Consider the following 122,159-nt stretch of genomic DNA (forward strand, 5'->3'; position numbering starts at 1 on the left):
GTTACCAATGGAGCAACGACTGACACATAATCTGAGGGTTGTGCTCATCTTGATCATCCTCCTCTCCACAAGTAAGATGAGAAACCACACTGTACCTGCTTCTGGATGTGGGATGAATATTCAAAAGACATTCAAAAGTATAACTAATAGGATAAAATGATTAAGTGATCACTTTTTATATCCAAAAGGTCAACTTTATTGTGACATCAGAATTTTCTGCAAAAATAAAAAATACACAAAAGCTCTCTAACAGTCCTCTGTGCTCCTTGTAAAATTGTCTCTTAGGGAAGACAGCAATTTTCTCGCTGGAAGTTATTCAACGAAATTGTAAATGTCAATATGGAGATAACTTACACAAGTGTTTCACAATTTTTGAGAAACCTTAAAACTCTATATAAAATCACTGCTATGAGTGGGTTTTTCAAGTTGTGACAAAAAATTGTGTCACTGCAACTATGAGAGGTCCTTGAGCAGACATCATGAATATGCATTTAAAGATTGTTTCTATAGAGGACAGAGGAGTGACAGAGCTGAACACTATGACATCACAGTGAAGCTGACCTTTGACCTTTTGGATGTTAAATGTCATCACCTATTATCCTATTAGATATTTATGTGCAATTTTGTCATGATCAAATCAGTTCATCTTTCAGTCCAAGTAGACATTTTTACCAAGTTTCAAGAAATTACCTCAAGGTGTTCTTGAAATATTACGTTCACAAGAATGGGGTCTCCAGCCATAATTAAAGGTATTTCAAGGTTTTTCAAAAATTGTGAGTCAAAAGGTCCTTGAACATACAGTTATGAATGTGCACAAAACATACAACTCTTATTTAGATGGAATTTGTATTTGAAATAATTTTAATACTTCAAGGAAAAGCAGACATCAGTTTCTGCCTACTTTTATCTCCTTCAGGTTCAAGTGAAAATGACCTCGACTTCAACTTTTGTGGCATCTGGCGCCATGACAAAGGCTCCCTGAGCCTCATTGTCAACCTCTCACCAGGCTGTAATGGGATCTCAATCTCAGCCAATGAGAGCTCTCTGTCCATCGATGGGCAGATCACGGCCCAGTGCAGGCAGTCTGATGTAATTCACCTCAAGCAGTCTGGACATGATTCAGTGAAGGAAAGTCACTTCTGTCTGTTCTGGGAGCCTCTGCTGGACCAGCTGAAACTGCAGGTAAATCTGAAAAAGGAGGAAGGAGGTATGATGAGGATTATTAAGAAGTATGTATGCGGTGGTCCCTTACCTTTCAACTGTAAAAGCTAATATAACCCAGGTTTTTCACTTGTCATTTTTTTACCCATCATCTGCCTCAAAAACATGAAAGCAATGGAGAGGAAAAGGGTTTCTTTTGCCTTTTCAGGCAAAAAAAAGAGAATATGAAAAGGATTAATCTGTTTATATAGTAGAAGCTGTAAAATCAAAACCAATATCCATTTTTTTCTTGGCAACTGCAGCTCAGAAAGTGATTTTCAATGCTTGTTCAATACCTCAGTTAGGATTGTTCATTTTTATTTTGTTTTCTTGTTTCGTCATGCAGGTCAGAGAAAAGAACTTTATTCTATGTAGGCCTGCCAGTGTGCAGGGGTCCTGCTGCACAGATCTGTCTCTAGGCTCCTACGAACCCAAAGCACACTATGGCATCTTCAATGGAGCGGTCAAAAATGATATCATCACCCACAAAACACTGACAGGCTACAGGTTCGATGCAACATCCATCAACTGCAGTAAGGGAGAAAGGATGTCATCTGCAGTAGATCTGCAAATGGAATATATTTAGCAAGTTTCAAAACTTAATCAAACCCAAAAACATGATACAAATAGACTGAATCAGATTTCTGATTTACATGTGTTGCATTTTTATGAAGTATGTTAATGTTTTTTTTGTTTTGTTTTTTGCAGAAACATTATGTGATCACATGAGCCACAGATCCACCCAAATCCACATGTACTTCCACTTCTTTTTCTCAAATGCACTATTCATGTCTTAATTTTTCAGCCCCCTGTTGGGGAGCTTTATGTAATCAAGTGCATGAACTTTGACTACGAACAGGAAACAAAGCTTTGTACTGTGATAGGCTGGGGGTTTAATATAAAAACTTGCGTCTTTTGAAAGGCTGAAACCACAGTTAACTTAATGTCATGGTGGTGTGTGTTAATGTGTGTGTCCAGGACTGAACAATGTGCTCGCAGCTCTGAGGTGGAGATGAAGGAGGATGTCAGAAGCTACAACATAACATCACCTGTAAGGCACACACAAAAAAAGAGTTAAAAGTTCACTTATTATCACATTCAGATCTGTTAGAAAATCTCACCAGAAAGTTCATTCAGCAACAGTTGCAGATCTTTTGAACACATGACATAATATTCCTCACAGCTTTTCATGGAAGTGTACATGCCTAGATTTATTTTTTTTCTGAGCACATTAAGGACTTCCCCTCTGTGTTGATTTAAAAACTAATGTTCAAAGTTCATTGTTGACCTTGGAACCAGCAGTCAAGAATACAATCTTACCACAAGGTCCATTTAGAAGTTTTAAATCATCATATCAACATACAGGTTCCCACTCAGTATGGAAAAGTATAGAAAAAAAGAAAGGAGAGTATGGAAAATTATTTGTGTTTGAAGACTATTGCCCTTTTCAGAAATATTAATCCATTTTCTAAAATATTGAATTCAGAATTTCAAAAAAAATGAACTGATCAGGACAGGCCAGAGCCAGCATGAAGTATCCACACGAAAGTGAGTGATAGCAGCATTTTGCTGACAAGTAGAGGATGATTTTGAAAGCTGACTTTTTTTTCTCGAAACTATCTTAAAATAGGGCTATTTGTGTAAACACCCAGCACATCTACTTATTCCATCACTGTATATTCTGTTTTTTAGGCCACTCCAGGTGTATCTGCAGAGAACACTATCACTGTCCAGATCTCCCCTGCTCTAAAACAAACTGCAACCAAGACCAGCAAAGTAGTCTGCACTTTCTTCAAAAACAACTCCCTGTTTCAGGTAAGGCTTGTTTGCCCACCCGTGTCGCCCCTCTTTTTATTCTTGATACACAACACACTATTTACACACTAGGAATGCTAAAAGACAGCGAGTTTTGTTCTTGTGTGTATAAAAATATGTATAATAAGGAGGGACAGGTAGAGATTTGTGTGTGACTGTCTTCCAGGGTGGTCTTGAGGAGGTCAGGATTCTTGACAATGTCGTGGAAATCAACGTGGAGAACGAAGTCATCTCTAATCTGTCTCAGCCAATTAGGATTTTCTTTCACCATGACATCATACCTGTAAGTTTTAGTTTCCCTTTGTCTGTGTCAGTGTGATCAATGCCCACTTTAAATGATTAATGTCTGCTTTATACTGGCCAAATTTGTATGTTTTAGGGGTGTGATGATTCACTCATGCGTTTGGTGCAACATGCTTTAATGTGTAAGATACAAGTACATCAATGCAAACGGCCTGCATCAGTAAAAAGCTGAACATGAATCACACCACTCTCATTGGACGCCTGCTGCCTCTCTCACACAACACACCCTGCCCTTTCCTGTCTCTCCTCTTCATTTCCTCAAAATAGACAGTGACAGAAGTGACATCGCACCATGTCACATCACCAAACTTTCATAGCACACAGCTGTGAAATTTGGGTTTTCTAAGAAAGATGGGAAACACTGCTGCAAATTGTTTGCACAAAACTGACAGCAGAGCACAGAGCCACGAGCCTCCCAACCCACAGACACGTGATGTCACTGAGAGAGCAGTGAGATACACACCCCCAACATGTTTAAATTGTATTGTCGTATCAATTTTAAAAATGCGGAAGTGGAATCTGGTGAACACTAGAAAAAGTTTCCCATCAAAATTCAACAAGTATGTGATCGTCCATACAGTGAATTAAATTCTCATTTAAGGTAAACTATTTGGTGGCTCACATCTTGCTCGCTGTTGGTGGCCACAAATATATTGTTTCCATGAATAATAGAGTTGGATATTTTTCCTGACATGCTGCAGAACCCTAACAGTTTCTCTAAAACTGAAACACAACTGAAGCAAATATTCTGTTGTGCTTTAGTGTGTGTGTCCTACACTTTTAGCACATAAACCTCACACGTGGGTTTGCTGCAGATGGCTGAAAAAATAAGAGAGAACTCACAGAAACCACTTTAAGGTTTCTCACCTTACATTTTTTGAAAACAGATGGTGGTGTCTACATGCTTAGCATACTGGGTTGCTTCCTCTCTGAAATGCGTGCATACCCATAAGCCCACCATCTATCTGTGGTGACACCCAGCACAATCAAACAATGCAGGTCATTTTTAAGCAGAACAGAAACTTTCTTCATATGAATAAAAATGTTCATCATCATTTGGATTGAAATGATTACTGCTCACATCTCTTCTCCTTCTATATTTCAGAATACATATTCAAGGAAATGTGTTTCATGGGACACCAGGAAAGGTTGGAACCCTTTAGAATCATTATGAACCATATTCAAATAATCATTTAATCACCTGAATTTACCTTTTTATTTACTGTAACTTCCATAGATGATATTCAGGTATGCATGTATATCTTTGTTCAGATCCATGGCAGGTCAGCTGGGTAATGGATGGATGTGAGACACGTCAGCGAGGAACACAACACACCGAGTGCCTCTGTAACCATCTGGCTTACTTCTCTGTACTCGTGGTGAGACATGCAGGAAACAGACAGGTTTGTTTTAAACAAGAAACAAACATACAAGAAAGAGAGACAGCGATATGATGTAGGACCCACAAAAATCAACACCTAAACACGATGATGATGAATCATGTCTGTTCATCGTTCTGTGTCCTGTGACAGCTACTGGAGCCTTGTCCCCTGTGCCACCCTCTGGCACTGAGCGCAGTTACATCTCTGGGCTGCACTGTATCTGTGATCAGCTGTGTCACGTTCATCATTTTTATCTGCAAGAAGAGGTAACACTTTATGTAGTTTATCAAAAAAGATCAATAATTTTTAAATGGACTGAAAAAAGAAAAATAATTTGGAACAATTAAAGAGCTGTCAACACCAAGAATGATAACTGTTACTATAGGACTATATTAAGTATAAATAATAACTACATATCATTTAAAAAATAATTCTAATTCAAGAGGATGGTGCGTCTAACAACAACAGTGATGAACGACGGCACTGAGATCACTTTCAGAGTGATTTGATAAATGATGGAAGCACTGACAGCCAAACAAAATCCATCCAAACTTATAGGACATCATGTTCAACATGGAAGATGATTTTGCAGTGAGTCTCACTGAGGTTCAAAAAATCATATCAACAGTGTTTATAAAGGTGATAACAAGAGGAAAGGATGCAACCAGGCTCACCATCAGAATCAATTGGTAAAATTTTTTGTTATTATGAATGGCGATAAGAACTGTAGCCTCGCTCTTTTATTAAAGCTAGCTGCCGGCATTTACAGCTTACAGATATTTACAAATAGCAACTTTACAGAATGTTATCATTCGTCAGTATGGATGCTCACATCGTTATGGCTATAGTTATTATTCTTGGTGTGGACAGCCCTTCAGTTACTTTCCCTCTAGTCTAAGGAGCAGTCCATACCTGTCCACTTCTCTCTTGCCTTCCTTAATCTATTCTTCTTTACTGGAGTCCTGGCCAATATGGGCTACACTACACCCTACACACGAAAACAAACATCATATGCAAATGGCTGAATAAATAATAGGTCATAAAAATAACACTATTTTTGACAGTGGAGTGCTGAGGGTGAATTTAGAAGTCGCATGGCGTGAGGAAAAAAGCTGTTCTGAAGTCTGGCAGTACAGCAGCAGTTACTTCTGTATCTCTTGCCAGATGGCAGCAAGTTGAACTGACTGTGACCGGGGCAGGTTTTGTCTTTCAGTATCCTTTATGCTCCAAGGCACTTCACTAATATCATTATTGCACCAACGATGCCCTAGGTGGTTTTAGTCACCCTCTGCAGACCCCTCGTGTCCTGGGCCCATACCACTTTGTAATGTTTTCAGTGTAGATGCTTCCTATTGTTCCTCTGTGAAGGTTAAGAACTTGGCAAGGGAATTTTGCCTACTTCAGTTTACCAACGATTTGTGATGTTGATTTCCTGGAACCTAAAACTATTCACCTGCTCCACTTCAGCTCCACTGATGTAGTAAGCTCCTTGATTTTGCTGTCATTGAGCAGTAGGTTGTTCACTGTGCATCATTCTGTCTCCTGATACGAAGTGTCATCATCGTTTGAGATCCGACCAATGATGGTGGTGTCATCCATGAACTTCACAGCAGAGTTGTCTCCATGCCGAGTCATGAGTATACAGGATGAACAGGAGGGGGCTGAACACACAGACTTGGGGTCTCCGGTGTTGAAGCACTAGAAGAGGAGTGACTGCCAGTCCAAATTGTCTGGGGTCTGTTCATGAGGGAGTCTAATGTCTAGTTGCAGAGTGTTGTGCTCATGCCCTGATAGCAATCAGATTCATGGGGTTGTGTTTCTGGGAAAAAACAGATATAAATAGACAAAACAAAAGATCGATTGAACTGTAGTTCTTGTCTGTTCCCCCAGGTTACCTCCTGATGCTGCGGTTCTGCATGCTGTACTACAAGCGGAAACAGGCTGTTGGCTCGGCTCTAAGCAGCTCCAGCATGTGATTTACCAGACAACAGGACTAGGAGAAGAAGTAGATGGACGTAGGGAAAATATGTGGCACGTAATGCAGTGGGAAAGTCAAAGCTATATCAGCCAAGCTTTTTATGTAAACATACAGTCCTCTTATCAAAATTAATAACAAAAAGGAGAACGTTCCTCCACCGACTGTGAAGCTGTTTCCTCAGGTGAAATTCTGCTGTCAGTTGTGGTAACTGATGGCAAATCTGAGTGACAACCCACAGCTGAGGAGAAATTTTATTAGAGCTACTAAAGGCATTGACAAGTGTAAAGTATGCAGCTGGAGATGAAACATTTTGAACACCATGTGGGAAGTATTTTAATCAACCCCAACAACTTGGCAGCCAAAACAGGTTGATTTTACTTCTCTTGGTTAGTGGAGAAGAAATGACACATCACTCAGGAACAGGCCCAGAGCCTATATTTGCAGAAGACCTAGACTGGGTCAAATTTGTTTGAGATTTTAAATTGTAATTAAAATTTAGCTTTATTTAGTTACATGAGGTAACCGTGACTCTTTGAAATGTACGGCAGTGTCTGGCAGTGGGTTATTCTTATCAATATTATACCCTTGAAGGTAAAAAATTACTACTACCAATCTGAACAGTGCACCATACATAAGACAGGACATTCAAAATGAAATAATAGAACTGATGAGAAAACTTTTTATCATTATTATTGTTATTAATATTAAAGCTACGCCATAAAAGGGAGTCTTTTGTCAGTCACCACAGCAGATGCTGGTGATGCAAAAAGACACTTATTTTGAAGAAAATCTGACAAAATACCAAGTTAACAATTTGTCTTCTTTTATGTCAAGGAGACTTGAGTTGGGCAGAGAAATCCCATGTTCACTGCTTTATCCACCAACCACACTTGGCCGAGGTTTATGCCATGTCCAGTGAGAGGACTGTTGAAGATATATTTAATAATGTCCTGTACAAGTTCACATGTGAAGTTCACCATTGTTGTTCAGTATCAGGGGAACACACTGTAGCTTCTACTTTGACAGTGCTGGACTGTGCAGATTATTAATCCTTTCAGGATATATTTAAAGTCCTGATTCAATCTGCATCATTTCCAGCAAACATAAAGATGGAAATAACAGAGCTGCTAAGTACATTATCTAAGCCAAGATTTAAATTCCACACCATTATGGTGCAGAAGATATTGTCCATTCTTGAGCCGGCCAACAGGGTGCTATAGTCAGAGGGAACAGACCTTCATCAGCCGTCCTCTCATGAATACGACCACAGAGTGTGTTTAGGCCCTGCTCGCAGAAGTTTGTGGAGTTGCTGAGCAGACAGAGGCCTCTGACAGCCACCAGAGCAAACATTACCACCAACCTGCTGCCACCACTGTTGAGCTGTCTTTTATGTTACTAATATAATAAAACGTGTTTACTTCACAGTTAACATAACACATGCAAATTGCGGTGTTCCCGTCTATTTTTATCTACTGCTCGAACCTGCCTTTTACACATAATATGGTAGTGCACCAGTTGTTGTGTATCAGCTGTCATAACCTATTTTTTATGTATTTTTATCTGTCTTTATTGAAATTCTGTGCTTTATTAAATGAATTTTATGTCTTCCTACCACTTATGTAATTTGTTATGAAACCACAGTGTTTCATTAAATAATTGTAATATAAAATAATAAATGTCCTGCTGTTCAAAACAATATCATTTACATAATTGCAAAGCGAGTGCAGAAGGGATTCAAGGAGAATTTATGTGTTACCAAGAAAATCCTGGACAGTATATTAGGAGAGTAACAAATGTGACCTGAGCAAGTGTCGCACTCTTGAGGCTCTTTATACTTTTTTTAGCTGAAGTATTAAGAGGTGGTCACTCCTTTCTGATGTCATTTCATCTGAACTCTCAGAGCACTTCATGTTACCCTGAAATGTCTATGAACCAACAACGTTGTCAACGTATGATGCCCTTGTTGCTCTTAGATAAGTAGATATACTGTATATATGTTATGAAAGCTCTAACTAGAATCAGCCTTGTGGCCAAAAGCAATAAGGAGCAGGATGAAGCTAGAGTTCCAAAAAAAATCAGCTTTATTTAATAAAAATACTGGAAACTATTAATGCTGTATCAGAGATGTTGTGTGCAAAAGATGTAGATCCAAAAAGCAGTCGGTCTCCTCGTCAGCCATCACCCTGAGGGAAAAGATGGAGTATTATTAGAGTCAGCAGGCCGGGAAAAGGAGCTGCAGCCAGAGCTACCAGTAAGCCTACGAGGTGGTGACTGGGTCAGACAACAAAGATGACCAATGAGATCAGGGGATGGGAAGATAGAGAAGATGCTGCAGACCAGTGATGCACAAGGACATTAACTTCCACATCCTCTGGCCACCAAACTGTTATTACTATGTTGTAAACATTCTCCTGTTTCTCATGACTGTGTATATCCAACAACAGCAAGTGTGTGTCAACCTCTACTGCAAACAGCTGTTATATTCAGGTGTATTAGCAAAGTCTGTTTCTGATGGGAAATGGCCACTAGAGGGCGCTCCAGTCCAAGTACCACAAATTTTATAGTGGTGGGGGTCTATTTGAAACAGAAAGTGTTTCCACTGCTCCTTTCTAGTGGGTTGTACAGGCCTTACAGAACAGTAACATCAGATGTAAAGTTAGATAAATGAAAACAGAGGATTCTAACACTATACTTTAAGCTGCATTTCCCTTTCATTACATCTGACTGGTATTTTACATTTCCTGTCACTTTGACAAACTACTGTGTGCATGTCTGCTTTGCTTTGTTTCTCTGCAACTGTACATTTTCTGTTAGGTTATTTCTGTTTAATGCCAAAATCAGTAAGACAGTGTACACTGTGTTTAAGGTGAACACAAATCCCAGGAAAAACTGAGTTTGAAAACAAGAGAAATTTGTGTTTGTGTGATTTTTGAACAATGCTAAAAAGCTTTTTTGTGAGGATGTAACACATGCCACGATCCTTTTTTATACCAGCTCATTACAGGCTTGGCATCTTTGACCTTCTTGTACATGTAATTTTATTCTCCATGAAGTCCACTCATCGATGCAGAATGAAGACAAGAGTTGCATATAATTGGGAGGATTTGTTTTTTATAGTGCCAAACGAAAATAGTAGCATTCCATGTGAGAGCTGGACAGGAGCCGTGTCCTCTACACCCTGTCAATTATCTGAAACAATAACAACTTTTAAACTAACCCCATTGATTAGCTGTAAAATGGATTTTCAGAAAGCTAAAAAACAGGGTGTTTTTTCTCATCAAAAGTTGGCATTTTAGAGATACTTGGTTGCCACAGGACAGCAACACCACGAATGAATCTACAAATCTAGAATATGATGCACTAACTGTAGATTAAACTCCCCACCAGTACGTAGTTAAAGTAACAACAACCTTAAACATCTACAGCAGTAGATAGACTACACAGCATAGACTCACACTGCATTATTTCAACCATCATCACTTTTGACCCACTAAAGGGTTTGGTGGTGGTTGAATCGAAAGAGAGCCTGTTCTCTGCCTGTACTTCCTTATTTCTTCTCATTGCTTTGCTGTGCTCGGGACGTCCCACCAAACCCCAAACACTGGTATTTGACGCCCTGATGTGTTTACGAACAGCTCAGGCAAATCTTATCGACTTTACTTTTAAGTAAAGGATGTGAAGAGAAACTCAGACTCAAACATAAGATAAAAAGTTACGCCCTTCACACCTTTATGCGCTGCTGCATGTCAGCAAAGGACATTCAGGCAAATGAGAAACTGTAGACATAGACACTTTTGTTATCTGATACATGTTTTCACAGGTTTATTTATTTTGCTTATTAGATATATTGTAATTATAAGATAAATGTATGACGCAGTATGACAGGTGAAATTTATTATGTAATCCATCACCAAATCACAATTGATCATGTTGAAAATATTTTTTTATAATTATAGTTATATCAACCTTAAAGGAACAGTAGGACCTTTTGTGGAATACGCTTATTCACCTTCTTGTGAAGAGTTAGACTGTCTGTCAGTTAAATATAAGGTTACAGACCTTATGTAAGGTTATAAGGTTACAGACCCCCCCACCCCCCAAATATTATGATACTTTAAATAAATGAATCTGAAAACTTTTCACTGATCCTCGGACAGAGTGCTACAGACCACTGTCTGGGAATCCCCGGTTTAGAGCTCCAACACACTGACTGTAAAATCTGCACATCTCTGCTATTAGCACCAACACCTCCCGCCATTATCACTTCTCGTTTCCGGTAAGCTCTCTGCTATGTACTGTTGTCTAATAAAGATCATACTTCTACTTAGTTACGTGAAAGACCAACACAAGGGAAATGTATAAGAAAGGTGTGAGATGTAGATTTATGTTTGCACTGTGTCAACACAGAATACCTGCTAAATAGCCTACATACACACACATCAAGAGAGTGTGTTCCACTCTTAGTGCATGGACTACATTTAAATAAATAACAGCTTCTGATTATTTTAAATAATATGTCATGGAAAAATAAAACATATTATATAAAATAATAACCCTAACCCTAATTATAATAAATAATAGCAACAGACCTAATACAAAACATAAAGAAAACAATAATAAGGCCTAGCCTGGGACTTGAATACTAGTAGGCTGATAACATTACAGAAAGGAAGTAGTTTAAATGTGGGTCATATGTGAAAAAAGTCTAATCATGAAATAAATGCAGGCTATGAAGCCTTTTGTAAATACAGTTGACCACATAATTCAACAAGTCTGGTTTCGGCTTGTGACCTTTGTTGCATGTTACTACCAACACCTCCCTCCATCTTCTCTATCACTTCTCATTTCCTGTCAGCTCTCCTCTATGCACTGCTGTCTAAAAAGGCTAAAAGTTTTGAGAAATGCAGAAATTCTGTGTTGAAACTCTCTTGTTCCTTATGCTGACATTTTTGTGTGGCAGGTCAGGTCAGATCACATCTGCTGTTGGCCAAAAGGTGAAATGAATGATGGAGGATGAGGGAGAGGGAGAGAAACAGAGTTTCCACAGGTGGAAGTATTGTCATTACTTTGAGTTTGTTTGGTCTCCTCCACAGACAACGTGTGGTGGTGGAATCTAATTTGAAGGCCACACTCAGAGTGGTCGACTTTGTTTCCACCACAGTCGACATCTGGACAGCGAACAACAGAAGCTTTCTGGGTGTGAACAGTTCACTGAATCAGCAGTTCAACATTGGCTGCCAACAAAGTACAAAAGTAATGTAGTAATATAACACGTAAAGTAACTAATTGCTTCTGATACCAAGTAATAAGTAAAGTATTAGTATTACATTTTAAATGAGTAATAAATAAAAAATAACACATTACACCTCCTGAGTAACTTGTTCAACACTGATTCTAAAGTAGTTCCAGTAGATTCGACTGGAGGAAGAAAGTAGTTCCAACAAGAAACTGCTAACAAGACGGTGTGTGGATTATCTTGATTAACCAGGTCAGGATTTCTGGAAAGAGACACTGGTTTGGAATTTTTCAAACAGATTTTTTGGTGCATTGAGCACCACAAGCCGAGTGCCATTTTATATTTGAGAGAAGGTGGAAATATACAGCCGATATCACAAAAATATCAGAAATATGTACTTTTGTTTCTGGGCTGAACTGTCCCTTTGACTTCAGACTGGAAAGTACAACTGTGTTCACCCCTTTCAAGTGCATGATGGCTCCAGGCAAAGTCCCATTCTGTGTAGCCTCCAAACTGAATTGATGAGGCTCTGACATTTAATATATGGTTTACATGAACAAGCAATCCTGTTCTGGCTGACTGTTAGGCGGCGCTGAGGGCAGAGTGCAGAGGTTCATAGGAGGAAAGTCAGAGGAGAGAGTGAGTAAGTCAGGATGGAATGATAGAAAGGAGGCCTGGCTGGATGTTTTGGTAGTAGAAAGTCTGTAATCATGTTAAATGAGACAAACACATAACTCTGCTTGTGCCAACCAGACAGCCAGACTTGTCTCTGCATGCTCCTTACGTTTCTGTGTAGGTCTGGAACAGATGGCACGCTGTCTGGAGTGTCAACACCGCTCCCATCAGGAAAGCCATACTAACGAATGAATTGGAGAATAAATACCCATTTGCATCTGCCAATCAATACAAAGATCAATATGCTAAATGTGGGCCGTGCTTCCTCTCTTTTTCTGGGGTTTCAGGTGTGTGTTCAGGCTTATACCACGAAAAACAGACAGCTTAATCAATGCTGCACGGTGTGTTCCCTATTTGTTTTGTCTCTCTTCCTTTTACACACACACATACACACACACACACACACACACACACACACACACGCACACACACGCACACACACACACACACACACTCCCATCACCATGTCATAGTCAGGGTCCACCACCTGGTCTCTAGCAGGACACACAGTTGTCACCATGGTGACAAAGCCTGGCAGATGAGGACCCATGTGTGTGTTTACAGCTCGGTTTAACAATCTTTTAATAATGCATAAAGGCGGGCCTGTGTGTGTGTGTTTCTGTGTGTGTGTGTGTGTGTGTGTGTGGGTGGGTGGGGTGGGGGTGGGGGCGTCTAGCCCACATAGCCTGCAGATTTTATTGTCTGTATTCCAAAGAAAGACACAGAGATGAGAGGTAATCACAAGACACACACACACTACAGACTGTGTGTGTTTCATGTACACAGCAACACCACTACCCAACCAGTCGTTTTCTCATTTTTAGTATTTTACAGCAACTGTCCAGCTTTTTCTATAGCCTGCCAGGACACAAAGGAGAAAGAATGTTCCTAAAATAAAGGAGTGTTTAAGAAAAGTGAGGGTGAAGGGTGGAACAGACAAAGAGAGCAAGGACGATGAGGGATGAGATGAGGGATCAGGGTGAAAATGTAAGGGGGGAGGGAGGGTGTGAAAGGAGAGGATGAGGGAGGAGCTGCATGTGTGCTCTGACTACACTGAAAACTGTGTAGAGAGGAATTTCAGCATCTTTCAGTGTATTTTTTATTTTTTTTACCTTGGATTAATTGAGGGTTATTATGTATTTATTTATTTAGGATCTCCAGTATTACTACAGCACTATTCTTCCTGTGATCCACACAAAAGACAAGACGTTCAAATATGTAACTGTAGACAATACACCATATTAACAAGACAAAATGAAAAACAAATCAGAAAAAGATAGTAATTCTTTCACATTCATAGGGTCAAACCAACAGTAAATGGTCAAAGCAAATACGATGTAATATAGAGCTCGAGATCTGTGCCCCAGCCTGACAGGACCTGACAGGTTCAGGTCGGGTCAGCCTTATTTCTCAAATATTTTATGGGCTCATGTCGGGTTCCAGTTCCCCCCATCACTGCCAGCTCCTACTGTTCAGTGCACAGAGGGACGTTTGTTAACAAAATGTCTGGCTGTAATCGGGTTCAAGCTGAAATATGCTAATGAGGGTTGGGTTCGGGTTAGTTTTGGACAGAATTCTTTCAGGCTTGGGCCTTGTTGGGCTCAACTTTTCAGGCATGATTAAAGCTGTAATAACATTGGTATGAATGCCTAATATAATAGAAATATTACAGAATAAACTATGTAAAAAAAGATGTCAGAAAAAATCAAATGTCCCAACTCCCCCCACACATACACACTGATGCAGCAGCTAGCTAGCTACTAGCACAGCGAATTGCCACCGCTGCCGTAAAAAATAATGTTTGTACAGTTATGATTACAGAGTCTCTGTCCAGTTACGCTGTTATTTTGAGTGTAATCCATTTACCAAGAAATAACAAAATGCACAATGAACAAAGCTGAAGATGCATTTTGCTGAGAGCATTATGTTTTTCCCCACAAATTTTGTGATTTTGTGAAATCTTTTGGCCCCTACAGTTGTATAGTGAAAGTCTGATATAGTTGAAACTACTGTAAAAGATAGTACTGGTCAGAATAATGTTTGCACTTCTGCAAGATGGTATACCAAACCTTAGACAAACATAATTATATGGAGACCAAGAAAGGTTTGATTTGACAGTTTGATTTTTATACACATCTCAATGCCTACTCATGAAATTTAACCAACTACTAGATACTTAATGATGACATTTACAGCAACTGTTCACTCCAACATTAAAAACACATTTTCTTCTGGCCCGTAGTGCTATTTATCCATCTCTAGTTGTTGCAGAGTTTTGGAGATATTAGCCGGAGACACATCTGCCTTCTCTCTAATATAATGTGACTAAATAGCACTAGTTCTGTGGTGTGAAAAGCAGCAAAAAAATATGCATTTGAAAAACTCTCTTTCCAGAAATCATGACCCAAGATAAGACACACACCTTATTATGAGCAGTTTAAATAAAAATCTAGATAGATAAATAGCACCACAGACCAGAGGAAAATATGTTTTTGCTTCTGGGATGAACTATCCATTTAAACGTATAGTGCTGTATATTTTACTTTGAAAATTTTCCATGTGAATTTATGAGGTTTGAATACAAAAGGCTTTATAGTCTCAAAATCTCTTTTTTCAGGTTCAAAAATTTTGACCTAAAGTGAAAGTGGGCAGGGTTTCCTGACACCCACATGAACTTCTCTTTTTTTCTAAGTCCCACGGCTGACCTGATGAGATGGGGTCAGACTGATTGCTGACTGCTTATCTTTGGTAGACCGTCAAGTTTTGTGTCATTTTGAATTTATATCTGAATTTAACCAATCTTATTTAAGCAGATTCTGAAGTTCTGAAAATAAACTTAAAGGTCTAGTGTGTAAGATTTATTGGCACAATATAACATATATAGAACATGGTCTTCATAAATATGTTCTAATTAGTGTATAATCACCTGATGTCGAGTATCACAGCCACTCTAGTTTCTCCTTGAAAAAGTTGAAAAAATGACAAGAGTGTCCTCTTGAATTTCCCTATGGCAGATAAAATATGATTAAGTGTCCCCTAAAGTTCCCTTTCACCGGACAAAACATGGTGACGTGTCCTCTACGGTGCCCTTTCAGTGGACACAATATAGTAAAGTGCCTTCTAAGGTGCTCTTACAGTGGATAAATGTAGTAAAGTGACCTCTACAACAAAGCAGTTTTAATCTAAACCAGAACTGGAACTGTTTCACTTTAAATTCATAAAGATTTTCATAGCGCTGGTGCCCCACCACATACAGCTGGTGCCCTTTTTATTTTTTTCGCCCATGCCCCTCGGGCAGAGTCAACCACTGAGTGACACATTTCATCACCTTTTGAGTTGATATGGGCAAGTTGCCATCGAACAGTTGCTTATTTAGACATTCAGCAGACACAGAGCAGCACTATGATTCATTCGGAGCCGTGTATCTGCCTACTTGATGACACCTCAGACATCCTTATCTGCCCTCAGATGTCTGTGACTCACCGCCTGCCGATAGGCCCAGTGTATGTGTATACTGGTGCAAACCATAGCCCCGACACTTTGAATGAAAGGACTAAAAATACCATCCACAGACACCTACTGTAGAGACAGTGATCATAAACATGTGGTGGAAAACAACAGCCTAACCTACACTGCATTGACGTTGGACTGATGTGAATGCAACAAATGTACTTGAACACAAAACTTACCTCCAAGGATGCATGGCTGAACATGTGATAGGTGCAGAGCTGATTTAAACCCCAGCTTGTAAAGCTATTGTTTTCATAGGGAATGCTGGCCCTGTCGCCTTTATGACCGTTCTGTAAAATCATTTAAACTACAGAGGGTGTGGCCCTGAGACCCCAGAAGGCTCTGAGACTATTGTTGGTGAATTTAACAAGAAAAAAGGGCTCCTGTGAGCTCCCTCCACCAAAAAAACACAGACTATAGTATGTGTTTGGAAATGTCAGCTGTAAGACTAAAGTTTAGAGGATTTTGAGTTTAGGTTTCTGGGTTTGAGAATACATTACATTTAGTTTAAGGTGTGAGTATGGGTTAAGGTCAGATCTGGATTTTGGTAAAAGAATCCAGTGGCGAAGTATTTAGATAATTTATTTAAGTAAAAGAAGCAATACCACAGTGTTAATTATTCTGTCACAGCACAGGAAATGAAAGTTCTGCATTCAAAATCCTACTCAAGTGAAACTGCAAAGTAATGTTGCAGCTGGTGAAAGTGAGATGAGATCATTTTGAATGCACTGCTGGGTAGCTCAACCTACAATAATAATAATAATAATCTTACTTTATGTGTTCATTTAAATTTATATTATCGTTTAAAATCTACAAAGTAACTAGTAACTAAAGCTTTCAAATATATGGACTAGACAGTATTACAATGTACAATATTTGCCTCCAAAATGTAGTGGAGTAAAAGTATAAAGTATCATAACACGGAAATACTTAAAGTAAAGAAAAGTTAGGTATGAGTGCATCGGAAATTGAATACATGTACCTCACTCATTCTTGAGAATTGGGGTAAATCATGTCCTACCAAAAAAAGAAAAAACCCTTAAAAATATATTAATACCAGCATTCTAATTTAAATTATTAGGTGAAAATGTATTCATTAAGGATTTATATGTGTGAAATATATCTGTGTATAAAATAATGTATAAAATGTTTTGGTTTTTTAAATTTCTAAACTTGCTTTGAAAACACCCTTGTCCCAGACAAGAATTCCCAACTTAAAGCAATTAAAAATGTGCTTAAAGCCTTCAGATATGAATGAAACAGATTTTTACAAAAATAGATTTAATCAGGCATAAAAAGAGTTAGCTATACCCCAAGGATCTCTGTCTCACTTCCTGGTTGTAAAAAAGGCGGAAAAACTGCTCAAACACTGATAAACTTTCTACTTTTTGACAGATTCATTAAATAATATTGCTATCAGATGTGTCTCAACCATAACATGTCAACTCCGTAGCTCTTCTAAATCAAAGACTAAATAAGATTTGACCTTTCGCTAAGCCCCGCCCTCCTTAGTTACTGTTGCTAAGTCTGCTAAGCTTTCCATTCTCACACTGCATTTATACAGTTTACAGTGATAACTGTGGTAGATTTAATGTCGAAATTGGGAGTAATTGTTGAAACACTTGGTCTGTGGTTCCTTAGTGAAGTAAACAACAGCAGCTTCTCATTTCTGGCTGAACTGTGGATTTTGTCGGCTAAAATATTGACTCACAAGCAGATTTCATAAGAGTAGCTGGATCATGTAGTTAAGTCTCCAGTTGATGTTTTAATGTTTCCATCTGACATGTTTTAAAATAAGGATCTTGTTAAAGTGTTTATATAAACTTACATAGCAGCTGCGTATGTGATATAACATTAATGCTAAACAAGGCTAAAGCTAGCTGTCATCTCAGCAAACATTGGTCGGATGGTGAAATACGGCAGGTATATCTATATGATAGATGACCTTTTCAGTCAGGGCCCCAAAGCTCTGGAACAATCTGCCTGAGGAAATTAGGTCAGCCGAGTCAGTGATCTCCTTTAAATCTCTTCTTAAGACATACTTTTATCAGAGAGCCTTTCCTGATTTTATCTAAGTTTGAACTGTTGTGCACTTGTGTTTTTATTTCTCAAAAATGATTCTACCGTCCTATTTTGCTCTGTACCATTTTATTTTATCTGTTTTAGCTGTTGTGTGATGCTTGATCCTGTCTGTTTTGTTTTGTTGCCTTTGTGAAGCACTTTGTAATGTGAATTTTGAAAAGTGCTCTATAAATAAAGATTATTATTATCATTATTATTATTATGACAGAAATACACTCATTAATGTGGCAAAATGAAGGTTTCACCGTGTAGAAAAATGGAAAACTTGACAGCTCTAGTTATGGTTGCTAACCTACGATTGGACAGATACTGTTTGGGGCGGGGTTAAGCGAAGGGTCAATCATGGTTTAAACATGTATTTTGAAAAGTAAAGATCAAGACAAAACACAATTTTGTCCCATTTCTCAATATTAATTAACTTAGTTAACTCCACCACTGAAAACCACTCATCGAGGCCCTGCATGTAGTGCAGTGTGTTGTGGTTAAGAGCGTTGGTCCTTACAAGTGCAGTAATACCAGCGTGTTTTAAAGTATACAATGTATTATTGTTAATACCTCGGGCAGTGTCTCACACTCAGAAGGTGTGTGCTTCCCCTTACAGTCTGGCTTACTTGCACAGTCACACAGAACATAGAACCCTTCATTAACAGCTTGCGATATTTATCCCAAAATAACATGTTATGGGTTTAAGAAAAATTGCTTTTTGATATTATCCCTAAGTGGTTGCTTGTGGAAACCATAATTGCAGGATGTAAGATCGAGTACTACGAGACTGAGTCACAAAGTGCTGTGTTTGATATCCTGTCAGGCCTGCACTCCTGGAACCTGACCGCCATGTCACACAACAGGCCACAAAAGCATTTGTCTTCAAGTTCAGACTGACAGAGACGATTTTGACCATGTTTGGGGCTTTTCACAGAGGATAGAATTACACACTCGGGAGCCAAAGTACAAGAACAGGACACTGTTCGTTACTGACAAGCATGGACAAACACTTTCTGCTCTGCTGCTCCACCTTACCCTGTTCATAATAGTTCATCTATTAAGAAAGGACCTCAGTTTCCTGCAACGTCTGCCACGGTTTTTTACATGCAGATGGATGATAAGATAACTAACTTGTGCAGGCTTGAAATTGTCCACGGACTCTCAGTCTGTCTAATGCAGTTGCTTCTGATGTGTTTTCTCTCTCTCTCTCTCTGTTCCCTCACACTTTTGTCTTCTGCTGTCACTCCCTGTCCATGCAAACCTGACAGCAGATCTTTTTGGTCACCCAAGTATTGTCACTTTTGCCTTGCAGTGGAGTGCAGTTAGTGTGTGTGTGTGTGTGTGTGTGTCTGTGTGTGTGTGTGTGTGTGTGTGTGTGTGTGTGTGTGTGTGTGTGTGTGTGTGTGTGTGTGTGAGAGAGAGAGGGAGGGAGAGAGAGAGAGAGAGAGAGAGAGAGAGGGAGAGAGAGAGAGGGAGATTCCAAGAACACCTGTCATCACCCAGACAGTGGAGCCTTTATTACCCAAGCCCACACAATTCAACTGACAAATCCTGCTCTAGACAAACACACACACATGCACACACACACACACGCACGCACGCACGCACGCACGCACGCACGCACGCACACACACACACACACACACTCTTATGTAGACAGTTGAACAGAAGAGTGGAGCAGGTGCTGCACCTAGCCATTTCCCCTACCCCCCTCTCCTTTTCCCTAATTTTTTCACTTTTGTTTCTCTAGTGTTTTCTCTTTTAGTATGAAGACTTTAAAAGCATAATATGCAACATTTTCCTTAACAAAGACAGCAAAGTATAGACTCAAAAACATAATCCCTTCCAATCATCCTTTATGATCCACTAAAAGTGTGGTAAAAAGTTTTACCAACCCAAAAGCTCAGGTATTTTACTTCCTTGAAATGAGACTCAGTAATCAACAATCTTTCTGGTGTATTTGCAAGCAGCTCAGACAAATCCTAGTGATTCTACCTTTAAGGTCGAGTTTTTAGTGGAAAATGTGCTTTAAATTGTTAGGTGAGCAGGAACAATGACATCAGATAATGCTGTGGGTTTAAACATTAACCTGCTTTAACACCTGCAGCTGCAGGCGTGTCATGGATATTTTTGTCCAATGCTGAATACAAATACTTGTCAAAGTCAAGTTAAAGGGATAGTTCACCTAAGAATGAAAATTCTTTGTCTTCTCAACATCATGTTGATTGAAGGTCGGGTTTAGTTTTTTAGTCCACAAACCACTGCTGGAGTTTTGCAGGAAAAAAGCAATGCAATCTCCCAAACAATGAAAGTGAATGGTGATCAGTTTTCAAATGTAAAAAAAAAAAAAAAACAGACAAGAAAAAAGCATAATATGTCTCCATACTGCTCAACTGGTGTAACCCAAAGCCATTCACCCTCATCAACATGGGGCTCAATTGATAAAAAATTGAATTTTCATTTTTTGGTTAACTATCCATTTAAGTCAAATTTGAATTAGCAAAGTAAGGGTGTATTTTTCATGATGGAGTGTGGAGGATGAATTTTATTTTTCACAGCCTGAAAATAGATGTACAATGGAGGTGGACTTACATTGCGTTCAATTTGTACTGGGAAGTTGGAATTTCCAAGTTCTCAGTCAGATACTTCAAGTGGAATGATCCCTGAAGTCGTATTTCCTACTTGGAAAGTGGGGCAAACTTCACCAACCCAGAGTTCAAAATCCAAGATGGCTGCCCCAACCATCAACAGTAAGTGAAAGCTGTAAATGTTGACTGTCTAGAAGCACGTCTGTCTTTATTTGTGTCCTCTCAATCAGTCGTGCACACAGCACAGTCCAAGTTCCATCTGTGCACATGGTGCAAAGGTGTTTGAACAGTGCAAAATACTGCAAAATGTGTTGTTATCAACAGGTATTGTAAACGATAGCTAACCACTTACGGAAAACTAAAGTGCAACAACAGCTTTCCTGGTGGAGTCTATCTTGGTTTTCCACCTTTTTTACTTTTTCACTTTTTTTTTTTAACTTTCCAACTTGTTTACTGGAACACTGCCAATTCAGATGTAACGTCACTCCTCGCTCCAACTTCCAAGGTAAAGTATGGAAGATTTATATTATATTTGTATGATGTCACTTTGTTTTGCTGTGACTAGTAGGGCTGTTTAACCGTGAAATACACATTTTAAGCACAGGTATAAGAAATGCTAAGATAGTATAATGTTAGTAATTAAATTAGAGCTGAGAAATGGTACATGGATGTGTACATGCGTGTGCCTGCATGCACACACTGCATGCCTTCCCTGCATGATTCAGTCAAAAAAGTTTAGAAATACCCCTGTAGCAAAGTAACACTACATGATCAATAATGATGAATAAAGAAGAGAAATCCCACTAAAAGAATATTTGAGATGTGGATAAAATGGAAACAAAAGGGCCTTTTTTTCACATGCACAAACATGCATGTGAAAAAAGCTCTTGCCTTCTGTCTTTGGTGTTTGGTTCACCTTAAGAGGCAAGAAGATATGAGAGACCTTGCTGCGTCATATCTTGTGACACGGCTAGAAGGAGCTTTATGGACAAACAGCAGAGCGATAAACTGCAATCTTTATTGGAACACTTTGGAGAAAAAGTTCTTTTCAGGGTTTCTAGTTTAAATGAAGACTAATTCAGAAAAAAACTGTCAAACAGAAGACTAGGGAAATGGCTTTGCAGTCACTGCAAGTGTATGTGTAGTAAAGGTCATAACAAGTTCTTTGTCTATTGTAACAGGAAGAGCCTGAACCTGCAGGGTTTTAGTGGTGCCAGTGATGTACGTGATGTGACCTGTTTGTGTAGTTTTTTTTTTTTTTTTTTTTGTGATAGGAAGCAATAATCTTAGGTGGAGCTGACAACAAGTTTCAATTCTCTGTTAGCTTTTCATTCTAAATACCTAACTGAGACTTCAGTTAACTCTTTTGCAATTTATGCACATAGCTTCAAAGGTGCTTGCTTAAAACCATTGCCTAGATTTCATACTACACCCAAGGGACTTTGCCAGTTTGCCAGACAATGGTTGTTTTTCGGAAGCAGTTGTCAGTGCCGTTTTTTTTTTATTTTTTTTTTTATTTTTTCACAAGTTTTACAGTTCAAAGCTGCCTTGAGATAAAGCTGTGGTCTGTGGTAACATGTGAAACCTGGAGGTCTGCCAGCTGCCTGTGGCATCGCCAGTTCTAACGCTGTTTTGGTTGCTGGTATCATTGTCACAGGGTGAAGAAAAGACAAATAAAATAGGCAACATGTACATCAAGCTTTTGACTGTAACCAAGTTAACATGTCCCTCCATCAGACTGGTTGTCAGGGATCTCAAAGTGTTCAGACCTCTAATTAGCATTTATTTTAAAAAAATAAAAATAAAAAAAAATAACATATGCCTATATCCTATGCATATCTTGAATTACGCTCAAATTTAAGGTTGTCTAAGGTGTAGGAGCGAGAAAAATAAAAAGGGCACCAGGTAGGGCGCCAGATGTGATGCATTTTATCACATTTTGTCCTCACCACACTTTCTCATAGAGTGGATCCGCCCCGCATGATGGTTCTGTCCAGCCCGCGAGGTCGAAGATAAACCACATCATTTTACTTAGGAGGCTAAAGAGACGCATGAAATGATCTAAATCGGCTTTTATTTTGAAATGCTTTTGTGGCGCCAGTGCGCTTCCTCCTGTCATAATTGATTGACGTAATGTTTGCAGTCGCTGTATCTTCTGCTGAGGTGACTGAGACACGTCCACAGCAGGTTGAGTGAATGAGGATTTTCATTTTGTTTGTGGAACACAGTTGATGGAGGAATTCACTGACTGGAGTCACCAAATGAGCACTAAAAAGCGTGAGGTTGATGCCGAATGTAAAGTGTTTAATTGTAAAAAAAAAAATAAATAAAAAAAAAAAAGTACCCCTGTTCTCATAAATTGAAAAAAGTAACGTACATGTGTTTATAGGTCAGGACAGGAGATATTGTACTGTTCTGGATTTTTTCCCATCAGGTTTGTTTTGTTGCTCAACAGTTTTTATCAAAGATGCAAACAGGAGTACATGTACGTGTTTGTTCTGTGTGTACAAAACAGTATTATGTTGTCATGCTATTTGTTTTTGGTACTGAGAATCCACAGTGGATTATTAAAACCAAACTAATGTTCTCATCTGAAAACAGTCATTTGTGCTCTTCTTTTGTATATTTTATACCTGGCTGGTATGCAGCTAACAGTTCTTGCTAAAGATAAAACAGGTATACAAGATGGGTTGTATCCACAGCATCCCTGGTGAGCTGCTTTAGGTTATCTGTACAGTATTTTCAAAGACTCCTGCATAATTTAATGCTCTTAATAAGATGCTGTTTGGAACGATTTCCAATATAATAACTGCTGAAGACGAAGAGTAAGTGTACAGTATGTTTTCTATATTTAATCTTAGCAATAAAATTGAGGTACAGTTAGGGCTTCTCATGTGGCCCCCTAGGAAATATAATTGCCAACCCCTGCTCTAGAGGGTACTTTACCACATTTTCTGTGCTTGATTGACACTAACGGGCACCTCATCACATTTTGTCCATTAAAAGGGCACTCTAGAGGGCATTTTATGACATTGTCTTGGATACTGAGCCACTCTAGATGGTATTCAACATGTTTTATCCTCTAAATTCACCAGTGCCAATTATATATTTTAGGGAGATTATAAGATGTCATATCAAAACTCATTATTACTAGGATCTATAGGCCGATTGTATCAAATGATTATTTCTTAAATAAACGAATATTAAAGGCTATGCAATTCTGCGCTATCTCTACCACTGGATTGAGAATGGCTTTGGAAAGGGAAGTGACTGTACTCTCAATAATCCCATGCATCCTCTTCTGTGCTTCCTGATCCAGACACATTACCACCAACCAGCCTCTTTGGCTTCCTTTATTACACCTTGCTGCTCGGCAGTCAAGTGAGTCACAGCTAGTAGAATAATACCTGGAAATTACTTTTCATTCACAGTAAAAGCTCAAAATTGCCACTGGAAAATAGATCTTATAATACATTAGTGACAATATATGAGCGAAAGAATACCTCATACCTTGGTTTAATGAGGAGCTGACCAGACTAAGGCAAATGTGGCAAGACACAAGGAAATTTTGAAAAGGGGAAAAGACGTTTTTTTTTTGTTTTTTGTTTTTTTTTGAGTAACGTAGTCAGATTTCTGCATAAATTAGAGCTATACATACAGAGTTATTTGTTGGCTGTTTACTTAGTTTGATTGATTTATTGTGAAAGTCATTACCGGAAACAGTGTTCCCCTTCACTGTCGCTGTCGCAGCTCTGGCTCACACCTCGCTCGCTCTGACAGTCTGTCCACAAGCGGAGGGCGTGTGTGAGGGCTTTAGTCAGCGCTTCAGCCCGGCGTCTTGTTCTTGTTCTTCGGACTTGTTCTCACCGTCTGCAGCGACGTGATCTGAAAAATAGTATATGAACAAGGTTTTTTCTCCTCCTCTGTCGGTTTATATGATAGATATATGATAGACCGAATTTGAGCGTCCATCCCCGGCTGTACTTTTCCTTTTTTTTTGTCTCACTGGGTCCAGGTTTTGTGGAACCCACTTTCAGTGGGTGAAAGTTTTAACTGAAGGCTTTGGGCATCAGAAAGGCTTGTAGTCCCGGAAACCTCGACTGCCCTCAGGAAAACTGCTCAAGGTAAGCCTGAGAAAAAGACTAACCTTTTATTGCTATTTATTCAAGCTAGGCTACAAAGTTAAAGTGCAGTAAAATCATTTATCATGTCTATTATACATTAGCACCTCCATTAGTGACCTATTTGTTCTTCTTAAATTCGTTCTTATGATATTACTGATAAATTACACCTTTTTCAAACAGTGTATTCTGAAAAAATATTGTTAAAGATTTAATTTATAAAGTGTCTTTTATAATAAATGAGGTAAACGTAATGTTTTTTCTGTTGTGAATGGATTAGCTGTATCATTTTTCACAGCAGCCATTTTGACAAGAAATAGTAGTGAAAAGACAGGTGTTATCAGTGATACTAATTAAGGTCCCGTTCCATTCAGGTCAAACAGAGTCAGGATGCTAATTGTTCTGCATGTCGGCTCACTGGAAAGGCTCTGCTCCACTAAATGGAAAGGGACTTTAATTAGTGTCAGTGTAATTAGTGCACCTGTATAACACCTGCGTTTATCTTACTATTTCATATCAATATGGCTTCCGTGAAATATGTCTACTATTAAAAAATGCCCGGTGGCCATTCCTCTGTTTTGTTAAATTGCGTCACAAATGTAGTAAATATCATATTTATTACATGACCTGTAATAAGGCCTGTTATTTCTGTATAGCAGACCATTGCTATGTATAACAGACTGTTGTTATGAAGAACAGACCGTTGCTATGGACACAGTTCTGATCATAGACTCACACACACAAAAAAAATCATAGATCACTAAAATCATTGTAAAATTAGTTTTTGTGTCAAATTATTGATTTGTTTTGGTACGTAACTATATAACAAGCAGGATAATGTACAGTGAGCAGGTCACTATTGTGAAATAAAGCCATGAAATCATTTTAAAGATGCAGGGCCACCACTTCTTCAGGGGTCTTGCATCATCCTGTCACGTTTTATTTTACAATAACAACCTACTCACTGTTCATTATGCCTTACTTATTCATTTATTGCACATTTATTTCAACAGTAAAAATTTTTTCTGTATGTGTGTTTGGGGCTAGGTCCTTATAAGATGAGCTGTATCAAAAGATAATGTTGTGGTACTACATGTTGGGTTTGAAAGGCAGATTTCAAAGGCAAGCAGCAGGGACTTTGTTTCTGCCTTCCTCTTCTTGCAGGTTTAGAAGCTATGTGGTTTCCTGAGTGTGCCTAGGTGCTTAATCAAAAGATTTCACTCAGTTCAAAAAAAGCCTGTAGTGTGAGAAAGCCATAAGCCCTGGCATTGCCCTAGTTTAAACATATGTAAACCAGCACATGCAGATCACAGCAGTGCTTGATGTTTGAAACTGAGAGTAAACAGATGACAAAAAATAAGAAGGGACACTCCGTGTCTTGAAATGCAAATACTGCAATGGACGTGTGACTCATTGCAGGAACCCCTTCTCTCTTGTGCTAAAATTTTCAATAATGAGAAAAAGAAAGCTCCTGACAACAAATTGAACCTTGTGACCCACACCTAAGGTCACGCTGGGGGTGATTTAAGCCTAATAATATGCTGGCTTTTGTCTGTGCATGTGTCTGCATGTGTGTGTGTTGTTTTATTGATTTTTTCATAGCCCTGAAGGAAATATCTGTAGCATTCCACCTGCTCCTCCAATTTCCTCACAGAGGACGTCTAGATACAGATAAAGGAACACATACACACCCGTGCAGATGTGAACAGTGTATCACCATGGTGCTGCCACAAAGAATGCAAGGTCCCGACACAAACTTAGCCTCGGGAACATTCCACATCAGCCATATTGCATCTAGCCTTCCACTTCAACTTGAAACATTTCTGTGCAGAGGTAATGGATGTTCATTCCTGGTTTCACACACCACTGGCAGGTTTTATTAGAGTGTTTGATGCACCTGGTGTGAAGAAAAAAGTCAAAGTTAATAATACAAAAACTTTCATTTAGCTGCAACCACTCTCACTTTCAGAAGTGTCCTGAGTAGCTGCACAGTATATGACTGTATGCTGTCGCTTTCACATACAAGTCCTGAACTGCTTATACCACAAGCTGTAAATCAACATGTCAAATAGCAGCCATAGCATGCCAGTTGCTTCTTGTATTGTGACAAGGAAGGAAAACAAATTCAAATCTTATCTTGTGGCTATGTTGGCAGCAGTGCACAACATTGTTGTACTGTGTGTTCTCACAGCAGCACCTATTGCAAGAATACAAATGTGGTCATTTGTATTTGTACTTCAGAGTTAAACGTGTCTTTAACCAAAACTAACACCATGAATTTATTTTTGTTCTTGCTCTTGAAAGAAAACTAAACCCGATCATCTTACAATTATAAAATTGAATTTTTCAAACTTGCCTTTAGCCTAGCCTGTCATTTTGTCCAAGTGGTGTGCAGAGAGTGAGAGCTGTATGTGTGTGTATGTCTTTTAGCCATTGGCTTAAACAACCTCCAAACCAGCCAGTGATCTTTGACCCTTATTCAAGCTTGCTGTCACTTCAGCTCTTAGGCCTGAGAACAAAGAGCAGCTTTTGTCCCTTGAATTACTCTTCCATGGACTTTCTTTGCTCCTTTACTCTACTTAATAGAGGAGCAGGGTAAATGCAAACTGAAACTCTTGCAGGAACAAAATACAAACCACAAATTCAGCCTGTACTGTAAATATGGGTGCTTTGAGAGCAACAACTTTTGCAAGAGACACCTGAGACACAAAAGTACAAACAAAATTGGCAAGGGCATGACAGTATTTAATTCAGATGCACATTCAGCAGCATAGAATGATATGAAATATGAAAAGCAGTCACAGAAAATGTGACATTTGAGGACTATAAAGTCTTTAATAAGGGTAGGAGGTGGTATTTGGAAGATACTTTACTGTGCTGAAAACAGCTCCAGTATATCACAGGATTTGAAATTAAGACCTAATGCTCAGCTGTAGCTTAAAGGACAAATCATCATTTTGATAGAATTCACAGCTAAATCTGACAATTATATTATGTAGTAAAATACTCATCAGTTTGGCCTGTTGCAGCAAGGCAGTATTAGAAGTAATATTACAACGCATGTGATATGCTAGCAGGTCTGTGAGGCTCTACTCTTGCACAGCAGTGCTTTCACTTAAAAGCTAATATCAACCTACTAACATGCTCACAATGACGATGCTAACAAGCTTATGCTCATCAGGTATTACATTCACCATGTTCACCATCTTGTATTGGTATATAGTATCAGGTGCTGATATTGACGTAATTCACTTATCAGTTGTCTGACACTCATTAAAGTACTAACCCAGAGTCCGCAGTGTAATGTTTTCATGAGTTATGATTTGTAATAATGCAATTTTAGGTGGATGTTGTAGCACATATTAAGTGATACAGCAATATGTAATGAAACAGTTCTACAAAGATATCCAGTAGTCGCCATATTTTTTTGTATCCCATAATTATGTGGGTTAGATGTACAGGTGAAGTATATCTTGTACTAAACTATGAAACTGTCGTAATGTCACATGAGACAGACTGCAACAGAGTGAGCTGGTTATAGCTGGTCAACTACACATATCTCTAGTTTGAGAGAGTTGAGTTTCAGAGATATTTCAGTCTTGAAACAGAAAATGAAGACAGCAATTTCTGATTGAATCAGAGCTGAAAAAAGTGGATGGGTAGTACATTTACAGACAAAAATGACTGTTAAACAAAATGTTAACCTCAGGGTATCAACAAAGTCAGTACGCCTCATCTTCTGAGGACCATGAATGTCCCCAGAATGTGAAAATTTTGTAGCAGTACATCCAGCAGTTGTTAAGATATTTCAGCCAGGACTGAAGTAGTAGACTGACCAACTGCACTGAAAATGAAGATAAAAATGTTACACCTCCATAAATCTTTAGATTGACTGATTGATACATTTATTGTCAGAACAAGAAATTTGTCTTGTGTCATAGCATCTCCGTTTGCAACATAATCGATAACAAACAAAGCAAAATATATATTAAAAAAAATTCTATGTTTTGTCTTTTTGCAGACAAATTCGATCTTTTGATCTTTCCATAATAATTGATTGTCAATCACGACACCCAGGTATTTATATGAAAATACCTGCTCCATTATTTCATTATGGACAACAGAGGAGCTGTGTGTGTGTGTGTGTCTACAGAAGCCTGAAAAATTGGTTTCCACACCATAGCCAGCTGAATTGTAGTTCTTCAAAAGAAAAGCGCTACAGTCATCTGGCCCAGCAGCTTTCTTGGTATTTTAAATGGCTCAGATATTACTGAGAGGAGTTGATTTGTTTCCTACTCTGTCTGTCACCTTTATCTCCTGTCTGTGCCACACATTGTTTTGGCTCCCACTCCACTGTGCATGAGGTCATCCATGACTTGTGAAGATGATTAATAATGGCGAGCTTGCCAGAATGTGACAGTGTGAGTCAGACCCCTATATGATGCAGAGATGGGAAGACACATTGGAAATTTTACTGGAAAACACAAAGCGACAGAGTGGAAGGTTATGGTGGCCTGTCTCGTTTAGACGTGTGTGGGTTGCTGGAGGATATGCAGGCGTTCACACATAAATGCATATCATCCTACGTGCATCGACGCAACAAGTTTCAGGATGACTGTGTGCTTGGTGTTGAATAATTAGAAACGCTGGGAATGAGAAGTCTGTGGTATGTGAGCAGCGTTCCAGTCTGCATCTTGCACCACTCACACACACATCCTTTTATGCCAGTCTGGTCAGTGCCTCACTCTTACACACACACACACATACACACACACAAGCTAGGAAGTGAAAGAAAAGGGGAAATTCTTGTGCTGAATTGATGCCTGGGCGCCGTGCGGGGACAATAGAGAGGGTGTGGGGGTTGAAAGAGAGTTAGCTTACATGCCATGCCAATTCAGCAAGTTGAAACGTGTAAGACAGGGAAAATATGGTTGTTTGAGCTGAGAAAGAGTAAATAGTTGTTCTTGTCAAGCTCCATACCCAGGAAAAGTCAATTTTAGGTTAAGCTTTCTCATACATTCATGCTCTGTACTCTGTGCAGAATATTTCTACATTGTATTAACACTTCGAAAGTGTGACATTGCAGACGTTCATACACATTCAGTGAAGGGCTTTGTGTTGTTGGTTTTTCGCCTTCTTTCAAGCATTTCTAGTGAACTGGGTCTTTGACAGCATGTTTACACTTGTAGCTAGCTGTGTGTGGGTGGGATGACACTGGTTTACTGTTTCCCTCAGTGCAACTACATGTCTTCTTCATCAATAAACTGTCTATAGTCAGAGAGCCGTCATGAGCAGGATCTGGACAAGGCTGACGTGACTCACACATTAATGCAGTGTGTGAATTCACCACCAGTGTGATGCTCAATGACTGGTGTAGAATCTGAGAATCTGAGATTTAGTCATCTTGGGACAGAGATTATTATTATCAAATTATGACATTTACAAAAATTGTAACAGTAGAATTATTGTTTTCTTACCAGCAGCTTTTCTTACAATGTAGTCCAGGAATATGTTGTGTTATAATTAGGGGTGTAACAATTCACTCATTTATCCGATGCATCAGACTTTAATGTGTAAGATATGAGTGCATCGGTACAGATGGCCTGTATCAGATGGCGCTGAAAATAGCGACAGAAGTGACATTGTACCGCGTCACTCCACCAAACTTTCATAACGTGTAGAATAAGTTTGGGTTTTATAAGAAAGATGGGAAACGCTGCTGCAAATCATTTATGCAAAATGTGTCCGACAGCGGAGAACAGAGTCACAAGTCTGACCCACGGAGACGTCATGTCACTGTGAGAGCAGGTAACACTTCACTGTTCCTCAACACTAATCAAAACCACAGCACTCTTCATATGAAACAGAGCAGCAGATCATCTTACTGCAGAAATACTGATATTTTAAACAGTTTTAAAGTTTCTTCACAGATTCTCATTTAGACTACAGGATCTCATTTACACTGAGACTCATAATAAGATGTTAACACCACTGTAATGTCTCCTTCTTTCTGTCTCTACTGTTACTACATTTAGTAAAACTATCAGGATCTTTTGGCAACTAAAAGCACTCTACAAATGTAGCATTAATTGAATCAAAATGTAAAGACTGACACATTGCATTGTCTTGTATTGCATCGTATCATATTGTATCGTGACAGAGCTGAATTGTATCAAACCGAATCGTTGGCCATTTAAAGATTTATAAGACATATCGTATCGTTGAACATGTATCGAGATACATATTGAATCAGTCTCAGTCAGTGAGATACACACCCCTAGCTATGATGTAGTCTATACAGTGTTATAGGAATTTAGAACTGGGATGGACAATCACACAAAACTCTTAAATTTCAGTAGATGGCAGTCCACATTTTGACTCTAAAGGTTTTAAAGTTGAAATACGAATCACGATTTTTTTTCTGGATCACACATTCACCATCTCTACCTCACAGTTAGGTTTGGTGCTGGGTTATGTAAGCCATTGGGCAACCACAGCACGTTTCTGCCCTAGCATAGTAGACCGCCACCACTTTTGTGCGTGCACTGCTATCATAGGGGTGCTTGATTGTGTATTGTTGATCTGTTAATTTAGTAAGTTAGTGATCTTTTTGAGCAGCTAAGACAGGGTATTGGACCACATAAGTCCTGTAGCTGAAGCTTTTAACTTGCATATTCAAACTGTCACCTTTTCAGAAACAAAGTGAACAGATTTACTGTATTGGTGATGGCCCAGGCTTATAAGTAACAGGTTAAACCACACTGTAGCTTGCACTGCTCTAGCCCACTCTGCAAGAGGGTGTGTGTGATGATGATGATATATACCATTGTATGTCACACCTTAGCACCTTTTACCCAAAACTTTTATTGCTGCTCTTTAGTTATCAAAAAGGGAAGTGCCAAAAACCACAAAGAAACCAAGTCATGGCATGTGAAATATACTGTGGTTGCAGTTTCACATGATCTTTGTGCACTTGAACTGAAAGTAGTATATATCATGGATATTTATGATAGTGTATTGTTTTTTTTTTTTAATTAAATGAATATTATATTATCTGTTAATAGTATACTATAGGATGTAACAGTACACTAACAGATATTACTTTAGTTGTAACTTCCCCAAAATACTGACATCATATTTTAAGCTCAGCTTGTCTATCTTAAATACAGCTTCACACTCTATTGTACTACTTGATTTGGGCCAAAATGAAATCATGAATATGAATTAATGGAAAGAATAAACTGTAAATTATAAATAAATAAATATATTTCAGATGGAGTTGGTCAGTGTAACTGAACAACTTACACACAAGATTTAGTCAAAATGAAACAGAAAATGAAGCGTGTGAAATTCCAGTATGTAATTACTGTATGTTTCTTACTTTACAGCATCAGTGAGCAAAAATGGAAATCACACTTTATGTAACAACTACAATCATCTACTATCAGCTACTGTCATTACTGGAGTACTCTCCATCTGCAGTTCAGTGTAGCACAGAATATATCTCGGAGAGAGGAGAAAGTAAGAGGAAGTAGCTCATTCTCAAATAGCTTGTCACTAGATAAATGACCAAACGATAATTTATGTTTCCAGGCCTATTAGTTGTAAATGGGGAAGTTAGATTTTAAATTAGTTAGCTGGGCTTACTCATCAAGCAAGAAAAAGACTAAGTAGACATTGTCAGCTGATGGGTGAATGTAGTAGGCAGGGTAACACTGGGCTGATTGAGAAAGTGTGTCTTGAATGAGCCTAACCAGTCAAATGAATCCTGAACCAGTAAAAATAAAAGCAACATCACATCAATTCAATTCAGAGGGCACAGACTTCAGAGACACTTAGATGACTGGCACTGCCACTGTTTGATGATTTTTTTTTTTTTTTTTTTTTTTTTTTTTTTGCAGCACTCATGTCATGTCATCTTTGTTTCAAGCCTAGTTTGAATAATGCTTTTGACTCAAAAATGATAGTACATCATAATAAATGCACTGTGTTTTAAAAGAACTGATTGGAAATGCCATTTGAATCCCCTTCTGATTGTCCCCTCTTGTATTTTCAAACACAAATTCATATAATTTTTTATTAATTTATTGAAGTACTGCTTTTGCTATGATGGTAAGCCATGGATCAAACTTATTTACACTATTTCTTTTATTGAATTTATATTTGTGTAGATATGACATATTTACTCAATAAATGTTTGATGGCAACTGTAGCCAGTGTAAAATTGAGAGCATCATTTGTATAAAGTCTGTTCATTTTGAATATTTAAGTGCTACTTCTGCTACCTAACACAGTGACTTCCCTCTTATCTGCCCTGCAGAACAGTTATATCAAGCCAAATTCAAAGAGTTCAAAACACGATATTTACAATAAAATGCCCAAAATACACCACTTTTTGTACAGTTTCATGCTTTACAGTTACACAAAGCCTGTGTATGAAATTCATATGCTGCTGACTTTGTGTAAATAACTTTGAAACAACTGGTTACACTGGTCCCTGGATTAATTAAGCAATTAACTGAAATTACAGTAAAAAGTCAACAGTGATTGATGCTGTTAAAATAATCAATTAGGTATTTACATGTGTTAAAGTGTTGAATTGTCACATAGTACAGAACGTGTAGCTTGTTGCACTGTAATGCTTAAATATACATCCCTGTATGAGTTTATCAGTCTTTCTCTGTGTCGCTGTGTGGTTGTCCAAGGCTTAGGTCCTTCTCGAGTATCAGGTGTGTGTTTCAGCATATGTAGTTATAAATAGCCAGTTGACCTTCTTTTTGTCTGTTTTTTATGTCTGTTGCTGTCTTTCTGCTCTGTCTGTGGTTCAACTGGTTCCTGTCTGTGTCGTGATGTTGAGGACAAGCGCGACTGCTGCGTTTCCACTCCACAAAATCAGCGTCTGCATCTCTACACAGAGATCTCCCACTCCCACATACTGTACAGTAACTTCACACAGTCATGCAGTGTTTATTTGTTGCTTTTTAAATTGCAAGTTGTGACTGTGGGCGATTGTGCCAGTGCTGTGTGTGGGTTATCATGTAAGACACAAGAAAGCACAGTGTGATAAAAACTGTCTGGGATGAGTTAGTCTTTGATAGAAACTGAAAATAACAGATCAGATTGTGCGTGTGTGTGGTTAATTGACTCATGTCAGTCGTATTAACACTCACATGTGGTTCTGTGTGATAATGCAATTTTTTTTTAGGGAACTGTATATTGTATTCTCTTCAACTACAATAAATACTGTGAAGTCTGTAGTGTATTAATGTCGAATGTAACAATGTGCTATAGGGAATGGAAAAACAGAGTTGCTGGTGTGTGTGTGCCAGTCGTAAGGAAACACTGTTTCCATTGATAACAGTACAGAAAGGTCCATGTGTGTATTTTGAGCCTGAACTCATTTGTATTCATTGATAAGAGAGCACAGATAACAAAGCAGGCATCTGGATAAGAATAGTATCATTAAAAAAACATATTAATTCAAACCTGTGCTACTTTTAGATAGGGACTTTTTTGTTTTATATGGGATGTATGTTGCACATAGACAGTGCAAGTTATGTGAGAAATTTGTTTGTGTTTCATTGAAATTTGTCTAGTATAATCTTAAACTAGCAACAAGTGCTACAGTGTATTTACAGTCATCCATGTAACATTTGGACATTTACTTTAACACAGCGATTTGAAAACCTTTCAACAATTGAGGTCCTCCTTTGGGCTTACAGTGGCACTTTTTTTTTTAAATATCTACAGGCTAGAGATTATAATAGAGCACAGCAAGGTGGGAAACTTAGTCCACTAGAGGATTTCCAAATACATATTATGATGCAAGAAAAACATAATTCTGATGGTTATAAAATAAGTAGTAGTTATTCAAAGTACTGTCCTGGATATAAGACTGAATCAGGGACTCTTTTTACACATGGTCTGGACATGTAGCTGCCTGGAACAATACTGTAGATCTGTTTTGGATATTATAAACAGAATTATAGGGGTGGAATCCCAGCCAACCCAAGACTGACATTACTTGGGGACAGATCAGTTTTGCCAGTCAGTATGAGAGGCAATATCTGCTTTGTCAAACTAGCCCTAATTGCATCTAACAAATGTATTGCCATCCGCTGGAAAAGTAAGGAGCCCCCCAGTGTGTCTCTGTGGCTTAAAGGGCTCTCATCATACCTACCTACCCTCAGAGAAGATTATGTATAATCTCAGAAGAAAGCTATTATTTTTTGAGAAATGCTAAGGAGGCTTTGTAATCTTTTTACAAAACAGAATTTATCGTGATTGTGAGGTCCATGGTCGAACTTAGAGCTGCACTGTGGTGCTCTGGCTTCTGTATGGTTCTGTAGACCAGTCAAAGTCTGGGTAATCTATCATAAAGGCTACATGTAGTGCAGCATTATGTAAAAGTATAATGTGTACCTTATATAATCATGTCAGAGTGTCTGTCTCTTGTACTTGTAAGATATGTACATATTATTTTCTTTTTTTTTTTTGCCTGTTTGTTTTTCTTACCTGCTATACCAGTGGATACTGCTATGAATATTGTTATAGTTAATTAACTTGTTTTAAGTTGTTTTCAATACCTTTTTTTGTGATTTTAATTTTGTCCACTTGGACATTTGGAAGGGGGTGGGGCAGTGGGGACAGATGTCTGATCTGTAATTGAACTGATCTGTGGGTGGAAAATAAATGGGAAACTCAATAAACATATTGTTGAAAAAAAAAAAATCCTCCACTTAATCTGACACCGCTGTCAGTGGTGGGGCTTTTAATTTGCTCACTGACTGGTCTTCCTGCCTATGCAGAGATAAACTGTAGATTTGTTCCTCTTTTACAACTTTATTTCGCTCCCCTTGTTTCCCAGTGGCAGTTGTTACAATGGAGCCCCGACTGACAGGTAACCTGAAGCTGGTGTTCATCTTGATCATCCTCTTCTCCAAAGGTAAGATAACCTGACTGGAAAAACCTCATTTAGCCTCATATTCATTCTCACAAATGCACTGGTACACAATGTGCTTCACTGTGCCTGCTTCTGTATGTGGTATATATTCTTATGTGCAGGGATATTAAAAAGACATTTAAAATCAGTACCTGATAGAAACTTCAAGTATATATCATGTGTATCCTCTGTAGAATAGATGATCTGATTAGATTTTGGAGCATTTGCTGAATAAATTTGCATGTATGTGAAATACAATTAATGACCTCATTGTCATGGTGTGTTATATTTAATGTACCTGTAGTAGTTTTGTAGACATTAGGCACCCAAAAGTGCCTCTTAAAACAGGAAAAATATTTTGCAGAGACAAGGAAAATTTTACTTGCCACGAATGCAGTTTAACTTGTACTAAGAACTGTCTGCAGGTCATGATCTTCAAGCAAGGCAGGATGTATGGTTTTCAGTAACAATCAGTAAGACTTAGAGACTGTGAAATGATGTTCAGAAATAATTTAAAATCCTATCTGTGGTTGCTCTCTGCAAAAAGAAAACTGTGAAACTCCACATCCTGTAAGATCAGTGTTACACATGCTCATAGATACATACCAGTGACGTGCGATCAGGGGAGGCAGAGCCTCACCTGTCATCATGGAAAGAAAAAAAAACAAATAATGATAAAATAAATGTTGATATTCGCCCACTGATCTGTACTAGAAATTTATTCTCCATACAATTCCAACAATTTTGATTATTTTTTAATTCAAAATCGCTGAATTTTCGCATTTCCCGTTCAAATACAGGGAAGAGTCGCATGGTGCGGCACCAGCGAGCCGAGCCTCACCTTGGATTGCGTAATCCCTCACAAACTGTGCTGACATGCCATGCAATTAGAGCGTGTTGCTGTCTCTCTGTATGTCACCAATAAAATGTTTTCAACACTTTTATTATACGCCCTGACTTTCCATAGTCTAGCTGATGTATATGTAATGTATGTGTGTAACGTGTTTAGTCTCGCTGATCAATCGTAAACTACAGTAAAAGGGCACAAGGTGAGGCAGGCAATACTCTGCCACATGGAAGGGGACACTCGTGAGCTTAGAGAGTCTTCTTGCTACTGTGCAGCCGAATAGTAAGTGACAAGAGTAAGTAAGAGCCATGAATTCAAGTTGAATTCATGGCTCTTTGTGCTCTCTAACTAATTAATTAAAACGCTCGTTGTGCTCGGCCAGTAACACATAAGATCATCAAAACACACCAGTACGCATGAAAATCAAATACTAAGAATAATATAGCAGCATTCTATTACTATATTTTCCTTTAATGTCAAATGCCAATTAAATTTATTAGACTATTGCTGTTTGACAAATGTATTTTTTCCTGCTTTGTCTCAAGATTGGGAGGTTGACATTAAATTAAATATGTGTCACATAATGCTGATATGAGACATAAAGCATAACCTGTTAACTGCTGCCAATCAAATGGTGAATAAGCTGCTCTGATGGGTTCATATATTTGTAAATCTGATTCTGAAAGAGTCAGTGCGTCACCAGCCATGAACCTCACCGCACGTCACTGATACATACACACAAATTTAAACTTGTGTTCTCATGAGTAATTTCAGTGTCACACAGCCGGATATATATTTTTGTGCAGTGGTGAGGAACTAAATAATGAACTGGTGAAGGGACATCTGCATAAACCTCTAAAATCACACGAACCCATTCATTAATGTTTTGCTCATTAATTCATTGTTTGGTAGTGAGATAAAATTGTGAGATAAAATTATCTGTACATCAAACTTATAAGTTTTATTTAGTAAGTGAAGTTTTCACACAGTCCCATTAAAAATCAAAGGTCAATTAAACTTCTCTCTCAGTCAGTAAGTTTGCTTTTTTCTACACGTCCCGGACAATAAATATCCTCTTAGGGAAACTCTTCACAGGATTTCCAAACTCATTCTGATTACACACCCACCCAGTATGTATGATAGTGTATTTTTCCTGATCCCACCCTGTATCCAAGTGGGCTACAGGTGAAGATTTATTAATGTGAGTTCATCTCATTGTCTGTGGGTTTTGGTGTAAAAACTCAGTGTTTGTTTCAGTATTGCATTCACAACTCTAATTGAGACTGAATACATATTAAAATAAGTTTGTAACAGCAAACATCAAGTCATCTTTTGTCAATGTGTTTACTTTTGTCTCATTCAGGTTCAAGTGAAAATGACCTTGACGTGAACTTCTGTGGCATCTGGCGCCATGACAAGGACCCCCTGAGACTCATTGTCAACCTCTCAGCAGGCTGTAATGGGATCTCAGTCTCAGCCAATGAGAGCTCTCTATCCATCGATGGGCAGATCACGGCCCAGTGCAGGCGGTCTGATGTAATTCACCTCAAGCAGTCTGGACATGATTCAGTGAAGGAAAGTCACTTCTGTCTGTTCTGGGAGCCTCTGCTGGACCAGCTGAAACTGCAGGTAAATCTGAGAAAGGAGAGAGGAGGCAGAAGGAGGCAGAAGGAGGACCTTTGATTGTTTTCATAATTGAGTACTCTACCGATGATTCCATCAATTCATCAAATAATAGCAAAAGAAATATGTTTGATTTATTAAGGAGCAATAGTAAATATATAAAAGACTTTCTCTTAAAATGAACAACTAATTGGTTTCCCTTTTAGCAAAATCAACATTTTAATGTTAGTCTACAGTATAGTACTAATACTATACTGTATTGTAGAATACTATAATACATATGATAGATAAGTATGCTCTATACAGTATAATGTTCCACCTGCAGCACTATTGGATTGGTTAGTTTCCCACTTACACCATGCCGAGAAAATGCCCGAGGTCAGAGCCTACGGGATTTAATTCAAGTGAAGCAAAAGCGTTATTTTTTTTAAATCGGTTGCTATTACATATCCTGTGAGACAATGGCAAGGACTCGGCAGTCTAAAAATAAAATTGACATCCTTTTTTTTCTTTTTTTCCAACTGCAGTCTCAGCTCTAAACATGTAACACAATGTTATATACTAAAATGCATGTATGTGAAATGTGTAAGATTGTATATATGCTACAGTGGCCAGATTGCATTCGTTGTTGAAGAGATTTTTGTTTGCCTTATTTTGTTTTACAGGTTGGGAAACAGGACTTTATTCTATGTAGGCCTGCCAGTGTGCAGGGGTCCTGCTGCACGGATCTGTCTCAAGGCCCCAACGAACCCGAAGAACACTATGGCATCTTCAATGGAGCGGTCAAAAATGATATCATCACCCACAAAACACTGAGAGGCTACAAGTTCAATGCAACATCCATCAACTGCAGTAAGGGAGAATGCATCTGCAATACATCTGTAAACAGAATACTTTCATCAGTTCAACATTTTACTGATTTTGCCAAAAGTGAAGATTTAGTGTTTAATTTTCTGCTCCAGTAAGTCATTTTTTTCCACATTTTTTTCTGTTGCAGTAACAGTGTATGTATAGAAGGATAGAAGAATTGTTTTTAAAATAAAGAATCTCAAAATTTAATTCAGCTCACAAAGAATCCTGTTTAAGACTCACAATTTAGAGTTTGCATGTATTGTGCTTGTATTTATGTATATCAAATTCTTCTACTTTTTTTGCAGAAAAATTATGTGATCAAGCAAACAAGGGGCTCACCCAAGGCAACATGTAATTTCCTCTATTTTTTCTCATATGTGCCATCACATTTGTTGTCGAAGTAGCATGACAGGGCGTTTTTGTCAACATCCCTCCTCATATGGTTGGGTCTTAATTGCTAAGCCCACTGTTGTGAAGCTTTATGTAATCAAGTGCATGAACTTTGACTACAAACAGGAAGCTAAACTTTATACTGTGTTTGGGTGGGGTTACAGAAATAACATTGCTTCTTTTAAAAAGCTTGAAACCAGAGTTTAACCTAACATGGTGGTGTGTGTTAATGTGTGTGTCCAGGACTAAACATCCATGTGCTCACAGCTATGAGGTGGAAATGAAGGAGGATTTCAGAGGCTACAACATAACATCACCTGTAAGACACGTAATAACAGAGTTACAAGTTGATTTGTTATCATATTCAGAAGAATACCAGAATTTAAGGTCCAATGTGTCTTATTAGTATTTAATCACCTGAAAAAAAAAGAATCATTGTGTTTTTGTTACCTTAGAATAAACCGTTTATGTCTACAGAAGGGGCAGACTGTCTTCCTTGTAGGCCACCATGTTGCACCACCATGTATTTACAGTAGTCTAGAATGGACAAATCAAACACTGGCTATAGATATGAACTTTAGCATTTTACATTGTGAAATGATATGTTTGCAATCTACAAGCTTACTGTTAGATGACACTAAATCATCCACACTGGTCCATTACAGCAATATTTACTGTATTATATATGTAAGAAAACCTCACAACAAAGGGAATTTAGCAACAGTTCTGGACTTTAAAGCATATGACATGATCTTCCTCAGCAGATGATGTTCATTCAGTTGTGTTGTAGATGCTCAAGTTTCCATTTTTTGTGAGCAGATTAAAAACTTTACTTGGTGTAAAAGTTCATTCTTGACCTTGGAAATAGCAGTCAGCAAAACAGTCTCACCACAAGATCCAGTTAGTGACTGCTCTGGAACGTTCAATCATCATATAAACATATAAACTGCTGTTTCTTGGATCAAGAATAAACTTTCAACTTCAGAACTGACACTGAATTGTTTCAGGTGTTGTGTCAACCAACACTGTTGCTGACACGGGTCACATCAGCAAGATTTTGACCACACTGGTTCCGTCTTAGTTAGCTGCATATTCAGAAATGAAGCACATTTCCTCTGAAACAAACAGAAGGAGAAATACATCTGTTTTTCATGCTCTTAAGCAAGTTTTTTTTTCAGAGACAATCATTCATAAGTCTGATTAGTTCTTGGTTAGTGACTTGATAACTTAATGCTATTCATATAACTAGTTTGGTATAGAAAAGCAATGCAAGAGCTATGGCAAAGATGAAATAAGAAGTTAACATTTCTTCTTTAGATCCACAGAATGTCTTTCATTTCACATTCAACATCATCAATTAATTGAGAAATGAACTTGCAGATTCATTTATTCACTCAAAGTCTGTTTCCCCCCAGCAGTGGACAGAAGACATTGCACTGACTTGTCTCGACTCTATAGTAGTAATACAGCTCAACTGAGTAGGCTGCTTCACTCCTGTTACTGCGTGCATCCATTTTTAATCAGGGTCTGTCTTTATAGCAGGTTTTTAACCCAGTGAATGTCTGTCTGCCTTATCATTTTCATTCAAGTCAAGTGTGGTGGTGATTTATTTGAGAAAATAAGGTGAAAGGCTAGCCACATGAAAGTGACTGATAACAGCATTTTACTGACAAGTACAGGATGGATTCTGAAAGCTGACATTTCTGCTCCAAACTGTCTTAAAATAGGGTCATTTGTGTAAGCACCCAGCAATCTACATACACATCTACTAATTACAGCTGTACAGCACAGGGTTGTGATGCACACTCAGATGTAAAGTGGCAGGGTGGTACGAGTCATATTGAAAAAGTGTTGACATTGTTCCCACATCATGTATTCAATGAAATAATTAAGAACTGATACTGATGTCATTAGTGAGTTTATAACTAGTGGTTTCCCTATTTATTTTTTATGTACTGACTTGAAAGTGAATTGACCTAACCCATGTGTGCCATCTCTAACTGTGCAATGCTGTGATCCTTTTTCCAGACCACTCAAGGTCCAGACCACTCTGCTGTCACTGTCCATATCCCCCCTGCTCTAAAAAAAGCTGCAAACAAGACCAGCAAAGTAGTCTTTACCTTCTTCAAAAACAACTCCCTGTTCCAGGTAAGGCTCTGTTTGACCTCCCTGTTACCACCTAAACCAGACATACTAGCTTAACTACTAATACATCCATCTGCTGATCATGTAACAGTTTCAGGAAATGATCTTACAATTGATCGGTATAAGCTATGTATATGTTTATGCAAATCATATGGCAACCAAGGAAACATGTGTGCATGTCAGCAATCACACAGTAATAAGTCCCAAATTATTACTGTGCTGTATGCCTGCTTTTTGTCCTGTCTGTACCCATTAGTAGTTATTTATAACATGGATGATTTGCAGTTTAATGATACAACAGTGCTTATAATATCTTATTTCTTTGTAAACTCTTTATGACAGGAAATAAAACCAAATCATTACATCACATCAGCAGCATTAAAGTGCTGTGTAAATTTCTGTCAGTCACCATAATGAAATTTCCTCATGTGGGTCCTAATCAGGCAGGCTGGCAATCACAAAAACTGTCCAATCAAAGAGTTAACTATCTGTATAATGTGCTCACTCCTTTTGGTTTGTTTGTAAAAGTCAGTGTGAAGAAAAACCAAACCAGAACTAAAATGCACTAATTTATAATTTTTCCCCTGATATGGACTAAATGAACTGAACTAAAAGTGTGAAAACACACACACTCACACACAATACACCATTTCTACTAACAGGAATGCTAAAAGACTGAAATACTTTTTTCCTTTGTGTGTAAAAGGCTGTATTATATGAGGGGACAGGTAGAGATGTGTCTGTGTTTGTCTTGCAGGGTGGTCTTGAGGAGGTCAGGATTCTTGACGATGTTGTGGAAATCAACGTGCAGAACGAAGTCATCTCTAATCTGTCTGAGCCAATTAAGATTGGCTTTCACCATAATGCCATAAATGTAAGTTTGTGTGTTTTTTGTGCCCTTTGTCTGTATCAGTGTGATCAGTGTTCACTTTATAATCTTTAAATCTATACTTTTAAGTATATATAAATCAAAATTTTATTGTTGAATTCATTTTCAAAAATGTTGGAGTTACTATGTAAGGTAAATATTTCATTTATTTTCATTCATTTATTATTCAAGTTTCGCTCTCTGTTTAATGGTGGCAACAATAATGTGTTGCTCTTATTAAAACGACAGCTGGATTCTGTCTTGATATTTTGCAGACCTCCGACTGTTTCCCTGAAACTGAGCAGTTGACGCAAATGTTGTGTCGTGACAGTAATGTTTTTGCTGTATGTGTTAATTTCTCAAATGTGGGTTTGCTACGGATGCTGTTGAAAAAAACAAGAAGCTTCATGACGTCTGGTTTAAGCTGTCTGACAGACAGAGAACACACAAAAACCACTTTAGGGTTTCTTACCTCACATCTTGTGAAAACAGATGGTGCTGTCTATACGCTTAGGATAGTCTGTTGCATCTTCTCTGTAATGCACACCTGCCTATAAACCCACCAGCGTCTCTAGTATTATTACACGGTGACTTGAACTATCTATGGTGACACACAACAGATTTTGCGGAATGTAAGTAATAAATGCAGTTATGGTCAGTGGCTGCTTTTTCAACCACTACTGAATCAAATAATGCAGTGGTTACTACTGTGTACATCAAATCTCTTTTCCTTTATTTCAGAAAACCCATTCAAGGAAGTGTGTTTCATGGGACAACAGGACAGGTTGGAACCCTTTAGAACCATCATAAATATATAATTAATAATAAATAATTATTCGCTGTTACTCTCATAGATGATAATTAAGTATATTTAATATGTATTTTCTATTTGCAGATCCGTTGCAGGTCAATTGGGTAGTGAATGGATGTGAGACACGTCAGCATGGAGCAAACCACACCGAGTGCCTCTGTAACCATCTGACGTATTTCGCTGTACTCGTGGTGAGACACACAGCTGTGTTTTAAACAAGGAAGAAACAAGATGATGACAAAATGTTTTTACTTAACATTTCGATTATTAAGTACCTACAGAAACTTCTATACATGAGTTTACATACATACTGGCACTAGCGCATATTCCAGTTTATAGTGAAAAAACACAAGAATACACAGAATCATAAGCACTCACATTTTGGTGTATGAGGGCCGTGTTGCTCTGCTCATCACTCTGTGTGTCCTGTGACAGCAACTGGAGCCTCATCCAGTGTGCCACCTCCTGGCTCTGACTGCCATTACATCTCTGGGCTGTGCTGTGTCTCTGATCAGCTGTGTTGCTCTCATCATTTTTCTCTTCAGGAAGAGGTAATACTTTTGTAGTTTGCAAAAAAAAAAAAAACTATTTATTTTTTTTAAACAGTTAAGTAACCTTCTGATTTCCACTCCATTCTCCTTCTAGCAAGCGATCTAAGGAGCAGTCCATACATATCCACATGGGTTTAGCTGTCTCTCTTGCCCTCCTTAATCTTCTCTTCTTCTTTACTGGAGTCTTGGCTAATGTGGGAGGGGAACATGTGTGTGCCTGGGTGGGGGCTGCCCTCCACTATGCTGTGCTCAGCTCCTTCTCCTGGATGGGCATAGAAGTTTTCCACACCTTCTGGTTGATCTACATGGTTTTCAGACCCTCCCCAAAGCCCTTTGTATGGAACCTGGTTGGCTTCGGTGAGTGTGTGAAGTAACATTTCCAAAAAGAAACTTACTTTGTGGTACATTTAGGTAAAAATGATGCTGATGTATCACCTTTGAAATATGTTTTCCAGGTCTCCCCGCTGTTCCTGTTATAATCCTGGTTGCAGTAGGTGACATTTATGGAGTGACAAAAGTGCTGCAATGCGAGGAGCCATCTGAACCTTATTTGATGTAAGCAACATTATTTGGACAAGATATTTGCTGTGGAGACAGATAAGATTAGAAAAGATATGATAAGATCAGATAAAATAAGAAAACAAAAATATAGCAATAAAGCACAGTACATCATAACATCAGACTAGGGTAGGATTGTGTATCAGTATTAGATTGATATTGTGATTATTGTGATATTGTGAGATTTGATATCATCCTAGAATTTGGGAATTGTTTATATTATGATATGGCAGGAGGCTGCATTATAATAAAGTGATGGAATTTTCTGAACTTACCAGACTGTTCTGCCTTAGACATTATATCCACATCCATATCTACTGATGATTATTTATCAGAAATCTCATTGTGTTAATATTTTGTCAAAGCACTAATAGTCATCCCTACAATATTGTTGCAATGTTGATATCAAGGTATTTGGTTAGTGTCATGATATTGGATTTTGTCCATATTTCCAGGTGCTGGATGAATGGCACTGACAAGGCATTGCTGGCCCACTACTTCACCACTGTAACAGTCTTGCCCATTCTCGTGTTGTCGGGCATCGTGATGCTCTTCCTGGTCTACAGGGAGATCCGCAACAGGGATGAATGGAGGCAGAACCGGGTGGCTCTTGCCAGCATCTGGGGCCTCAGCGTCCTCTTTGGTGTAACTTGGGGTCTCAACTTCCTGAATTATGGACCTCTCTCTGAATTTATTCTCTTCCTCTTCTGCATCCTCAACTCTCTTCAAGGTCTGTGCTCGCAGTATACTCTGACAGTTAAACACACAGATTTCAGTCTGTCCAGATTGAACTTGTGGTTTATTATGTTATGTTATACTCGGCATTGCACACGTCAAGTCGACTTCTGTCAACTTGTGAGGAAATCTTGTATTTTTCTCATTAATAATAGACCATACCACATAACTATCACAACAGGACTTGTATTTTCAGTCATTACAGTGTCACCAGACTTTATATGCCAGTACTGTCACCTTGGCATATATACTGATCTAAACCACAATAAGACTTGACATAAATCACAATAATCTACATGTTTTTTTGTAATTTTAATGCATTATTTCCACCTTCACAGAAGGTTTGACTATATATAGTCATTCTTTGGACATGGCTTTTCTCACTGTTGCGTCAGAGATTGATGTAGTTGGAGCCAGTAGTCCATTGTATCAGTGTGGGAATGAGACAATGGGCACGCTTAATCAAGGCCTTCTGATGCTGGTGCCTATCAGAATAAAAGCTGTTTCCTGTCACATGTTTTTTGATCCAGGGCCAAAAACTCAACATTATCAACCCCATTTTCGCTACACATTGGTAGTTCAGTAAGATTATTTTTCTATACCATCTGGCTAATGTGACAGTTTAATCATACAACAGTTTAGGCCTTCATTTACAATATGCATCACCTCATGTTTTAATTTAATCCATTAGAATTTTATGTTAGATAGTTGTATTATGACTGATGTTTGAACACAAAAACATTAAATATGTAAAGACATAGACATTTGGGAAATACACTTACTGCTGTACTGTTATTACATTTCCACTGCTTTTGGCGGTAACTTAACATGTAACTAATTACTTTGTCAAGTTAATAACTGTTGGTTAAATTTAAATGGACTTGTTACTCCTTACTTTTGTCCTACCTGAAAATAGTGGACAGCTGCAGAGGACAGCAGACAGATGTTAATCACTCAACCATATAGTGGGTGATTTGTGATAGTAATTGTAATATTTCTAATATAAACTGAAGAAACTTGGGGGTTCATTAAATATAGTTGTTTATTAACTACTGTAGAAAAGCTTACTTAACAGGTGCATTCAGTATAATAATAATAATAATAATAATAATGATAATAATAATAATAATAATAATAATAATAATAATAATAATAATAATAATGATAAGAATAATGATAATAATAATAATAAGCTTTATTTATATAGCACCTTTCATACAAAGCATTCAGCTCAAAGTGCTTCACATAATAGAGACTATGAAGAATAGGAGTAAAAAGTACAAATATATATATACATACAGTAAAAATTAAGCAAGAGTAGCACAATTTAAAGAGGATTGAAAAGAATATATATATATCTATATATATATGTATGTATATATATATATATATATATATACATACATATATATATATATATATATATATATATATATATATATATATATATATATATATATATATATATATACAGATATAAATATATATATATATATATATATATATATATATATATATATATATATATATATATATACACAGATATACACACATATACAATGCATACATACAACATACACATAATAATGATGATACTAAAGATAGTATAAAATGACAATTTAGAAAAAGCCACCGGGCATGGAGTAAAAAAAAATAAAAATAGTGGGGATCTTCTACCAACTCCTTCTGTCTACCAATCATAGCATAGCTTACAGGAAAGAATTTTAGTTGTTGCTGCCCTCTGGTGGTCAGGGGTGTTAATAACAAGAATAAGACAACTGACCTGTCACAGACTGTCACAGCAACAATGAAAGATGAATAGTTATTAACAGGACAAGTGAAGATTTTTAAATGCACAAACACAAAAGCTTTATTTCCCAGCAACTAGTTACTTTAATTAATTGATTTCCCAGCAATTAATTACTTTTATATGCAGGGATTGGTAAAATTATTCAAGTACTTTTGAGAAAAGTAACTAGTAACTGTAAGTAATTGCTAAAATTCAGTAATTTGCACAACACTGTGCAGGACTAAAACAAAGTATTACTGACTACTACTACTTACTTTTTTCTTTATCAAAAAGGCAACACCAAAATATAGCTCAAACACTTACAGCCTTTGTAACATCTTTAAAGTGGAGGTTCTTTTTTTTTTTTTCAAAAAAATCCAAAAATCATGGGAAAATATCTTTCATTTAAATATTTTGATTTGAGAAAATACTTTAATCATGATTATAGGTGGAGTTAATTATTCCTGCTGGAACATTATTTTAACTTGATGCAATCACATATGGTGCTTGACTAACGTTGAGTGTGTCTCTACCTTCCACTTATGCTTTTGGCCCAGTAATAGTGAAAAAGTGATACAGACAAAGAAAACAGGAGTGATTGAACCTTGGTTCTGGTCTGTTCCCCCAGGCTTCTTCCTGATGCTGCGGTTCTACATGCTGGACTGGATGCGTAAACAGGCTGGTGGCTCAGCTCTGGGCAGCTCCAGCACCGGATCTACCAGACAGCACATGCTCAAGGCCCAGGAGAAGAGTTAGATGGACTTGAAAATTTATATGTGGCACATAATACAGTGTAAAAATTAAAGATGCAGCAGTGAATCAGTTTATGTAAAAATACAGTCAACCACTGACTGGGACTCGACCCGCTGTAGATTCACTGTTTGGTCAGCTGAAATTCTGCCATCAGCTGTGGAAAATGTCTGAATGACATCCGACAATTGAAAAGTGACTCTAAAAAGCAGTGAGCGAGCTGTAATACATCCTGCACCTCTCATTCTTCTGGTATCGTTTGGTATTAAACAGCACAGACCAGCTGGATTGGTTAACAAAAGCACATGACTGTAATTTACTGACTTCACTTTACTGGGTGTTTAAAAAAAATGGCCTTCAACCAGTTACCTCCTCGTGCTTTTTAGAGCCACTGCCTGCCTCGCAGCTACAAGTGATAGTAATCAGTCAGTCAGTAGTCAGTATGACTATCAAAGTAATGAATTGGTAGTTTGGCACTTATAACATGAGACAGTCCATGAGCAACAATTGTGGTTATTAGTGATCTCAGGAGTTCAAAAGTAGGGCTGCAATTAATTATTATTTTCATAATCGATAAATCTGGCAAGCATTTTTTTGAGTAATGTATTAGTTGTTTGGTCCATAAAATGCCAGAAAATGGTGAAAAATGTTGATCAGTGTTTCCCACAGACCAAGATGACATCCTCAGATGTCTTGTTTTGGTCACAACCAAATAGATATACAGTTTAGTGTCAGAGAGGAGTAAAGAAACCAGAAAATCCAGAAAAAAACATTTGTAATGAAAATATGATGAATGGATTATCAAAACAGTTGGCCATTTATTTAATAGTTGATCAATAATCGATTGATCCTTGCAGCTCTACTCGAGAGGTTTTGGTTAGATGCATTTCACAATTAACTATTTTTGTTTAATTAAAAGTACGGATGAGACTCATGCACATAAGTACTAAATACCTTGCTGGAAGTATTTTAATCAACCTCATTAACTTTGCAGAAATTACACCATCACTCAGGAACTCATAATACAGGCCTGGAGTCTGTATTTGCAGAATACCTAGACAGGGTCTAGTTATATAAAGGGAAAGAATTTATTTGAGATTTTAAATTGTAACCTGGAGAAAGTGTTTATTTCCAGACAGGGAAACATGGGGAAATTTACTGATTGCAGGTTACTATGCTGTGCTTTTCATTCTATTGTTTGTATAGAAAAAATATATATTATTGAAGTTCCTTATTATTGAATTCATTGAACCTTAGATAAGCTGTATTTGTAGTTTTGTACTGTGTATGCATTTGTTTTGTAGCTGATTTTATCACTGTCTTTTAATGTAGCACTTTAGATTTTCTTTTTTTTTTTAAATCATTCACTCATAGAACCTCAGTCTGTTGTAGTGTTCTAATACGCATAATAGAAGAGATTTCATACACAGTGTGTGTGCATTCTAAAATAATAGCTGAATGTTTTATTACAGACTCCAGAATGACTCCATATTTCTGTATTCAGACTATCCGTCAAAATGATTCAACATAAATCATAATAATTATCGGATCCTCGCCCTCAAAATGGACCAAAATGTATTAATTATTTTTTAAATGAATTAAACTTAGTTTAAGCAGTTCTTTCATCTCTTTACAGCAGCACAAGTGATTTTTATACTGTGATATTTGCACTTTTTTATTTTTCTAAAGTGAAATTTTATGTCACTCAAATTGTTGTGTATATGTGAGTTTTTGCCCATGTATATAGAGAAATAATAAACTAATGGCTGTGTGTTTGTCTAAATGTGAGTGTGCACCAGTGCAAAGTAAGCACATTTTGAGGCCTGCTGTTTTCCTGCTCCGTCGTCCCCTCCTTCTTATCTCTGCCTGTGTGTTTCCTTCCTGGAGGCTTTAGATTAGTTGTTCTCTTCACAAACACATTGCTTGTTTTCCATCGGAATCCTCAATGTCTGCCACTGCTGTATGTGTGCCTACAGTTTGTTTTTACTTTTTCCTCCAAGATCATGGTACTCTGGAAGAAGATGACTTAAAAGGCAACCAGAAAAGCTGTGAACAACAGCCTGTTTTTCACAAGAACTTTCTTACAAGACTTTTATCTATATACTCAATCAGTACATACATGGCAGGTCAAAGTGTGATAAAGATGGCCTCAAACCAGACACAGGGGTGTACTGTTCAACATCAGGAAGAGCACAAGGCCTCTCCTCTACAAATATGACCAGAAAAACATTTGTACATTAATAAAAAGCATTATATGGTACCATGCCTCATTTTTATTCAGTCTTCATCACTGATTTTAATTGGCACTCTGGTGGTGTTTTCTTCTCTCTCAGACGTGTTTCTTTTGTTGGTTTTGATGAAAGCCCAGTTTGGGTAACCACAGGTTTTGAGCGCTGCCCTGATGTGTTTTTGTTCTTTATCCTTTCCCTCACCATCAAAAGGAAGAACACTGTTATTCCTTACATTGCGGGTGTTTCTGAAAAACTCAGGAGGATTTTCAACAAACACCACATCCCTGTCCATTTCAAACCCAGCAACACTCTGAGGCAAAAACGGGTCCACCCAGGAGGACAGATGGTTTGACTGAGGAGTGAAAGAGGCCATTTTTGTTAACCTGGAACGGCCATCTCTCAACAGAGGAGGAGGTCTAAGACACAATTTATCTGCCACTTACAATGCAGTCCTAAGATCACTCCCCAGGCAGTTGGATACCCACCTGAAACCATGTGACCCTAACAAGTCACATGATAGAAGAGTCCTTAACTTAAAATATGAATTCATAGTATAAGGAATGTTTAAAATAGTCATCTGAAACAGATGTAGACCAAAAAAATGTGCATGCATTAATGTATCACAACGGCAACTAGGCTAAAATAAAAGAGCAGAACAATAAAAATGTTATTTTGTATTGAAATATAAATTATATACCTTCATAAATGTAATATTTCAATTTGGCTCGGTTCTCTGTCTTTCCTCAAAGACCCTGCTTCATCATCTCCCTTTTATTGCTATGGTACATATTGACCAAGGGTGGGAAGTTGGGACTACCTCCCAGTACATCCCTCCTCTTGGATGAATAACTATGGGTCCTGTACTGGTAATACTGTACGTTGACCCATGCCGACACATTATCGTGTCTGAGTTGTACTCAGCAAAACCCCAGTTTGTCACTCGTGTGTGTGTGTGTGAATCTGTTCCACCAGCTCTTATACCTCACTAACATGATAATGGCAAAGGGCCAATCCCTTTCACCCCACGCTCCTAGCAGGGCTGCTCTAATTACATGTCTGTTCTTCACACAGTGGCTGTGTCAGGTTTAACTGCAATCTCATTGGACTGTTTATGTTCATATAATAAGTAAAATTCTATTTATATAGCACCTTTCAAAACCTAGGTTAAAGGTACTCAACAAAAGGACAGAAAATAAAAAAATAGCATAATACAAACAATGAAAACAAGAGCAAATTGAAAAAATGCAGATCAAAGTACTGTACACAATTCAAGCACAGAAACACTTACTGGTAGGTCTTCACCTGTGACTTAAAACACCCAAGACAATTTGTTCATCTGACCCCCAGGAGAAGACTGTTCCACAGCCTGGGACCCCAAACAGTCGACGCACAGTCCCCTTGTGTCTTCAGTCTTGAATGAGCAACAACTTGCAGGCCTTGTTCAGAAGACCTGATGGACCGAGCAGAAGTATACAGCATCATTAGTTCACTGATAAAGTCTGGAGCAGGGTTATTCAAAGCCTGGTAGGTGAGGAGGAGAATCTTGAAATGAATCCTGCTGCAGAATGTTGGACAAACTGGCACTGATTAATAGTGTTGGAGGGTGTTAGTGGAAAATTGATATGAGGCGAAAACCAGTCAGTCAGTCAATCAGTGTGCTTACTGTGAATTTATACTATAAATTTTTATGTGAGAAAAATGTTTTTACTGTGCTAAAATATTTCAAAATTCTTATTGTGGCAAGGTTTTCTTTAACTGTTAATCCATTTTAAATATTTCTTAGCCTCTGTAGAAAGGTTGTTGTCTGCAACTGGACTTGGTAGAGTCCAGCCTCTAATAGCCTCTTGTTTTGTCTAGAAATAAATTCACATTTTACTATGATGGCTGTTTATTTTGGAAATTTATTCTCGGGGGCCTCAGTCAGTAGTTCTTGTATGTTAAATATACTGGAGGAATGAGTGTTTTGGTGGCCATATTGATAGGCAGGGTTGGGAGAGTTACTGTATTCAGATACAGTTACTGATTAGCATTTTTTTTTAAGTAATCAGTAACCTAATCCAGGTTTCACTATATTAAAGTAATGCTACTTGATCACTTTCTGTTACTTTTGGATTACCTCAGTAACAAATATAATGGAAGTGTTTAGCCTCATATAATGTTTTTGGTTCATTAATTGTTTGTCCAGATATCCCTTCTTTTTTTAAACACACAAATGTATAATTAAATTAATGACAGTAATTGAGGACATTTAAATGTACTTTGTTAAGTATGCTATTCATTCTTCACACTAAAACTTAAAGTAAACTTCCATAAGTAGTAGGAAGTAGTGGCAGTATTGATGGGTTAGCTAGCTATAACTGGATTTCTCTGTAGCTTACATTAGTGGCTGGTCTGTGAAGGTAAAATTAGTGGTAATAAATTGACCTTCATGTTAAAATGTATTTTAAATACTGCCGAAAGAATGCAACTGTAATCAGATGACTTTTTTCTGTAACTGTAATGAATTAGTTACCTTTTTGTATAACATATAATTATATGTTATGTTATATTATATTATATGTATACATAATCCCATTACATGTAATTTATTACTTCCCAAGTCTGTGATATGAAATAGTACAGTAAACAACACAAGTGATAATTAAGGCACTGTTCCATTCAGTGTGGCAGTGCATTTCCTGTGAGCCGACATACAAAATGGAACCGAACATTAATTAGTATCACTGGTAGCACCTGTGTTTGCAGTGATATTATGTCTAAATGACTGCTGTCTGTGAAGTTACCATAGAAATATATTAAGCGAAAATGCTGCATGTCTCACTTCTGTAGGAAACGAGTATCGCCAAAAATAGCAAAGAAAAAACAAAGTCAATCAAACTGAATGACAAACAAAATGTTTTTTAAGTATGTGAAGAAATGTTCTGTTGAGAAAATATTAACACATAAAGCGTGCTGCGGTCATACGATGCTAACAGCAGAGTGTAGGCAGCAGAGTCACGTGAGCAGCAGCGGCTCTGATTGCTGCCAGTTGTTTACGGTGCTGCTGCTGATGCGTCTGTGAAAGGGACACCGTGGTGGCTGGCTGTCAAGACCACCGGGCAGCACGCAGAACCAGCACAGGTAAGACTGGAAAACCTCCCGAGGAACCGTCTTAGTTAAAGCGATACAGCCTGTGCGCATTCTGTGAAGATATATCTGACTGAGCCTAAATGTAGACTCATCAACGGTTTAAAGGGAAGTCAGGTCTGTACGGAGCGGCGGAAAGCTAACCGCAGATAGCTCATACACTGCCGGTTGGGAGCTTCACATTCAAAATGAAAGCCAAAGTTAGCCATATATAACTAATTTCTAATTGTGTGCTTTGTGACATTAAGCTGTATGATTTCGTTTAAGGCGAGGAGGACGCAGACATTTTTCGTTTTGGTGGCTCCAGAAGGATTCAAAGACATCATTTACTGTTCAGCTCAAAAAATAAGCTAATGTAACGCTAAACTAGTTCCAAGTAACGTTAGTGTATGCTAAATAGCAGTGCTCTAACATTATTATAATTGGACAAAATATGTCTTTTATTATTAACAAGTCATTAAACATGGCTGTTTAATAACAATTATATATATTTTTGTCATGACAGCTAGACTAACGGTATCTGTGGATTCCTTTGTTTAGCTAATCTTCATTTGCCTCATGGACTGTAAAGCCCATATGTGACATTCATGAGGGTTTGGTCTGTACAAATAAACTTGACTCGACATAGTCAGTGACTTTGGTGTGTGTGAGAAAAAAATAATTTCAGCAGTTATATTTCTGAGTTATAATTGTGGCTTTATTTTGAAAATCATTGGCGGAAGTCAGGTTCAGTAAGTGCTGCGTGACACCGGCTATTGTAGTAAGAAAACGCTGGCCCGGGATGCTTTGTGACGGTAAAGGATATATTTTTTTTGGTCATGTTTATTACTATCTGGCAGACACGAGTCTCCCTAGATATATCAAATGTCATGCCAGTAAATAGACTGATCCCTACTGACCAAGACTTAAAACTGAAATTAGCTGATCTAAACCTGGTTTTATTGTTGGGTTATCAGAGCCATGGCAGAGCAGCAGGGATTACTCATCATTACCCACCCTGTGAATACTATAGTATTGAGCCACCTGTAGTACAGGTTGGACTAAGCATCTGCTAATTTTGCTATCTTTTTTTAATCAGTGAAATATGTTATAAAATTCAAGTAATCTTAAAATGTGAACTTTCTCACAAATTATTTTTATAATTTGAAACATTTGAAAAAAAATATAAATTTGGGCCTACATTTTGTGTTTGAAAACAGAATACTAAGGTTTTGTAATGGATTTTATTCAGTATAGTCATCAAACAAAAGAAAATAATCTGGCTACAATCTGGCTACAAGATAACATGGTTGTGTCTGACACAGATTTGAACAAAAAGAAGAAAAGTGAGGGAGTAGTTGCTTTGTCATGTTCACCTGGCTGTAGTTCACTCTACACTGTGCCCGCCTCTGGTTACACAGTCAGTTGAAAAAAACTCTAAAAATGGCAGCCACAGAAGATAGTGATCAGGCTTTCTGAGACACAAGTGTACATGCTCTCACACACAAACACTGGTTTAGACAGTTAAAGCTAGGGCTTCTCCAGTAATTAATTGTTTGATCTGTAAACTGGAAGAAAATAGTGAGAAATGCCTGCCTGTTACAATCTTTAAAAAGACAAAAGTTGCGTAATTCAATGGCTTGTTTTGTCTGACCGGCGGTCCAAAACCTGTAGATGTTCAGTTTACAATGATAAAAGAAAACAGCCACAAACCCTCACATTAGATAATCTGGAACCAGAGGAACTTTGGCATTTTTGAATTAATTGATTTTCAAAATAGCTGCTGATTAAAGCTACAACAAGGAAATTTCATATTCTGTAGCAGTAATGTTTCCACCATAATAATGACAAAATATAACATCAAAAATAAAATTATTGAAATTAAAATCTCCTCCTGCTTGTTTTTAATTGGCTAAATTACAACTCATTTTAACTTTGCCCAGGAAAATGTAAACACAAACTTGTTTCATCTGATTTCAAGGAGAATCTGACTCGATGCCTGGCATTAAGAACAACTACATAGAAATAGCCAATCTTCTTACTGATGATCTTGTTTGATTATGTAGGTCATATGAAAGCATCAGTAATAAATTGAGATGGTTTCATAACTGGGTAAAAACTCCTTGTAGTATCTTCATTTTCTCAACCATTTTACTTGCTGTCAGACAGCCTCTTCTGACAGTAAACTGCCAATTTATCAATCAAATATTGCTCTTAGCAAAGCAATCAGACTCAGCCATTTCACCTTGCAGAGCACTGGAGTTGCAGGTATACGGCTGCCTCAATAGGTTAGTTTATTGTGTAACTTTGGTGCTGTAGAGGATACGTTTAGATTCACTTAAGTCACACAACAACACAAATAAACTAACCATTTGAGGCAATGATAAGATAGTAACTCACATGTTCTGCAAAGTAAAAATTAAGTTTTTGCCAAAGGAGTCTAGTTGGACAGAGGCTTACAGCAAGGTAAAGCAGTTAGCAGGTTTATGTAGCTAAAATACATTTTGCTCCTGATTCTATTCACATCAGGACATTACCATCTACTGTATGCCATACACTGACTATGAATAGGTACCTCCCCACTTCAAATATTCCAGCTATCCCCTTAATAATGTAACAAAGTTACATGTCAAATGGACCAGAGTCATAAAATGTGAACTATGTTGAATGTCAACACTGCCTTCGATGTATTTCTACATGAAGTATCAGGTTTACTGTACTGTTCATCACACCTATGTTAGGCTATGTGTCCTTCAGGATTGCTAGCTGAGCTGCATAATGCTGGACGCATTTCACAGGCCCACACACACACAAGTTCACACACACATATAAAGACCGACACCACCAACACCTTTTGCTCCTAGTTCGAATGAAGCATGAACTGTGGAAAACAGCATGTAGGAGGACACTGCTGTCTTTTGATCTGTATGCAGGAAAGTGTCTGTTATTGAGCATTGAGATCCAAGTAAACAGCAGCGTGGTTGTCTTAGTCATTGATTGTTCCGTTATCATCAGAAAAACAGGTGGTGTGGCGGTGAGTTTGGACATGTGGAACAGATGCCTAATGACTAATTGAAGCATGCACTTCACATGCACACAGACACAGCACACAAGCTCCAGCCCACTGTGATAACTGAGCCTTCAGTCTGATATATAGTTATGTTATTGACTTGTAAATTGTACATTCCACATCTAAAGTACAGGCAGTGCCATTTCTGCTATTCTAACCAGCTCATTGTCTCTAAGCCCTGCCTGGAGTTCAGATTAGGGTTAATTATTGATTGACCCATTGATTATTTTCTTGATGAATCATTTATTTATTTATTTTTTTTTCCCAAAGTCCAAGCTGATGTCCTCAGATATCTTTTGTCTACAACCCAAATATGTTAATTTTACTGTCAGAAAGGAGTAAAGAAACCAGAAAATATTCACATATGAGAAGCCAATATCATAGAAGTTTGACTTTTTTTAATTACAGAAAGACTCAAAATGATTAATTGAATTTCAAAATAGCTGGCAATAAATTTAGTTGTTGATCAATAATCATTTAATCCTTCCAGTTGTAGTTCAGATCAGTCTTCAAAGATTAGAGCTGTAATGATAAATAAGATAACAAATTAAATGATTAAATTAATCACCAACTATTTTGATAATCAATTAATCGGTTTGAGTAGCCTAATTCCTTAAAGAAAAATAAGTCAGAATTCTCTGAAGTGAATATCTTTGGATTGTGGCCAAAACAAGACATTTGAGGACATCATCTTGGGCTTCAGGAAACACCAATCAACATATGTCACCATTTTCTTACATTTTATAGACCCAACAACGAATCAATTAATCAAGAAAATAATCGACAGATTAATCGATAATGAAGATAATCGTTAGTTGCAGCCCTATCTGACACCGCCTTCACACTAATTTCACTCTATTTGTCCCTTAGTGTGGTGTTATGTACATACTGTACTTAAATAAGTCCTATACTTGACTACAAATTTGAGGCTATTTGACTTAAGTATTTCCATTTTCTGTAACTTTGTACGTCTACTCCACTACATCTCAGTGGTAACTAAAGCTGTCATACAAATGTACTGGAGTGGAAAGTACATTATTTGCCTGTTACTTTCAGATGATTTTTTTTCATACCTGTCTTGTCCAGTGAAGACCATATGTCTCAAAATTTTGAATTAGAATTTTTCTGATAATCCAAAGGATGAAGTGTCCCTTTATGAGTTGAGAAAAATCTCCTATTTCTTAATACCAGTAAACCCTGTAAAAACTGTCTTGGAATAGCTGGGAAATGCATCGCCACAAATCTGAAAACAGGGCTGTTTTTCTAAACTCATAAAATTTGGGCTCTCTATAGGTATGTGGCACTCACAAGACAGCAGAGCTATAAAGATAATGGTCTTGCTCTAGTTAAACTACCAAACACTAGGCTATTTAAAGTAGTTAAAACTGGCACAACCTTGAACACCTGCAGCACTGCTATTAATTTAAAAATGCTGACAGGGACCAATTGTCTGCAGAATGAGGACCTTTGACAAAAATACACTAATGAAAAGTACAGTAAATTCTGCTGGCAGTACCTTGGCTACATACTTTTACTTAAGTGAGGGTTTGAATGTAGGACTTTTACATGTAGTGGATCATTTTCACAGTGTTGTGTTACTACTTATACTTAAGCAAAGGATCTGAATACTTCTTCCATCACTGGTCCCCTATAATATAAATTATAATGTGATCACAGCAAACATGAAATTATAAGGGAGGTTAACATTTGACCAATAGAACGCTAATGCAACCAGTTTACCATGTCCAGTGATGATGTTTAAATTTCCTTTATGTTTTGTGTGAGCTATGAGACACTGACCTTAAAATATGGTTGTCAAGTTATCATTATTTTGGTTTCGACCAGCCATGACTGCCATACTGTGTTTCTGTGTTTGAGCTGATTTCTTTTCAGTCTTTTAGGTTTTGTCATTTAATCTCCTTTAAAGAACAGTTTTCAACTCAGGGCATTATGCTATGTTACTCGTCGTCCCTACCTTCAATGTTCCAAATATCACTGGCATTCCTGTTATTTGTTCATCCCAAACCTCTCTACTTAATCTGTCTGTCATGACCTTTCTATTTGCTAGCGTTTAATACATTAGAGATTAAATACCAGCCTCTCTTCTGAAAAATGACTCAGTACATCTGAATCTGTTGGACAGGTTGTTCCAGAGGTTTCCAGAAAAGGGACAGCCACAGCCGGTCCTTGGTTCCCGCTGGTTCGGCCCCGAGACCACGGCACCATGGCCGACAATGAAGACTCCAAGAAGATGAACGGCAGTGCTGGACACTCCTCTCATCTTCCGGAGCCTCCCAAAGAGAGCATGCAGCTCAAGAAGGAGATCTCGCTGCTCAACGGAGTCAGCCTAATAGTAGGAAACATGATCGGCTCTGGCATCTTTGTCTCCCCCAAGGGTGTCCTGATCTACAGCGCCTCTTATGGGCTGTCACTAGTTATCTGGGTCATTGGGGGCCTGTTCTCTGTGGTGGGGGCCCTCTGCTACGCTGAGCTGGGCACCACCATCACCAAATCGGGGGCATCTTATGCATACATCCTGGAGTCATTTGGTGGCTTCATTGCATTCATCCGTCTGTGGACTTCTTTGCTGATTATTGAGCCCACCAGCCAGGCAGTCATCGCTATCACATTTGCAAACTACCTGGTGCAGCCGCTCTTTCCAACATGTGAACCACCGTATGCAGCAGCCAGACTCATCGCTGCAGCGTGCATCTGTAAGTACTTCTGATGTACTCTTTGTCCCACTGTAGCTGTTCCTACAGGAACACACACAATACCAAGAACATCTATGTCACTCTCCTCTCTCCTCAGGCTTACTGACATTCGTCAACTCTGCCTATGTGAAGTGGGGCACCCGCGTGCAGGACATTTTCACCTATGCCAAGGTGGCAGCTCTCATCGCCATCATTGTCACCGGCATCGTCAAGCTGTGCCAGGGTGAGTATTGTCACTGTAGTGCTCACCTTTTCACATCAGCAGCAAAACCTATTTTAGCCACTTAAAAAAAGGTCCACCCAAAACAATTTAGAATTAGAATTTATTTTGGTCTGCAAATAATACCTAGCCTCTTACAAAAAGTGGCAAATACTTAAATACCACAGCTGAGAACAGCACAGTAAAGTCAGTATACGTGTGAATATTTTCACCACTTAACCTTGCCATCAGACAGCCTTTTCCAACTGGATAGTTCTGATAGTTCGAAGCAATAGATTATTTGAAAAATGTGCTTGTATGAGGTACTTATCTTAAATTAGTGTATTACAGTAGATGCTGGTCAGTTTGGAGAAGCAGTGAGGAGCAGCACTACAGAGACTAAGCAATACTGCTGTGGACAGGGTCAGCTGCAAAATGTATTGGGAGCCATTATAAAAAGATCCACCAAAAACCAATTTAGAATTGGAATTTAGACATCAGACCACTAGATAGCCTTTTCTGATGGGATAATTCAAATAATTTGAATGATGCTTGCATGAGATTCTTGTCAATAAGTCATTGTATTACCTACAGTGGATGCTGGTCGACAGACTGCTTTCGAGAAGCAGAGAGGAGTACCAGCATGGAAATTAAGCAATGCCAGGATCCAGTATAATGTTATTTTCACTCGTCTGGTTTGGCACTTGGGTCAGCCAGACACAGACGTTGCTGGACTACTGCTGCCATGATTGGTTAGTTTGTTTTATTGTGTGAATTTGGCATTTTAACACGTTCATTCAGATCCAAACTTATGTTATTTGCTCTGGATTGAGGGAGCAATCAGCAGCTCTAATGTTCTTTGAGGTAAAATTAGTTTTTTGTCAAGAGTCTTTAGCAATATAACAGCTTCAATTTCCTGTTGTTGAGTTGGCTCAGACTCAAAGAGGCAGATAAAATGGGAGCAGAGAGGTTTGTTGTACCCGTTTGGTGGGACAACTGACTTAATGAATGCTTCGCAGAATTAATTGTGTAATTTTTTGTAATAAATGTCTGAGTATAAGCTTGCCCAGTTCAAACCAAATATCAGAAGCAACAAAGGAATAACATTTGCCAGACTTATTATTAAGCCCCCGTAATCATAGGCAAACTGAAGGTGAGATCATCTTTGTAGCATAATTGCCTACATTTTTTTGATATACTGTCATGGCTGAAAACCAGTAGCTCTACATGGAAGACAGATTTTGTAGAAAGTCTGAAATCTAAACAGCTGTCAAGAGTGAAATGACAAACACTGATATGACTGGCCATGTATTTTTTTAACTGGATGAAATCCAATTTCCACTGATTGTTCCTTTAATTGTTTTGTCTTTGTCTTAGGTTACACAAACAACTTCGAATCATCCTTTCAGGGATCGTCTACAGACCCTGGGGACATTGCGCTGGCGCTCTACTCTGCCCTCTTCTCCTATTCCGGCTGGGACACTCTCAACTTTGTTACTGAGGAGATAAAAAACCCTGAAAGGTAACTTTTCCCTCCATGTTTCCTTTTCAGTAGGAGTTACAAGCAGAGTCAAGTCTGATAATGATCCAGTGTCCTGTTCCAGGAACCTGCCTCTTGCCATTGCCATCTCGATGCCAATTGTCACCATCATCTACATCCTCACCAATGTGGCCTACTATGCAGTTCTGGATGTTAGTGCTATACTGGCCAGTGATGCAGTGGCAGTGGTGAGTAAACTAAGTGTAAACCAAAAAAAGATGCATGTGTATGAGCTGAAAATGCAGTTGCAGTAAACCAGTGGTTTGTCTCTCCACTTCAGACATTTGCAGATCACACTCTTGGTGTGATGAGCTGGACCATCCCCATCGCTGTGGCTCTGTCCTGCTATGGAGGCCTCAACGCCTCCATCATAGCTGCATCCAGGTAGAACAAAAACACACACACACACAGCACTGAAAAAATCTGCAGAGGATATTTTGTAATTATCATTTACTGTCTTATCTGACTTGTCATCTGTCTCAACTCATGTTGTTGTGTCCAGGTTGTTCTTTGTGGGCTCCCGTGAGGGTCACCTTCCAGACGCTCTGTCCATGATCCACATACAGAGATTCACACCGATCCCTGCTCTGATCTTCAATGTAAGAAACTGGATCACTTACATGTGAATATAGTGGAGGAAGTACAGGAAACTTAACTGGTAGTTTCAGTAACTGTAAGGTGGAGCCTTGTCATTTACTAGTCTCTTTTATTGTATGAGCTGATTCAAAATTGGAAACTCTAAACCATTTTAATATGTTTTATTTGTTGCTGTTTTTATGACTTAAGGACAGGTGAAGGAAAGAAAAATCTTTCTTAGTTCCTTATTTTTTTCTTATCTGTGAATAAGTTTTGGCAGGTGATATACTGCGTCTTCTATGTAAGTTTTAATTTCTCCATGCACTCTAAAACTCAAGGTTTTTATATTGTATGTCATTAAGTTACAAAATGTAAAATTACTGTCATGTCTTTCATTTGGCTAGAAATGTATTTTATGTAATGTAAAGTATCCTGGAGTAGTGGTGCAGTTCAGCCTCTTGTGGCCAGAAATGAGTATTACAACAAACAACAACAACCAAAAAAATTAAAACTTAGAAAGATTATTCTGGGAATAGCTTTTTAACCTGTTCTTAAGTCATAAATACAAGAGAGCAGACTATTTAGATCAGTATTAGAAAATGAATCACCAGAAATTGTTTTCTCACCTACCCTCAGGGTTCCATTGTGAAATAAAGAACAGAATATGATTTTGGTGTTAATAGAAACCAGAAAGCTCTTTGCCTGCTAATAAATACGACCCTCCTTTATTAAAAACAACACTTACCTACCTCAGATAAATAGAAAAATAATAAATAATTTAAGGGGTGAGAATAATGTGTTTTTATATTGCAGTGAATGCTGTCACATTCATTAACATCTCAGACTGTTTCTTCTCTGTTTTCATTTCTGTTTTTTGTTTTATCCAATGTCCAGTGTGTCATGTCCCTGATCTACCTGACAGTGGAGGATGTCTTTCAACTCATCAACTACTACAGCTTTAGCTACTGGTTCTTCATGGGTCTGTCCATCGCTGGCCAGATCTACCTCCGCTGGAAAGAGCCTGACAGGCCGAGACCTCTCAAGGTGAGACCAGTTAAATACACCTGGGGAAGCCCAGGCATCCATCTGTTCATTCATTTTTAACTCCAAACCGGTGAATAAATTGAATGATTATTGTATTGTGTAGATATGTACAGTATCTAGCAGCATGTTTTCCTTTATTGTATGCATTTGTTATGTGAGTGAAAATGTCTTTTTAAATAGTTTGCTGTTCCGCTGGTACGATCTCCTGGTAAAAACACCAAAATGCCAACTTTTACACCTTCATTTCTGTAATGCCAGAATTGTTCTCAGTAGTTGTACAATATGATACTAACTAACAATTTGAACGCTAATGTCAAGTTGCAGTAATTTGATGGATATTAAGCCAAGAAAAGAACAGTGATGTCTCACAAGAAGGCTTTTATTTGTCTGTTTTACCAGTGTGCTATTTAAAGGGATGGTTCTGATTTTTTTGAAGTGGGAGCCACTTATACAAAGTCATTGTATTAGCTACAGTAGATGGCAGTCAACATGCCCCCAGTTTGGAGAAGTAGCAGGAGCACCAGTGTAGGAAGCTAATAGATGTACTGCTGTGGACAGGATCAAGGACAAGACATGTTTTAGATACTTTTAAAAAAAAGTTATATCAGTTTAAGTGTGCATGATATTTGGAATATTTCTGCTGCCTTCAGACAGCCTTTTCTAATGAGAAACTGCTAAACGCAGCCAAATACGACTCTCTCATGCTCAATGGGACTCTTATGGCAAATTTTACCTCATAGAAAGAACCTGAACTGTCGCTTCAAAATGTAAGCAGACTTTCAGTGAGACAAAATGAATGTCCCAAGTCTTAACCAACCACACTGGAATGCCACCACATCGAAAAAATTGCCAACTTTTACACCTTCATGTAAAAAAACCCCAAAAATAAAGCATATTCATTCTTTCCAGTTTTTTGTTTTGTTTCTGGCTCACAATTTTCCTCTTGATGTGTGTCTCTACAGCTGACTCTGTTGTACCCGGTGGTGTTCTGTATGTGTGCCATTTTCCTGGTGGCAGTTCCTCTCTACAGCGACACCATCAACTCTCTGATTGGCATTGCCATCGCCCTGTCAGGGGTCCCTGTCTACTTCCTGGGAGTCTATCTACCAGAGTCCAAACGACCGCCCATGATCACCAAACTACTGCGTGAGTTTATCACACAACCAGCACCCTCACTGAACAGGCACACTTGTCATCTGTTTCGTTTCTTAACCTCTCTGAATAACATGTTGTTGTCTCTCACTTCAGGTTGTCTGACTCACTTCACCCAGTACACCTGCTACTGTGTGCTGACAGAGATGGACAAAGATGACTAACATCCAAAACACTTGAAAACTTTACCCAGCAGTCTCTGCATCCTCACAGCTGACATTCACCAGGGGACCAGTTGAGGGATTCTTCTGTGGGAAAAAAGGGAAATATGATTTTTTTATTCCACTGTATACCGTCCTGAAGCATCCGGATTTCACTGACTTGTTTACAACACTGAAAATGCTGCCACGTGATGCACATGTTCACTTGCTGATTTATCCTGGAATTCAAGGACATTCATAGACTTGAACCCTTAAGGATAGAAACTACTGTTCTACTGCACATTGTGGATATTTTTAAAATTTCATTTATTCCTCACATTATTTAATGACCTCTATTATAAAGGATTTGCCTTGTTTGTTCTACAAATAATTGTATAGATGCCTATAGTACTGTACGTGCCTGTGAAATTTTACAGGTGCTGCACATGACCACAGGGACTTGAAAATTATGCAAATAAAATATAAATTTTATTATATGGATGTCATCATCCTAATGGCACTTTTGGTGCAATTTTGTTTAATTTTTTGTTTTCACTTTTGTTGCAATATGATGAAATGGAGTATTGGGTGTTTTTCTGTGGGGTTTATTTAATGACTTTTATGAATGTTTCAAGCATTTTGGCTGAGGTGGGTTAACTGAGTGAATCCACTCTGTAGTGTTGAAGGAAGCTGTAGCCTTCCTCTTCTTTATGTTTTAAGATTATTTTTTGGGCTTTTTGCCTTTATTAAGATAGGACAGCTGAAGAGAGAGAGGGGATGACACGCAGCAAATGTGCCACAGACGGGAATCAAACTGGCAGCCGCTGCAGAGGACTGATAGCTTCAATACATGGTGCACGCCCTACTAACTGAGCTATAGGGGTGAATCTTTATGTTTGCTTTACACTGTATAGCACTACATCAGTTTACTCTTACAGTGTTCAACATGTTGGAAAACAGATGTTCAGACTTTGGTCAAAATAAAAATGGTTACAGGTAAATTTTGTATTTCTATAGTATCTCCGAATCGCTGCCATGGCTTAAATTTTGGAAGAATCCACTTGTCACAGAGGTTTTGAAAGTTATTCACTGAGCACTCAAGTTGTCACCTGAAACTCTCAAGCTGAGTGTGCATGAAAGCACCATTTCTCGACATTAAATTACGAACTTGTTGAGGTTTTGCCAATAGTTACTGTCGAAATCCATGAATCCAGTGCATTCAAAAATGGACTGCCTCATTTAGATACAATTTGATGTGAATAAATAAATAAATACAATATATCATTTATATGAGATGGTCAGTGTGTGCACAGCTGAATTTACTTTACTGGTAAAATTTCACTTTGGTTTCGAGTGCTTCATCTTGTGCCATTGATTAAATCATATGTTGGCATTAGTTCACTCCAGTGCTGCCATGTGGCCACAAGGTGCATGTGTGACTACATTCAACAACCCGACTGGGTAACACTTTGCAATAAAGGGTCTATTAATTAACATTAGCTAATGCAATATAAGCATAAATAACTATAATAGTAATAATAAGCAAGTAATAATGTGTCTAATGATCATCTACTAATTGTGTTCATGTTAATTATGGTATTAATTCATACAGTATTCAATAGTTTATAAAGATGCTATAAATATTAGTTAATACCATAATAAGCATAGACAGTTAATCAAGGCTATAATAAGCATTAAATGAATGTTATCAAATATCTGTTGTTAACATTTATTAAATGTTTACATGTTAATTAGGGTACTAACTAATATTAATGTATGGGTGATAAAAATGTTAATTAACAGGTATATCATGAAATCCACAGTTAAGCCATTTCATGAAAAGCAAATGTTTTTATAAATGTTCATTTAAGGCTAATAATTGTCCACTTACTTGTTAACATTCATATGTACAAGTCATATAAGATTGAGATGGCAGACGCAATCCATGGTGAATGTGCAGAAATTTGCTTGTTCCTTTATTTTCATTTTCATACTTTCATCAGCCATGTATGAATACTGAATAAAAATGACTTAACCATGAAGACAATGTATCTATACTCTTTGAGACCCTTCCTGTAAAGTTCAAAGTGCCTGTCCCTTAAGTAACACGTCATAAATGCATAAGGATGCTCTACAAACATTACTTAACTATAATTAACCATTTATTAATGTTACTGAATTGACCTTTAATGTAAAGTTTTGTTTTTGCTACCATTTTTTACACATTGATGCGAAAGATCTAAAACTTTTTCTGCACATGCAAAAGGTTTAGTTTTTATCAATCTGTGTGTACAAATGTGTTAAAATCTGTGTTAGTGAGCATTTCTACTTTGTCAAGACACTTCATCCACCTGACAGATGTACCATATCTGGATGCTGGTTAAACAGCAGGATTATTGCACAGATGTGTCTTGGACTGGTCACAATAAAAGGACACCCTAAAATGTGCAGTTATATCTTGGAAAAAAAGACATTTATATGTGAGACTCTGAACTTACCATGACATTGCGACACATCTCCATCTCGTGGTGTTGATCAGGCTGCTGATTTTGTCGGGGTCAAGTGTTATGATCCTGCAGTATGATGTGACGGTGGATGAATAGATCGACAATGGGCCTCAGGATCTTCTCACAGTGTCTCTTTGTGTTTAAATTCAAACGACCTCAATCCAGCTCTTGATCATTTGTAAATATGAAAAAAGTATTAAGAAATAACTTCTTAGAATGAAAATGTTTCGCTGTCAAATGTTATTAATGCAGCCATACAGAAATTGCAGTTATTTTTCATAGTGACCACTTGCAATAGAGCAAACATCAGTCCATATAAGTGATTCACTGTGGCTGCAGGCCTACAGCAGGTTAGGTTAGTGCTAGCTACTCATTTCATGTTATTAGCAGTATCAAATACCATCACAAAATGTCCCTCTCAACACTTACAAAACAAAAAGTAGATCTGGTAAACTACCACTTAAACAGTGAGTGGACAGAGAAGTATCAGTTCATCTTAAAACTAAACAACAGAGGAACACCCATGTGTCTGATCTGCAATGAAAGCCTTTTTATGGTATAAGAATTCAATTTGAAGAGACATCTCCAGAGTAAGCACTCAAACTTTGAAACAAAATTTCCAGCAAATGATTTTCAACCCCTGACGAAGACCCACAGCAATCAAAACATGTTGGGTTTAAAAAAACAACTGTATCAACAAGTAAGAAACACTCAAAGAGTCTGACGACCTCCTGCAAACAATCAGCATCATTAAGATTGTACTCAGAGCGAGACAAAACAGCTGCAGCATCCCTCTGTGTAGCATGGATCCAAACCAGAGACTATTAAAGACTGTATGGTAGCTGTGAGAAATAATGTGATGTCAGCCATTAATAAACTACCTGTGTCAAGACCAAGACTTTCATTTTTTCCCCTCTTTTAGTGTAAAGTACATGTAAAGTACAAAATGGATAATGATCACAGCCTAGCGCTTTACTCGTGCCTAAAAAGTTGAGCCTGTTGAGGCCTGATGTCAAAAAAATTCTGTCTGAAAACCAACCCGAGCCCGACCTTCATTTGCATATTTCAGCCCGAACCCGATTACAGCCCAATGTTTTTCTTAACAAGCTTCCCTCCATGTACCAAACAGTCGGAGTTTTCAGTGATGGGGACAATACATGCAGGGAATTGGAATTGGCAACGACTAAATTGGGGAGAAAAAATAAAATAGATAAATAAATAAATATAGTACAGCCCAAAGTATGTAAGAGATAAGGCCCGACCCGACCTCGCCGGGTCCTCTTGGGTTTGGGCACAGATCTTAAGCTCTAGATCAGCCTGAAATGTCTTTTTACATGTACATTACAACATACAGATCACAGTGGGTCAACAAACAGTTACGTGTTTTGCAGCTGAACAACTGTATGGTATTTTACTTATTTATGATTCAAAACAAAATGATTGTTAAGATCTAAAAATTCTTTTAATTTTCTAGATATTTCCACTCATGTATATAGTAATGCTGCGTCACCACACCACACCATCTAAAGTGGAAGCTAATGAGAGAGAGGGTTAAGTTATACCTGCCTTATAAACATTTAAATCAAAAGGTTTCACAGTGGTCTGAGTGTCTTACCTACGACCGAGCCAAACCTTTATGGGACCCTGAGCAGAACTTCATTTGGTCTGATTTCACTGTCACCAGTTCTCTTAACTATTGTTAATGCTTGATCATTCACACACCTCCTGCAAATCTAACACACAGATTATAAGTGTTATTAGTTGTAGCTGTGTTGTTCACATCATTTTGATGTGAAGCTGGTATGTTTTCAGCTACAGTTTTTAATGTTAAAGAGGTCGCAAACTCACAAGACTGCTTTCACTGGTTCACTGTGTGCTGAATGTGACAAGAGCTCCAACAGAGGCAGCTGGGATTTATTAAAGCAGTGGAATTAGCTAACCAGTCCATTAACATAATATTGTGTTTTTATATGATTACCATAGATAATAATACTGTATGTCACAAAAAACATTTCAAGCTGTTGGGAGCCCTCTGGTGGCCACAGGGGTCCTGAGCAGGCACTTAGTTCACTTTTGCCTCTGTCTGGCTCTGGGCCTGGCAACAGGGTTTCAGCAGTATTGTTTTAAGATAGAAGTCTAATACAGATTACTTTAGACTGAAGCTTCTTATTGATAATATTTTGCACATTGTTCAATGTATTTAAGTATGACTACAAGTAATTCATTTCATTTTTTCAGAGGAATGTATTCTGCTCCAGAATAAATGACTGTTTTGCCTTTTTTCACACATTGCAGCTCATCCAGTGGGGTGTACGATTAAAACATCTGATCTATGGTCTGGACACACAAATCCCATCTGATCACTTAAATAGAACAGTATAACACTTTTTATGATTTTTTGCATGAGAATTTTTGTCACCAAAACCTGTATTTTGACTTTATTCTTCTTTATGCCATCTATTGCCTGCCTGTCAATCTTGGGAGGTGGATCCCTCCTCTGTGGCTTGCTGAGATTACTTCCATTTTTCCCTACAGATAAAAGTGTTTTTATTAAGTCCCCTGAAGCAAACTGTGATACTGGGTGATATAAATAAAAATGGACTGTTGGTCTTAAAGATCTTTAAAAACAAATTTAATTTGCCTGAAATTTGAACAATCATTCAGATCAGTTGGGACTGACCTCTCATATTGAAGGCTTTCACACCTGCTTGTTCCTGTCTCACCTCATAAAAATGACGCTGCTTTGCTTCAGGGAAGTAATTATGCAAAACAGGTGTGGATTTAACAAGAATGCAGTTTGTTTTTCCTGCTCTTCTTTTCTTCAGTTGTAAAGAGAAAATGTATTGTTTACTCATCTTTAGCTGTGGATCACTGGACTGCATACTTTTAATCTCAGGATCTTGAATTTAGAGATTCTATGTTCAATGTTTCCAACTAAAAGATGTGCGTTTATTATTCAGGACAAATTGACACTGAGATGTTTGAAGTTTATTTTGAAAGCTTTCTTTTTATACACATCTACATATTTACAAAAATTCTGAATTCAACAAGCATCCAAGAAACAATCTGAACTTCAAAAAGGGGGAATTTTCCGAACCAAACTCGCACGCCCACAACAAAAATAATGCACCACGCTTTCACATTATGCAAAAACCTTAACACGCACAATTATACCTACACACACTACCATGCACAAAATGCAAACACCCTAAATTGCAAACACACGCAGCCCAAGACGTCTCACTAACAGAAGTGTTAACAGCACAAAGCATACCAGGCATGTAACACTAATATGCAACATTTCTAACACACACATCCACTTTGAACAAACACCCACACACACACACACACACACAAGTTCACTCCACCACAGTTAAAATAAAAAATAAAGACACTCTGGGTCCTTCAGGAAATAACACCTACTCCTGCACACGTGTAGTAGAGAGAGGGATGGATTTAACCTGAAAACATCTCAATTTTCTCAACATTTTTAATACACCGGCACATGGCAAATTTAACTTTTAAACAAGAAGGGTATTGTTACTAGTGTTAAGAGGATGTTCTCAGTCAATTTCAAGAGAAATTTTGTAAAAATCTGCTGAGTGCTACACATAAATTGCTACACTTTGAGACAGGATTTCTGGAAGTACTTCTGTTTTTCAGGAATGTTTCTGTTACGTGTCATTCGAGCAGTTGTTCTCCTCTCACCTACACACAGGTCTGTGAGTACGGTGTTATTTGTGAAGAGGGCATAGGGAAGATCCACTGACAGGTGTGGGTTAAGGTGACAGATCAATCAGAATCATATTTGTCTCCATCATCATCATCCTCATCATCGTTGTCATCTTCACCGCGGCAGCCCAGCTCGTGCAGCACTTCCCTCTGGTAGCGCTGCCAGCTCCTCCGGCTGTACGAGTGCTCCTCCTCCCAGTAACCTGCACACACGAGACAGAAACCAGCCAATGAATGACAGAGAGACTGGGATAAGCAACTAGCGCTTGGAAAGGTGTCAGTACTAAAGTGATTTTAAACGTCAACTTTGTCAGTCCGTACAGACACATCAGTGATCACATCACTTATTAATGATCGTAGAAATTTAAAGTTTTGCTCTTCTGTGTGCATTTTATGCTCATTTTGCAGAAAACAAAACAGACAAATATCACTTTGTCCATCTCAACCAGACTCTGTTGGAGACATAACTAATTTGACCTCAGAACACTCGAGTTGACTTGAGACAGCTGAAGCTCTGCAAATTCCATGTTCTGACAGGTAAAGTACTGATTTTGCTCATGCAGTCTGGCTGAGCGAGACAGAGTGATATTTGAGTCATCATGGCAGATTTTCTGACAGAAAAAGCTTTCTGATCGCAATGTAAAGTTGTGAAAAGACGGTGGAACAAGTGGTTAGTACACAAGTTTAAGCTCTGGTTTTTCAGCGGAGCCACTGTGCCCACAGCTCGAAGTCACCACAAGCAACAAAACTAACTGTGATGGAAACAGACCACAGGTGACAAGCTATCAGCCACTTCACCTCTGTGCACAGGAGCAGGTAGGGCAGGTGAAGCTTGCTTGTTTACTTGTGCTCATTTTACCACTGACAGGCTCAGATTATTATCTTAAGTGTCTGACAACATTATAGAAAGGCGACAGCAAGAAAGAGTAAGATATGTTTTGTTTAACCAGAAGTAGCGGTTTTTATTGCCTCTTACAAAACTAATCTGACAATAATCATCGTCACCTTCAGTCAATCTCACCAACAACACTGATTCCTCAGTCCACTGTTCTCACAATCACCCACTCTGGTTTGATTTAAATAAATCCCTGAAAGGCACAGAGAAGTGTGGCGTGTGCAGAGCAGGTGATGCTGGTCAGCAGCTGCAGCACCTGGGGAGAGACACTCCTGTGTGCTGGGATTTTATAACTGAACTATAGATAGAGGATGCACACTTTTACTTTCTCTGACTGTGTGAAAATCTGATTTCATCACAGATAATGAACAAAGGGATTAAAATGTGAGTCTTGCAGGTAACGACATACTCTTATAGGCTGATAAAGGAATTTATTGTAGCAGACTGAAGTGAGAAGAAAAAACAATCCTAGCGTCTACTGATAAATGTACTGCATACAACCCCACTTCAGAAAATCTGAACTTTGTCCTTAAAAAGAAACATACCACCGTAGCGCTCCTCTCTGTCGCTGTCTGCATCACTCTCCTCATCAGGGTAGTCATTCCTCCAGTTTGATTCCTCGTTTTCATCATCCTCATCTTCATACACCTCCTCTTCATGAACCACAAGGTCGGGCACCTGAGACAAACAAGGGGTTTATCTCAAAGTCTCTTTTTTGTTGATTCATTAGAGCAAATGAGGAATTTTAGAAAATCGCTTTGTTTTACTTAATAAAACAAATATATGCTGAACAGCAGGCAAAACCCAGCTGCATGTCAGCTGATTTATCAAAACACAAATATAACAGGCAGTGGGCACATAACAAGTGTGAGCTCAAGTGGCTCCCAAAAAACTTGGTATTTCACCCAGGTGAGCATGGTTTTGCAGGAAGTAGCAGTGCACTTGCTTTATGAGCATCTCAGTTAGTGCTCTTGAGAACACGAAAAAAGTTGGTTTGAGTGGCAAAGTACAGGCTAATTTTGTTTCCAAAGCCTGGAAAATTAAGCAAACTATACTGAATATTACAAATATACAATATGAGATACGTATTATTAACTTCATATATGTAAGCCCATTTAGGCAGGATACTACACTGATACCAGAATACAGACTGCATATCTTTGTATATTTTTTGTTGCTTGACATAATTTAGTCCATCTTGTCAATATATTTTAGCTGAGGATGTAGTGATTAACTGATTGACTGGCTCACTGATTGATACAGTTGATCTGAAGAAGGATGAGTAAATGTCTCATTTCAAAGAGGTGGGAAAAATGAGTTTATCTCCAACTCCAGCCCTGGAACTCCGGTTCTGCCATCTTATCCAGAAAATAATGAAATGACCCAGAGGAAAGTGATGAGAACCAACCTGAATGCATATCAGACACACAACACTTTGTGTGACGCGCAATGTAAGGCACCACTCCCAGGTGAACCTCCAAGTTTTGAGGCAGCCCTGTGAGCTCACTTGTTTCCCCCACAACTACTCTCTACACCCATGTCTTCATTCACTCACTCCGATTTCAGCACTCATTCATCTGTCCGTCCATCCATCCACACACACCAGTTCTCCCTCATCGGCGTAGGCCCTGACAGACAGGATGTCCTGGATCCACCCTGGTGTGACCGTTTCTTGGTAGTAAAGATCATAGACATAGTCGGTATCCTGCTCCCGGTGATCTTCCCCCAGTCCCTCTCCAGATATGCTCAGATGCTCCCGCAACATCTTCATGTTGTTACACAGGATCACTTCTGGGTCTGAGGACAGCTGCTTTACAGAAGTAAAGAGAGACAAGAAAAGAATTACTACCGAGGCTCACTAATATCCATGATGACTAACGTCTGGATTAAAAACCGCTAAGAGTCCTTTTTTAATCTGTTTAACCTTTAGAAATACAGTTAATACACTACAATAAGGAACTACAGCATTTATGTGGATATTCTCACAACCACAGATTTTTTCTGTATTCAATCAGCACTCCAACAGTTAATTAATTAGATTTTAATATATTTATTGTTGATTCTGTTGAAAGCCTTTGATGACACAATTAAAAAAAAAAGTAAAAAGTAACCCGTTACTGCTTTCTTAATAATTTTAACATTTCCTTACGTACAGGAAGGAGTTTTGCACTTTGTCAGTAAACTACAATGTTGTTTTGCAGGCTGCCACTTTTGAGTTAATTTTTAAAAAAGTGGTCGCTACTGATCTTCACCTGGTTTGCAAAGTGCGCACTGTGTAGCACAAACAATCAGTGGTCTGCAGTGTAGAGACGGCTCAGCTTACCTGGATCCTCAATGGAGGTGATACCACATACAGTACCAGGTACTGTCCATAATATAAATAAATAAATAAATAAATAAATAAATAAATAAAAAGAGCAAGTCGAATTGAGCCACATCATACACCAGAAACGTGGCTACATGGGCTAAGGATGAAGGAGTTATCAGTAGCTGATTGTAGGCATTAGTTCAATATAAGTTGAACATTATGACTGCCTCCTAATGTTCAACTACACCATCACTCTGTCCCAAGAGTTTTGGTCAAACATGTTTTCATTTATTCTTTAGTCACAGAAAAAGAAAACACTTCAAATTCTATTCAGGAGCTGCACAGCTGTGATGCCCAGGGGACTGTTGCAACGTGGACCTTTTTTTTTCCTCTGGTGCACCGTTTAGTTGGAAATTAGCCATTCCTGTGTTTTAAACAATTACAATTTTTAACTACCACAAAGACTTGTGTGACATTACAGTGTGTTGACAAAAAAAACAACTAAATGTTCAGTCTCCTAGCTGGTTGTTCAGACACAATCAGAGTCATTATCCAGGCAGCTTACTTTGTGCTACAAAAAAAATAATTTTAAATAATTAAATTAACAGCATAAACATGCACCAGCTAGTCACCTATTGGCTTAAACTGATGAGTACCGGTCAACTTGAAATCTTTAGGTCAGGACAGACCTATAATCTATCCTCGTATCGTCTATGATACATATAAATATAACCTCACTTTCTGAAAGGTGAATCGGTGACAACATTTCTAGGTCCTTTTTTCCCCTAAATTATGGATAATAAGTAGACTGTTTTAAGTACTGATTTGTAATAAGCAGTAGGGGAATTAACATCACTATTGACTAAATCCTAATAATTCTCATCCTTGACCAGGTACAATGATGCTCAACCCACCTTGCCAGAAGACTTGTCCTGGTCCTCTACATCTTCATGTAAGAGATCAACCACCTGGATTTCACCAAGACCCCAACACTTCTCCTGCTCTTTGCCAGTCGCCTGTGCATCCTCAGTGGCGTCTGTCTGGGGGTCCTGCTGCTCAGCTGGGCTTGGCAGCCCTGTGCGGTGGCTTGAGAGTATTCTGTAACGTTCCTCCCTCCGGGTGCTCCACTTTGTGCTCCGTAGATCACCAATTATCCGTTGTGAACTGGCAGCAGAGGGACGCAGTGCGTGGGCCATGCGAGGCCGAGCCAAAGCTTGTCGAACCTGCGTCTGAACTGGAGCATCCTGATGATGAGGGAAATGACAAGAGGTGAGAATCTATAAAGGGTCTCAAATGGATATGACATTTGATTCCTGACACTTGTAAGTAGAACTGGGCAACAGTGATATTGTGATATGAGACTAGATATTGTGTTACATTTTAGATAGTTAAATTAGCATAAGCGTGGTGTTTTCAGGGTTTATAGGCTGCATTCCTATAAAGTAACTTAATTTTATGAACTGACTCGTTTTATTATTTACTTTAACACAAAAAATCATATCCACATTACTGATTTGATTTTAGTGCTGAATTGAAAATCAAATAAAATGAGCTTTCAATTATTGAAATCTAAGGCAGAAATAATTCTCCCAGCAGATTTTTCTCTACACCCATTACATTGAAAAACTGAATAGTGAATTTGGACAATTTAGACAATGAAAAATTTGCACTGAGTTAATAGTTTACAAGAAGCCTTAATAGTCATCCTCTGGTGATACTGTAACATTAGTTAAAGATATTGTGACATTTAATTTTGTCCATATTGATCACAGTAAGAGCATATCGTTTTAGAGAAAAAATGTACATCAAGATATAGTTGTGTAATTTATGGTTGAACAGTCTAAAAGTATTCATTTAATATTTATAAGCCACATCGCTCAGCATCACTTCTTCAAAACAAAAAGCATACTTTGCTTTCAAACCCATACCTCACTGCATCACTAAAAACCACATGCTTTCTCGGTATGTCACAGTAAGCAGAAACATGAGCAGCTTATAAATAAATAAAAATTTCTATACAATTCTCGTTTGGTAACGTTTAACAAATACATGTGCAGACCTTGTAAATTAGTGTACCAGAAAATGTCTATTAGTTAAGATGATGAGCTTGCGTGATGAGGAGCCTTATATTATTGATATACTTAAAATCTGATGTTATGGCCAAGACGGCTTTGTTTTGGATGAAGTCAAATCATTTGAGGCCTGAAAACACGTCACAACTACGTCGACATCAATAAAATGAGCTAACGATTTCACAGGCTAACGCAATTTGGTGGCTGATGTAAGGCTAATGTTGGCTAACAGCACTGACTAGCCTGAGTGCTACGCTAACAACAATTAGCAGAGAAGACTCGCTGATTTCCAACAACTGACATAATTTTAAGTCGTTAAATTCGGCTTCTTATCAGTCAGTGAACTTTACTAACTCGTTACAATGATTCAGACACGCTAGCTAACGTGTATTTGTTGTTTCCACCGCTAGCTGCATTGACGTTAGCCTGCAGCTAGCACCGTAGTTGGCTGTAGCAGCGGGCCTCTCACCTGTGTCGCTACGGTCGCCACGAGTTTGAAGACAGAGTTTTCCACCTCGGCTTCATTAGGCTCCGGTACCGTTTCCCCTGAACTCTGGGACGTCTCCGGACGGATACGTTTACACGCCAACAACAAGGCATCTGCGGGGTCGGTCCCCCTTTTTCTCTTGACTCGAAGAATCGTCGTGTTTGGATCCATGTTGTCCCTCTGTCTGAGTTTGTCTGGCTTGTCTGACCGTCAGAGAGGAGGAAAATCGGAAGAGCTCTCACTCCGCCTTTATTTCCGGGTACCATAAACGTCACAGTATTGCGGAGCCCGGAACGTAACGTTACGTGGGGAAATGTCTCCTGTCTGTTCTGGGAAAATGGACTGTATCTACAAGAAAATTAAACAATTATATATTAATTATACATAATCAGTTTGACTATCCTATTATTTTAGCTTACATGGCTTTGTTAAATACTCGATTCTGATTGGTCGCTTACAGCATTCTAAGGTCTGTTATTTCTGTGTGGCAGACCGTTGCTATGGACACGGTTCTGATCATAGACTCTGGAGGAATCATTGTATAACAACTAAAATAATTTTAATGTTAATATTTTGTGTAAAATGATGGATTTTTGGTACAAAACAATATGCAAGGTTTACAAGTTAATTCATTTATTTTTGTAATTTGCTAAAAATATATTTACAGTGTTTGTACAGTTAACTACTTACACATTTTTTTTCAAAATTATTATTTACACATTTACATGTTAAAATACTTACAGCAGCATTGTTAAAAACAGTTAAATAATTGGCTGGATCTGCCTCTTTAAGTCTCACGCGCATTTATCTCAGGCTAAGTTCCTCTAGTTTCTCATTGGTTAGTTCAGAGACATGTGACCCATGACACGGAAGTGTAACCAGAGAAATGTTGTTGTGAAGCTTTTTTTTTCTCTCTCTTTTAACAAAGTTTATTGTCATGTTAAAGACATTACACAAAGAACCATGACATTATATAAACAACATGACATCATACAAACATAAAACAACAGTAAAGTACAGGGAGTGCGTGGTACATATCAGACAGTAAAGATTTTATCTAGTAATATGTACCATAATATTTTCCATAAGACCGGACGTCTTGAAAACTTTCTTGTTTTTACATATTTTACAGAGAGAGTCATAAAAAATTTAAGTTCCACATAAAACACAGTTTCATTTGGCATAGTCTGGAGAAATCTAGTTTTATGGATGTGAAATTTACCCAACAGACATAACAATTTTATTACATTATTAACTTCTTTATTGTTACAATTAACATTTAAGAATAAGACCATATTTTCAGTAATAGTGATCAGAATTTTATGAGATTCCCAAATCAATAAAGACATTTGAGTCCAAAAGTTAGTAGAATAGGGACATCCATATGTTGTTGTGAAGCTGAAGTGGAGTACAGTAAAGTGCTGCCTAAGAAAATATCCGTCTCCATCCTGCTGTTTATTCATGACAAGACTGATCCAACCACCACACATCGAACCCTTACGTTACATAAGTAATAAGCAGGACAATGCACAGTGAGCAGGTCACTACTGCAAAAGAAAGCCATAAAATCATTTTTAAAAAATTAATATTTTATGTCCCATAAATGTGTGTCTTATTTTGGTACAGAATCATGTAATAAGGAGGATAATGTCCAGTGAGCAAATTATTATTGTGAAATAAATCCTGACAGCATGATGCATGATCCCATAGTGTCATATTCAAACCCCAAATTTAGCATTTCAAAACCTTTATAGTATTTGAAAATGAAACAGTACAAAACAATTCATGATTCCTCTGTGATCTGTGGTTTTATTTATTTTTGTACAAGATTAAATAAAGATTGAATGGGGATGTTAAATTTCCTCAAATAATAATTATTTGTAAATAATTCCTACCCTTGATATACTTAATCTGTTTCATCAAAGTGTGTCTCACCCTCAAATAATTTATATGTTCGATTAAGTTAATATGTGCTCAAAGTTAATTCTTTGAAGTCTGGAGTGATACTACTTGATGATAATGATGATAATAAATTGTTGTTTGATAAAAATATAATAGTTTAAAAAAAACAAAGAAAAGAAAAAAGAAAATTAATACCCCTTTATAAAGCATTTTACAAATAAATTTAGAATTTTTAGTTATAAATAAATTGAAATATAAATTGAAGACATATAATCAATTAGAATTATTACTTTGCAGATGTAATGACCTTTTTAAAACAACATTTTAAGAGCACCATTTAAATTTAGTATATATTTTTCAATATTGATGGCACGGTCTTAACTGACTACATCAGGGGTGTCAAACTCATTTAGTTCAGGGGCCACATACAGCCCAATTTGATGTCAAGTGGGCCAGACCAGTAAAATTAAAGCATAATCTGTCAATTATTCTGGTGATTAATCGAGTAATGCGTGTTCTGCATTTTTTCTATTACATTACTTTTGCTTTATTTAAGAACAAAATATACAAAAGAGAAGATAAGACAGGTCTATTAAATGAACAACTATAAATTGCTAAAGTGAAAATACTCAGTAAAGTAACTTTACTTTTACTGTAGATTGACTTTCCTGTTTTTACTTTACTTTTTACTTTTTACTTAAGGTAGTAATGTTTGCAGAAACCACAAACAGAAGATGGAAGTAACTCTTAACCCTCTGCCCTCCTCTCCTCCCTCACCTGTTCACTCTGCTGTGAGAAGGTCTGAAAGTTTCTCCCAGAGAAACACAGACTCTCCTGTTTTACGTTTAGGCCTCCTTATACAGTTGTTTAATTTTATAAGTGCACCTGGTTGGTGTCGATGTCATTAACCATCACGTTAGTTTCGACTGTTGTAATATACTCTGTCATTAACAATAGTCTCCTCCACACGCAGCTTCTCTGCAGTTGGTCTGTGCGTTTCCTGATCAGCTAAACCAGCAGCGGAAATAGTTGCGGAATAGTTGCGCCAGTTAAAGTAGAAGCGTCCCGTAAAAAAATTAAATCTATTAATAATTTATTGGTTATAGGTCCGGGTCCGTATAGGACGGCATCTGGGTCTTTGTTGGCGGTCACAGTTACTCCACACATCTTGCAGATGACAATATTCTGCTCAACATCCGACTTTTAAAACCTGAACCACGTCCAAATCACGGATGTAGCACCGTTTTTTTTAACAGCCCCTCCTCCGCCGTTACTGTGCTTGCGGCCATTTTCACACAGAGACAGGTGCGATGACGTCATCGACGGTATGACGGGAGAGTGCAAATCTCTACCGTGGCCAAATTTATACCGTTTCTACCGTCATACCGTGTATACCGCGCAGCCCTAATTCACATATATCAAACAACCATTTAAAATAGAGAGGGAACATATGATTAAAAAGTTTTTATGTGTAAACCTTTAAAAACAGCAAGACAGGTGATATTGCACTTTCAGATATTGCACATTTTCTGAATTGTAGTGGCCTTATTTACAAGTGGTTAGGAATAAATATGGAATATAGACACAGAAAGGTGCTGAGACACAACAGGTTCAATATATATAAAGGTACAATGTGGACATCTTTTTGTATCCTGTAAATCTACGTGTAAGTGTAGTGCTGATAGTTGCACAAGTTGCAAAGAGTCAGTGTTTGTTTACTGGGGTAGCAGCTGTTTTTGAGTTTGTCTGTGAACAGACCTGAAGCTTTTACCAGAGGGCAATAGGTCAAACAGATGGTGTCCTGGGGGGTCTTTCAATAATGGCTGCTATACTGAGACAACCAAAATTTCATCTGTTGAATCTTAATCACAGTCCTCTCAGCAAAGCCTTCCTTCCCTTATATCCTGCTTTCAGTAGAAAAATGTAGTGTGATTTGTGGTGTGAGAGAACTGATCAGTCTTGCTCAATAGCTCCTGCAGTTCATGATTTGTAAACAGTCAGTGTTTGCCTACAATGACTTTAGGACCGGCAGCAATTGGCTGCTTGCTATTTGAGTGTGGTCACATGACCTGATTCTTTGAATGAAGTGGTGGAGCCACGGTGAAAAGAGTCATATACCCCCCAAGAGGGACAGCTGGGCTGCAGGCAACACAGTTGCCTGTGACTATTAAGAAAAACAGAAACCTGGTCATTCTGTTATTGTTCTAGAATACTGGATAACAGCATTTTCCATACACAGGTGAGTACACATTTTACTCTGCATAAATAACCAACTTTAACATATTTAGATGGAAATGTTTCCTTGATATAATGAACATTTCTGGAAGACAATCATTCCAAATAACTTTATCTAATAGTTTAACTCTCTATTGCATGATGTTGCCACATGGCAAGAATTACTAAACTTCAATTTTACTAAAAGGCTGTCATAGAAAATCCATGTTTCAGTGTTTAGTTGTGAACTTTTACTTTGAAGGACAAAGGACAAATAACTGATCACATAACAAAACTAGGAAATCCTGTTTGCACTACCTTTTACAATGGATACGTGACACTGAACAGGTCATGATCTTAGTGCTTCCAAAGTTGACAAATTGTTCAATGTTTAGGCAAAGTTCCCTCAAGAAAAAAAAAAAAATATTATCTGGGGAAATTTACCTTTTAAATTTCATCATTAAAACCAGTTTAGGTTTTTGTGTTTTTTGTGGTAAAATTAATATGTCGAGAACTAACATTCATATTTTTTAAACAAGTATGCAGTCCTGACATTATTATTTCACATCTTTACTTAAGGTCTTGTCAGCATGTCAGCTGCCACCTGTGTCCTGTCTGAAGAGCACTTTCTGTGCTCCATCTGCCTGGATGTGTTCACCACTCCTGTCACCATACCATGTGGACACAACTTCTGCAAAAACTGCATCACTGAAAACTGGAGAATCAACAGAAAGCACCAGTGCCCCTTTTGTAAAAAGCTTTTTGACACGGGGACCGAACTGCACGTCAACACGTTCATTTCTGAAATGGCTGCTCAGTTCAGACAGTCAGCTGTGAAGAAAGCCTCAGAGGAAGCCAAACCGGGAGAGGTTCCCTGTGACATCTGCACCGGGATCAGACTAAAGGCGCTGAAGTCCTGCCTGGTCTGTCTGGCCTCGTACTGCGAGACTCACCTGGAGCGACATCACACAGTGTCAGGCCTGAAAAGACACAAGCTCACTGAGCCACTGGATAACCTAGAAGACAGGATCTGTCAAAAGCATGGTGAACTCGTGGAGCTGTTTTGCAAGACTGATCAGATTTGTGTGTGTCAGGTTTGCACTGAGTCAGACCATGAATCCCATGACATTGTTCCTCTGAAAGAAGAGTATGAAGGAAAGAAGACTGAGCTGGGGAAGACAGAGACAGAATTTCAGCAGTTGATTCAGGAGAGACAGCAGAAAATACAGCAACTCAGACAGTCAGCAAAGCTCAGCAAGGAAGCTGCAGACAAAGAGACAGCAGATGGTGTGGGGGTCTTTACGGCCCTGACACAGCTTGTTGAGACAGGTCTGATTCAGCTCATGGAGGAGATCAAAAAGAAGCATGAGACCACAGCGAGAAAAGCCGAAGACTTCATCAGAGAGCTGGATCAGGAGATCTGGGAGCTGACGAAGAAAAATGCAGAGTTGAAGCAGCTCTCACGCTCTGATGATCCCTTCCACCTCCTTCAAAGCTTCTCATCCTTAAACACCTCTCTACCCAACAAGGACTGGACAAAAGTCAGCCTCCGACAGCCTTCGTTTGAAGGAACTGTGGCAAGAGCTGTGGCTCAACTGAAAGAAATGCTCAACAAAGGGATGGAGAAGCAGCTTGAAGCTGAGTTGAAGAGGGTGCAGCGATACGCTGTGGATGTGACTCTTGATCCTGACACGGCGCACCCTAAACTCATCGTGTCCGATGATGAGAAACAAGTCAATCACAGGGATGTAGAGAGGAATCTCCCAGACAGTCCAGAGAGATTTTCATTTTGTGTCATTGTTTTGGGAAAGCAGAGTTTCTCTTCAGGTAGATTCTACTACGAGGTCGAGGTTAAAGAGAAAACTAAATGGGATTTAGGAGTGGTCAGCGTGTCGGCCAACAGGAAGGGACAAATCGTATCAAGCCCCGAGGCTGGGTACTGGACTCTGCAGCTGAGGAATGGTACAGAGTATGTGGCTCTCGCTGACCCTGACATCCTCCTATCGCTGAAATCGCAGCCTCAGAGGGTGGGAGTATTTGTGGATTATGAGGAGGGTGTGGTCTCCTTTTATGATGTTGATGCTGCAGATATTATCTACTCCTTCACTGCCTGCTCCTTCACTGAAAAACTCTACCCATTCTTCAGTCCCTGTTTTAATGATGGTGGTGACAACTCAGCCCCTCTCAAGATCTCTGCTGTCCATAAGACTGATTGAATCAGACATTTATTTCCTCTCATTCCTCTCATCAACACCACCAACACGTTCTAAATGCATTCATAGTCGTATTGACAAGAGAAAACTCCTGCTCCCAGAGCCATGTATTTCCACCCTAGCCTATGGCTATTACTTTGTTGTCCAAAACATTGTGTCAGATGACTATACTGTGGCAAGAGGGGGTGGAAGACTGCATTCAGTCAGTCAGCCTTTTCAGTGGGAGCAGTTCACATGGAGAACAGTCAGCTAACATTCTTCTGAGGTCACCACACATATCATTCATTTAAAATCAATTTAAAATCATGGTTAAAAGAAAATCAAGTGTGTGACCACACTCTGTAACTTAAACAAATGGCCTGCTGTCCTAATGTCCTTGTTTTAAGCGCTTTATGTGCTCTTTTGCCATATACTCGAACATGTATGCATTCTTGAGTGCCTTGGAGTGTGCTCTGCACTTCATGGGAACAATTTATATGTTTTTCTGTGCTCTACTGCTATATTTATAGTATTTATTTATGTTATAATGTATTTTATGAGAGTTTTATGTGTGTATTATCACTGTTATAATGTATTTTGTTTCTTTGCCACTGTCATTACAAAAATAAATGATCAAATCTAGCACATGCCCTGGATACCCAGAGGTGGAGACTAGAAATCCAAGCTTGAATAGCCTGTAGTTCTTTACTTCTTCACTTACATTTAACATCAACACCGACTGAACACAGTCATAACCATAGTGAATTTTCCCTTCAACACTATTAACCGTACTTTGCAGATACTGTCGCAATATTTTTTGTGTAATCAGATGTCAGTGATGTGGTTGGTTTGGTCAGGTTTGCATTAGTACTAGCAGCTGCTAGAGGCTAGACGTTTCACCATTTATCCATTGTACATTTTGCCAACTATCTTTCCCAGGGGAGTTTTACAACAACCAATCACAGCTCAGGTGGTTTTCTCAACAGCCAAGCACAGCACACAGGTTTTACAGCAGACAATCACAAGGCAGGGGAGTTTTACAGCTGCCATTTTTTGAGGTGACCAACGTCCATCTTGGTGTCCTTGGCGATCTATATGGTCTAACCCGGCCCAACCCAGTTCAGACAGTGTGCACATGAATGTGGCTCCAAGCTAAGGTTCTACAATGAGGAATTAGGCTAAAAGCATGATGTAAATGACGCCTTTCAACTCAACTTGGCATGTTGGGGCTTTAGGAGACTTGGATTACACCAAGTGAGTGGTAGATGAGACATTTTTTGGTGGTTGGGTTGTTTGGTTGTTTTTTTTCCCTGTTGGGAAACTGGCCACCATTGACTCAAATTTTGTTGGGAAATTCTGACAACGCTGTTTCCCTGTGAAACTCCAGCAGTGTTTTGTGGACTAAAAAACTAAACCTAATCTTCAATCGGCATGAGGGTGAGTAGATAGCGACTGAATTTTCATTTTTGGGTGAACTATCACTTTAAAACATCCCAATATAGCCAGATTAACAATGTACAGCATTCATTTTAACAAGCTAAGCTGGTGTAAAATAGTGTTGTCAATGACAACAAGTGAACTATGGTTGGAGTTTGTTTCTGTGTCAGATAGCTGAAACAAATAAATAAAAATGTGTAGTTAACAGTCTGTGCAATCATATCTGGATTTCTGAAACATTCACCTGTAGAGAGGGTGCTACTGGAATGTGTGTGCGTGTGTTTATGCGCATATTCACTGTGTATATATGAGGTGGGTGGTTTTGTGTTTGTGTGTCTGAGAGATATAAAGAGACAACAGAGCAGCTGGAGGAAATATTTAGATCCTTTACTTTAGCAAAAGTACATATAAAACACTATAAAAATACTTACTAACCTTGTTGTGAGCAGTTTGTTTCTATTAGAAAGACAGTAGTTACAGTAGATTCTAAAGTAGTTCTGGTAGATTTTACTACAGAAAGAAAGTAGTTCCTACATGAAAATGCTCACAAGAAGGGCTGTGGATTATCTTGAGTAACTGGGTCATGATTTTTGCAAGGAGACACAGTTTTTGAATTTTTCAGATGTATTTTTGTTGCTTTGAGCACCGCAAGACATCTGACATATCCAAAAATCTGCACCTCACACCAAAAAAAAAAAAAAAAAAAAAAAAAATGTATCTTTGATTTTGGGGTGCCATTAAAAGACAAATATCCACCTGTCCATATCTGATGTTATTGTAACCATAAGAATCATAATTGTAGCAACAATAAATAATTATGCATTATTTTCTTTTAAATTTGAAGAATTAGCAAGACAGCAGATTAAGTTATAGTTAGTTATTTAACTGCATAGAGTCCAGTAAACACCTAATATAGGTCATGTATTGACATGTATTGACTTTAGCAAAAATCAGTCATATACTGGTAGTCATCATTTTCTGAGAGGAAGACTGGTCTCTGACGGAGGAGTTATTGTCAGATCGAGACTTGCAGGACAAAGCCATGGACCACAGGAACATAAATACACCTGAGGAGAAGAGAAAGGCTGTGAATTCTTCCAGAAAATCACGGAGCACAATGCATATTTTATATGAGAACCATGCACATACTGACCTTGCAGGGAGTTTAGTATAGTGAAAACATAGATCCCAGGGAGGGACACGAAGGTGGTGAACATTAACCCCCAGGGTAAGCCTAGCACACAGCTGAGACCCAGCACTGTAGCACCGTCTTTCCACAACCTGCTCCCCTTTTCTCTGTTCACCTTCTTCCAGCCGCTGGTGCTCTCAGTGTTTCTCCTCAGCCCCCAGAGCTTAAACATCACCAGCCCCAGCATGCAGGAGTTATACAGTATCACCAGGCACGGGAAGGCCACGATGGTGATGAAGCTGACTGTAAGCCTGTGTTGGAACTGGCTGCTCATCCAGCACCTGCAGGTTAAATATGATTTAAATCAAATTAAAGGAGAAGTCTGTAATATATTTAGTGAATCTAACAATAAAATGACCATGATATGTCATCAGAGATCAAGGAAACATGTTAAGTTGAAATACCCAGTGCAGTACAACAGTGCTACAGCTGCAGTAACCCTCTTTCAAAAATTTCTATTCCGGGCCAGAATATCTGTTTTTATTTACCTGTTTCACATCAATTAGAGTTAAAATGAATGCCGAATGTTCGCCGATTGTGTAACTGTCTATTTATGAGTTGTAAGAAATCATTTATAAACTTATAGAAGGTGGAGATGTTTGTAACTTTTAAATTGAGAAAAATGTTAATTGGAGTTTGGCAGGCAGCAAGACAGGCAGCCTCATGACTCAAAGTCCAGAGTGTGTTATTTCATAGCAGTGGGCTTTTGTTTTCAGGATAAGGGACTTAACTTTACATTGACAGATGATTGACAGACAGCTGATCAGTGGATCGATTTACAGTATAGGAATTGATCTTTCTTGTTATCGTCAATTTACAATATTCCTCTGCTCTACAATACTGCTATGCTCGTAACAGTCAGCCTAATTTTTGGGAATGTTTTGGGAAATTAAAATCCTAGCAATGAATCTTGGTTTCTTACATCTGCATTGTTGAAGTCCGGTTGTTGTCATCCTTCACGTCCAGACTGAATTTGCCATAAACACCTGAAATCCCACAAACCACCACAGTGAGTGTAGGAAGACCTGCATGAAGACAAGAAAGATACAGCATTTACTTCAACAAGCCCAGACTGTGGTTAAATGTGAGAGCATGAACACTTAGTTATACAACTGTCAAAAAAAGCTGTTGGCGTCTGTTGACTCAGTCTTTGTTTGTTTAAAGGGTCTGGTGATATTCTATATTTTTCATATCATATCATATCAACAAACAGGGTCAGAACAATCCATTGTTTCACCAAAAAAGTAATTTGACCTGAATACTTTTAGATTACTTCAAAATCAAACATTAAAACTGTACACAGCCACAAAAAATTGTGTTCCAGAAATATTCTTCTTTTTCTCTCAACATCTGACAACATTTCCAATGCAAAAAAAGCATTATTCCATAGGGTTCTTTTTTCTCCTGCCCGATCAGCCACAAAGTAAAGCACACGTCTAAGAAACACAATATTTCAGACACTGTTACATGAGTTAAAAGAGCACCAGTTACCATGAAAAAAGTTTCATTATTTTAAAATTGTCATATTTTAGGATGTTCTCAAAACTGTAGAATCATTCTCAATGTGAATATAATCTAATTACACAATTTTTCAAAAGTAATTTGGTTGGTAATCTGATGACATAATCCAAATACATGTAATCTGTTACTAAAATGAGACATATACTTTAATAATAATAATTTATGTCATACGTGTGGTATGAGGTTTTTAGACATCACAAGATTTTGGTTTCATTAATGATTGCCCAACTCATATAAATGTGATATTATACATATCTACTAAGGATTGACTGTCATGTACAGTATGTAGAAACTCGAGATAAAACCTATAAACTTTTAACTAAATTTATTGTTATCTTTATCTTTTATCTTTCAATTTATCTTTTCCATTTGGGCTGATTCTTCTGTGTATTCTTCTGCGTGGCAGAGTCTAATTGTCATCCAAAAACTATTAAAAACATGTCAGTAAGCCATATTGCTGCACTGGGTGATATATATTATTTAGAGCAGACTCCTCGTACACCAGCCTGCTGCTGTAAATACAAAAGCATCAAATCTGTGGTTCGAACAAACACACTTCCTCTTACACTACTACAGCACACAGTTATTTTAGGAAATGACATCTTCATCAGGAACCGGTGGGGCTGAGAACCACAGTTAGGGAGCTAACAAACTGCATTGCTGGTTTGAAAATGTTGCCAAAAAATAACAAGAGACAGAATATTAGCAGTCCTGTCCTTTAAACACATACTTTATGAGGGTGTTCACTGTGTACATTTGCATAGGGCCCCACTTCAGGACAAGATAAATGATGATGGAGCCACCAGCCACTCTGAATAGTTCTATATCAACATTGGATCAAATGACACAACTTTGAAAACTGTTGCTCAGAGTAAGAATCCACTCTGCTGTTCCTCTCAGCTCTGTGAGGTGTTCATTGTTTTCATGTTGAGGTTTTAGTTCTCCCTCACCTCTCTGCTCAGTGTTGCTCTCAGATGCAGCAGGCAGCTATTTTCAGTGACTATATGCCAGCTGCCCAGCAGCAAACATCAGACAGACAAAACAACCAGCAGACCCTTCAGGAGTTCGTAGAGAAGAAAATTGGAGCAGCTGGACAGAAATATGACTCCAGATGACTGCTAATGCCATATCAACTTAAAATGTAAAAATATGTTAGTTTACAGTTTGTTTCTGCTGCCCCCAAGTGGCCAAACGACCTATTGCAGGTTTAAAGCTCTTAGGTTTTTCAGCTGTGTGCATATTCCTAAACAAAAGAGCAAATAAAATGAACAGGGTCTGCAGTCTGGTGCCTGCTTCACCCAGTTGGTAATTATTACCATTCCTACACACTGTAATTGTGTGCATGCTGCAACATGAATTACTAGTGATGAAACCACAAAATGGGAAAAAAAAAAAGAATTTTACAGCGTGAAAACATGAATATGTATAGAAAGGAGGAAAGGATTTTTTTATTTTGCATTTTGAGAATAATGTCAAAGTGTTGAGAATAAAGTCAAACTTTCAATATGAGAGCCAGGCATAAGAAAAATTCAGTCAGAGGAGAAAGTTTAAAAAATATATATATATATTTTGCATGTTGAAATTGTATTTTAACTTAATTCTCAAAATTTTGAGTGTATTCAAAACTTCAAACTTAAAAAAATGTCTGATTTATTTTTTATGTCTGGCAGGAGAGTTTGATTGCATTCTTGATATTTCAACTTGTTCATTCCTTTCTCAAATGCAAAATCTTCCTTATCTCCTTTTTTCCCTTACTTTGGCCATAATACCAAAAAATAGTTTTAATAATTCTTCTGGCTTATATTAATTTTAACAGAATATTATAAGAGGGCAAAATCATACACCTTAAACATTTGACAGAAACATAAGTCCACTCACCCCATCCCACCAAGCTGAGTTTGAGCAGGTATCTCCTGACGTAGATGTTGAAGACTCGGACTAGCAGGAGGTAGAGGTGGAATCCTTCCAGAGCCGTCCAGCTGAAGGTGGCCAGCAGGGACCAGTGTAAAAAGAGACCCAGACCACGGCACACCCACCCCTCCACCTTCTCACTCAGCAGCGAGACCCACAGGCAGCACAGCACGAAGCTGAGGTGGAGGAAGAACAGTGCACCTGTTAAATGCATGTGCACACCGATGGCTTTCTCTGGACGCCGCCGTCTGAAAGAGAAACAACATACCATCATGACCATTTTTACATTGCCTATGTACAGATACACTTGGATATCTCAAGATTGTCATGTTAGCACAGTGGACTATTTTTTCACATCTTGATTTTGTGTCCTGTTGTTCTGTTTCACTCCCAGTGTCTTGAGTGAAAGTCCTGTGTTTGTTTGAGCCATCCATCCACTCCGTCAAGTACATATGTGGACTTTTTTGCTCTCTTCACTTCTCCTGTCCAGGTTTTTTCGCCTCACAGTAAATGTTTATTAATGTCTTGTGGCCTATGTGAGTTAAGGTTCAGCAAGCCTGTTGCTGCAGGTTCTCTCACAACAAGAAGAATCCTACTCTTTACCAAGAAGGTCTATCTCTGTAAGGATTTGAGCCTGTCAGTGGCGAAACAAACACCTGGATATACTTCTCTGTGGAAATTCTTGTCCCAGTTAGTCACTGTGACACAAAAAATGGGGAAATAAGGCCCAGGTGTAAAAAAAACAAAGGACTTATGCTGTCACAGTGATTGTACACTGTTACTTTAAATCTGCACTTCAGCATCAACTCAGAAACTACAGGTGAAGAGTGTTGAACTTTTGATTATGAGAATCGATCAAAACACGATGATCAAAAGCAAAAGTGAGCAAAAACCACAGTGTGATAGAGCAGATAAGCTTGCTTGACACCAGATGCAAGATAAACCATAAATAAAAACATTGTTCTTGTGGCCTGCCACTCAGAGAACATGCACCGGGGTCTTTCAGCTATCTTAACTTTGTACTTGTACTTTCACACCTTTTTTTCCTTTCCTGTTTTGATGCTGCATCCTGATGACAAATCACCTCAACCACTGAGCTTGTGAGACCCAGAACTTCTCATGAAAAACTTAGAACAAAACAAATAAATGATTTCTCCCGGACCTTCATATTGCTTTAGTCCCTTGACAAAACATAACATTGCAGATATCCTGTGATATTTTAATATTATTGACTCCATATTAATTAAAATAATTATTTGAAGACAAACAAAAAGACTCACAGTAGAGATATATAGATGATCAAGGTGATGACTGTGAAGAAGACAGAGAGCGCTGATCCAGCGTAGGTGATGTAGTTTAGAGTCTCAGCGTTTCTTTTATCCACTGATATTACAGGGTTCTGGAACAGAAAAAGACCAACATTCAACTAAAAATGAGTTTTAAGATCATAAGAAAAGAAGCCTCATCAGTAGACTCCTGATGTTTCAGATTTGTCTTTGCTACTTTCTTTACTTCTTGGTGCGTCCACCACTTTTTACGCACAAATTCAATCTGCACATAAAACAACTGGAACAGAAACACAGACAACATGCTTCCATTCACTTGCATTTTTTATGGAAATTGGATAGAAACCTGACTGACAATTTTATAACCTAATCATGTACCCTAAATGAAAAAAAAGTTATTTCAGTGAAAATAATGATAGCCTATAAAGGTTTAGCTACAATAACCAGAGGTGGGAGTAACCAATTACAAATACTCAAACTACAGTAATTAAGTAGTATTGTTGGGTATTTGTACTTTTCTTTTTAATCATTATTTTTTTATTTCAACAACAACAACCAGGCTAAAAGCCAATACAACAAGCTGCCGTTTACATTTTAAATTTTCATCAATTTTCATATCTGGCATAGCCATTTGTTAAATAAGGGAAATAAAAACTTGGACATAAATGAGGAAAAAAATGACTGAAAAAAGAAAAAAATCAATTGTTGGTGTCACAGAGATGACTGTGACATCAGCGTAAATAACTAATACTGAGTAGTTTTTGAAACAAATACTTTGTACTTTTACTTAAGTATATTTCTAACAGCAGCACTGACAATAACTGTGTTTTCATCCAAAAGTATCAGAATTTTTAACTGAATTTTGAGTGAATCTGCAAAAGAAAAAGTCATCAAATGCTTGTTATCTCTATGGTGGAAATCTCCAAAACTCTGCAACTCACACCCCCAAAAATCTGGACTGATAAATAGCACTGCAGGCCAGGAGAAAGAAAAATGGGTGAGCTGTCCCTTTAAACTAAAAGGGACAGCTCACTCTTTAAACTTGAATTAGACATCCATGCCAACATGTGTGGTTTACATTTGTGCAGATGAACTCTAATCCAGTCCTCTTACTCTTGTTCTGTGTGTTTGGTTTTGAAAAAGCTAGAAAAAACAGAACACCCATGGTCAGCCCACCCAGTTATGTTCTTGTTGTGGTGTACCATTGTGTGTACCATTCAGTTTAAAATGTTAGTACTCTATCCTGTACCTAAGGGAAGGTGCTATTGCAAAGATCAAATGATTTCTAATTATTAATTTGGCAAGCCTTTCAGACAGATTCAAAAACAATTGTTTTGCACATTCAGGAGCATGAGGCTGATAAAAGAAAACTGAGAGAAAATGTCTCAAAGACAGATGTTATTTTACCACAAGCACAGCAAAGAAGCTCAGGTGGTTGCAGCTGCAGATAAATTCAGTTCCAGTGTTGTTGGTATCACAGCCATCTGTGCTCCAGTGACCTAAAAACACACATATAATGTTTAAGTTTAGGGTCATCTTTTTATTTAGGAGCAAAAATACTGTAGTCTGGTATATTGTATGTAGCCCACCTGTTCCATCATATGACTCTTTCCAAAACACACAAGTCCCATCTTCCCCCTGAAACACATTCACAAGTGTATCCAAAAAAAAAAAAAAAAAAAAATCAGAGGAATGTCCAAGTGAGCGCAATCATGTGAGCACAACTACAGTAGTTTTGTCACTTTACCTGTTTGTCCTGTTTGAAGATTAATTTGATGGTTTCAGACAGGTTTTGGACAGGAATGTTCCCTGCCCTCACCGCCAGGACAAACCCACCCAGAACAGTGCCTTGGATGTGAACAGGCGGGGCTGGGAAGAACCCCCGTCCCCGTCCCTGTCGTGTTCCCTGAGAGGGAGTCAACTGCAATGATAGACAGACGTGTCAGAGGGACCACAGGACATGAATGCTTGGTGTAGTTTGTCAACTTCCAAAACATGTTTGCTACAGCATCAGCCTGTCTTCATTTACATAATACACAACGGCTGAGTGTTAGTGTACAGAGATCATGGAAATAAATTTAAATCAGCCCTGAGGGGAAAGTGTTATTTTGTAAGTCCTCATCCTCTATGCATCCACTGCACAATCAGATTTCCAAAAGCTGCAAAACTTGTAACTGACGTGATGTAACGTTATTGCTAACAGAGGCTAAAGCTAGCTAACTTACCTCAGCAAACATTGGTTGGATGGTGAAATATATCTACATGATAGATGTCAGAAGTACATTTGTTAATGTGGGAAAAGGAAGCTCAAACCCTCATAGAACAACTGCAGATGCAGTGGTATCTTACAAGTCTGGCTGGAGGTAAAGTTACTGCAGCTAGTTACTAGCGTTCGTTAGCCAGACATGCTAACATTCACAGCTATATTAGAGCGTGATAGGATTATATATTTTTCTTCTGTGTTGGGTTGTCGGAACTGAAGTGAGCTGAACTGCTGGACTAATTTGGACTGAGAGAGTCAATGAAGGTATGTTTGTAACTCACCATTAGGGAGGGTTAGGGGAGGGTGAGGCTGTGTTGTTTGTGTGTCAGTTCGCAGATATTATGTTTTCAGCAACTATTTTCTATCGTATATTATGTGTTTAAAAGAAGAACACTTTTTGCTTCATACAACCTTCAAAGGTAATGAAGGAGGGATTAAATAGTCTCATCTAAGAGGTCTCAGATTTGTACCTTCAGGGCTACTAACCTTGAAGAAAGTGCTGTTGATCACAGTCGCCACCAACAGTACTTCTTCCTCAGACACAGGTCCTCTGCTTCTTTTTAATGCTGAGGATGGGACACGAACCCTGTAATAAGGAGAGGGACTCGCTTCAGCCTAAAAAACATAGGTGCAGAAAAAAATATTTACCCATGTTAGACCATACACAAAGGAAAATATGTATTTAAAAAAAAAACGTACATTCAGTAGAGTGCAGATCTCTGCCAGGCAGCAGATGCAACCAGCAGAGAGTTTTGAGGAAAGTTTCTTGTGCAGATAGTAGTTTAACTTGAAAGTTTTTAACAAAGTGTTTTTGTATAGTATAATCTCAGTATTCTTTAAAAATCATAGTGCAGTAGTTCCCAAACTTTTTGTGGAATGCCCCCTTTCAAGTATGGAAAAAAGTTCACAGCCCCCCACGCCACAATTTTTTATCAATCATTAACAATAACTGGGGAAGTAATTGATAAAAACTGATTAAAAACTGAAATTTAGTAAAGGTCAGCATGATAGCACCAGTGAACTTTTGTTTGTTTGTTTTCCCATTATAAATCATATTCATACAACTTTGTTTCATACCATATTTTTCCCCTCATCATCTGCATACCCCCAACCCTAACCCTAACCCAGGGGGTCCGCCCCCCCAGTTTGTGATTACATTGCAGTAAGTGCTTCACTATGTGTTGAATGGCAGGGATCTGCACTCTATTGAGTGATCTCACCTAGTTTACACTTGATATTAAATAGGTCAGAGCCTGCATGTCACAGTTGAAGTTGTGACTATTCAGAATGTTAATTAGATCTCCCCTAGCAATTGAATTTAACAGGTAACCAACGTCATGTTCAAGTGAAAAGGCTACTGTGAGGGCTAACATCATCACACATTAATATAATTGGGCTCGTTGAACCCACTCAACCTTCCAGTCAGACCCCAGTTTGAGGAAATACTCAAACATTTTAAGCACATACAAATTCCTGCAGGGGTTTTTCCCAAAAGTGCATGGCAGTAGCATAAAGTGGCCATGTCTGTAAAGGGGGGACTTTTGGATATCCATAGAATTTATTTTCATGTATCTCAATTAGATTAGAGGTCAAGTGACCCCATGGGAAATGTCCTTCCCAGCTTTTCCCTTGACAAAACTTAGCCTAACTTTGGAGTATTATTTAAGTTTTATTGTGAAAACCAATGGCACAACTTTGACCCCACATCCTGCCAAATAATGGCACATCACTGTTTGATCTTACAGTGAGATAGGCTAGCTGACAGCTAAAATGGATGACATAAAGGCAAAAATAGCCAGTGGAGGATACCAAATTGTGGACGATACACTGTCGATGGCCAAGTCGGATATTTGGGAGAAATTAGGTGTGATCAGATAATAAATATCAAATTAACTTCAGGATAATTTCAATTGGTCAGATTTTTTACATGTTTCAAAGAAAGACATCCTGACCTTTTCCTGATTTTTTTTCATCCTGAACTTTTCTCCTATTTTGATTGTTTGTTGGTGCATTTAATACAAAACCTAAGATTGTTTTACCTCCAAGAATCAACTGAAAATCAAATGACATGGGGGCCAGTGACCCAAATTTTGGGCTCACCTCTTTAGATGCATTCACCCGCCGACGAACGAAGGTTGAGTCAAAACGGCTTCTTTGAGTACAGGTTCCGATTCTGTCCTCAAAACACCTACAAACACATATTTCACATTTTCACTAATCCAAACATGGAGTTATACAATTAAATATTTAGGTGACCAACACAACTAAGTTATCTTTAGTTTATTTGTAATAACAGTACTGACATTTTAATGCTTATTGTACACAGTCATTTATGGGTTGAGAAATATGTACACCCCTTTGGCTGGAGCAGCTATTTCAAAATACTGTGGTAAAAACACCACAGTCATGTGCATTTAGTTCCTGAAAGGCAGACAACTTGGAGCTGGAACATGAAAAATTTCCATCAACAACCAGATGGTAAGACATAATTGTTTTTTTGTCATTGTTTGTGTGCTTATTTTATTTCAGGGTCTGATGATCTAGTCAGAGCAATCCCAGCATTCACTAGATGTCAACCACACTTCTTCATTAGCGTAGAAGAAGGATGCATTAGCCCTCAAAATGAGGATCGTAAGATCTACAGCATGAGCTTACCATCTATGGTATGACTTACTTGGTCCAGGAGCCATTATTGTTTTCTCTACAGTCAGAGATGACATTTTCACAGTTATCTGACAGTGACAGAAGGACAGAGATAGTCAAAGATAGTACAATACATGGATTGACACACAGGATACAAGACTGACAGCTGAATAAGATAAAACCTATTGACTGATATCACTCTGGAGAAAAATAAGAGGCAGGATTTTCTGTTGTAACTGTGTGAACACCACTTACTCTGGGAAACTGTGGGTTTCAGTGTTGTACAACTGGTTGGGTAAGCGTCCCTAACATCTGGTAGCAGAGGACTATCAGTGACTTCATTTTTCACTTGGTTTGGTGATCTTCGACCTTGATATATGAACAGTTCATGTATTCACCTCAAAAGCTCACAACCAGAAACAAACAATAAAAACATGCAAACAACTCACCTCCAGCTTGGGTCTGGCAAAACCAGACGAGTGTGATGAGAGAAAGAGTAATCCACATCGTGCCTCACTGTTCTGTATAAGATGTTAAAGTTCAGTCGACAGCATTGTTCTGCTTGTTTGAGGTTTGGCTAATGAGGTGAGAAGGCAGTTTCACATCTGCATATATTGCATGGTGGTGCTGGAGTGGGAGTGGATGGCGCACATGAACAGGAAGTGATTCAGATCAGCTGTGTTTCAAAGATGTAATTGATTACTTTTAAGCTGTTGTGGTTAGTTTTCACAGGAAATTTCCCAGGATTTTCTCATGAGGGAAATATGTCACTTTATAGATTTATTGATTAGTAATAGATCAATATGTGAGCTTCATCTGAAGCCAAGTGCTCATCATTTATTGATTTTAATAGCAAAGTCTCCACCACTCACAATGTGACTCACAGACAGAAATGATGTGACTATTTTACTAAAACTGTGACTGAATCTCCAACATTAGTCAAAACAGCCTTGAGAAAAGAGGAAGTTTCCAAATGTTACAGTTTTCCGATAGACGCAAGAAAAAAAAAAGTCACAATGATCAGTCAAATGACACAGCTAGAAGTGAAACTCAATTTTTCAAAGCTGGCAGCACACAGAGGGAAATGAAAATACAACTGGCAGTTCGGTTATTTGTAGATTCTTTAATGTATCTTGTAAATGATTCATACAATTTTAAGGATTAGTATGGTAAATTGTTAACAAATAACAACATGTCACCATTGTTCTACAGTGATACATTAAGACTTAATTAAAATCACATGTAGAATTCTACAGTAGGTTAGTGAAACAAACTGCTTTACATTTTTTAATGCTACACAGTGTGTGTGTAATCACCTGGAAATTAGAATTGTTGTGTGTGTGAGCCCTTTATATTTACAGCGGTGGGTGTCCATGGGGTCCGCCATGTTGCACCACCATGTTTCTACAATAGCCCAGAGTGGACAAATCAAACACTGGCCATAGATACAGCCTTTCACATTTTTTGTTTCACAGCCACTGTAGGTTCTCCAATATGCTTGACATGATATGATAGTGACAACAACATGATAGTAAGATAAGTGTTTGCTATCTGCAAGCTCACCACTCTAGATGGCACTAAATCAGATGGCAGCATTTATTTTGCACACAATGTAATATCCTAAACATATATGAGTTTTAGATCAATGTTAAAAAATAAGCCATGCAACATATGGACAATTATTTAATTCATAAACATGTAATTAACATGTACTGATGCACTACATTTTTTTAAAATGCAAAAACAGATGTCCCATCAGCATATTTTTACAGTTTAAAGAAAGAAAGAAAGATAGTTAAAGTTTGACAAAGACATTAAAAATTCTGTCTTTACCAACTCCACAGAACTATAGGTAACAAACCACTGAGTGATTAAAGCAGAATATTCAAAATTAAAAAGGCTAAGAGTAGCAGCTACAAAAAGTTCATAGCTATATAAGTCTATTACAACACAAATTTTATATTAAAGAAGATCTTGGTACAGTGTTTTTGTGTGGACACAATCAGATACCAACAGCTTAAACATCATTTATCACAAAACTTAGTAAGGCATTTACAGTCCTCAAGAATCAACACCATCCAGGAGGAGGCAATCAATATCGGTAACTCCTGGTCAGTGTTGTTTTTCTGTCAATTTTGTCAAGGAAGTCGAGGGATTTCTCCAAGGCCCGTCTTATCTGTACAATTATACATTCCTTCATATCCATGCATTTCTACCACAACTAGTTTAGAGTTAAGGAAATTTTCAACCTAAAATGTCCAATGGGTTACATGTGGGGATTACTGTTGCTATGGTTACATGAAGGGTGACTGCTATCAATGATCACATGTGGATTTTATCATCCGGACTAATAGCAGGAACGGGGATCTATTCAGATTTGTTTGAAGTCTTCACAGGCGTTGAAGTCATTCTGTCTTGCATATTTCTCCTCTGCTGCTTCCTGGCTGACAGACAGATCCACAGGAAGATAAAGAACCCTGGACAAAAACCACACCATGAGTGGAGTTAGAAGATCGTAAAAGAAAACCAATTTCATAAAGACAAACCTGCTCATATAAATGTGTTAAAAATCTTTTCTTAACAGAGACAGACACAACGTAGAAGTGACAGCAGACCTTGCAGGGAGTTGAGGATGCAGAAAAGGTAGAGGATGGGATAGTTGACATATCCTGAGCCCAGGAAGGCCAGACCCCAGGTGGTCCCCATCAGGCAGGTAAGACCTAACACAGTGAGGCCGCTCCTGCAGGACGCATTGAACCTCTCTGCGTCTTTCCAAGTCTTTTCCGCAGCCTCTGCTCCGAGCCTCGGCTTGCTCCTGAACATTTGTTTCATCTTACAGATGCTAGAGGCCACTGTTATCAGTATGCCAGAGTTGAAGATGAATATAAGAGTGAAATACACCAAGTTCAAGGAGTAGAAGAAGGAGTCGTCTGTGATCCAGCAACTGTTGGACAGGCAGGACAAACAAAGGACTGTCAGAATATAGTCTCACACAACCTGTTCTCATCCCAGGTCATCAGATATTGATGTCTATGTCATGCCCCTTGGTGTCTCATACTGATGCACAACATTCCCTTTATCTATGGGACACTGCCAGAAAGCCTTTAAATACCTGGTTAACACTGTAAAATGTATCCACACAAATGTTTTTTTTTTTTGGCTAAAATGAGAGGTATGGGCAAAACCCTTGCTGCTCATGGAAACTAGCTTCAAAAAGAAACCCCTCACTGCAAAAAATTGTGCTCTTTCTGATCAGGCCAGACACTTCAGTGACGATTGGATCTTTAAGCACTCAAAAAGATGGATGACATGCGAATATTCTGTTTCCTCACTTGGAGAAAGCCGGAGTTTTGTTCAAGTGTGCTCCAGTAGCAACTAATTAGTTTAAGATAGGCAGTAGGTTTCCTTCCAGAACAGATTAAAAAAACACAGAACCGTACTGGGCACAAACACACAAAAATAATTTAGAAGTATTTAAAAGAAAACTAACTGTTGTTTATGTTGACCCAATGTGTCAGATGTATTTTCTTGCTGGAAATGCATTTTGTGAAAGGTTGTCATATGCACGTTTTGGCTGTAAGCTGCTATTGCCTCTTTGTGGTACTGCATACTGAATCATTTAGTTGTACAAAGTACCGTAAGAACATGAACCCCTGCCTCCTGGGTGAAAGTCATATGTTTATTTGACCCATCCATCGACCCCAGCTCCTCCATACACAGACTTTCTCACTCTTTATACTACGTCACCTAATGGGTGACGGGTTTTACTTGATGAGTTTACTTTGAAGCTACTGGAAGTAGGGCTGCTCAATTATGGCAAAAATCATAATAGCAGGGGTTCCCTTATTGCTCAGTTGGTAGTGCATACGCCCCATGTACTGAGGCTATTAGTCCTCTGTAGTGGCCGCTGATTCAACTCCTGCCTGTGGCTCATTTGCTGCGGCTCATCTGTTGTCTCTCTACTCCCTTTCCTGCCATATCTTCAGCTGTCACTATCAAAAATGAAGCCAAAAAGCCAAAAAAAATCATAATCATGGTTATTGTGATTGATATTGAAAGATGATAATTAAACATGAATATTCATTGATTTTAGCACATTATATGTGTTTACTGAACTTTCTTAACATGATGACTTTGAACTTTCAACATAATTGAACTAAAAAAACAAGAAATGAATGAAAATAAATAATAAAGTGAAAACCTATAAAATTATAAAACAAATAATAAAGAAAAATAATAAAGAAAAATATATATCACCAGCTATGTTGTACAGTGTGTCCTTTTACACAGACAGCCAGCATCAGAGAAAAAAAAAGAGGCATTACCCAACAGCGTGCCGGTCACCAGGTGATTCTGCTCACTTATTATCACATGTAGAGCTGATAACCTCATGAATTTCTAACACAGAGCTTTTTATGTGTTCCTGGATAAATGGGCCTTCTCTTCTGCTCCAACAGATAAGTTAAAAACATGCCCAGTGAAATTATCTGTGGGAGGATTTCTCTCCCTCTTTCTGTCTACTCAGTGCACACAGCGCTGTAAAAAGTGTCCGCTCGTCTCCCTCCCTCTCTCTGCTTAAAACAGCAGACAAATATGTGGAATAGGTTTGTAATTTAACACAAACAGGGACAAGCGGCATAGTTTTACCTTTCTTCTCGAGCAAAAGGCTGCCTTTCTGTCGTCTTCTACATGTTGTTTCAAATTCAATCAATGCGAGCTGAAACTGGCTGGAAAGTAAGGGTGCACTGCATGTGACAAAACACAACACACCACCACAGGATAATCGTTTTATTTTGAAAATCTATTTTTAATGATCATGGAGATCAAAAATCGTAATTGATATTCGATTAATCGCATAGTCCTAGCTGTAAGCCTAGTGCATCTCATACAGACCCTCACGGGTACCTTGTGTATCTATATGAGACATATAAGGGTGTGACAAGGCGTGGCTATTTGACAACCTGGGAATGAGTGCAGGAATTTCTGCTATCTTTCAAACATAGCAGAAATTACATATACAGGGAATACAAGATAATGAAAAATTGTCAAAATCCTTTATGACAAATGAACAAAGAACGATCATATACAGAGTATATAAATGACACATTTTCCTGTGTTGCTAAAATTGATTATTTCTTGCTAAAACAGGATTTACTTACATGCTGCTAGTTTGGTCTGAATTGGCCATGGTCAGTTCTGTAACTCCATAAAACTGTTTGAAGTCCTTCACTCCCAAAGAGACTGCCACGATTACACCAGGGATCCCTGAGAATCACAATGTCGTCACAATGTCAATGACGTTTTTAAAGTGGCATCCTGCTCTTAATGGGCTTTTTATATATGAAGCACGCACAATATGTCATCAGATCAGGATAATTCTGTTTCTGTCAATCACCCAAACTAAAGGGTTTCTTTTACCACTTTACACTGATGTTCAAACGCTCACGGTCATTGGAGACAGTACCCCGCCATACTATCTAAATACAATAAAGATCAGACAAGTCATTGTCTAGCTAGCCTCTGGTTTAGTAGTTTTCTGTGGAGCAGAAACGTAAGGGGCTTCCTCACAAAAGGTTTCTATATTTCTGAAAAACCAAAATATGTTCCTGTGGTTTTCTGCGCAACTTCTCAGTTACACTGGTGCCATCATATTAGTCAACACAGACACACACATCACCTCAGCATGTAGCACTCACCCCATCCAGCCAGAGACAGTTTGATCAGGTAGTGTTTGTAGTAGGTGTTGAACACCTTGATCAGCAGTAGGTAGAGGTGAAGAGCCTCTATGGCCATCCAGGTGAAACAGCTGAGCAAGGAGTAATGCATGACTGCTGCGACAAACACACACACCCATTCTGGCTTCGCCGTGGCCCCCCACTCGGTCAGCAGGAAGGCTGTGTTGAGCAGAAACAAGGCCCCGCTCAGAGATACATGGATAGAGATGGAGTAATCCAGTTTGTGGTTTCTGAGGAAGAGACAAAAGGAGAACATATGACAAGTTCACAAGAAAGAAAAGTGCTTTTTGATAACCATGTTGTGTTTGTAAATGCCATTTCTTATGTAAGTGCAGTGCAATCATGATCTAAAAACATAGCAAAGAAAGCTGAATCTTCATTTCTCCTACAAGAGAACAGGCCAGAAATAATTTTGAAATATGTTCATAGAACACGTGTGTACCTACCGACTGAAGACATATATCACAAGGGACAAAGCAGTGAAGAAGGCAGACAGGCCACAGCCTATGTAACTGATGTATGACAGTATTTTCCAGTGAGCCTCTGTAATTGATTCTCTTATCTGCAGAAAAAATGGAATAACTATCTTCAATATACAGGTTAACTTTTATAAACATCAAGGACCAAGTCAGAGGGATTTCTCATACTGGGTTAATACCATTAGTGTACCAGTGCTGAGTAAAGATGATCAAAGATGACTATTATTTGTTGTATTTTTTATTTCCTGTATGAAAGGTGCCAAATAAAGGCTTGACTATTTGGTTAATATAAGTGTCTCCTTACCAGTAGGACTGCAAATGGTGTGGCATGGTCACAGTAGCAAATAATGTCACTTTGGTCATCAGTGGTATTGCATCCATCTTGTTTCCACTTCAGATGTGGGACTGTGAATATTATAATTTAGTCAATTTATCCAGGCCTAATTCTGCTTAATGTCTAATTCCTAACAAGGCATCTAAAACATCATACTTTATACATTTGAACATAAATCTCTTCATATGAATACACATGCATCAAACTACATCAAGTTTGAAAGCTCATTGGCTATAAAATAAATAATTAAAAACATGCCAACACATAATAATAATAAGCGGTCAGAAAGTTAATCATTTAACTGAGATTATTCTGCTGATCTTGTACACACTCAATGCTTTGTATTCTACAGCTGATATATACCTACCATCAAAGTAGTGACACACTAACGTTGAGACATTCTGTGAAAATAAAACAAGTATGAAAACAACATCTAGATTTCAGCCCCAAATTTGGCAAATTTCACATTATGTACAATTTACATCACCCTCTATCCTTAGACTCACCATTGACAAACACATAGACTGATGTTGAAAAAATCTAAACATGCATGTGCAAAACACACTTACATCCACAGATATGTTTGGAAAAATTCTGAAAACCATCTTGATTGGTGTATGCAGATTTTGAAGGCGTTTCCCAAGTTCCTCTATCCTGATGACCATGGATGAGATATTAACCTTTCCAAACTAATGAGGAGAAAGTCAGTTATGAAAGTAAACACAGAGCACTGATAACGTAGTGTATATATAGTAATTACATATACTGTACACTGTACATATATATACAGCTCTGGAAAAAATGAAAAGACCACTCTCACAAATGTTTGTTAAATCAGCATCTCTACATGTGTGGCAGCCAGTCCATTCCAGTGTTTGTTGGATTCGAACACAAGCCTCCTCATTCTACTTAATGAGACACTGATTAGATGATCACCTGAACCAATTCTGATTTTATGAGGAAGATTATAAAAACCACTGCTGTGATTAAATATTGAGATTATCCCACCAATATTGATTTCTAAAGTCTTCCTAAGTTAAAATATTAGTGTTGTGTTGTTTAAAAGTGAATATGAACATGTTTTCTTTGCATTATTCAAGGTCTGAAAACACTGCATCTTTTTTGTTATTTTGACCAGTTGTCATTTTCTGCCAATAAATGATCTAAATGGCAATATTTTAATTTCTAATTTGAGAGAAATGTTGTCAGCAGTTTATAGAATAAAACAAAAATCTTCATTTTACTCAAACACATAACACAATTGGATGGACAGTTCAGGAGTAGGATAAAGGATATACTTGGAATTGGCTGTGGACCATGTAGCTGACCAAACCAATAATCCTCTCCTCCTTTGGGATGGTTTTCAGGGCATCCACAGGCAGCAAAATCTCAGGGACAAAGGATGCGTTGACAGACGGCACCTGACAGGGGATATAAGAACATTATGTCAAGCAAGGGCAGTTTGTGGTTTGTGCTCAAAACAAAATTGACTGAGTCATGTCAGTCTAATGCAACAAAGACATAAACATCATGTTATCTTAATCATCACTGTTCCTCTACTATCTTCATCGCAGCTTGCGTACCTGTGGAGCTTTCAGCTGAATCCTGGAGTTTTTCAGTTCAGCCTCACTGATGTTGAACACATTCATAGACAAAGCCTCCAGGTCATAGTTCTTGTAGCTTCCAGCCTCGACCTGGGATGTTTCCATGATGTTATGGATTATCTGGTCTTCTGTGCTGCAAAAAGACAATGGAAATGAATGAATTTTGAGTCTGAATAAATAAATAAATACATGAATAGAAATAACTGAACTGAAATTAATTTCATTTCAATACATATATCTATACACCTATTATCATCTACTATGATGATGATGATAGTGAAAATATATAATATGTGGTCTGTAAACAGATTGATAGATAGATAGTACTATCTATCTAGTGCTATCACTGAGGATGTTAAATGAATGTTGAAGGAGAGGATGAGTGGGGAGGCTCCTGTTCTTAGAGTAATAAACATATTTTAATATTCTAGTTGTGTTCAAACACATTCTGTGATGCCCTAATCTCGCCATTCATCTGTCATCGGTATTGGACATCAAGTGTTCATCTTTTAAACCACCCTGAGTCCTGAGTATCTCCTGAAAATGATGCTGGTGTAAGTAAAGATATCTCATTTAGTGTGTAAAATTCCTCCATCCCACTGATAACACATCTCCACCTCCTCCCACTACACAAAACTGAGGCCAAAACATCCCAGATACAAGTGTTGCCATCTTGTGCTGGTGATGTCATTTGGTGCTGGAGTTCCCGCATATGTGTATATATATATATATATATATATATATATATATATATATATATATATATATATATATATATATATATATATATATATATATATATATATATATATATTCTGTCTATGCTCCACCCTTCCTCGTGTCTCTCACAAGGGGGAGCTAAGAAAACACTGTGGGTAGGGTGAGCTTGGAGCCACGTCAGCCTCATGGAAAGCAACCAGTAGAACACTGCAATGATGGCACATCGTCGGCAGCTGTACTGCTAATATTTTCTGTCGACTGACAACCCTTGACTAGGTGATATATCCGTGATTTGATGGATATTTCATTATATTTGATGCATAACAATAACAGTACAGAATAACTAATAAAAAGTACAGTTAACCCAAACAGTAAGTGTGTGTAAAAGGTTTGTGTAAAATGAGTGATTGGATGCAATTTGAGCAATTATTTCCTGTCAAGATTGCATCAGAGATGAGTTTCCTTGATTTTTTTACTTGGCTTCTTTTTTGACAAATTCTGTGTTTTACTCTCCCCTTGGTCAACAGGTTATTGTTCCATTACTAGTTCTTTGGTTGTTCTAACTGCGTACCTGTCTGACGCAGGACGAGGCTGTTAGGCAGAGAGCGAAGGCTCTGTGAGTATAGCCTGTGTTCAGATCTTCACAGTTCCCATAACCTGTGAGAATTTTTTTAAATGTAAGTTTATATCTTAAATAATAATCTATACTTGAAAAATAACAATTTTATTTAGTCAAACGCCAAAGTGGTCCCTTAATATCACTACTGACACTGCTTGATGTGTCACATGTTTGTCTTATGACAGCAGAGTTGAAGCTCAGGCAAAATTCTTCCAGCAGTTGTTTAGATATTTGAGTCTGGACCAAAGTGGTTGACTGAACAACAGAACAACACTGGCACCCCTAGAGCTATGCCATTTGTGTGGCTGAAAACAGTAATACAGTCAGAACACAACATGAATGACAGCAGACAGCGGAGTGCCTGCAGCAGGTCTGACACTTACTTCATAAATGATATCCTGACATTAACGTCGTCGCTGTAGAGCTCTGCACATGAATCCCTTATAAAGAAGAGCTCCATCATTTCTTTCCGGTTAGAGATCTCACTATCCAGTGACTTAATCAGTGGCACTATAGTCTCAATCTTGCATTTGTGTAGAGTACAATTTCGATCTGAGAAATAAGAAAGGAGTCTGATTAAGATGCTCATATATATTAACCCTGTTTTGCAGATAGAGCAGTTGAGGATGGATATGAATCAACTACAGCATCCCTGAACTACTTCTGGCCACATCAGCGATAATCAGTTTCAGAGACCTGAATGTACAGAGTCAGTAGTCTATTTTAGAGACAGCGTACTTACCTGGTCCCATCGTGTACACAACTGAAAAATCTAACCGTTCAGTCATGGTACTGTTGAAGCAATCGTTTGATTTGATTAATGTTGTGTCATTGATGAACGGGCATTGAAAGTAGCACGCAACTTGGGGGGTGTTACATGCAACATAACCATTTGAGTTATCAGTGATATTGCCATTGGTTAGGTTGACATAAATCACACTTTTCTCAATGATGAAACACACTGAAAACAGAAACAGAAGACAAGAAAGACGATTTTAATTGTTTAGTAGAGAAGAATTCCAAGCAGGAAATGATATTTAGGAATTTTCATGTTTTCAAATTTATATTTATTGACTCTAGACCATGATGACATGGTGTGCAGAGCAAGCAAAATACTTCACTTACTTCACCTTAATTTTTGTCCTAACAGACGGTTAAAACGAAACATTAATCTAAACACAAATGGATGGTTTAAAGCCACATTATGTAACTACTGGCGGAGAGCAGGGTTGAAAAGGTTTTACTGATAACAATGCCATTATCAATTCTGCTTATCGGTCTCATTCTTTATTGATTCTATTGATTCCTGATCAGTTTTAGCCAAGCTGACTATGGCCTGAGGGCTAGCTGTAGCAACAGCCCAAACAATATCAAATGCATTTTTCCACATCAATCCAACCTTTATTTCCATGTAGGGAGCACAGACTGGCATTTAATTTTCAGGAAGCGTACAGTTTCTTTAAGTTTGTGAAAAGTAAAAATAAATACAGAAATAGCTAGAAGTGAATACATAATGTTTATTTCGCCCTATCTGAGTAGATGCATGACTTCATCTTTGGTGAAGAAAACCTAAACTAATAAAAAAGTGACATTCGTACCTTTGCCAGCCAGTGTTTCATGCAGCAGCAGTAACAGCAGTAAGGGAACCATAATTGTACTTCTTCTGAACATGTGACTGATGGAATAAAAATGAAATACAGCTACATTTTAGTGCAGATATATTCAGTATATAGGCGATCAGAATTCATCACTACAAAGCTATATAAAACCCTCTGCTGATGACAGTGACATGCTTATTCTTTTCCTAAACATGGCCAGGTATTTTGTAAGTAATAGGAAATCAAATACATTTAAGTATCAAATATATAATATATTTAACCTCCAGTTTTGGGTAACTAATTTAAAAGCAATCTGGGTTACTAACAATCTAAAATTCAAAACTCAAAAACATTAAACACCCAAACATTAAAAATCAGACATACTTATGGCTATTGACAATCGTTTTGGTCAAACAGAGGAAAATCTTCCACATAGGTCCACCTAAAAAGAAATTTGATGACCATCACCAAGATTTCCTCCAAAGCTACATATATCCATAGGAAATTAAAATATCCAGCTTTTCTGGTTAGATCAGATTCTTAAAAATGATTTTGCCATCTACTTCCACAATACAATTATAGGAATACCCAAAGCACACCACAACAATTGAAGAATATTTTAATACTTACATTAATATTCAGTGACCACAGAGTCGTTCTCCTCTTACCTCTGAAGTGAACAGTATGAACCAGACTAGCGAGGCGAGCTGGTTGGTTTATCTCATGACTGGGTAAAGTACAATACCGCTTGTGTTCAATCTGTGGGACATATTTGTTTTATGCAAATACTGTTTTTTTTATCACTGTTAATAAAATGAGTAGAGGTAAGTTTGTGTCATGTCTATAAGTGAAGCTCTGATGTGAAGCTCTGAGTCTAAACTCCACACTGCAGTAAAGCAGGTCTGTCAACAGAGATTTTATATCATGCACAATAATGTCACATACACATATACACTGGCACTGTGGAGAATATCTGAACAAATGTTAATAAATATACAAGCGAAAGATTTTCACAAATTCCAACGGTAATATTCAATAAGTATTCCGTTACACAGTGTTGTAGGTGTAGGCCACCAAATGTACCCTCTCTGAGAAGCAAGGTATGATGAATTGCAGTTAAAAACCTATATCAGATCTGGACTCTGTGAAAAAAGTGAGATGGTCCAAACTTTCGTCACAATGCCCTCAGATTCTTGCTTTTCAGTAAGGAGTCTACGTGCTCTTCCCATGTTTGTACAGTTGTGCACAGAATGAGTGCTGCTGAATAATTTATAGAGTCAAGGGATCTAGGACAACCTATGTCCTAGGATTTGTGATTGGTCTCATCATGGAGTTTAACATTAAAAATTCATTGAACAATGAATTCATCAGATAAGGCAGATAAGGCAGATCACTTTATCTGTCCCCGGAGATCCAAAAAACTAAATATATGCATATGACTAAAAAGCAAGTCCAGCCTTGTTGATCCACTTTTCCTGAAACCTACTTTTCTCCTCAACTACACAGTGTTTTTTTTTTTCTGTGGAGGCTTTTCTATCTCACTTTAAACCAGAGAGTTGTCCACCGAAATCACTAACTTAAGTTAACAGCACTAGCATTTATGAATTTCTGCAACACACAAGATACTGATTGTAGTATACTGGTGGGAATTGGCTCTTTGAAGGAAGCCAGACCTTATGGCCCTGTTCCTTTCTAGAGCTGTTCAAAGGAGCAACTCATCATTCATTTTTCTTTTTTTTAGGGGGCAGGGGTTTAGTTTTGCTGTCTAATAATCACCAGGATAAACAATTATCTGCAAAACGTTTCACAAAAGAAATTTTCTAAAAATAAATGCTAAAACTTCATAATATATATAAATAATATTTTGTGCAAAAGGTCCATGCTACAGCAAACTAATCTGATGGTGTGATCTCTGACAGCACACATAGCAAACATCAACACAACAATCAGGTCAGTGCATGGATGGGGTGTGCTCTGCCAGCAAGGAGTGAGTTGAAAAGATCATCTTATTATGCTGTTGAATGTGAAAGTATTGAAATGGGCAGCAGACAATAAAAATATAATACACACATTTTGAGAGTTTTTCTGAGTGCTGCCATTTGAGAACCCCTGGTGTAGAGGATAGATAAATGCCTGACCACAAACTTTTTTATAAAACACCAGGGTATGAGATTAAGGACAAAACATTGAAAAAAACAGCACTAAAACTGTGAGTTTTTGAAATGTTTTGTATTTTAATATCACTCATCTACATAAGTTAGCAAGGGTTATGTCTGGCTAGCAGGTTTGCTTAGCTGCTACATTATTGTACTTAAAAAAAAAAACAAAGAAAAAACATAATAATGGCAAACTTTAGATTACTTCTGTATAAATCCATATACATACACACCCATACACACACACTTGCACACACACACACACACACACACACACACACACACACACACACACACACTTGCACACACACACACAAGAAAGATCGAGTCTGTGTGTACGTTGGCTTTAGGCTTAGCCGTTGGTGCTATGTGTTTCAGTACTCGTCTTTGCAGGTTGGGCTGATCTTCCAGTCTTTCTCAAAGACAGCAGAAACCACAGGAAGATGAAGAAACCTGAGTCGAAAGAGAAAAAGAAACAAAACTGTTAGCCAGAGAACACTGGGGGAGGATCATGCCTATCATGCAAATGCCACTGATAAACAATCTGACGTTTGCGTCATGTTGATTAATATACAAATAGTCAGGTTAATATACACACTGCACATAAAATTATGTATTTCAGTATTAGTTACCATTTATTCTCTGTGAGTAAGTCTCTTAGTCTCTAATACTCCTTCCTCCTGACATTTGAGTGATCTTGTCTTTATGTTTTCAATAAAAGAATAAAAATCCTCGATCTATGTTAAAAACACAGAGACTTTGATCTCTTATTGTCATACAGGAAGGTGTCCATGCAGCTGTGCCAATTTGTGTTTCCATTTCACATTCACAATGATTCTCAAGTTGGCCTGTCTGGACTGGCATGGACAAAGCAGAACATTTACTGGTCTTAATCACATTAGATTGAGCATAAACATCCATAAACATGTCAGAAAGACTCTATGTTTAACTTTCAGTAATAAATAAATAAATCATCAATATTAGTGTCAAAACTAAGAGCATCATCTTTACATTCACAATGACAACAGCTGTCATATGCAAAATATTATATATTGCAAAATATGCAACAAATGAGCAGTAAAATGCTCCATTATGTAGGGATGCACAATTATATTGGCATGTCATTAGTATCATCTGATACAAGCTTTAAAAATACACATTGTATTGGCCCGAAATTAACATTTCTGCTGATGTGATGGGTTGATAAGATGATGCTTCAGTTGTAGCAGTAGCTTTCTTATTTTGCCCAGTGACTGTGTCAGTTTTGAAATGCAAGGTATTTCATGTCTACCAGTTGTCTACTGAGAACAAAGTAAGCATAATAATATGTCAGTTCCTTTACAGGACAGACTTGATGTTCTGTGTACATATCGGCATCAGCTATCAGCAATCAATCAAAATGAGTTGAAAATGCCAGCAATAGGATGTCCACTATTGTGCATCCGTCCTCCACTCATTTACATAAAGTGATTAATATATTTGTCTCATTTCTGTCATATTTTCAGTGACATCACCAGACCTTGCAGTGAGTTTAGGATGGTGAAGAGGTACAGTCCAACAGTGGGTAGGTTGCCAAATGAGAAGAAGACCAGGCCCCATGGAATGCCGAGCAGAATGGTGACTCCCAGCAGGGTACAGATGTCTCGTCTGGCTCTGTCACTGTCCTTCTGTCCAAACTGACATGCAAAATAAAGTTTCAAATAACATATTAGCAGGCCACAGACCATCAGAAACCAGACTATAAAAATGCTGGGCACCAGAACTGCTTTGGAGGACAATACTTGACACGAAACCAGATATGAAAACTTTAAATATCAGACAGAGGTAGAAATAAGGAAATTATGAAATAAAGATAAAGGATAAGACAGCGAATCCCATGAATCAACGAATCCCATGAAAAGACAAAATAAACAATGTATTATTTGGTCAATTAATGCTGCTCCTTACCATGTCTATGACACTCATCACAGGCATGGTAGGAACATCATCACTCATTAAATTTATTGCTCTGGTGAGCATTTACAACAGCAGGATGGTGTATGTGGCGTTGACTCACAGTAAACCACAATGCATGTGCTCACAGTAATTAAGGAATACGCCACCCAGTTCAACAGTGTAGCTTTGAATACACAAACAGTACTTTTTGGTTTGGTTTTTGGTTTTAGTGGGATCAGTTGACAGCAAGAAATATACTTAATATAACCAGATTTATCATTTAAAGATCCTTTTTAAAGACAAAAAGAGCAGGTTCACACACACACACCTCTTGTCTCTGGCGGAGACTCACAACACGTCTGACAATCACCCCGAGTATGATCACATTAAAGGCAAACACCAAGCAGAACGCTCCCACCGTAGTCACCTTCTTTGCTGTGTCGTTGGCTATATAGCATCTACAAAGAGAGGGGGTATAGATAAGAATTTAATCTCACTAAGCAAAATCAAATATGAATTCTGTAATGATAATGTGAACTCAGGTGACTAAAGATTCAGTTATATGCTGCAAAAGTGTCCCTAGAGCAAGTAGGGATTCAGTGTTTCAACACGAGTCACGAGTCAATCAGATATATGTATATATATATATGTATGTATATATGTATATATATATATATATATATATATATATATATATATGTATATATATATATATATATATATATATATATATATATATATATATATATATATATATACATATATATATATGTATGTATATATTTATATATATATATGTATTTTACTTCAGAAAGAAAATAAATTTATTCATGCTGTTTTTTCCCAGAAAGCAGGGACAGATATGCAAGTTTTGTATGATGTGATAATTAGGACTTTCAGGCTGTGCAAAGTGTTGCTAAAGTTATGCAGAAAAAAAGTTACGTATGGATAATTCCATAAATGTGTATTTCATACTGAAAAAGCTGAAATATGCTATTTATTATTCCAACATTTCGGTGTTGTTCATGTTCAAATGTTACCAAAGCATTCACAACTAAAATTCAGTTGCAATTATTAAATTCAATAAAATAACTGATTTATCTGTTAATCTTTGCAGCAAAATTATGTGGTTAAAAAGTCACTTAATTTGAAAATTTTTAAATTTTAATTATTATTATTATTATTATTTTAATAATTTTATATGATAAATAATTAGTAATGTTTGTTTAATAACTATTATTAATGTTTGTTTAATAACTTCCCCCTGGCCTCCTGTCATTTTGTAAAATGTTCCTGTGAATAGGGTTTGTGTGCACCAATTCCAAAAACAAATTCACAGAAACTGTATTGGCCATGCAAACGCTTCATAAACACAAGTTAATTATTGTACATGTTTGCAAATTTGTTCCTGCTTTTCTCTTACATCGCAGTGCTGTTGGAGTTAGAGTTCACGGGGACAGGTCCATACATGTCTCTGTCTATGATGACCAGCAGGGATACAATGACTGCAGGGATACCTGAAACACACAGGTTAAGCAAGAACCTTTTACTTAAGGGTTCAGACCCTTCAAAGTTTGTTGACTGGTTCTGATAACTGGCAGCTCCCCGGCCTTGGCGACTCTACTGACCCCATCCCACCACGCTGAGTTTGAGTAAGTATCTCCTGATGTAGATGTTGAAGACTTTAACTAGGAGAAGATAGAGGTGGAACCCTTCCAGGGCCATCCAGCTGAAGGTGGCCAGCAGGGAGTAGTGAAGAGCTAGGGCCATGTAAAGGCAAAGCCCTGTCGAAGATGCTGCCACTGCATGACTGAGGAGGAAGTGCAGGTTGAGGAGGATTAGGGCGATGGCAAGGTTGATGTGGACCTTCATGGAGACATCTGCCCTGACTTTTCTGTCAGACAGAGGAGAATTAATCTGTGGAAAGTGTTCAGTTATGTGCAGATTTCATGGTCATATCACAGTGGCAATGAAATTTGATAAGATGGAGGAGGACAGGAAGGATGGATTAGGGAAAGAAAAGAATGAAAGAAGGAAGGAACAATGGAGGCAAGGAAGGAAGGGAAAGCACATTGCATTTTGAGTTAATGGTAAGAAGGAAAGGAGGGATGAAGGAGAGCCCTCTACCAGTGAAGGATAAATTACTTATTTGTGATGAAAAGCAGAAGAGTGAGGACCAGGGCAAAAAGAGAAATACTACAGCCAATCAGAGTGATGTATGTCTGAATCTCCTGGTCCGTTGATGTGAGGTTAACAGACACCTGTGGAAAAGGTACAAAGATACAGGGAAATGTTGTCTTTTTAACTTTATCACAATTATTTAATAGATACAGTTTGTGGTGAAGCAGATTGCAAAATATGCAAGTATGACAAGCTCATAAATTATAGCACATAGTTAGAAATTATACTATCCAAATGCACACAATGTTAAGTATGTAAATGTATCAGTAATCCAAACTGGTACCCCTTTACAATAAGACGACCCTAATAAATGTTTTAGAAATGGTTTATAATTTGGTTATTCATTGGGTTTTCACAAATCAATGTGGGCCCACAATTGGGCAAGATCTAGGTATCGCTTACTAGTAATTTTTCTTATTAATGAGTTACTGTAACTTAAAACCGGGAAAAGGGGGTCGTATTGTAATGTGTAAAACAATTCATGCTGAAAATATCAAGGTGAACAATATTGCCAAAGCATTAGTCTATGAATCTGATAATTTGATATGTTCATTTCATGCCAAATGAAACAAATTTACATACTGATGTTGGTCAAATGCTAGTACTTTTTACCAAATATGTGATGAAGCATATGACAAGTATGAAAGCTAGCTGATGGTGAAGACAATGTAAGGTAAGTAAGCAATGACATTTGAGACTTAACAGCGTAGATAAATGTAGGTTCATATTATTTGGCAAGGTAACTGTTGCCCTTTTTATCTTTTGTGTTGTAACAGCTTATTAATGATTCGTAATGTTTAAGTGTTTACAAATTAATTCATTATAAACCATTATAATAACTAATTATAAACCACTGATAAATAAAGAAAAAAGAAAATTCATAATGGTTGTCTTATTGTAAAGTTTTACATTGATACTTACACTTTAGTATAACAGGGTATTTCACTGACAATACTAATACTAATAGTGATAATTATCAATATGTGTTCTTAGATTTTTTTTTTTTACTTTTGTCATTTGTTGGTAGCAACAAGAATGAAACTACAGTAGGCTGTACCACCATGCAGAGAATCAAGATTCATAATAATTTCTTTAAGACAAATGTCTGACATGTCATGGCAGCCTATGTTATTATATCTACATCTGCTGTATGTAATTTGTGGGTATGAAGTGAAGTATTCCACTTACACTGGAGGTTTGCAGCATATATTAACAAAACAGGCCTTTTTTTTTTCAGAAGACATTTTGTCCTGTCACATTAGGAAATGCAAAGGTGTTGATCATAAAATGACTGATGTCTGAATTCCCTTTAGCTTGCTACTTCAGTTTCAGGTATTTTTTTTTTTTTTTTTTTTTAGGTATGTCTGCTTAGAAGAACACTGTAGGATTAGAGCTTCTATCTATTTTATAGATTTTTTTTAACTGATCACTACTGTAACAAAGCATCCTAAATATATTAAAACAGTTTCAGATGCTCCTCTACTGGAAATGCAGTCTTGATAAACTGATCACTTTGTTTTGATTGTGTCTCTATAGTTCCTCTGATGAAAAAGACCAAGCCTACCATGAGCACACCGAAGTATGTGAGGTGGTTGCAGGAGCAGGTGATGTGACTCTGATTCCTTCTGGTCATGCAGCCATTCTTGCTAAATTCTGGTAAGTCAAAAAAAAAAAAAAACAGACATACATTGTTATCATTATAGTAAAGATTCTGTCACATTTGAATTATGTCAGCTCACTTTTTGATCATGTGTGAAACCACCATGAATCCAACTCTAATTTTATAAGAACAAAAAACATTGCTGTTCTTATTCATGATGGATGTGATGCCTTATTACTCACTCTGTGTTGTAAAATTGAAGTACACACAAGTGGGTTCCTGGGTCGCCTGTGATACAGCAATATATTATGATATCATAATGTTTATACTGTTTATATGTATTTATGATTTTAACTGATTTTCATGTAGAAAAAACACAATTCTGCATGGTTACAAAAGTTGAAGTGAATGAAGTCGTAGTTACATTTATGGCCTTAGTGAGATTCATTGTGATGTTGACACGCTCCTGTAGTCCTGATATAATCTTGCCCCGTACACTCAGGCCAACCAGTCGGCTCTCATACAAGACATCTGAGGCTTCCAATGCAGTCTATGGTACAACACACAATCAAGTTTATCCAAAACAGTTATTGTGGTAAGAAATTATCACTATCTTGAAGTACAGTTACTAAAGGAAAAAGTCACCCAGTCATCCTACATTGCTTGATATCAGTGATTGACATTTTTTGGAAATGTTGCGACCCTTATTGGTTTATCAACTGCCCTTCGTGGGAACAGTAGTGACGAACAAAACCTCTGCTACCCCTAGTTCTGAAAAAAGGTACAGTTGCTACTAAAGGCAACATGTCTTGCTGCATCATTGCATTTGAGGATATTGTATTAAGCCAGAAACTGAGACCTCTTCCTCTTTCGTGGAAGAACTCTGTCTGTGTCATTGCTGAACATTTGCATAGATTGTGGAGACCTTCACACCAAAGGCAAATGTTCTCAGAATGCAATATATAGTTGTTCTTCATATCATCCCAGTATCAGCACGTTGAAATGAATAAACCTATGCCATATTTATATTTCACTTATCTTGACAAAGTTTATCCTGCTATGTTTAAAATGAGTCGCTGGTGGTCAATGGTGGTGAAGAAACATTGTGGTCAGTCCAAGATCTATGAACATCAAGTTATTAAGTACGTCGTGTAGTTTCAAAAACTGTCACATTCCAGGTAGATTTGCAACATTTCACTGTATTCGTCTTTTTGACAACCCAGCTCAAACGTTGTTTACTCCCCCATGAGTCACCCACACATTTACTAAACCATGAAGCCAGTAGAGAAAAGCTTGTGTTGGCAACAAAATTATTCCTAAAGGTGCTATATTGTTGATTTTTCCTTTAATCACAAAAGACAAAAAACATCTGTGCATCTGAATTTAAAGTATGGGAATGTAATGGAAAAAAGTGCAACTATTTGGTTTAAGTCCAAAATGTGTTCAACACATATAGCAACACAGTAAAGCACCACTCCGTTTTCAAAACTGTCCCTGCTTGCAAGTGAAATAACTCGACACCACTACAGTGTTACTATCCACTTCATGACATGTTCACTGTGATAACATTTTAATCACTTGATCTGAATGCACAATATGTCAATTCTGTCGTTATTTAAATCTCTGTTCAACCCAATTAAGTTTTTAATATGAGCATGAATACAATGACGAACATGCCCAAGATGTCAACTTTAAGTTTCAACTGTCTAGAAAACACCTGCAACTACAGCAAAGACTGCAGAAAAGGCCTCGGTTTTCACTTGGATGGATTGAAATAAGAGTTTATAATCTGATTGCTTGAATTACGTTACCAATACTAACTGAGCTGAATTCTAGAGGAGAATATCTCTGTATAAACCAAATAGCCAGTGGAAAAAAAAAATAAACTAACTAAAACTGGGCAACATAAGACCATGGCAGGGCACCTTTAAAAAAGCTTAATTCAGCTAAAATATAGTAAAACCAAGAGTGGTCCTTTTAATTTAAAGGGACAGTTCACCCCAAAATTTCAACTTTTTTTGTGCTTTGAACACCACAAGCCTATAGTGCCATTTAGTCTCATTACACTGTAGAGAACAGACATTTCTACAGCTGATATCTCCCAAACTCTGTGACTCACCAAAAACATCTTGATAAATAAGATAGATAGGTAAATAAATAACTCTACAAGCCAGGGGAAAATGATATATTTTTGATTTTGGGGTGAACTGTTCCTTTAAGTTTTCAATGTAACTACTATGCAAAATGAATAGTCTATTTTGGTGTTCAAATTGTTGTCTACACATATTTTTTTTTTTTTTTAACATAAAAAGTGTAATTTCTGACCATGTTTTGTTCAGGCAAGGTAATCATGCAGAACACAATTGTGTTGTCTGATCCAACATCCAGCTCTCTCGGCAGTCGAACACTCACTTTGTTGTTCATGACAGCCTTGCCTGGCTTTGCCTGGAGGTACAGAGCCAAAAACAGGAAGAAAAACAATCCATGTAAATAAGCTACCTGTAAGAGAATAAGGCAGCGCTCACAGCAACATTTATATCCAAGCACAACGCATAATATAATGTCATCCTTTTGGAGGAAATACTCAGTACCATTAAAAATAAGAATAATTGAAGAAGATTTCTTGTAAGTAGTTGCCCTGCCAGCCTGCATTTTACTAAAAACTGTCCTGGATGGATAAACATATAAATCCATACATTTATTGGAAATATATAATATTGTTAATATAATATTAATATAATATTGTGATTCATTAAATGATTCATTCATTAGGATACAATGTCTGAGAAGCATGAATGTCTGTAGCAAATTTCATTGCAATCCACCGAACAGTTGTTGATATATTTTCAATATCTTTGACTTGCTGGTGGCATTACAGGAGACATGTCAGAGAATCACCAACGTCATTAGGATACATGGTCTGCTCACCATAAATCTGTTAGTCTGGACCAAATTTTTCATGGCAAACCACACAACAGATGACAAGATGTTTCACTAAAGGCCAAAAATGTGAACTTCAAGGTCAAGGTATCACCAGAGTGAGTAGATTTCATCATCTGGGAACCATGAATGTACAAAATGTTATGGCAACCCATATAGTAATTTCATTGAGATATTCATGCTGTATCAAAGTGGATGATATTGCTGAAATTGTCATCCCTTGAACCATGCTGCAAGTATGACTAAAAATCTACCAGCAAATTAAAAATGACATTGTGATTTTGATTTAGTCTCCAATTCAGATATTAAATATATTCTTACCTCATTCTCACTAGCAGAAATTTCAAAGCCTTTGAAGGGGCCTTTGGGTTTGTGCAGGAGGGCCACTAAACCGTTGACGGACAGGTTCGTAGTCTCTTCCACCTCTGTTTCCTCTAGAAATGTTTCTAGCTCTTCAATGGCACTTGTGAAAAAGGACAAGAAAATTATAAACATACATCATGGTGATTTAATTATTATTTTCCTTAAAGCCTATTAACCTTAAATCTTATTTCAATCTCAACCTGCAAATTCTTCATATTGCTGTTTTTTTAACTCTCATGTACATATCTGGTGAAAGTTTTTTTGTTTTTTAAATACTCACAAATAAATACACAAACGCAAAAGCCCACACACACATAAAAATATTAACAGTTATCAAAAAGTATACAGAAATTAAAATGTTTACTTGAAAGAGTTGTGGAGGCCTCCAGTTTCCAAAATGCCCTGTACATAATTCATACAGTGTTTGGCAGCCGAATGCCCTGTAGAGTAAATGAATGATTTATTGATATTCAAGATACTCACACAATAATTGTAGTGTATTTCTAAAAAAGGGTGTATATTAAGGCGGCTCACCTGGTTTACCTACTTTTGACTCTTTGCATCTACTTTGACAACGTGAATGTTGAGGTTTATTGTTATTTGAATGATTTGAACCCTGACTTCCACTGTTTCGACAGTTACCGTGACCTTGTTTTCGACCATTATTTTCCTTGGTGCAGTGTGCAGACAGCACAGGCAGGACAAGCCAACAGAGGAGCCACCACTTCATCCTGTTAAATGAAGAAGACTTGTGAACAAAAACCTGTCTGTACTTTACCAACAGACATGTCATAAAATATATGACAAGGAAACAGACATTAAATATGACTTCAACACTGAATAAGTATGTCATGTATAAGACACATATACACATAGACAAAGAGGGAAGTGCAAACACAATCACCCAGCTACATTTATTGATCTTAACAACAGCAGGTTTGTTTGCACAAGTCATACTCTTAGTTAAATAACCAATAAATTTTCTGCAGGGCTAATTTCAGCATCAATATAGATAGCTGAATGAGGTGGCTCTGACCTAAAGAGAATCAGAACATAGCCTACCTTTTCATGTTGATGAATTCCTGTAAAAGTTACTTCATCTGACAAGCTTACAATAGAGTGCAGCTGAAGTGACAGCAGAACAAAAAGCAGGGAGGAAACCTGCTGAAATCAAAGAGCGTCATGGGAAGTTACTGACATGTAAATAAGAGCCTCTAAGAGAAAGAGGAAGCGCCAGCAAACAGAAAGCTAAATATGTTTTCTGTAGCTCTTGCCTCTGTAGCAAGATTATCATAGATATCTTAGAAAACTGAATTAAATTTTGTATTTACAAAACTAAATAAGATTAAATAAAATAAAAATATACAGGAAATATCTTTAGTTTTAGTACTCATCAGTTTGATCAAATTTGTCAGGACAAGAAGCATAAGGTGGCTTATATGTTTATTGAGACTGGGATGTCTACATGAGTCAAGTGCCCTCAAAAAAGTGTTTTGTTTGCTATCTATTACCTATACCTAGTCTGACCTTCTTCTTAAACTTCTTAAACCAGTATAATACATGATATATAATATATAATATAATAAAAAACTGAAACTAATAACAAACACTAAATATTTTTAAACAATAAAAGCTAACCTGAAATTAGCAAATCCTCTCTGGAAAATACACTGGAAACACTGGAAACTCAACATACATACAGAAGGTAGTTTATGCTGAATTTCATTGCAGTGCAGCATTAATCAATATACTGTGCATCACTTCATTTGTGGCTGCATGTAACTCCTGCCACCAGCAGAGGGAAGCAGCACATCAAAATGAAACAAGGCATTTTAGAGTTGAATGGAAGCTTCTACAGTGATTCTTTTCAGTTCAGTTTTTATATGTAGATATTTTCTCCTGTTGTTACAGGAGTTAAAGTTGAAGCCAAAGCCTTGAGGAACCAGTAAGTGCACAGACATGTTACTGTAACTGGCAAATATTTGAATTGCGCCATATATGAAATTCTTGATCTGTATTGCAAGGCATGCAATTTTTAATTCTATACTTTCTATCTCTCTTTTGTGACATTATTGCGTTTAAGAAAAATAAACATAGACCACAGAGTCCAGGGTTCAAAATGAAAATGAAACAACAAAGATATCATGAAAGAAATAATGATATAAATAAACTGCATTAAATAACAGCTCAACCAATCAGCAACTTGAGAAATAGCATTTATTTATTTACTTATTTTTTAAATGAGCCCTAGATGCATTTTTTTCCCATAGGGTGGTCAAAGTCAGGATCCACCCTCCTCTGACTCTGACTGGCTAGTACTTGTTGCCTTTGTTGGTTTGGGTCTTTTGAGTTGGGTGAGTTGTGGTTAGGTTTGGCCATGAGGAATGTGACTGGATCGGGTTAGGATAAGATTATCAGGGTAAGACAGCCAGAGGCAGAGTAGGGCAAGTCTGGGAAAATAAACATACAGCACCCCTGGTGTGGCCATAGACAGAGAAAGATATATATTAAGGGGACAGTTTACTACTTCAAGCTCTTGAAATGCTATTGTGTGCACACAACATACAATTCATTACCATGCTTTGGTTAATTTGTGCAACCAAGATAAACGTATACCAAGATGCACAACAGCCCAGCCTACTTTATCACAGTCGAGTAACGGGAAATGTTAATTGTGAATACTTATGAGTTCACAGTTTGACTCAAGCATAGAGGCAGTAGTATGTGTAACTCTGGTATCTGTGTTTGACTTGCAGTTGCTTTGTAAAAAAAAGACAGCCAGGAGCAGCACTCATACGGCAGATTGTGAGCTGTAGTTTCCCTGGTAAACACACCAACTTCTTCAGCTGTAGCAGTCCCTCCTGCTCAAGCTGCTGCTGCTCCCCTTGGGCTTACTCTTCCTCCGGAACCACTCTTCGCTTTCAGAGAGTTTTGTGCTGCCTAAAGTGGACAGGCCAGTAGTCTGCAGGTGAGCCACCAACACAAACATCAGTATTTGACAACCTGGGAATCAGATTCAACAATCAACTATCTTTCTTCATGAACTGTTTGTAGCACCTTTAATACTGAACACTTTGGAGGTCCATAGCTGTTAGACCCACAGACTTAAAGTGAGAATGACCGTGATGATGTTTGGAGCTGGTATTGTCATCAACAACCTTAATGCCAGCCACCTGCCTAATTCTTCTACCCATATGTGTTTATGGACCCACCTGTAGCTTGTGACACTGCATGCATTTCATGGCTGTGTGTGTATGTGTGTGTTTGTGTTACACATTGTGCTTTGTCCATCAGCAACTTTACTGGCTGGGCATGCAATTGGCCTTTCTGTCAGGTGGCCAGCACGGCATTGAGACAACAAAACAGACTAGACTAGACTTAAGAGAATAGAATAGAATAGAATAGAATAGAATAGAATAGAATAGAGCTTGCTATTTTAGAAAGTTTTAAATTAAAGAAACACAAAATTACTGTACATCAAACTGGAATTTGCCACATGCTGTGATGTATACATTTACAAAAATAGTAAAACTAAAAATACATAAACTGTAAATTGCATCATTCGACAGTGATGCATTATTCTACTCCTGTATAACCTCTATGGAAGACTTTCCTCACATTGGAGCAAGCGAGGACATAAGGAGGACATTATACATACAAATGTATGCATATAATGTACATGATCATGTTTGTTGTATGACATTAATGGAATTATTTTACAGTAGAAAAATAAAGCCTATTAAAGCATATTGCAGCATTTCTGATTCTTATATGTAACATAAACAACAAGGTAGCATAATCAATGCAGTAAAGATGTACCATCCTAAATTCTTTGATTATAATGGAATCTTTTTGTGAAAAAAGAGAGAGCTACTAAAATCATAGCTACTGTACACATAGGTCATGTTGTCTTGTTGGGAGACAAGCGTTGTCAGTGTTTACTCGGGAAAACAATAAATACAGTTACAGAAGGTCTGTCAGCATGAGGTCTGTTAGCGGGGGATTTTCCTGTGTTTGGTTGGTTGATGTCAAGACAGTTGAGATCACTGTTGTGCAGCCAGGGGTTGACTGATGTTAGCCTCTGGGGTTTGATCCTACCTGTGACAAACCATCAGACTGCTCACCTGGATAAAAAGAGAGCAGTGAAGCAGAATGACTCACACACAGCAGCTGATGATCCTCATTATGACTAACTGGAAAAACCTGGGTGATAAAACACACTCTCTATTTCTACATGAATATAGTAGTTTTAATTGTCAGCAAAAGTGGCAACACTTTTTACAATAGGAGGGATGGGGATTTCCAAGGTGCTAAAACTGCTGCTTTCTGCAGTTTGGATTGCTTGAAAATGTCAAACCTTGTTTTCTTCTCTTTTGTGCAAACTCATATCAAATAGCATCTGAATGACTAAATGACAAACATTAGAATTTACTGTGTGTGCTGAGGTGAAATATTGAGGAGAAGTGCTTTGCTTTTTGCCACCAACCATTGTGTATTCAGTAGACTATGGCACCTCACCCGAAAATCAAAAATACATATTTTTACACTGGCCTGTGGTGCTGTGTATCCATCCAGATTGTTTTGGTGTGAGTTGCAGAATTTTAGCCATAGAGACATCTGCCTCCTCTCCAATATAATGGGACTAAATATTACTCGGCATGTGATGCTGGAAGGGTCTTTGTAGTGGAAAGTAGAAAGAAAGTAGTTCCTATATGGAACTGCTCACAACAAAGTCTGTAGATTATCTTGAACACCACAAGACTGCCAGCTAGTCCCATTATACTGGAGAGAGAGGAGACCTCTTTACAGCCAATGCCTCCAAAACTTGTCCAGTCACACCAAAACAACCAAGATGAATAAATATCACCACAGGCCAGAGTTAAAATATGTATTTTTGATTTTGGGTTGAACTGTCCCTTGAATGACCTCAGGACACAAAGATCAGTGAGAAGTTTGGATATACTGCCCTGCAATACCAAGCAACAGTAAGTGCATAAATGGTGAACTGCTGAAAAAATCTCTACATAATGTATCTCCTGGTCCTGGTGGCTTCAAAACACATGGGCTCATCATGTTTTGGGATTTGAATGCTTGAGACCTTTATCATACCATCATCCTCTCTATCACCTTGGCGGAATAAGGCAGAATATAATATTCACAAGTATGTTTTCATTAGTCTATAAGCACTTGAAAATAAGAATTGTTGTATTTGGTGGCCTGGTAGCTTAGATGGTAGAGCGTTCGCCCCATGTGCCGAGACTGTGAGTCCTCTGCAGTGGTTATGGGTTTGACTCCTACATGCAGCCCTTTGGTGCATTCTGCTCTCTCCCCGTCTTTCCTGTCATATCTTCAGCTGTTCTATCATTAAAGGCATACAAAGCCCCTAAAAATATTTTTAAAAAAGAGAGATTTGTCATGTTTCCATTACCTTGGAATGAGCTGTTTAATCTACAGAGGGCATGAGTCCTCACGGGTCCTCTTCCACCGCCATGGTGCACCATCAGGTTTCTATAGAAGCCCAAAGTGGACAAATCAAACACTGGCTGTTGATATGGCCTTTCATGTTTTGAGCATGTTTCACTGCCGCCATAGGTTTTCCTATGCAGGAGGAAGGGGAAAGTGAGACAAGGTGTTTGCAAGGTGAAAACTCATTGCAAGATGCCACAAAATTCTACACACTGGTCCTTTAATACTTCTTCTGTGACTCATTAATCAATGAGAAATGCCAAAATATGAAATACAGACATGAATATTGATTGTAATCATTAACATACAAATTCTGGAAGAAGCTACTTCCTTTTGCCTTAGATTGGTTCCACTGATAGGGAT

General features: G+C 37.9%; 8 protein-coding genes across 10 annotated transcripts; 4 read left to right on the forward strand and 4 right to left on the reverse strand.

The window, feature by feature from the left end:
- Nucleotides 1–7: 7 nt before the first annotated feature.
- On the forward strand, nucleotides 8–4,970 carry LOC146333297 (adhesion G-protein coupled receptor G1-like). Its single transcript, XM_084725243.1, has 10 exons — nucleotides 8–71; nucleotides 917–1,182; nucleotides 1,547–1,733; nucleotides 1,909–1,954; nucleotides 2,179–2,251; nucleotides 2,893–3,015; nucleotides 3,182–3,298; nucleotides 4,424–4,466; nucleotides 4,591–4,697; nucleotides 4,851–4,970. The coding sequence occupies exons 1-10, from the start codon at nucleotides 8–10 to the stop codon at nucleotides 4,968–4,970; spliced, it is 1,146 nt and encodes a 381-aa protein (XP_084581369.1).
- Nucleotides 4,971–24,470: 19,500 nt separating this feature from the next.
- adgrg1 (adhesion G protein-coupled receptor G1) lies at nucleotides 24,471–48,520 on the forward strand. Its single transcript, XM_084722001.1, has 15 exons — nucleotides 24,471–24,878; nucleotides 35,743–35,820; nucleotides 38,028–38,293; nucleotides 38,953–39,139; nucleotides 39,445–39,490; nucleotides 39,773–39,848; nucleotides 41,558–41,677; nucleotides 42,432–42,548; nucleotides 43,284–43,326; nucleotides 43,438–43,544; nucleotides 43,789–43,904; nucleotides 43,999–44,261; nucleotides 44,360–44,459; nucleotides 44,918–45,192; nucleotides 47,615–48,520. The coding sequence occupies exons 2-15, from the start codon at nucleotides 35,757–35,759 to the stop codon at nucleotides 47,740–47,742; spliced, it is 1,908 nt and encodes a 635-aa protein (XP_084578127.1). The 5' UTR covers nucleotides 24,471–24,878; nucleotides 35,743–35,756; the 3' UTR covers nucleotides 47,743–48,520.
- A 9,747-nt stretch (nucleotides 48,521–58,267) lies between these two features.
- Nucleotides 58,268–64,027, forward strand: slc7a6 (solute carrier family 7 member 6). Of its 2 annotated transcripts, none has more exons than XM_084722021.1 (9): nucleotides 58,268–58,856; nucleotides 58,954–59,079; nucleotides 60,433–60,577; nucleotides 60,660–60,783; nucleotides 60,876–60,979; nucleotides 61,098–61,194; nucleotides 62,066–62,214; nucleotides 63,143–63,361; nucleotides 63,464–64,027. In XM_084722021.1, exons 1-9 carry the CDS (start codon nucleotides 58,367–58,369, stop codon nucleotides 63,525–63,527), a joined length of 1,518 nt encoding a protein of 505 aa, XP_084578147.1. In that variant the 5' UTR covers nucleotides 58,268–58,366; the 3' UTR covers nucleotides 63,528–64,027. The 2 variants fall into 2 exon arrangements, with proteins under 2 accessions (XP_084578147.1, XP_084578140.1); XM_084722014.1 differs by having other exon boundaries at nucleotides 58,269–58,856; nucleotides 62,066–62,215; nucleotides 63,178–63,361.
- Nucleotides 64,028–68,980: 4,953 nt separating this feature from the next.
- On the reverse strand, nucleotides 68,981–75,744 carry slc7a6os (solute carrier family 7 member 6 opposite strand). Of its 2 annotated transcripts, none has more exons than XM_084722024.1 (5): nucleotides 75,491–75,744; nucleotides 73,864–74,193; nucleotides 72,245–72,451; nucleotides 71,187–71,319; nucleotides 68,981–69,949 (listed from the first exon to the last, which is right to left on the reverse strand). In XM_084722024.1, exons 1-5 carry the CDS (start codon nucleotides 75,677–75,679, stop codon nucleotides 69,807–69,809), a joined length of 1,002 nt encoding a protein of 333 aa, XP_084578150.1. In that variant the 5' UTR covers nucleotides 75,680–75,744; the 3' UTR covers nucleotides 68,981–69,806. The 2 variants fall into 2 exon arrangements, with proteins under 2 accessions (XP_084578150.1, XP_084578157.1); XM_084722031.1 differs by having other exon boundaries at nucleotides 72,245–72,448; nucleotides 75,491–75,742.
- A 4,439-nt stretch (nucleotides 75,745–80,183) lies between these two features.
- On the forward strand, nucleotides 80,184–82,351 carry LOC146333301 (E3 ubiquitin-protein ligase TRIM21-like). The gene has a single exon (XM_084725154.1). It carries the CDS (start codon nucleotides 80,215–80,217, stop codon nucleotides 81,838–81,840), a length of 1,626 nt encoding a protein of 541 aa, XP_084581280.1. The 5' UTR covers nucleotides 80,184–80,214; the 3' UTR covers nucleotides 81,841–82,351.
- Nucleotides 82,352–83,975: 1,624 nt separating this feature from the next.
- On the reverse strand, nucleotides 83,976–94,658 carry adgrg3 (adhesion G protein-coupled receptor G3). Its single transcript, XM_084722050.1, has 13 exons — nucleotides 94,516–94,658; nucleotides 94,322–94,435; nucleotides 94,098–94,155; nucleotides 93,524–93,611; nucleotides 91,910–92,038; nucleotides 90,908–91,081; nucleotides 90,750–90,798; nucleotides 90,568–90,659; nucleotides 89,155–89,273; nucleotides 87,842–88,122; nucleotides 85,365–85,467; nucleotides 84,407–84,723; nucleotides 83,976–84,320 (listed from the first exon to the last, which is right to left on the reverse strand). The coding sequence occupies exons 1-13, from the start codon at nucleotides 94,571–94,573 to the stop codon at nucleotides 84,208–84,210; spliced, it is 1,695 nt and encodes a 564-aa protein (XP_084578176.1). The 5' UTR covers nucleotides 94,574–94,658; the 3' UTR covers nucleotides 83,976–84,207.
- A 1,664-nt stretch (nucleotides 94,659–96,322) lies between these two features.
- Nucleotides 96,323–105,712, reverse strand: LOC146333303 (adhesion G-protein coupled receptor G5-like). Its single transcript, XM_084722041.1, has 14 exons — nucleotides 105,540–105,712; nucleotides 105,156–105,232; nucleotides 104,300–104,518; nucleotides 103,941–104,109; nucleotides 102,198–102,351; nucleotides 101,913–102,035; nucleotides 101,184–101,303; nucleotides 100,982–101,015; nucleotides 100,585–100,685; nucleotides 100,248–100,363; nucleotides 99,763–100,031; nucleotides 99,226–99,331; nucleotides 96,682–97,010; nucleotides 96,323–96,543 (listed from the first exon to the last, which is right to left on the reverse strand). Exons 1-14 carry the CDS (start codon nucleotides 105,587–105,589, stop codon nucleotides 96,434–96,436), a joined length of 1,977 nt encoding a protein of 658 aa, XP_084578167.1. The 5' UTR covers nucleotides 105,590–105,712; the 3' UTR covers nucleotides 96,323–96,433.
- Nucleotides 105,713–107,551: 1,839 nt separating this feature from the next.
- LOC146333304 (adhesion G-protein coupled receptor G5-like) lies at nucleotides 107,552–116,499 on the reverse strand. Its single transcript, XM_084722060.1, has 11 exons — nucleotides 116,289–116,499; nucleotides 115,353–115,472; nucleotides 113,452–113,577; nucleotides 113,270–113,315; nucleotides 112,992–113,080; nucleotides 111,392–111,507; nucleotides 110,875–111,140; nucleotides 110,670–110,763; nucleotides 109,575–109,704; nucleotides 108,831–108,987; nucleotides 107,552–107,764 (listed from the first exon to the last, which is right to left on the reverse strand). The coding sequence occupies exons 1-11, from the start codon at nucleotides 116,460–116,462 to the stop codon at nucleotides 107,664–107,666; spliced, it is 1,419 nt and encodes a 472-aa protein (XP_084578186.1). The 5' UTR covers nucleotides 116,463–116,499; the 3' UTR covers nucleotides 107,552–107,663.
- Nucleotides 116,500–122,159: the final 5,660 nt, after the last annotated feature.

Source organism: Lutjanus erythropterus, chromosome 1 (assembly GCF_056507025.1).
Source record: "Lutjanus erythropterus isolate fLutEry1 chromosome 1, fLutEry1.hap2, whole genome shotgun sequence".
NCBI lineage: Eukaryota > Metazoa > Chordata > Actinopteri > Lutjaniformes > Lutjanidae > Lutjanus > Lutjanus erythropterus.

What these genes read in the sequence shown, in the direction of transcription:
- LOC146333301 (XM_084725154.1), top strand. Translation starts at nt 80,215, where the DNA reads ATGTCAGCTGCCACCTGTGTCCTGTCTGAAGAGCACTTTCTGTGCTCC.
- LOC146333304 (XM_084722060.1), bottom strand. Translation starts at nt 116,462, where the DNA reads ATGTTTATAATTTTCTTGTCCTTTTTCACAAGTGCCATTGAAGAGCTA. An exon ending in CCTTGCCTGAACAAAACATG is followed by an intron (nt 113,578 to 115,352) that starts GTCAGAAATTAC and finishes GTTGTACCATAG; the next exon opens with ACTGCATTGGAAGCCTCAGA. An exon ending in CTTCAATTTTACAACACAGA is followed by an intron (nt 113,081 to 113,269) that starts GTGAGTAATAAG and finishes TTGACTTACCAG; the next exon opens with AATTTAGCAAGAATGGCTGC.
- LOC146333303 (XM_084722041.1), bottom strand. Translation starts at nt 105,589, where the DNA reads ATGTGGAAGATTTTCCTCTGTTTGACCAAAACGATTGTCAATAGCCAT. An exon ending in TGAAACACTGGCTGGCAAAG is followed by an intron (nt 104,519 to 105,155) that starts GTACGAATGTCA and finishes TTCTGTTTTCAG; the next exon opens with TGTGTTTCATCATTGAGAAA. An exon ending in TGTGTACACGATGGGACCAG is followed by an intron (nt 104,110 to 104,299) that starts GTAAGTACGCTG and finishes CTTATTTCTCAG; the next exon opens with ATCGAAATTGTACTCTACAC.
- LOC146333297 (XM_084725243.1), top strand. Translation starts at nt 8, where the DNA reads ATGGAGCAACGACTGACACATAATCTGAGGGTTGTGCTCATCTTGATC. An exon ending in GATCATCCTCCTCTCCACAA is followed by an intron (nt 72 to 916) that starts GTAAGATGAGAA and finishes TATCTCCTTCAG; the next exon opens with GTTCAAGTGAAAATGACCTC. An exon ending in TGCAACATCCATCAACTGCA is followed by an intron (nt 1,734 to 1,908) that starts GTAAGGGAGAAA and finishes TGTTTTTTGCAG; the next exon opens with AAACATTATGTGATCACATG.
- slc7a6 (XM_084722021.1), top strand. Translation starts at nt 58,367, where the DNA reads ATGGCCGACAATGAAGACTCCAAGAAGATGAACGGCAGTGCTGGACAC. An exon ending in TCCCTGCTCTGATCTTCAAT is followed by an intron (nt 61,195 to 62,065) that starts GTAAGAAACTGG and finishes TCCAATGTCCAG; the next exon opens with TGTGTCATGTCCCTGATCTA. An exon ending in CATGATCACCAAACTACTGC is followed by an intron (nt 63,362 to 63,463) that starts GTGAGTTTATCA and finishes CTCTCACTTCAG; the next exon opens with GTTGTCTGACTCACTTCACC.
- slc7a6os (XM_084722024.1), bottom strand. Translation starts at nt 75,679, where the DNA reads ATGGATCCAAACACGACGATTCTTCGAGTCAAGAGAAAAAGGGGGACC. An exon ending in ACGCCGATGAGGGAGAACTG is followed by an intron (nt 71,320 to 72,244) that starts GTGTGTGTGGAT and finishes TGTTTGTCTCAG; the next exon opens with GTGCCCGACCTTGTGGTTCA. An exon ending in CAGAGAGGAGCGCTACGGTG is followed by an intron (nt 69,950 to 71,186) that starts GTATGTTTCTTT and finishes TCGTGTGTGCAG; the next exon opens with GTTACTGGGAGGAGGAGCAC.
- adgrg3 (XM_084722050.1), bottom strand. Translation starts at nt 94,573, where the DNA reads ATGTGGATTACTCTTTCTCTCATCACACTCGTCTGGTTTTGCCAGACC. An exon ending in AATAATGGCTCCTGGACCAA is followed by an intron (nt 93,612 to 94,097) that starts GTAAGTCATACC and finishes ATGTGTTTGTAG; the next exon opens with GTGTTTTGAGGACAGAATCG. An exon ending in GCTTCTTTGCTGTGCTTGTG is followed by an intron (nt 89,274 to 90,567) that starts GTAAAATAACAT and finishes TTTCTGTTCCAG; the next exon opens with AACCCTGTAATATCAGTGGA.
- adgrg1 (XM_084722001.1), top strand. Translation starts at nt 35,757, where the DNA reads ATGGAGCCCCGACTGACAGGTAACCTGAAGCTGGTGTTCATCTTGATC. An exon ending in AAAACAACTCCCTGTTCCAG is followed by an intron (nt 41,678 to 42,431) that starts GTAAGGCTCTGT and finishes TTTGTCTTGCAG; the next exon opens with GGTGGTCTTGAGGAGGTCAG. An exon ending in ATTTTTCTCTTCAGGAAGAG is followed by an intron (nt 43,905 to 43,998) that starts GTAATACTTTTG and finishes TTCTCCTTCTAG; the next exon opens with CAAGCGATCTAAGGAGCAGT.